Here is a 122951-nt window from a genome sequence, read left to right as displayed (position 1 = left end):
ATAGAAGCGAGAAGTTTTCAAGAAGGTAGGAGAAGGGGACACCTAGATGGTTCCATTGGTCGGGGGTCGACTCTTGATTTCGGTTCAGGTCACTGTTGTGGGATTGAGCCCCACATCCCACTGCTTGGAATTCTCTCTCTCCCTCTCTCAAAATAAGTAAATAAACATTAAAAAAAAAAAAAAGAAGAAGGTGGGGGAGGGTGGGATTCAAGGTCCAAGTATAAGGGTAGGAATTTGCCTCAGTTTCTCCCTCTGTAAAAGGAGGCTTCTCAAGCTAACCATGAGAGGCACCTAGCACTGACCTTTGTCAGACATAACCCTCACCTTTTCTCTGAGACCCAGGACCGACTGGACACAGATATGGGCTGCACGAACAGGCCTTGTCCTCAACTTCTTCAAGTGCATTGTGGGCGGACAGTCGGTGGTCAGCGGAGGGCCTGAGCCAGTCCTGGCCTCCTGGAGGGAGAGAGAGGGAAGCCCGGAGGGAGGCTGTGGGCCTGCAGCCAAAACTTTTTCAGTCTGCCCACACCCTTCTCCAGCCACACCAAGCCCACGATGGGGACAGATGGGCCCTAAATTTAGCTGAGACGCAGCCCCAGAGGGAGCTCTCGAGAAGCAACCTGAACAGTGGCCATCAGCCTGTTAAGCCCCTTGCCTCACAAAAGAGGAAACTGAGTCACAGAAAGGGCAGAAGCGGGATTGACACAGAGCTGCATCTCAAGCTAGGTCTGGCTCCTGCGAGCAAAGGGGAGGCTGAGCGGAGTGGTGTCCCCCTCCCACAGTGCATGTGTTGAAGTCCTGACCCCCGCACCTCTGAGTGTGACTGTGTCTGGAGATGGGGTCTTTAAAGTGGGGATGGAGGTAAACTGAGGTCACTGGGGTGGACCCTAAGCCAATATGATCGGTGTCCTTAGAAGAAGAGGAGATTGGGACACAGAGACGCACAGGGGGAAGACCACGTGAGGACAGGAAGAAGACGGCCGTCTGAGTGCCGAGGAGGGAGGCCTCCTGACACCCTGCTCTTGGACTTCCAGCCTCCAGATTTGTGGCAAAACATATTTCTGGTCTTTAAGCCGCACAGCCTAGGGCACTTTGTTGCAGCCTCCAGAGCGGACTGACAGAGTGCGTCTCCCGGTCAGGCCAGGTCACAGAGACCCAGGCTCCACTTCCTCTCCCACCTTCTGTTTTCAAGGTCACCTCTTGCACCAAGATGGCTGCTGGAGCTGCCCACTGTGGACGGCAACAAGGAAGAAGGGAAAAACGCGGGTCCCTTCCTCTTAAGGAGACTTCGTGTAAGTCCCCCAGAGCAGTGTTGCGGACATCTTTCTGGCCACCACGCGGTCACACGTCTCACCTTGCTGCGGGGGAGTCTGGGAAATGTGTTCAGCTAGAAGTAAGGGTTTACTCCTAAGGAACAAGGGGAGAATGGGTGCCGGGGGGAGGCAACCAGCCATGTCTGTCGCAGACCGTCACTTCAGTCCGCGTACTCAAGGGTGCACGAGTAGCCTTCTTCACTTTTGACATAGTTCACTCTGATTTTTATTGCAAAACCAAGATGGCATGCATACCTTCCTGTGTGAATGTGTCTAATTCCTGGGTGGCTTTTGAGGCGTCTAGCTATGGTGGGCAGTGCCTGTCCTGAACTCCTCTGTCCATGAGCTGTCTACCCCCGACCATGAGCTTACACAGGCCACCTCGTTTCTGTCTGTGCAGCTCCTTTAGCCTCTTCTCGACCATCGTCAAAGCTCCGCGATCAGGATATCCCGCTGCTCTCATGCCTGCTGGGAACCAAGGCACTCTGGGAAGCATTCTTTCCATCTGCACTTGGACTTCACGAACCTCGCTTTGGAATCCTGCTGCTGTCCCCACAAGAGGTAGGGTTCAGGGCCTGCCCTCCCGAGATTTCCCAAACGCTTTTTTCGTTACCTCTCCTCCTCCTCCCTAGACCCCGGGAGAATATTCCTGAGCCGGAGGGGGCAAGCCCTACTTTTGGCTTTTATGTGTCTCCAGTAAGGACTTAAGGTATCGGGGCACAAAAGCCAGGCTCATGGCCTTTTCTGTTTCTCACCCTCTCATATTCCTCTCTTGAGGTGACAAGCATAGCTTTTGTCTTGGTGGCAGGAAAGAAAAAAAAGAAAATATCAAGAAATTGGGAGGGGGGCCTTGGCTGGCGAAGTCTGTAAAGCATGCAACTCTTGATCTCAGGATCGTGAGTTCAAGCCTCACATCAGAGATAGAGATTACTTAAAAAAACTAAATAAGAAAATATCAGGAAATTGAAAACAACATAGGTCGATGTCCTAAAAAGATTATCCTACCGTATTTACAGTAAACTTTCCTGTGGTTGACACTATTTGGCATTCCCCACTCCTCGCCTTCTACTGCCACTGTAGTCTAGAAAAACTAAATATTTTCTTTCCTAGCCTCTCTCGCAGCTTAAGGAAGCTGTATTTCTCAGTTCTGATCAATAAGACGGGAGCAGATGGCTGCTCAAGGTTTATAGGGAGGCTTTTACTTTATCCCCCCCCAAAGTGGGGGGCGGTTATGGCTGACACATTCTCTTTCCCTCTGCTTCTTACTTTGAATGTGAACACAATGCCTGGAGCTGCAGCAGCCATCTTGCCACCATGAGGGCAAGGCTAAGAGAATCATAGAGACGCCATTGCACCATTGAGCACCTGAGTCTACACAGTGTCATTTATTTACTATTAAGCAAAAAAAACACAAAAAACAAAAAACAAAAACCTAAAAACAAACAAAAAACCCCCCAACCAAACATGAAAGAAAAAAGAAATATAGAAAGAAAGAAAGAAAGAAAGAAAGAAAGAAAGAAAGAAAGCCAGTCCTCATTTTTGAGACTTTGTTACTTGTTGCTGAAAGCATTTCTAATGCATACACTATCAGTTTATTTAAATTAGCACGAGTGGATTTCTGTTTCCTGTCACACACTGTGCCGAAACAGTGACAGCCTCTTGAATTCTGGACCACGTGGATGCAGGACAGTTCCTAACCACCCTCCATCCTGCTCAGCCCAGGCCCCAGCCGCCAGTTCTGTCCCGGTGGTTCCCATGCCAGACTCTGTCAGAGTGAGTCACGTGGATAAGATAATACTGCCCAGGGGTCCTAAACAGAACCTTCAAGTAGGTTCTGTAGGTAGGTCCTTCAAGCAGGCTGGAGGATGGAGATAGTCCACTAGCTATTGTCAACCTTGGGACCTACCACATCTCTTCGGCCCCCTTTTGGGCAGCAGAGGCCTCCATTCACTGAATGTTTGAAGGAAAGCCAGACCTGTCTACTAAAGGTCTTCAACAATGTGAGTCATGATATGTTGGGCCGGTCCCTGCTCCAAGAGGAGGGGCCGGGCTGAGGTCTCCCTTTACGTGAGAAGTCCCTTTGCTAGTCTGTCCCTTCTGTATCCTCCCTCACCGGAGGTCATCAAGGCCTGGAAATAGAGGAGTGACAGTGCGGATATGTACCATCCGGGACTTCAAATTAGATTCCACCCAGCTCAAAAGTGATGGTTCAACGGAAGCTAACCTAGAGTAAGTTGTAGGACGCTTTCCGGAATAATTCAGGAAGAAAATCATTCTGTCTTTTAGACTTATTCTTGAGAGGGTAAGAGTCCGGTACAGCCGGGGTCCGCCACTAGGGGAGAGCTTAGCCAAGAGCAAATGATAAACTAAGAGAAAGCGAGATCAAGTTTCAAGGACCTGCCAGGAGTCCCTGGATCAAGCTATGCCTGAATACCACTGACACCCAGACGTTTAATATATGTGAACCAGAATATATACCTGTTCCGTTAAAGCCAATTTGAATTGCTTGTCTCTTATACAAACTAAAACAGTCTTGAGAATTTCAGCCCATGACAAACAGCATGGCAGGTGAGCAGCTAGGCTGAGACCTAAATCCCAAATTGCCTGCTGTCAGATCCAGTGAAAGGCACTGATAGGCCAGAGCCTGACTCCAAAATGTCCCCAGGAGAATATGTGTGCACACAGCTTCTCTTGATGTTTGAGTTCTGACTTGTCTCTGAGGATTTCCCAGACCATTGGGTTCGACCCAAAGTGCATCTCTCCACTCCCCACGTTTGTCTGTGCGGTGCCTTTCGCATGGGAGTGTGTGCCATTTCATTCTGTTATTGTCCTGTTCTGGTCTTTAAATCTTGGCAGACTTGGGCTGCTCTTCGGCTTTTCTTCTCTTTTATTTTTTTATTACTTTTTCAATTTTTACATGTATTTATTTTTGAGAGACAGAGCACAAATGGGGGAGGGGCAGAGAAAGAGGGAGACACAGAATCGGAAGCAGGCTCCAGGCTCCCGGCCGTCGGCCCAGAGCCCGACGCGGGGCTCGAACTCACGGACCGCGGGATCGTGACCTGAGCTGAAGTCGGACGCTTCACCGACTGAGCCACCCAGGCGCCCCTCGGCTTTTCTTTCTTGATGTGAACTCCGCCAGGCCAAGGGGCTGGCTGCTACTGATCTCCTTTTCCCACACAGCTCAGGGCTCAGCACACAGATGGAACTTTGGGTGGCAGCACGGGACACTGGAAGGAACGCTGGCTCTGAATCCTGGCCCTGCCACTTACTAGCTGGGTGACCTTCAGCAAGTCGCTTAATTATTCTGAGCCTTAGCACGGTTATGGTGGAGACCGCATACTATCACGTGTCATTCGTTTGTTTGTTCCTTCAGTAAATCTTTATTGAGTGGGCGCTCTGTGTAGGCATGGGGCTAGGGGCTGAAAATACAATGGCAGGTGTAACAGTCAACATACAGTTTGGTTGGAGAGGCGCCTGGGTGGTTCAGTCAGTTGAGCGTCTGACTCTTGATCTCCACTCAGGTGCTGATCTTGGGGTCGTGGGTTCAAGCCCCATGTTGGGCTCTGTTCTGGACATGAAGCTTACTTAAAAAGAAAAGAAAAAGTAAGAAAAAAAAGTATACTCTGGTTGGTGGTAAGCAGAGGAAGCAAACACTGTTTCTTTTTTCGTTCTGACACACAGACCTCATTTTTTAGCTTTCCTGGCAGTTGGGAGGGGCCGTATGACTAAGTTCTGGCCAATGGAATCTGGGGGGAAAGTGATGTGATATGTGACCTTTCTCCTCACGCACGTCCAGGGGAATCCTTTACCTTCTCTGTTTGCCAGCAGATGCAGAAGATCTGATGACTCCAGGGACCTGAAGCAGTGTTGAGAGCCAAGATCAAAGGGCCTGGCACCCTGAAGGATTTGCCAACATTCTGTAACTGTGACACAAACAAGAAGTAAACTACTGTGTTAAGCTACTGAGATTAAAAAAAAATTTTTTTAATGTTTATTTATTTTTGAGACAATGCGAGAGACAGAGTGCAAGCAGTGGAGGGGCAGACAGAGGGAGACACAGAATCTGAAGCGGGCTCCAGGCTCTGAGCTGTCAGCCCAGAGCCCGACGCGGGGCTCGAACTCACGAGCCGTGAGATCACGACCTAAGTTGGGCACGTAACCGACTGAGCCACTCAGGCGCCCCTAAGCTACTGAGATTTTAGGTTGTTACTGCAGCATAGAGTACCTTGACATCAACTGTGGCCAACTTAAGTAAAAGTGAATTTCTTGGAAGGAAATGGGCTGTTCTTGGGGTCATCAGGAGCCTTAGAAGTGGGCAGCTCCAGAGGCTAAGGAAGGAGGATGTGTCCACACATCCGGAACAATAGTCCAAACATTTCTATCTTTTTGTCCCAATATTCAAATTCCTGGGAAGGGGCTCCACTTATAGCCTAGTTTGGGCCATATGCTCCTTCCCTTGGCTAGAGGAGAGAAAATCTTTGATTTCAATCCCTACTCACTGTATTTAATGAGAGGATGGAAACGTCAGAAGGGAATTGAGGGGGTGATGGACGTTGGGCAAGATGAAAACAAGCACTCCCTGAAATGAACACACTTCCTTCCCTCTTTGCGTTCCAGCCAAGGGGAGGCCCGGACTAATCGGGTCCTCCCGCAGCACAGCACAATGACTGGGGTGATCTCCATGATGCACAAGTACAGGCCACCCAGATGTGGGCCGAGAGGTCAGGGAGAGCTTCCCAGAGGAAGTGACATTTGATCTGGGGTCTGAAGTGTGATAGAAATCTACTATGCGAAAGGAGAGGGGGCGGCAAAGGAGAGAACATATGTAATGGCTAGGAGGTACCACAGGAGAGGTGAATTTCTCTTTTCTTCCTCTTCCCCAAACATGAGGGACTTGGAATCAGGGGAAACGTCCTCTTTGATTTTCAGTCATCTCTAAGATATGGAAAAAGGGAGCTAAAATCAACATGATTGACAGATGATACAGTTTTGTTTGTTTGCTTTTTTTTAAGTAAGCTTTATGTCCACCATGGGACTTGAACTCACAACCCCGAGATCAAGAGTTGCACGCGGTAAAGACTGACCAAGCCAGGCTCCCCTCAGATGATACAGTATTATACCTGGAAAACCTACGTGAATCTGTTGGAAGAAACAAAACAAAACAAAACAAAACAAAACAAAACAAAACAAAACAATAAAAATATTCACTTAGTTGGCTAGGTCCAAAATTTAAAGAAATCGATAGCTTCCCTATTTATACTAACAACGACTGCTTAGAAGAGATAATGGAGTGGTGGCCCCATCTACAATGGCAACACAAAAGATAAAGGACCTAAAAATAAACTTCATAAGAAATGCATAAAATCTATTTGAAGGAGGGGCAGCTGGCAGGCTCTGTCAGTAGAGCGTGCAACTCCTGATCTCAGGGTTGTAAGTTTGAGCCCCATGCTGGGTGTAAAGATTACTTTAAAAAATCTATATGAAGGACACTGTAGAATGCTATTGAATGATGCAAAAGACGACTGAATTTCTTTCTTTTCTTTTTTTTTTCTAGGCTTTTTCTGGATGCGGGAGCAGCTACCCAGTCCCTTTTCCTGGTCTCCTTGTATCTTCATGCTGACGGGGAACTTGGGCTTGCTGTCTTCTTGCTGTCACCCTACTGGAGCACGGTGCTGCTCCTGCTGTCCTGGCCGGTTCTGGGCACATCTTTTGTTTCATGCATCAGCTTCTGGCAACAGGTCTGGCCTCTTTCTGGGAACTAAGTCACCTTACTCAGTGCCCGGTTTGGGGTTGGCGTCTCCTGTCTCAAACAACAGCTTGGGTTCGTACCTCGCACTGTATACCAATATAAATTCTACGTAGATCAAAGATTTACCTGTATTTTTGAATTAAAGATATAAAAGTACTTGAAGAAAGCATGAGTAAATTCCTTTAAATATTGGCATGGGAGCAACCTTATAAAGTTTGACTCAAAATCTGAAGCCATAAAAGATCGATTAATTCAGCTATAAACAATAAATTAAGACTTCTCTGTGGAAGAGTGGAGCCATAAGCAAAGTCAAAAGGCAGCAATCTGGGAAAAATATTTTCAAGTCAATATCACAAAGAGTTAATCTCCCTGTTGCATAAAGAATTCTTAGAAACATAGCGAAAGAGCCCAGCAACTCAATGGCAAAGAGGGGCAGAGCACAAAACTGGACAGTTCACCAAAAAATTGCAATGTCATCTCTCAGATGGGCAAAAATCCAGAAGGCTGACAGTATTGACTATTGACTATTGACCGGTCTGTGTAGAAATAGATACTCTCTGTGTAGCTGGTAAGAGTGTACAACTCCTTTTACAGGACTCTTCAGGACAATCCATCAAATCACAAAGGCATTTACCCTTTGACCTAGTAATTCTCCTTTGTGAGTTTATCCTATGGATACACCCGCGCATTTATGTGTATGCACAGGGTAAGTTTTTACAGCATTGGTTTTGTTAATGAACGAACGGAAACCGCGTTTTCGTGGGTCACATGCTTACCTCTGATACTGAGGAGTGGGGTTGGCCCCATCCAAGCTCCAAAAAACCGAGTATAAAGGAAAGGTGATCCTTCATAGAAAAACTGGAGTTATCGGAAGGGACAAGAAAAAAAAAAAAAAACCAACAGATGTCCCCTGCATCGTCTATACCCTTCCTGTGTCACATGCTGAGACAACTTCCTTTGCTGGAAGGCTCCAGAGCAAACACAGTGATACAGCACTTAGATGTGTTTGGGGAACCAGTGGTGGTGTCTCAACTACCTTCTAAGGGCGGTGGGTTCTATCCATGTGAGGGCCCTTAGCTCTGCTGAACACCCATGATGCGTGTGAATATACTAACATGGGGTAGCATCTTGGGCAATGTTGAGGTGACTGCGTCATAGTGAGGAGAGAGGCTTGAGATTTGGAATGAAATTCTAGAGGGGAGAAAGATGAACTAGCCAGCCAGGCATTATGAGGGGGGGAGGGGCTGAGGGAAAAAAGCGATCCAGTAGCAGCCCAGCTGATGAGGGATTGCAGGAAATTGCGGATGGTGGGAATGACGGCTTCAGAGTCTTTGCTACGAGATGTGCGATGTAAGTCCTCTCCTCCGTACATCATCTTCAGTAAAGAAGGGTCCCTACTGCTTTGCTGTAGCGTTTCCCTGTTGAGGGTGATACTGCCTCCAGGAGCACTTGGAAACAGGCGGGCTTGGTTTTTCTTGTCCTGATGACCTGTGGGAGGTGGAGGCATGGTCATTACTGACTTGGTGACCAGGATGTCGCTACCTGGTGAGATGTCTCTCGCACGAGGCCGGTCGCACCCCCACTGGAAACGCTGCTGTGGTGTGAGTGGATTGTTTGGGGAAACTTAAAGGTGTTCAGAATTTGGGGTCCAGGTTGAGGTTGGGCAAAACCAAAGCACACAGGAGCCAGAGGACAAAGGACTGACACCTGCGTCGCACCTGTATTTAAGATTTGGATTATGTGTATAATCACTGCTTAATGAGTCTTTTTATAGCTTCCTTCCCCGCAGCCTTAGTTTATTTCCCCATTTGTCATTTGCTTCATAATAGGCTGTTCTTTTAACTTTCTGCATTTTACACTTATTTTTTGTTAGCTCTAATCTGCATATAAAACAGAGGTATTTTGTACTCAATTTGTATCCGTTGGCCCCCAGACCTGGCCTCATCTTCTCCTTTGTCAGTGCCATATTCTTGGATCCGTTTGTGAACTTTTATCACCTTCCCCATTTTTGCGTGCCATTACTGTTCAATAACACACTGGGTTTCCTAAATTTAGATTTTGTTGAGGAAATACTTTTCGATAAAAATAACTATTACACACACTGTTCAGAACCAAAGTATTGCAATTTCGGACTTTCTTCTATTAGTTATACATACGGCCGGCTTTAGCACTTCGTCATTACTTCCGAAGTTTGCCATGCCAACAGAAATCCATTTCAGCATTGGGGCATTGGGCTCAAGCTGGAGGGTCTCTAGCCAGAAGGTCGCCTGGGGCTCACTGAGGCTGGGAGACCTGGGTGTGCTTTGGGGTTGGATGGGGAGGGGATGACCTTGTATGAGGTGCTTCCTGTCCTTTAAGGACGCAGTCCCCAGAGGTGGCACAGGACTTATATGAGGGGGTTGTCCAGCAGCTGATTGGGGACATGGAGAACTGATTTTTCACAGCCCTTCAAGAAAGCTGTGATGGCTCCTCATTAGTTTCCTTAAAGGTCAGATCCAGGGGCTCCTGGGTGGCTCAGTCGGGTAAGCATCTGACTCTTGGTTTCAGCTCAGGTCATGATCTCATGGTTCGTGCGTTTGAGCCCTGCATTGGGCTCTGTGCTGACACCACAAAGCCTGCTTGGTACTCTCCCTCTCCCTCTCTCTCTGCCCCTTCCCACTCATACTCTATCTTTATCTCTCTCAAATAAATAAACTTAAAATAAAAGGTCAGACCCTTACTATAGTGTTCTGGTTATTTATTGTTATATCCCCAAACATAATGATTTTGCATTCCTGCTCGTTTATTATCCCTCATAGTTCTGCACAGTTGATGGGGCCTTAGCTGGGTGGTTCTTATTTGGGATCTCTCATACTGTTGCAGTTAGAGAGGTGCTGTGGGCTGGAGTCTTCCCAAGTCATGACTGGGCTCAAAGGTCCAAGATGGCCTCTTCACTCACATGGCTGGTACCTCAGCTGAGCTACCTGTGATGGATTTTTCTGGTCAGGCAGTACTCTCTCTTTTCACATGGGCTTTCCATTTGTCTGGCTAGAACTTCCTCACAGCTTGGTGTTCTCAGGTAATCAGACTTCTTACTTACATGGTAGCTGGCTTGTCCCAAAGATAATGTCCGAAGAAACCCAAGCAAATACTATACAGCTTTTTAGGAACTAACTTTGGAAGTCATGCTCCATTCCATTCCATTTTACTGGTCAGAAGGGAATTCATAGGGCCAACCCAGAATCAAGGTCAGGGGACTACATGAGGATGTGCATTCCAACAGACATGGTTCAGTGAGGGCATTTTTTTTGACCAGCTACCACACACGGTCTCGTGTGCTAGTCAGGAGATACCAGGTTTTGTTGCAGTAACAAACCACCCTAAATACCAGTGCCTCGAAACACAAAGTCTATTTCTTGCTCATTCTGTTGACCTGGTGTAGTTGAGGGCAACGTTCCACCTTATGGTGCTCCAATCCCAACATAACGGTTCACAGGGCACTATGGCAGGGGAGAACAGAATCAGAGGGACTTGAAAGGAAATGCTAGCCAAGGAAATGCTCTGGCCCAGAAATGACGTGGGTCACTTCCAGCCAGCTGGCCTTGTCCAATCCAACCACAGGAAGTGGGGAAGTATAAACCTCCCTTGTACTTGGAAGCGAGCCAAGGCAGATATCGCTGAACATTGGAAGTCTCTCTCCCATCATCCCCTGCCCATGGGTAATTCTTGTTGGATATTTCTGGTGGGTGTCACAGCTAGGTAAGACCTCAGACAAGACTTCTCCCTTAGTCATATTAATGGGTGTTTGTAAACAGCTCTTTATTCTACATGAGGAGGTCACTCAGTAAGCGATATTTGAGTTGGGTCTTCAGGACGAGTAGGAATTTGAAGGGGAGGGAAAGAGACGAGGAAAAGGACATTCCTAATGATAGAATGACATGAGCACAGGCTCAGAGACGTGGAAGAGACTGCTGCTTTCCAGGAGTCTAGCACGGTGGGCTTGTAGAGGGAGAGGAGATAGTAAGCGAGGCTGTAACTAGGATGGAAACAATAATAAATAAGTAATATTTATTGAAAACCTTTTTAAGGTGCCCGTCACAAAACACTTCACGTGCTTCGCCACAGTAATGGTACTGTTCTGCCGAATCTCTTCCATTTGCACCTCCGGGGTCCCATTTCTTCTCTCCTGTGTCCTTCTTCTCGCCCTGTGTCCAGGAGGTTGGCCCCAACCACTATATCACCAGGCTCCCTTGCGCTCTGGCTTCTGGTTGGATTTGTCCAATGGGGAGCCCCAAAAGGAGATGGAGGGAAGAGAGTGTGGTCAGGGTATTTATTCCACTGGCTTCCTCCCTACAGGAACACCTTCGCTGGTTGCTTCCTTCACCTGCTCTCGCACGATTCCCCCTAGACAGATTCTGGCAAATGTTCCTCCACTTGCCTCTTCAGCCCTCGGGGTACTCAAAGTCCTGGTGTTACGAGACTGGGGGTACTGTATTATCTTTTGTACGGTTTCCTTACACCCCTTTTAAAATAGCTCCCTTATCAATTCCTCAAATTCTAACTAGAATTTCTTGATAGAATCTGACTGATACAGGTATGTAACTGACCAGGTGGGTATCAGTATTGCTCCCATATTATGGATTAGGAAACTGAGGTACAAAGAGTTGAGGTGACCTGCTCAAGCCATACAATGACCTAAGAGTAAAAACTCGGGCAGAGTATGGCTAGAGAGCTCCAAAGACCTTCAAAGGCCTTAAGTGCCATGTTAAACAGAGACTGTTCCTATCATCTATAGAGGGTACCAGATGCTCCTCCTTTCTTCCTTTTTTTCATTAAATCCACACTGGGTGATACTCCTATGCCTCCTGAGAAACCAAGGTGCTTCCTTGCAGGGAAAAATGAGAGAGTTCCTCAGGTTCCGATGGCTTCATAGAGCTGTGGTGGCGCTCAGAGAGATTTTTTTTTTTTGCCATAGAAAGAGCTTTTCTGGAAATTGGGGCCGAGGGTGTGACTGAGGTCCAGCCAATCAGAGCACCACAGTCCCCCTGGTCACAGTGATTGGCTCAGGAGTGATCCAATCAAAGCCAACGGGACTATTTTCCTGAAACACTCGTAGGAGAGGCAAGCTTTCCATAAAGCATGGACATGCCAGGGGTGACGGTGTGGATATAGGACCCCCCCCCCCCCCCCCAATCAAGGAATCAGAACCAATAAATGGAGAGGAACGGAGTTCTGCGATGCCACTTCGGACTCTGCCTCCAGCCGCGTCCGAAATCCACGTAAACCTTTGGATGATTCTCTCACACGAGACGATAAAGTCTGTGTGATAGCGTTCCCACTCCCAGGGTCACGACCTCGTCAGTTGCCATGGAAAGAGTCGTGATACAGTGGGAGAGAGCTCGGAGTGGGAAGAGGACGGGGCACTCTGCAGCAGGCAGGCGAATTTCTGTTCATCCCGCGAGACCCGATGAAAATGTTACCCATCTTCGTCCAATCCTCCAACCACGTCTCTCTCCGTAGCTGGTTGCGCCGTCCCCTCTTCTTGTGCACCCAGAAAGTTTGCGCACACCCCTGCTATATAGCACCTTATTGTGCGGTAATTGTTGGGGGGGCTGTTTCTGCCGTGAGGCAGCGAACGCTTTGCCTGAGTGTTACTCATTTTGGGATTTTGGGTCCTTGGCGAAAGGCCTGGCGTAAAGTTGATACTGGGTGTTTGTTGAGTGAATAACTGAATGAATGAGACCAAGGCAGCGGCAAAAGGGATGGGCAGGAGGAGCTGGATGGGGGCCATCTCTGCGGTGCCAACAGAAAACAATAGCAGCCTTAAATCTTGTTTTGGAATAGACAGGCTCGAGATTAATATTAATAACAAAGTGTTATTTAGATGACTTGGACCTAATCCCTGGAGCAAAATTAATAATACCTGTGATTTATTATATGCCTCGTGTGCCAGGTGTTCTGCGGACATTCAATTTAATATTAACTCCAGCTTGGCAATGGAGGTGTGCTGATCGTGTAGGGGTCCCACCGCACCCACTTTATTATGGGGAGTTGAAATCGACTCCAGGGAAATAGCAATTCCATCCTCCTCCCATGTGGCTGGTTCAGGGACGGGTAGCCCTGAGCCAAGTAAGACCAGTAGGATCAAGTTTATTGCCACGAGAAAGGGTGCTCTCTCTTGCCGGATGTGAACCCGGAAGTGTGTTGCCCTGTCTGTTCCCAGCAGCCATCTTGAGGACAAAGCCAATCCACGGAGGAGAGCAGAGCCAAGAAAATCCTGGAGGAATGGACCCAGGGCTTCCATCACTCCCAGCATGAACGTGACCTTTTTCTTGTTTTCTTCTTTTCTTTCTTTTTTGTGAGCTCTACGCCCAACGTGGGGCTCAAACCCAGGACCCAGGACCCTGAGGTCAAGAGTTCCATGCTCTACCAATTGAGCCAGCTATTGGTAGACCTATTGGCTGACCTATTTCTGGATGTCCAGTTATGGGAGTTATGTGAATCAAAGGCATACCTCTGAGTCTGGGTTGGGTTTCTGCTACTTCAGCCAATTACCCAGCGAGGGAGTCAAGACTTGGATAGTCATGTGCTTAACGTACCTCAGCTAATGGTAAGAGCTGGGATTGCTTCCAGATCCGTCTTATCCTACAGCCTTTGCTCATCCCACTGAACTGAGCCAAGAAAGGTCAAGTTACTTGGTCTCGGTTCGGATTCATCCGTTTACCTTTTGATATGGTTTCCCTAATACAGGCAGTTTCTACTGCTTAGAATATTCTATGCATCCTCTCTTTGCCTAGAAAAGTACAACATATCTTTCAGGCCTCAGCTTAAGTTAATGTCACTTCCTGACCTTCTCCCCATTCCAACCCTGGAGATTAACTTAGATCCCTTGGCCATTAATTCTCATGGTGGTTTGTATTTTTTTTCACACTTTTTTTTTTTTTTTACATTTATTTATTTTGAGAGAGAGAGAGAGCACGCAAGCAAGTGGGTGAGGGGCAGAGAGAGGAGAGAGAGAGAGAGAGATTGAGAGAGAGAATCCCAAGCAGGCTCTACGCTCGATCTCATGAAAGGAGACATCATGACCTGAGCTGAAATCAAGAGCTGGATGCTTGGGGCGCCTGGGTGGCGCAGTCGGTTAAGCGTCCGACTTCAGCCAGGTCACGATCTCGCGGTCTGTGAGTTCGAGCCCCGCGTCAGGCTCTGGGCTGATGGCTCGGAGCCTGGAGCCTGTTTCCGATTCTGTGTCTCCCTCTCTCTCTCTGCCCCTCCCCCATTCATGCTCTGTCTCTCTCTCTGTCCCCAAAATAAATAAAAAACGTTGAAAAAAAAAAAGAGCTGGATGCTTAACCGGCTGAGCCACCCAGGCACCCTTCTTCCACGCTCTTATCACAAGTATAACTGATTTATTATTGTATAATACTTTTAAAATAGCTTGTCTATTTCATAAGGGCACATAGGTATCTGTTTTCACCTTACCGAATCCTCAGAACAGTGGATGTCACTTAGTGGGTGGCAATAAATATTTGATGAGAGAAGGAATGAAAGCTCTTGCTTTCTGTGGTCAGGAGTTCTATTGGTAATTCTCCAAGTGTGGTCCCAGGACCTGCCAGCATTAGCATCACCTGGGAACTTGTTAGAAATGTCAATCATTAGGCCTCTTCCAGACCTATTGAGTTAGAATCTCGGAGAGTGGGACTGGGATGGCAATCTGTGTTTAACAAGCCCTTCAGGCCATTCAGGTTCTTGCAGGAGTTCGAAAGACACTGGGTTATACAGATTTGCTCTAGTCTATGCAGTGGGCACACATTAGGGCTTAGCCTCTGTGGATTGGGGTCCTTCCTTCCTTCCTTCCTTCCTTCCTTCCTTCCTTCCTTTCTTTCTTCTCTCTCTCTTTCTTTCCCGAGGGAGAGTGAGTGAGCGGGGAAAGGGCAGAAAGAGGGACAGAGGATCCGAAGCAGGCTCGGTGCTGACAGCAAAGAGCCTGATGTGGGGCTCGAACCCACAAACTGTGAGATCATGACCTGAGCTGAAGTCAGAGGCTTAACTGAGCCACCCAGGCGCCTCTCCTCCTGTTTCCTAAAATCAGCACTTTCACAAGGAAAGCGCATTGGAGGATAGGAACAGGAACTCATCACATTCTATGCCCTCTCAGAACCTCTGCAGTTGCTGCTAACTTCAGCTTAAAAAAAATTTTTTTTTCTCTAAATTTCATTTTTTTTAAATTTTTTTTTAACGTTTATTTATTTTTGAGACAGAGAGAGACAGAGCATGAACGGGGGAGGGGCAGAGAGAGAGGGAGACACAGAATCGGTAGCAGGCTCCAGGCTCTGAGCCATCAGCCCAGAGCCCGACGTGGGGCTCGAACTCACAGACCGAGAGATCGTGACCTGAGCTGAAGTCGGACGCTTAACCGACTGCGCCACCCAGGCGCCCCATCTCTAAATTTCATTTTTAAGTAATCTCTACACCCCACATGGGGCTTGAACTCACAACCCCAAGATCAAGAGTAGCATCTCTACCAACTTAGCAGGCTTAAAGGTTTTATTTTATTTTTTTTTAAAGTCATCTCCACACTCCGTGAGGCTCAAAGTCGTAACCCCAAGATCAAGAGTCTTCCAGCATGCTCCCACTGACTGAGCCAGCCAGGCCCCCTACTGCTCCTTCAGCTTTGATCACGCTTTCCACTATTACCCGACTTTATTCTTCAGGTGTCAGTCTACATTTTCATCCCCTCCCTTCCTTGCTATCTCGGCCAGCTGCGTGTTTGTTGGGTTCCTAACATTCACAGCACTCCTTTCTTGCAGTTAGTTTATTCATTTGCCCTTCCCTTGTTTCTCTGCCTCCGCCAGCGCCGGGACGACAGCAGCCGTGCTGACTGCACTAGTCCTAGCGCCTGGGTCCTTAGCAGGGCTGGCTAACGTGTGCGTGGACTAAATGACTGTAAGCTCCACGGAGGGCAGAGGCGGCGGGCTCCCGGCCGGGGAGCCAGGCGCGAAGACGCTCCCTAAAGCTCTGCGGAATGAATGGGCCAACGAAGCGAAAGGGAAACCGCCCCTTTACTAAGATGGCAGGCTCGGGCCCTTTACCAACATGGCCGGCGGCCCGCGTGGATGGGCGGCGAGCGCCGGGCGGGGACGGGCGGGGGCGGGGCCAGGCGGGAGCCGTCAGGTGCGGCCCCGCCCCGCGCCCCCCCACCCTCTCCCCGCTCGATTCCGGATTGGTCCGGTTCCAGCGCCGCAGCCCGGCGGCCGCGCCGTGGGGCCGCGCCGGGCGCTCGCCACTTCCGGCGCGTTGGGGCTGTTGGTCGGGGGCGGCCGCGCGGTGCGAGCGGGCGGCTCCGGGGCGGGCGCGCGCGCAGGGATGCTCCGGGGGGCGGCGGCGGCGGAGGCCGTGTGGGCTGAGGCGGCGAGGACAGCGCGGGCCCCCGGGCCTCTACCCTGAGCCGGCCGCCGGGGCTGCGCCGCCGAGGCCCCTTCAGCCTCCGCCCCTTCAGCCTCGGGGCCCGGCCCGCAGCCGCTTCTGAACGCGGAGGCCGGGAGCCCCTGCCTGGGCCCGGAGCCTCCCCTCGGGGGTCGGGCCCGGGCGGGGGGCCCCGAGCCGCTGCCCTCCTCGCCGGCCTCCGAGCCCCATTTCCTGCTTTTTCAGTTTCCTTGGGGAGGGGCGGGTGGGTCTAGATGAATTTGTTCCGGGGGTCCCCGGCGAGGCGGGCCGGGGGGCCGAGCTCTTTTTAGAGGGTCCCCGCGGGGCCCGGGTGGGGCAGCGGTTGTCTTTGCATGGGCGGGGGACTTCCCGAACCTGCCGGGACCATGACCTGAACTGTGCGAGCGGGACGTGTCCGAAGCTCGAGAGCCAGCTCACCTGAGCCGCCCCTCCCCCGGCCAGCATGGTAAGTGGGGTCCGAGCCCCTTCCCGCCCCGGTGCCCGGCCCGAGGGGTGGGAGCGGGCCCCGGGACTGCTGAGCCATCGCTTCTCCTCGGGGCGGGGAGAGGCGCGTGCCGAGCCCAGCAGTGACACATGCGTGCAGGCTTTGCAGCCCCGGCTCGGCGCTCCCATCCCCCCCCCTCCCTTCCCCTCCCCCCCCCCCCCCCCCCGGGATGTCTCAGGACTGGGAGGGACCTGGAAACGCAGCCGGCACTCCCCTTGCATCTGGCGTTTGCCTCTCTCACAATGTGGCATGTTTGACGGGGGCTCTCCTGTATTTATTGAGGGCTTACTATGTGCTGAGCGACTGACCTGTGTTATTTAATGAGCACACCAGCTCTCTCCTGAAGTGGGGAGACTGAGGCACAGAGCAACTAATAACCCAGCTCAAGGTCACTCTTACGTGACCGTGGCGCGATTTGAACCTAGGCACTTTGACTTCAGAGCTTGTGTTAGGTAGAACACACAGAGCTGGATTTGGGGGCTTGCTGTCGGCGTATAAACGAGGAAACGGGTTGCGATTTGCAGAGGTCACTGATCTGGATAACAGCAAAGTCGGGAACAGGGGTGCTCTTTTGACACCCAGTCTGTTGTTCTTTCTGCTTCGTGCTCTGGCCTTTTTCCTGGTAGTGCTTGGAAAACTATTCATCCTTCCACATCCAGCTCAGAAGCCACCTCTTCTGAAGATACTTGCCACGTTTTTCAGACCCATAGACACTCTCAGTATTCCCTTAGATTTATGTACTCCCGTCTATTTATTAAGCCTTTTGTCTTTTTTGTTGTAATTGTTTCTGAGCCTTATCTCTCTACGGCAGTAGATTCAGTTCTCTCAAAGATGAAATTGAACCTTTATCTGCCCCAACTCCTGGTACATAGTAAGCCCTTGGGGGAGCGGTTGACTGCTCAGCCTGTGTCTTGTGCGCTTCCAGAGAAGGAAGTGTTCTTCAGGCTGCCCAGTTTACCCCTGTTGGGGATTTCGTGGAGAAAGGGACCCGGTGACATCTGTGATCTAGACGTTCAGGCCAGTGGGATTTTTAAAACACTCAAGGAGCCTGTGGGTGTTGTGTTAGGTTCTGGGCATAGAGGGACAACCTCAGGCATAGGCCTTGTCTTCGTGGGGCTTAGGCCATTAATGGTGAGCAGCACTGTGTGGTAGGTCCTGTGTGTCATGGAGTGGCAGACCAGTTAAGCTCTCTGAGTCCCAATTTCATCTGTAAAATGTGGAGTTAGGAACGCCCTAATGAATAATCCAAAGATTTAGTGAGTGATGAAAATAATACTCGGTATTTCTTCCTTCAGTTCTTTCAAATTAATTTTCTTGTTTTTCTTTTTTAGATTGTAAAATACACAGAACATAAAATGTACCATTTTAATGATTTAAAAAAATTTTTTTTTCTTAACGTTTATTTATTTTGGAGAGAGAGACAGCCCGACAGAGCAGGGGAGGGGCGGAGAGAGAGAGGGAGACACAGAATCGGAAGCAGGTTCCAGGCTCCGAGCTGACAGCACAGAGCCTGATGCGGGGCTTGAACCCACAAACTGTGAGATCCTGACCTGAGCCAAAGTCGGATGCTCAACGGACTGAGTCACCCAGGTGCTCCCCATTTTAATGATTTTTAAGCGTACAGGTCAGCAGCATTAAGCGCACTTGACCCTTGAGCAACCTGGGGGTCATGGGCACTGACCTCCATGCAGTGGAGAATCGTGTATAACTTTGGACTCCCCCGAAACTTTACTATTAGTCTCCCCGGAAGCCTTACTGATAACATTAACAGTTGATGAACGTTTATTTTGTATGTTATGTGTATTATATACTGTATTTTTTTTTAACAATTATTTATTATTGAGAGAGAGCGAGATAGAGCATGAGCAGGGGAGGGGCAGAGAGAGGAGGAGACACAGAATCCGAAGGAGGCTCCAGGCTCTGAGCTGTCAGCACAGAGCCTGACACAGGGCTCGAACTCACAAACCGGGAGACCATGACCTGAGCCAAAGTCGGACGCTTAACCGACTGAGCTACCCAGGTGCCCCTATATACTGTATTCTTAACAAGAAAGTAAGCTAGAGAAAAAAGTCAATCAGAAAATCATAAGAGGAAATACGTTCAAAACCACGTTGTTCAAGGGTCACTGTACATTCACATGGTTGTGCTTTCATCCCCAGAACTTTTTTCATCTCACAAAACTGAAACTGCATCCATTAGGCAATAACTTCATTCCTTTCTCCCCCATCCCCTGGTGACCACTATTCTATTTTCTCTCTCTGTGAATTTGACTCTGTATCTCATATAAGTGGAACCATACAGTATTGGGTCTTTTCGTGACTGCTTATTTCACTGACTATCATGTCCTGGAGGTTCAGCCATGTTGTGGCATGTGTCAGAAATTCCTTCATTTTAACACTGAGTAATCTTCTATTGTGGGTGTAAACTCACATAAAACTCCTATAAGCTCATATTTTGTGCGTCCAGTCATCTGTTGATGGACACCTGGGTTAACTTGCACCTTTTGACTTGTGAGTAATGCTGCCGTGCATAGGGGTGTCCCAATCTTTCAGTGGATTTTAAGTCCCCACTATACGGCAGGCTCTAGGGAAATGTCAGATGAAAAAGCAGATAAGCTCCTCCCCTCGGGGAGTTTGCAAAGAATGTTGCTTTAGGACCCCGGGCAGACTTTTATTGGTTATTGACTAAGCTAGCCCAGCACCCTTGCATTCAGATTTCATTAATAGGCAGGCAGAGCATCCTGAAAATGGGCACCTGGGAGCAATTATTGTAAAGTAGTTGACTTCATGTTTACCTTGTATGTCTTTTTCTGGGGGGGGGGGGGGGGGGGGGGATAAGTTTCAAGTGAAGGTTTTTGTAACCTAGACCTCACATACTTAAGCACCCAGGGGGTGGCCACAATGGATGTGACGAGAAAAGGATCTTTTTTTTTAAATTAAAAAAAAAAAATTTTTTTTTAAACGACTTTATTTTGAGAGAGAGTGTGCAAGCAGGGAGGGGCAGAGGGAGGGAGGGAAGGGAGGGAGAGGGAGTGAGAGAGAGAGAGAGAGAGAGAGAGAGAAAATCCCAAGCAGTCTCTGTGCCTTCACAGAGCCCAACTTGGGGCTTGAACTCATGAACCACGAGATCATGACCTGAGCCAAAATCAAGAGTCAGAGGCTTAACCAGTTGAGCCACCCAGGCGCCCCGAGACTAGGACCTTCTAATCACAACATTTTTTCAGTTCTGACGCCAGGGGTTCATATCCTGTAGGTATCCCAGGGTCGGGTGTGGACGGGGCAGGCCTTGTCCTCAGAATGCAAGGAAGTTGTTGCCAGGTGTGTATTTTACAGGAGGAGGAGCTTTTCCCTGGGATCACAGCTCTTTCTTTATTCCGGGAACTTTTTCCTCACTCTTAACATTTTTACTTTTAATTAAGGGCGTTAGTTGACACGTTTGAGCCTTTTTAATGTCTTCTTTGTAAAACTTCAATTCTGATGAGATGAAAATGGTGTAATAGGAGAAAACCACCATTTGTTGTGTGTCTGCTATAAGCTAGCTGTTTCTCATTTGTTCATTTTTCTTGTGGTCAGTCATTCAGTATCTGTATCTGGTCTGGTTTACTGCAGCAGCCCTGCGAGGTCACATTGTTACGAGGGGGGGAAATGACACCTGATGGAGGTACCTGGGTGGAGCTGGCATTTGGACCAGGGCGCTCTACTCCAGAGCCTGTGCTTTTGGTAGTTCAGATCTTTCTCGATTTCCAGTGGGGTTGTGTCCTGATAAACTCCACGTAAGTTGAATATATTGTAAGTCAAAATGCATTTACTATCGAACATCACAGCTTAGCCTAGCCTACCTTAAACGTGTTCGGAATACGTAAGTTAGCCTACAGTTGCACAAAATCACCTAACACAAAGCCTGTCTTACAACAGAGTGTTGAATATCTCACGTCATTTGCTGAATATCGTACTGAAAAGAATAGAATGGTTGTGGGTGTATCAGCGGTTGACCCCGCTGATCGTGTGGCTGACTGGGAGCAGCGGCTGACTGCCACCGCCCAGCGTTAGGAGAGAATTTCGTACTGCGTGTCACTAGCCTGGGAAAAGATCCAAAGTCAGAATTTGAAGTATGGTTTCTACTGACCGCGCATCGCTTTTGCGTCCTCCTGAAGTCGGACCATTGTAAGTCGGGGACTGTCTGCGCCTTGTGCTGCTGCACGTGGAAGATCATGGAACAGGATGGGGGCTGTCACCCGACTACATTTTGTTGGGTTCTGAGGTAGATAGTGATGGGGGCCGGGAAGTATGGATATTTCCTTTAAACCCTCCCTCTAGGAGGTATCTTGACCTGCAGATTTAGAGCCAGTTAAAAAACAAGATTCGTAGTTGCAGTACAGAATCACTAGAACAGCTGTACTGTAACTACATTTGATTAATTCATTGGTGTGTTGTTGTTGTTGAATTTCGGCGAGTTCTGAAGTGATGTAATATCTTGAGGTTCCCACTCCTCTGAAGAGTGGTTACTTCATATTGAATGAGCTGTTGGTTATTGTGGAAGTTTTGTGCAAAATCAAGTTCTTGCTTAAGTTAGTGTTTTTCTAGTTGCTTAGAAAAGTGCTTTGGTTACAAGGACTTCTTATGTTTTTGAATGTTGCCTTCTGTGAGTGGTCCCGAAGACGGAGGCAAAATCACACCTTCCGTTTGGCCACTCAAATGGTGTGTCATCCCCTTGTTCGTTAATGGTGTCACGTGGCGCACCGAGCCCTGGGAGGTATGAAGAGCCGTGACGGTGCGGACAGATGCCAGGGAAAGGTTCAGAAGTGCTCAGGCTCTGTCGTCCGCAACGCGGCTAGAGCTGGGCTGGGAAGCAGGTTAACTAGCCAAGAAATGACATTGCTCAAATGATGGAATTACTTTACTGGTAAAAACACAAACTCTGTAATGCATAGAGAAGTAATTCTCTACGGTGAGCGAGAGCTTTTTAGTGCCTCAGTTCATTCATAAAATAATTTATTGATTTCCCATGTCAAGCGTACAATCCTAGGTACTGTGGATATAAGAATATAATAGTTAATACTTACAGGGCTTAGCATACACCACATATTTTACATATGTTCGCTCATTTACTTTTCTAAGCAATGCCAGGAGGTAGAGGCTATTTTTATTTCTCATTTTATGGATTAAAACATCCAAAGCCCTGAGAGGTTAGGCACCTTCCCAAGGTCACATTGTGACTGAGTGGTGGAACCGGGATTCAAAGCCAGGCAGTCTGGCTCCAGAGTCAGAGCGGAGTCAGAGCTCGAAACTGTTACACTTTGACCCCAAGAGGGTTAGTATTGCCCTGTCCTCTAGGAGCCAGTTTAGTGAGGCAGATGGGACTGTCTCCCGGTGATTACAAGAGACTGTGATAAGGGTGATAGAAGAAGAATGCATTGGTGCAAAAGGCAGCATATCTGAGGGAGACTCACTGAGGAGAGGGGCCAGGGAGGGTTTCCCAGGAAGCGTATTGGAATCTTGAAGGGTTAGGAAAAGTTGTCTGCAGATAGTTACAAAGATCAGATAGGTATCCCTAAAGATAACCAAAAACAGGTGTCAAGGGAAAGTGAAGGAAGGAATTAAGGTAACATTTGTTGAGTGCCTACGACTTTGTAGGGCTTTAGGTACTTGTAGGACACAAACATGTTATTTCTTCTCATTGTAAATACCTTTACCTCTGCTGCCCAGGCCGGCTTCTGCCCTGTTTCTTTGCTCCCCTTTGCAATAGAACTCTGGGGAAGAGTGCTCTCTAATTCCTCACCTTCCATTCTGTCTGCCTCGCACATCAAGGCGCATCAAGGTTCTTCTGTCCACTGGTGCTACAGCTGAGATGATTAGTTCCCAAGCCCTCTCCACGGCTCCCACGCCTTCACATCCTGCTTGCTTGCTTTTTGTGGCATTTACCTTAAAATTTTATTTATTTATTTATTTATTTTTTTTGAGAGAGAGTATGCAGGCAGGGGAGGCAGAGAGAGAGAGAGAGAGAGAGAGAGAGGGAAAGGGAAGGAGGGAGGGAGGGGGAGAGAGAGAGAGAGAGAGAGAGAGAGAGAGAGAATATATATCCCAAGCAGGCTTTGCTCCATCTCATGAACTGTGAAATCATGACTTGAGCCAAAATCAAGTCAGACACCCAACCCACTGAGCCACCCAGGCGCCCCCCCCCCCCCCTTTGAAGTGAGCTTTATGCTCAATGTGGGGCTTGAACTCATGACACTGAGATCAAGAGTCGAGTGCTCTAGGGACTGAACCAGCAAGGCCCTGTGTAACATTGACCATTTGAAAACATTTTATATACTTGATGTTATTTATGAGGTCTATTTCTTGTTATCTCCTTCTGCTAAAATGTTAACTCTATAGAGCTGGGGATCTTCACTTTGTTCACTGATGAATGGCAAGAATCTGGAACAATTTCTGGCAGAGTAGACAGTTACATTGTAGGAATGCTGTGGATGTGTTGCGTGTTCAAAGGGCCGTTAGAGAGCTGGAGTAAGCTAGGTTCCCCGTGCCCAATAGAACTTGCCGAGAGAGGATATTTCAGAAGAGAAGGGTGTAGCTAATGTTCAAACCATTGAATAGACTGGTTTGGCCATGGTGGTTTGTGTTATGTAATAGCTGGAGAGAAAGCCATAAAGGTGGTTTATGACCAGGTTATGGAGGGCCTTCCGTAGGGAGTTTGGTTTTGTTGGCTGGTTTTTCCTTAAAGGAAAACCATCTGCCGCGTACAGGTTAGATTGGTGTGGGAAACCAGACATGACACCTTGCCTGTATGGCCGTGCCAAAGGTCGGTTTTTAGGTGTGGAATTAGAGTGAGGAAGACTTGAGCGAGAGAGTTGTCATTTTTTAAAAAGTGGGTTCCAGAGTTAAGGGATAAAGAAAAGGGAAAAAACTCAAGCTGACTTTGGGAAACTGGTGTTTGGGAATAGTGGAGGTTTTAATTAATTGGTGATTTGGATTTGGTGGAATGGAGGAGGTGACAGGTAAAGAAACGGACAGGAAGATGACAGGAGAGAGGCCCCATGCAGATAAAATAAGGGGTTTGCTCTGGAAGGAGGTGGGCATTTGCCACGTTGAGATGCAGGTGATTGGCATCGGGCAGGACAAAGGTCTTGACGATTGACGAAGCGGAATCGTTGACATACGTGTCCAAGTCAAGGAAGATGTGACAGCATGGGCTTGGGTGAAAAGGGAGGGGGCTCCTGAGCTTGTAGCTGCTGTCCTCCCGCACCTTTTGTGACCCATCGCGGGCTGACTTTGTGTCTTCACCACTTTTCGAGATCACCTGTAACTTGTGGGTGCTGACACCAGTATAAGCGGCCTCTTTTCAGTCCTTGTGCCTTTCTGACCTGCCTTTGGCAACCCCTGGACTTCTTTTTCGTTTCTGAAACACTTTTTTTCCCTTGCCCCCCATGATATTACTGTCCTGGTTCAGTCTTCCTTGGTCTTCTCATGGCTTCCGCTAGGACCTGGGTGCCAGTGAGGACTCAGCCTCACTCTCCAGCCGTTGGTCTCCACCTGAGTGTCCTGGAGGCACTCGAAGCCTGTCTGAGCCAAGTCCACCGTCTTTATCTCAGGTTAGCGCCTCCTCCCACCTGCCCTGCGTCTGTTCATGACCTTATTTGCTGTACACTTAAGGGGGAAACCTGAGTCATCTTTAACTTCCTCTTTACCTTATGCCTCTAGACTTGGGGATGCTCTGCTGACCTGTGTTCTGACCCCCGCCCTTCCCTCCATTCCCTCCACTTCGGTCAGGGTTGTCTCTTGCTTTCAGTCTTGGTGTCTCGACGGCTTCCAGGTTCTCCCTCTGCCATTCCATCTTTTGTATTCCTGCCAGAGCCACCTCTTGGAGCTCGGATGGAAGCGTGCCATTCGACCCCAAATCATTCAGAGCAGAGACCCAAGCTTTCCACAGAGCGGCGGGAAGCACTTGGGCCCTGGATTTTCACAGTTTCACTTTTAGTCCTCTCAGTACGGATGAAGATGATGTATTAAATGCTTACAGTGATGTATTTGGAATATCTTTTAAAGACTTGCCAAATTATACATGTTCTGTAGCCACAGCAAACCACCTGTCGTTCCCAGAACGCTGAGTACTCTTCATACTTCTGTCTTTGCTCGGTGCTGTTCCCTCTGCTCTAATGTCCTTTTCTTCATTTTTGCAGGTGACACCTTCCCCACCATTTCAAGGTCACCATAAACACCTTTCTAAGGCTTTTCAGCTAGTAGTTTAGCATTTATCATCTTTGAATACAGTTATGTTTTTTCTTTTGACTTTTATTATTTTGATATATTGTTTTTTTATTATATAGGAATTACAGGACTACATGCTTCTAGTGTCAATTCAGAAGCGTGAGGAGCACAGTGTGAGATCTTCGACTCGTTTTCTTTTAGTCCCACTCCAAGTCTGCGGGTGGGGAGGATTAGATCTTTGTCTTTAAGAGTCTGTGTCAGGGTGAGTCTTAGGCCTCTTTGCATTTCCAGCATCTGTAAGCATTCTGTAGATACTGAGGCAGTCAAAAGAGTCAGGTGTTAAAAGAAAAATTCAAGAAGGTCAAGGAGGCCTTAGACTGTAGTAAATGACAGTGGCAGTTTTTGGAGAGTAGAGTGTGGTAAGATTGTAAGAGTATGAATGTAGTAGGCACCCTGTTTTTTCCAAAACCTACACGCTCACAAACAGGCGCCCTGTTTTTCCAAAGCCAGCACACTCGCATGACAGCATTTTCCCCCTAGACGCGTAGAGGTGGGGAACAGCGAGCCGGGGAAGTTGTTAGAAATGCTGTGTAGATGGTGTGCTTAGGGGGAGGCTCCGGCCACCAATTGCTGCTGGAAGAACTGTTGGGGCGCAGTGGGGATGGGGTGTGGTGAGGGGAGGGGTTGTGGATACTGAGGAAACTCACGGCGCAGAGGGAAGTGAGGGAGGTGGCAGGAGGCTGATGGGAAAGGAAGGAAGCTGGGGGTCAGAGGGAGCAGAAGGTCTGTGTGTGTTTCATAATTACACTCCACAGCAGCCATTGTCGATGGGCCCTCACGTTCACTGCGTACGGTACCTCCTTTAATTTAATGACAGCGCTGCAAGGTGGGTCTCCTCTGTTCTCATCGCACAGTTTGGGAAGATGAGGACACTGAGGGTCAGGGAGGATAATGTAAGTACCTCGTTCAAAATTACACAGCAGGTTGATAGAAATGCGATTCAGACCCAAGGTTCTAACTCCACAGCCCGTGTTTTTTTTTTTTTTTTTTTTGACATCACTAGGTTGTTTCTTCTTCCCCTTCCTCCTCCTCCTCCTCCCTCCTCCCCCCCTCCTCCTCCCCTCCCCCCTCCCCCTCCCCTCCCTCCTCCCCCCTCCCCCCTCCCTCCCTCCCCTCCTCCCCCTCCTCCCCCCTCCCTCCTCCCCCCTTCTCCCTCCCTCCCTCCTCCCCCTCCCTCCCTCCCTCCTCCCCCCTCCTCCCTCCCTCCCTCCTCCCCCCTCCCCTCCCTCCCTCCTCCCCCCTCCTCCCCCCTCCTCCCTCCCTCCTCCCCCCTCCTCCTCCTCCTCCTCCTCCTCCTCCTCCTCCTCCTCCTCCTCCACTAGGTTTCTTCTTAAGCCAGTGCACATTTACAGAGACATATTTACTCGAAATGTAGTCCAGCTGGGTGTATTGTCCCAGGAAAAACAGTGCATCTAGTCATCTAACCTTAAAACTTGTAAAGTAATAGGGCAAGATGGTCAAAACTTTGCTCATAACTGAGGAGAAACTAGGTATCTGCATGTCCTCCTACTGTGATAGACTAGAGAAAGCATGACTCTTGAGGGCACAGTGGTAGCTGGAATCCCATCACAGCACATCAGAAAGAACAGTGGCTTGATTTCTTTATGCAGGTCAGTTGACCTAAGTCCATTAGGTTTAGCTTATGTGGGAGCTCATTTACATTAGAGTAGCCTGTTTACATAAGGGTTATCATGAAAAAGATCTCTGGTCTCAGACTCCCTGAAGAGGTAAAGGTATTTTATTAGCTAAATGCAGCTGGGGAAACAAAAAAAAATCACTGGTTTCTAAATTGGTTAGTAATTAAGTAGACCTGGGAAGATCGTTCCATCTCTCTATTTAAAAAAGAGTAACCAGGGCGCCTGGGTGGCTCGGTCGGTTAAGCGTCCGACTTCGGCTCAGGTCATGATCTCACGGTCTGTGAGTTCGAGCCCTGTGTCGGGCTCTGTGCTGACAGCTCAGAGCCTGGAAGCTGCTTTAGATTCTGTGTCTCCCTGTCTCTGACCCTCCCCCGTTCATGCTCAGTCTCTCTCTGTCTCAAAAATAAATAAACAAAAAAAAAATAAAAAAGAGTAACAACTGGATAGTTTTTTATAAGAATGACATGTGCTTTTTAAAAATCAGGTGTTACAGGTGCAAAGAATATGGCAAAAGAAATCACCCCTAATCCTACTACCCTAAAGTATAATTAGCATCATATAAATATCTGTATGTCTTTGTAGATATGTGTTATCTGGATAGGCGAGATGGAATCCTAAAGTTCTTTCATTTCAAAAGTGATCATGCTGATTTGGAGGATCATTTTTTTTTTTTTTTTAATTTTTTAACGTTTATTTTTGAGAGAGAGAAGAGACAGAACGTGAGCAGGGGAGGGGCAGAGAGAGGGGGAGACACAGAATCCGAAGCAGGCTCCAGGCTCTGAGCTGTCAGCACAGAGCCTGACGTGGGGCTCGAACTCATGAACTGCGAGATCATGACCTGAGCTGAAGTCGGATGCTTAACCGACTGAGCCACACAGGCACCCCTGAAGAATCATGTTAGTTTTAAAATAAAAGAAAAATCAATTAATTGTTGCATTTTTTTTTTTAAAGCTTTACTTTCTGGAGTAATTAAATACAGAAATTTGCAAAAGGAGGTCCACAAGTTCCCAGTGGTGACATCTTCCATAGCTGTGTGCAATAGCAAAACCAGGAAGTTGACGTTGGTGCCTGTCAGTTACCGACTGGACTGGAGACCTTACTTAGTTTTCACCTGTTTTTAACCTGCACTCACTTGTGTGTATGGTTCCGTGCAGCTTGGTCCACGTGCTGATGGATGTAACTGCACCGCAGTCAAGGTCCAGAGCTGCCCCAGCACCACAGAACTCCTCAAGCCTAGTACTCTCTGTGTCCTGCCCCCACCCCCCAGCATCCACTCATCTCTCTCTCCCTCTAGCTTTGTCAGTTTGAGGACAGTGTAGGAGTGTAATCCGTGTGTGACCTTAAGAGATTGACTGTTTTCATAAGCATGGCACCCTTGAGGGGTCACTTGCATTTCATAGCAAATAAAGAAAGCAATGAAACTGAACAAGGACTTGTCAGATTTCAAGTAAATCTTTGCTTCAGTAATTATTAGCTTTTGATAAATCCGTGGAGGTTAAGAGAAAAGATTATGAAAGACTTCAACAAGATGGAGTCATTTTTATTTTATCTACTAATTTTATTTTATTTTTAAATAAGCTACAGCCCAACGTGGGGCTTGAACTCAACAACCCCAAGATTAAGAGTCCCATGCTTCATTGACTGAGCCAGCCAGGCATCCCAAGAAGATGGCCTCAATTTTTTTTAACGTTTATTTTATTTGTTTAGAAAGAGCGAGAAAGAGTGTGAGCAGGGGAAGAGGCAGAGAGAGGGAGAGAATCTCAAGTAGGCTCTCTGTGCTGTCAGTGCAGAGCCCAGTGAGGGGTTCAATCTCACAAATCGTGAGATCATGACCTGAGCGGAAATCAAGAGTCAGATGCTTAATTGAACCACCCAGGTGCCCCCATTTTTTTAATGTTTATTTTGAGAGAGTGTGCACACTCACGCATGAGCAGGGGAGGGGCAGATAGAGGGTGAGAGAGAATCCATCCCAAGTAGGCTTCATGCTTGGTGCAGAGCCAGACATGGGGCTTGATCCCACGACCGCAAGATCATGACCTGAGCCAATATCAAAGTTGAACGCTTAACCGACTGAGCCACCTAGGCACCCCAAGATGGCATCATTTTTAATAAATGTATTCCATGTTTCAGTTCTAGGCAGTATCAGTGACCTTAATAATAGGAAAAATAAGAACATTTGCACTTCTTCTGTTTTCCCCTTCTCATTGTTGATTGTTGTTTTACGTTACTTTAGAGCATTTATAATTTGTTCCGTAACCATAATTTCCTCAGTATTTAGTTTTAGTTTTAGATTTTAAGGATTCATTGTTCTCCACTGGTTCTTTGAACTGTGGTCTTTTCATACCTGAAGTCTTTTTTCTTTTTAAGTTTATTTATTTAACAAATAATAGAGAAAGACACAGAGAGAGAGAGAGAGCGCGCGCGCGTGCCAGTGGGGGGAGGGGCAGAGAGAGAGGGGACAGAGGATCTGAATGCAGCAGGCTTTTTGCTGAAAGCAGTGAGCCCGATGTGGGGCTCGAACTCATGAACCGTTAAGATCATGACCTGAGCCAAAGTCAGACACTTAACCAACTGGGTCACCCAGGTGCCCCTCCATATCTCCTATCTTTAATTCATCTTCCTGTTGGCTAGATTTGATTGTCAGTTTTTAAAAAGGGTGACTTATTTGGTGAAATAATGCTTTTATACTTGAAGGATATCTTGGCTAGGTATAAAATTCTTGGTTTATACTCTTTCCTTCAGATTCTTAGATATTCTGGGATTGAGTGAGATATTCTGGGATTGGTCCTTTTAATCTGTTCAGCATTGATTAGCTGATAATTTCTTTTCATAGAGTTTTTGGTTGCTATATTCCCTAAATTATTTCATGTTTGAAAATGCCTGCCTGTTGTTCTTATCCATAAATACTCATGGGTCATACATTCTTTTCTGAAGAATTTTGTTGATACTTACCGTTTTTTTGCCATTGAATGATGTTGTGTGGACAAGTGTGTTTAGCCTAATTCATATAATGCTGTCCCTTTACCCCAGTTAGAGATAGCTTGCCTTTTTTTGCATGGTTGCTAGAAGAAATCTATGTTGCTGAAGTTCAGTCTCAATTAGGATATCTTTTAGTGTGGATTATTATTTTTTTTTGTTATCATTTTGCCCAAGAACGTGGTATGCCTGCCTTAAGGCATAAGTTTCCTAATGTTGGCTATTTTAGATTTCTGGTGCTTGGTACTAATACTGTAGTAAACACATTGAATACATCTTTGTCCACTTTGTGAGATAGTAGGATAAATTTCTAGAAGAATTGTGGAGCAAACCGTGTATTTAAAAATTCTGGTAGATGGTGCTATTCCTACAAAATTAGGAGTTTCTACTCTCATTAATGGGATACTTCCTGTTTTCCTATCTTCTAGCCAACCATTAAAACTTTTTAATGTGAGAGGTGAAAATGGCATATCAGGAATTACATGTGGGATCCTTTCTTTGTAAGTGAAGTGGAACATCTTTTGATATTTTATTGCCATGTGCATTTTTTCCCATGTCTGCTGACCATTTTTGGTCTCCAGATCTTTGTACATTTTTCTGTTGGGTCAGCCAACAATTAAAAAGAATGTAATTTGGCTGAATTTTAGAATCGATAAAATTATGTTTGGAATGGCTTGCACATTTGGTCGATGGCTCTCATGCTGCTGATTTTTTTTTTTTTTTAAAGTTTATTTATTTTTGAGACAGAGAGAGAGCATGAACGGGGGAGGGTCAGAGAGAGAGAGGGAGACACAGAATCGGAAACAGGCTCCAGGCTCCGAGCTGTCAGCACAGAGCCTGACTCGGGGCTTGAACTCACGAACCATGAGATCATGACCTGAGCCGAAGTCGGACGCTTAACCGACCAAGCCACCCAGGTGCCCCTCATGCTGCTGATTTTAGTCAGAATAAGAGCACTAACATTTCACATATGCTAATATTGTAGACCTGACTAACATGATTGTCTTAGTGATGGGACCGTGTAATCTCATCATTTTCTAAACTTTTGTCTGATGATCCATGTGGTTAAGACAATATTCTTCCCCGCTTGGCTTCATGTTTGTCATAACATAATGTGAGAACAAGTTTAATTGTAGGAAAGCAATTCCATGGCCGGAAAGCTGCGGAGCTCACCTTGGTGAAGAGATTTTTCTGGTAATCATTTGTTAACTGGGTTTGTGAACCAGAGTGTGAATTTAGAATGCTAAAGGATACATGAAGTAATTTCATAAGGGAGTTTACCAGTCATGCTTAGGGTTTCTCTGATTTTCTACTGAGATTCCCCTAATGGCAGAGAACACCTATACCTGGTTAAAGGAAGGCACCTGTCCTGGGGCTATAGGTCACGGCCGCTCTCTGTGAATCTGAAATGTCTTGAATCTCTTGGGTTGACTTTAAACATATACTGTTTAAAAATCAATGTATGTATTCTTTCTTCCTTCCTCTCCTCTCTCCCCACCTTTCTGGCCTCCCCAGTCTTCACAAGCAAATTAAAGACCCAGGCACACACGTTATCTTTGAGGATAACACCAGGTGGCCTTCAGCTCATTTTGCCGTGGGGGCGACTGGTCTGTTTCCAGACCTTTGTGGACAGACATGCTTTGCTGAGAGGTGCTAACAAATCCCATCCTCGTGTAACTGTGAAGGAGACTTCTTACGAAGAGAAGAAACTTAAGGCTTTTAAAGACCTCGAAGAAATATCAGAAGACATTTTGAAAAAAAGAATCCCCTTTTATACCTTGATAGTGAACAGATTGAAAGTGAAAGGACTTGCGTGGACCACTTTTATCGGCACACTCCATAGGACCCTTGACATTTAACACTTGTGGTTTTGATGATTGTCGGTGACCTTCAAAGCCTTTGATAAGTCATTTTTTTTTTTTTTTTTTAAAGATGTGTCTTGCAGTGTCTAGAACAAGTTACCTAGCTGGCTAGTGAGTGGCCCAGCTGACCTCCTAGCTCAGTGCAGCCTGTGGGTTCTTTACCATTCAGCGTTGTGACTAGGACGTTATAAAAGTCTTCACTACTTTATGGAAGATAATCCGCCAAAGAAATTCAACTCACGGAATTGGTAATGCAAATGAAAAGATAAGAAGTTAAAGTTCTTAGTGAGGAAATAGAAGTTATGGATAAATTCACGAGTTGAATGTTAAGTTTGGGGTCTTGGATTCACCATGCCCTAGGTGTAGAAAGAAGGGAAAGCAGTTCATAATACTGGTGGCGTGCTAGGCCTCTGAAGATCTTGCTGATGATGTAAGGAAAGTTGAAAAGACATTTAATTTCAGGTGGGAAGTCTGTGCACGGATGTGTGTGTGCTTTGTAATACTTCACCCAAATGGAAAGTCGGGAGGTGAGTTTGGGGAGTTGCTTGTGATAGAGTTGCAAAATAATTGGGAACTCATCTGGTCTACAGTTATTGAATGTGAGGGTGGAAAAGGGTGAAGAAAAGTTCTAGAAGTTTATAACTTCTGGAAGTTTCTAACCCTGGATGAGAAATGATTACTGTCCTGGGGGATGAGTGCAAAAATAGAGCCTTGTAAGAGGTACTCCTGTACTTTGAAAATAAAATAAAAGCCCTGGCCAAATTGGAGAGTTGTAACCGGGAAGGCTTCCGGAAGGAGGTGACACTGGGGCTAGGTTTCAGAGCAGAAGGAGGAAGTCACTAGGCAAAGAATTTGGGGCTTGAGGCGCAGAAGCAGAAGGGCCATTTCGGGCAGATGGAGCCACAGCTACATGTGGAAGAGGGGTCAGTTCACAGCAAGGAAAGCTTTGAAATGTTGAAGAACAGGACGCCCGCCTGGCAGCACTGGTGATTTCTGTGAAGACTGCGACTCCAGAGGCTTTTATTTAGTTCGTGACGAAAGGAGCCCTGTGCTTTTGTACAGCCCAGGAAATTATTCACGTACATTCTGCATTCTGATTTTAGAGAAAGACAACGTAAGGGATCTATCAGGGATTTACGTATTTAATTGAAACATTGTACTTGGAAGTAATTTTACCCGAAGGGTTGCACAAATAGTGTGTGGGGCTCCTGTGTGCTTTTCTCCCGTGGGGATTTAGTTTTACACAGAGCTGTAGTCATCCAGCCTTCCAAGATCTGTGGCCAGTGAGTTAGGTCGGTTTCTGTAGCGTCTTCTTTCTTGTACCATTTGGTAATTGAAGTAGGTGCTGGTGCTGTCACAAAGGCTTCTCTGCCACCTTTTGATTTTGCTTAGTCAGTTGTTTTTCCCTGATGGTAAAAAGGACTTTGAACTCTGTTGTAGACTATTGTGATAAGTACAAAATAGATAAGAGCTCAGATTCAACCTCTTGGATTTTGTTTCCTTCTAAGTCTTCTTTCCTATGTACTTTTTATTTATTTATTTTTTAGAATAAAAAAAAATTTTAATGTTTACTTATTTTTGAGAGAGAGAGAGAAAGAGAGAGACAGAGAGAGACAGACTGCAAGTGGGGAAGGGGCAGAGAGAGACACAGACACAGAATCTGAAGCAGGCTCCAGGCCCTGAGCTGTCAGCACAGAGCCTGATGCGGGGCTTGACCCCACGAACTGCGAGAGCATGACCTGAGCCGAAGTCGGACGCTTAACCGACTGAGCTACCCAGGCACCCCTCCTATGTATTTTTTAAACATGGCTGAGATCACGATACTGTAAATGCACTTTTTTTTTTCTTTTTGCATGTAACGTTATAGAAGTGGTTTTCCAAATCATCAAATACTTCATAAGTATTTACAGAGGCTGTGTAATATTGCATTGCATGGATTTTTGGGCAGTTAGATTGTTCCATTTTTTTTTGCCATTGTAAATAATATGTGATTCATGTTTTTGCAAAGAGCTTTTTCTGTATTTCAGAAAATTGCCTTAGGCTAGATTCCCAGAAGGACCCAAGGGTATGAAGATTTTTTAGTAAACCTTTTATTTTTAACATAGTTTTAGATTTAGTATGTACATGTTTAAGGTACGTCATCAGATATTTTCTGGAAAGTTTATACCAGTTTATTCTTCCTACCAGCTGTAGATAAATACACTCCTTGGCATTGGGTAGGCTTAAGAAAATTGTTGCAAATTTAATAGGTTAAAAAATGGCTTCATTGTAATATATTGTTTGGGGTGGAAGGGTAGGAAAAGTTATCACCAACTTCGATTTTATTTTTGTCTGTTTTTTTTTTTTTTTTTTGCTACCTACATCCTTCCTTATTTTTGTCTCTTTATAGGACTTACAGGTCACATTTATAGGTTTATTTAATGTTTACCTATTATTTACTTAAGCACCCTTTGTAGTTATTTTAATGTATTAGAAATGGTGCCTTAACATACTTTTTCCCCACAGCCTTAAGAGTTTTCTGTGTGTGTGTGTGTGTGTGTGTGTGTGTGTGTGTGTGTGTGTTAAAATAAACATAAAATTTACCATTGAAAAATGTACGACTCCGTGACATTAAGGTAGGTACGTTCACTGTGTGGCGCCAGCATCCTCATTCCTAGTTTGGTGTGCGTTCGAGCAGTTGTCCCGTGTACCCTAGGTGGCAATGGTATTGGAGCACATTCTTCTGAGCTCTGGCTTCCCCCTCTCATTTTTTCCTTCCCCCAGGAGGGATGTAGTTCCTGATTTGTTTATGATGGGTGCACTGGGGAGAGCCCAACACCATTGCCCACATTTCCCAGGTGTGAGGTCACGGCATCAGAACCCTCCTAGCTTTGTCCTTGGACTTCTCACCTGCTTATCCTCAAGAGAAGCTTGTCTCCCGCTGCCGTGTCCTGCCTTCCTATTGTTGCTCGGCCTGGCTGGATCAGGTCAATTCAGGATGGAAAGGAGGAGGCATTGCAGCTTTGCAAGTCATGAAGAGGATATTGGACTTTGATCGCACTCGGTTGCTTGAGACTGTAGCAAGCTATAGACCTGGGCCGGAGAAAGGAAGTGATTATGCCCCTTCGAATCCCAGCAGGCTGGAATACAATCTGGAGATTTTTGCCAAAATGAAATAAATGTTATTTAAACTGTTATGTAACATGCCACTTCTGGGGCGCCTGGGCAGCTCAGTCGGTTAAGCGTTCGACTTCAGCTCAGGTCATGGTCTCGCAGTTCGTGGGTTCAAGCCCCGTGTCAGGCTCTGTGCTGACAGCTTAGAGCCTGGAGCCTGCTTTGGATTCTGTGTCTCCCTCTCTCTCTCTGCCCCTCTCCCACTCACATGGTGTCTCTCTCTCTCGCTCTTTCAAAAATAAATAAACGTTAAAAATAAAATGCTGGTTGTGTCTGGGAATAATTCTGGATGAAGGTGGTACAGGTTTTACAAGACTTGCTCTTAAACAGTTACAGGTAGTACGAGCAGCTGCCATGGATTCTTTATGTATGAGTTGTAGTGTTACTTGGGATTTTAGATTTGCAGCACGCATAGAGTGGGCCTGTTAACTTCACACTCATTCATTGCCTGATTTCATCCCATGCAAGGTAATGCCAGCTCACTCATCATACTTACAGCCCTAGAACTCGCTGTCCTCCTTTAAATTTTTTTTTTTAACGTTTATTTTTGAGACAGAGACATAGCATGAGCAGGGGAGGGTCAGAGAGAGAGGGAGACACAGAATGTGAAGCAGGCTCCAGGCTCTGAGCTGTCAGCACAGAGCCCAACGCAGGGCTCGAACCCACGGACCGTGAGATCGTGACCTGAGCCGAAGTTGGACGCTTAACCGATGGAGCCACCCAGGCGCCCCTCGGTGTCCTCCTTTAAAGGATAGAGGAGCTGTCACTGGGAGAGGGCTCTGGTGGCCCTGCTCCAGGGCCTTCACTTGACCAGTAGCTGGTCAACTTTGGGCAAGATACTCTTCATTTTCTTCCTCTGTATGTTGAGGTTGGACTTGCTGTTCTCTGGGGTCTGTATTTCTAAGATTCTGTGGTCCTGTTTTAGGAGTTGTTGATAGTATGCCTTGTGTTGATGGTCTCGGCATCTTTTGGATTTAATTGACTAGGCATGCAGATAAAAATATCCGTCCTCCTGGGATATGTACCTGGGAAAAAGAAGCAGATGGAATTGTGACGAGAGAGCCTATTTTGGGCTGTATTACTCATTTATTTTAGACAGTTTCTTGCCGAATAACTATTCTTATCACTTGCTTTTTTGGCTGTGTAATTAAAACCTTCTACTGTAATATAAATAAATAAGCATATAACTTACATGTATTTCAGCTCCTAGCGGGATATGTTTGTTGCCCAACCAGCAGATGCAAAATTTTTAATGCCTATGCTGTATCCTCTCCTTGTTCACAAATGATGTGTGCTAGTATAGCCCTGGCATCTGAGAGGTTGATGAGTCCCTTTTGCCTGTCATATCCTTGTCTTGCTTTCTCTTTCCTATTTGCCCAGCCCGCTGGGAGCACTGAAGAGCAAAGTTGGAGGGGTACCAATCCAACAGATGAAGTTTTTTTTTTTTTTTTTTTTTAATATTTATTTGTTTATTTTGGGGGGGGTGCAGAGAGAGAATCCCAAGTAGGCCTCATACTGGTAGCACAGAGCTAGGACGTGGGGCTTGATCCCACGAACCATGAGATCACGGGCCAAAGTTAAGAGTTGGACATAGGGGCACCTGGGTGGCTCAGTCTGTTGGGCGTCCGACTTTGGCTCATGTCATGATCTCATGGTTTGTGAGTTCGAGCCCCGCGTCAGGCTCTGTGCTGACAGCTTGGAGCTGGCAGCCTGCTTCGGATTCTGTGTCTGCCCCTCCCCTGCTCATGCTCTGGCTCTATCTTTCAATAATGAATAAACGTTAAAAACAAAAAACAAACACAAAAAAGCAGTTGGACACTAAACCGACTGAGCCACCCTGGCACCCTCAACAGATGAAATTTTCAAAAACTTTCTATTTGGAAATAATTTCCAACGGACACAAAGATTGCAAAGACTGAGTAGTACAAAGAAATCTCTTCTACCCTTTATCCAAACTCTGCCAGTGTTCACATTTTGCCCTGTTTGCTTTATTATTTACAGTTTCTCCACGTATATATGTACACAGGTTCTTTGGCTGAACTGTGTGAGAGTAAGTTGCCTACGTCATGGCCCCTTGACCCTGTGTCGTGTATTTTCTAACGGGTATTTTCTTACGGAGCCACAGTGCAGTTAGCAACTTCAGTTAATGTAACACTGATTCAGTACTTTCATCAGATCTGCCATTGGTATTCCAGTTTTGTCCTTTGACCCAATTATGTCCTTGTAGTATTTTTCCCCACTTTGGTGCAGGATCTAGCCTTAGAATCGAGTATCGCATTTACTAGTCATGACTCGTTAATCTCCTTTAGATTTGTTTTAAGTTTTGGAAACCAGTGCCCCTGTCCATTAGTAGCTAATTGGTGGTTCTTGTTTTTCTGTATTGTCCAGTATAGTACATGGATAGGTTTTTCCCAGCATTAAAACATACTGTCCTCTCTGTACAAGATGTTTCCTCTAACTGGTCCCCAGGGGGACAGACAATGCTGCCTCGACCTTCTCACTGCCACAGTGGGACCAGTTGGGCTTTCTGGCCCAGATGCCTGGCCGTTTTCCTGCTTCTACCTCCCAGTCCTCAGCAGTAAACAGACCCCTTTTGTTCACGGGAGAGACAGAATCTGACCCAAACCCGAGAAATACTGTGCAAACCCAAAAAATACTGGAAGGTATTTTTTGCCATTGATCAGCTTGATGGTAGCTTTAGACTAAAGCAGAAAAGTACCTTTTAATGATTAGAATTACCTTTAGATGCGGCTAAACCATATGTTTTAATCAAATAATTATCTATATGATGATATTATACAAAGTTATATCTGTCGTTACTCCCAAAGGGCGAATATTTTCAAAGTTAAGCTGTAGGCAACAATGAGGAGCCCTTCTGAGGCAAACGCAGAACTTCATTAAAAAAAATTTTTTTTTAACGTTTATTCATTTCTGAGAGAGACAGAGAAAGAGAGGGAGAGAGAGAGAGGGGCAGAGAGAGGGGCAGAGAGAGGGAGACACAGAATCCGAAGCAGGCTCCGGGCTCCGAGCTGTCAGCACAGAGCCCGACGCGGGGCTCGAACTCACGGACCGTGAGATCATGACCTGAGCTGAAGTCGGATGCTTAACCGACTGAGCCACCCGGGCGCCCCATGCAGAGCACCAATAGTTAGTTCCAGACATGTGTTCTTGGAGTCATGGTAAGTGCATCTGCTCTGGCCTTGCTCTCCCGGAACATGGTGTGTCTCCGTTTCTTTCCTGCAGTAGAAAACCATTTTTCCTGCAACTTGTGTACATAATTTTTTTTTTTTTTTTTTTTTTTTTACGTTTGTTTATTTTTGAGACAGAGACAGAGCATGAACGGGGGAGGGTCAGGGAGAGGGAGGCACAGAATCCGAAACAGGCTCCGGGCTCCGAGCTGTCAGCACAGAGCCCGATGCAGGGCTCGAACTCACGGACCGCGAGATCGTGACCCGAGCCGAAGTCGGACGCTCAACCGACTGAGCCGCCCAGGCGCCCCTGTACATAATTTTTGAAGTTAATCACTGCACTGCACATCTGTAGTCCCAGACAACCCCTCTTCTTAGCGTTGCCTCTACTTTCCCGTCGCAGATGGGCTAAGGGACACCCGGACTCGGGCACGGATGCGGCTGAGTTGGGAGACGCGGCTTGCGGCGCGTGCCAGCTGCGTACTTGTGAGCCAGGCACTTGGCACCCCCGGCCTCAGCGCTTGCGCTTCTGAGGGCTGGACTTCAGAGGTCCAGCCGGTTTCAACAGTTTGCTTTTAGAGAAGTAAAACGAGATTTCTACTCATTAGGATGTGTTTAGGGTTTTTGTTTCTTCTTCTTCTTCTTCTTCTTCTTCTTCTTCTTTTTTTTTTTAAGGATAGTATCTGCCATTTGAGACACACAGAGCAGAGACAGGAAAGGAGGGAGAAGACCTGTGAATCCCTCCTGACCGGGGCTTCCTCTCCAGGCTTTCCTGCTTTCTGGCTTTTTGAGCCGAGTGACTTCAGAGGGGCCACATAGATGTCACGTTGTTGATTCCCGTCGCACATTCTTTTAAGCTGCTTATTCCGTCTCATGCTCTTACAGGCCTGAAGGCCAGAGGGCCTTCTTTCCTCATCTGTTTCCTCTTCCGTGAAGAAGAGCGTAAGGGAGAAGGAGTGTTCTCTTCAGAGTCGGAACACCCACGGTAATCCTGTTAGCTTCTGAGAAAGTTTCTAAGAGATTGAAATGTCTTCACTAATGGCATCTGTTGTAACGCATCGGGTATGCCTCGCATACTTTTGAGCCTTGGTCAGAGGCTAGTGCGGAATCCTTGTTCCCAGAAACCTTTCTATACAGGCAAATAGAGTGATAGCATCGTTCTGGATATGCCACAGGATATTTGAGTGGGACTCTGGGATGCTGGTCCTCACGTTTCTGGGTTTGGCGGCAAGGAGGCCAGGAGCCCAAGTGCAGGAGGCTCATCTGATCCACCTCCTTGGAGGAACATACTGGAAAAGGTGCCAGGAAGCTTGATAAAAGCTTCTTTAGAAAAGAGTCATTTTTCCCCCCTGGTATTGATTTTGTAAAAAGATTATGCTTCGGTGGGGGGCATTTTAGAGGCAAGTAGATAAAAACATTACAGATTTTAGGTGGGGTTTGAGAAGCCTGCCATGTACATGTCTTAAGTTAAGGACCAAGCACCATATTATCCGCTTTGGGTCTCAGTGTCTTTTTAAGATGAATGGTTAGCATTCTCCCGTTTTTTCCAGAAATGTTTATTGAACGCATGTGAGCAGTCCGAGGCCTTAAAGGGGGAATTTTAAATAGTCACGTGTATTTTAAATTCGGAAGGATTACCAGTATTCCTGAGAAACTAAAAGTGATACTGTCTCCTTGTTCCTTTTTTTCTCCTGAATTCGGACTGTAAGACATTTGAGCACCAGTCCATGCTGGATGTGGTGGAAAATACAAATGTGTTAGGCAGAGTGTCTTCCCAGGCATTTTATGTTCTGGTTACGGAGAGAGGCCCACTACCTATGAAGTATTAGCAGTGACAGATGGGGCTTTCAGCCCTTTATTCCTGGCATTATGTTCACCGTGTGCTTTACACAGATTATTTAATCCTTAGAACGATCCCATGTGTTAGGTTCTCTTATCCCCAGTTGTGCACAAGAGGAAAAAAAGTGACAGATTAAATAACTAGGCCGAGGTTGAGGTGCATTTGGGCTCAAACCTGAGGAATGCAGTCTCGGAACCCGTGCACTTGAATTGTGCCGTGCTGAACTGACCAGAGAACAGGGCCATGGGCAAAACTGTTGGTACTGATTGCAAGAGATAAAAACACGAGGTACACACAGCGAAGGGAGCCATGCTGTGAACTTTCATTTTGTAAGAAACGTCATGAAGGTAGAGCTATGAATTGCAGACCCAGGAGCAGGTGCAGGATGGGAGGAGACACTTGCTGGGGAGACCATGCGTGCTCAAAATGGAGGGATGGCTTCCTGTGGTGAGTGATGGTGAGTCAGGCGTGCTTTCCTCCTTTCATCCTAGTAAACTCTGCCTTCTTCAAAACCCAAAATGCATGTTCTCTGTGAAGCCTTCCTTCTCTCCCTCAGACAGAGTTCGTTCCCTTGGGATCTGGAAGCCATTTATACATCTGTCACTACTAGATCTCGTAAACCATCCTATTCTACTTTTTTTTTTATCATAGGCTCTTCCCTTCTCTCCCCCAGGCTACCTCCAGTCCCTTGAAGTCAGGGGGTCAGTCAGTCTTGTTCATCTTAGTCTTATCGATATTCATCTCCGGGGCTTAATGCAGAGTCAGTTACTTGGTGAGCATTGGGCTTATTTGTTTGTTGAATGAATGGCTGAGTTTCTCAGTCCAGATTCAAAGGCCCTTTAAAGCTAGATTTAGAATAATTGGGACAGAGAATCCATGTTTAGAAGAATTCATCTGGTGGTGAAGCACGGGTTGGACTGGAATTGGGAGAGCCGACATCAAGGCAACCAGGGAAGAGAAATTATAGTAATCTAGGCAGGAGGGGATCAGGGCCTATAGAAGTGATGAGGGAAAAGGTGCAAATCTGAAAGACAGTGTAAAGCAAGAACCAGGTGGCCTGGTGATCTTAGAAGATGTAAGGAAGAGTCAAAGATTTCAGATGATGTGATCCTTCCCTTTTCAAGTTTTCCTTGTAGTTAGGCGATTATGGGTGTTGGTTGACTTTGTTGTTCCTTAATAAATGAGTCAGTAGTAGGTAGGTCTCTGAACCACTGAACCGTGAGCAGTGCAATAAAAGGAACAGATAAAGTCAGAGCAGGCACAGCCGAAAGCTCCTCCGAGCTGCAGATTTTTAACTCTTTGTGGAACAGAAAACTTTATTTTAGAGAGATACATACACTCGGAGAGAGTTTTCTGAGCCAGGTTTATTTTCTCATCCTGCCTCAGGGTTTTAGTCTGCTGCTGAGGTAAGCCGAGGAAGTCTTGGGGAGGTATACACAGGCTTTTGGGATTGTAATCCTTCATGCTGTCACCCTAACAGCTCTGAAAACATAGGTGATGGTGCCCAGCAATCCAGGAGTCTCCCACTCAGACCTGACCTTCAGGCCCCCAGTTGCTCTCAGTGGTTGTGCTGATAGAGGAAAAAACACAACTTTTAAACTCACTGGCTGAAAATAACAACCTGAATGCTAAAAATAAGTATGCCATTAAGGTTTTTAAATGGTGTATGTATACTTGCAGAAAAGTGCACAAATCCTAGTGTGCATCCTGTGTGCTAACACTCAGATCGAGAAAACAGAATGTTCCCAGCATCTCAGAATCCCTCTTCCCCAGAGGTGACCACTGTTCTGATTATTTTGCTTGTTTTAAAAATTAACATACAACGAATAATGAAGAGTGTGTTTTGGCTTCTTTTTACTCAACGTTGTGTTTGTGAGATTCATCCATGTTGTTGCATGTGGCGATATTTATTCATTCTTATTGTCTTATAATATTTTCCTGCTGAATGAACCACAATGTATCCATTCCACTGGTGATGCTTATTTGGGTTCTTTTGGCTTTTTTGGATATTATGAATAATGGTGCTGTGAACATTTGTGTACAGTTTTTTTGATACACGTGTACCAATTTCTGTTTGAGTTCTCAAGGAGTAGAATTGCAGGGTCATAAAGGATGCATGTGTTCAGCTGCCAAGGGTTTTCTCTCTTAAAAAGTATTTTAAATCCCAGTATTGTTAGTATACGGGGTTACATTCGTTTCAGGCGCACAATAGAGTGATTCGGCACTTCCGTGCGTCACCCGGTGCTCATCGTGACAGGTGCCCCCCTTCATCTCCGTCGCCTGTGTCACCCAACTCCTCACGCACCTCCCTTCTGGTAATCAGGAGTTTGTTCTGTATAATTAAGAGTCTTGTTTCTTGGTTCTCTCTTTTTTTCCTTTGCTCATTTTTGTTTGTTTCTTAACTTCCACATAGGAGTGAAATCATGTATTTTTCTCTGACTGACGTATTTCGCTTGGCATCCTACTCTCTGGCTCCATCCATGTCATTGCAAATGGCAAGATTTCTTTTTTGCGGCTGAGTAATATTCCATACTCCTCCATACCGTTTTCCACAGTGGTTACGCCAGTTTGCGTTCCCACCAACAGTTCATGAGAGCTCCTTTTTCGCCACATCCTCGCCAACATCCGCTGGTGCCTGAGTTGTTAATGTGAGCCATTCTGACAGGTGTGAGGTGGTATCTCATCGTGGTTTTGATCTGTGTTTCCCTGATGACGAGTGACGGTGAGCGGCTTTTCGTGTGTCTGCCAGCCATCTCTGGCTTCTTGGGAGAAATGTCTGTTCATGTCTTCTGGCCATTATTTGATTGGATTGTTTGTTTTTTGGGTGTTGAGTTGTATCAGCTCTTTATATATTTTGGATGCTAACCCTTTATCGGACATGTCACCTGCAAATTATCTTCTTCTGTTCCGCCGTTCAACCACTCTCTGAAGTGGTCATGCCAGCGTATGCTTCGCCGGCAGCGGTATGTGCATGTTCTAACTGCTCAACAGCCTTACCAACTCTTGTTCTTGTCCTTTTAATTTTAGCCGTTTTGGTAGATGCATAGTGCTGTCATGGTTTTAATTTGCATTTTCCTGACAACGGATGAGGTCGAGCACTTCTTTTCTGTATACGCTTAACATTTTTTATTTTTTGTTTTTTATTTTAGAGAGAGTGTGCATGGGGGAGAGAGAGGCAGAGGGAGAGAAAGAGAGAATCTTAAAGCAGGCTCCATGCTCGGTGTGGAGCCTGATGTGCGGCTCGATCCCGTGACCCTGGGATTATGACCTGGGTGAAATCAAGAGTAAGATGCTCAACTGCCGGAGCCACCCAGGTGTCCCTGAACAGGCTTTTTGCATACCTTCTTAGAATTAACTATTTGTCAAAAAGTTGAATCCTTTGTTTTTCCTTATTGATTTGTACTCTAAGTCCTCTGTTGGAAATCTCTTTTCCCATTTTGTGGCTTTCTTTTGCGTGCTCTTCCTTATGCCATTTGATGAATATTCTGATTTATCAATCTTTCCCTTTGTTTAGTGCTTTTATGTGTCCTTTTCAAGGAATTTTTCCCTACCCCAAAGTCATGAAGATGCTCTACGTTATCTTTTAGAGGCTTTATTGTTTTCTCTCTCACATTTTATATCTGTTGTCCAACTGTAATTGTTTTGTGTGAATGTGTCTTACTTGGTTTTAATTTAATCTTGTCTTTCCTTAGTTCTTCAAGGTCCGGATCTTCCATCCCAGGCACAAGCTGGGAAGCAGTCGGGTGTATTGAGTCCTGAGTGTGCTTCATAAGTTAGTCACTACAGGGCTTGAGTAGTCTTTGGGAATTGGAGCCTGTTCTTCCTACCACATCATGGCACGTGGGTTTTGTTTTATGTCCTTTGTTCCTTCATTACTGGAAAGTGAAGTCTGCACGGAATCTTACCACTTCCTTACTTGCCTTTACTCCCTAAACCCACAGCAATCTGGATTTTGACTTCATCCCCTCCTTGAAACATCTGGCAAAGGTTCCAGTAGCCTTCTTGCCAGTCGGGAGGAATTCGCCAATATCCTTCGCGCTCTCTGCCGGTCTTGAACCTATCTTTTCTGTCTTTACATCTCTGTTCTGTGTATATGACTTTGATCTCCTTTTTGTCTCCTGTAAACTTTTACATAGTTTCATTTTGAAATCCAGCTGGAAAAGCCTCATTAGAGATGTTTGGACAAAGCCCGTAAAGCCTGAGGACATGAATCTCCAGTTTCAAAGGAGGCCTACCACTTCAATTTTTTGTTTTGGTTTGTTTTCATTTGGTATTTAAGAGCAAATAAAAATGATAGCGGCCATAACTATGAATTAGGTAATTCTTTAGAGTTTACATAGTAGCTTTACGTGGGTCATCGTGAGGTAGGTGTTAATATTGCCGTTGTAGAAGTGATCGAAAATGTAAACAGCATGCTATTTGTTTTTATTGGCAAGCTCCTGGTGATACTACTGGGTTAGGTTTTGGAGTTTCGTTTTTCGTGTAACCGTCATTCGGTGGGGAGCGTCCATCCTGTGATCCATGTGGATACTTTCATCTGTCCACTTTTCTGTTGGAAGGTTAGCTTGGGTTTGGGCAGTGAGGGTGGATGGGACCGGGAGTGGAGTTAGAGGTGCGTTCTTTGGAGAGATTGTCCTGAACTTGTCCCAGCAGCATTTAATACAAGGCTGGTGATTGTCAAGTTCACAAACTTGTCCCTGAAGAACCAGTACAAAATAGACCTTGGTGGTAGTTTGCCTCAATGTGCTGAGCTCGGGTGTTTTCTAGGATCTACCCTGAAATGATTCACTACAAGAAAAAGTTGTGGAGCAGGTGTGATTTGAAGATGTGTCCTTAATTTTCCAGGACCCATTTTGACTCCAGAGGAACTACTGATTTATTTTTGACTCAATAGATGACCTAATTTCAACAGGTGTCTCTTAATTTATGTTAAGTTTTATTTTTTTGCCAGTAAGTTAAATGGTGAGATTTTCCTTTGATTCTTTCAGATCTTTCCCACAGACTATTTTTAAAACAACAACTTTTTTTTCTTTCACAAAACATTTTTAAGCTTATTATTTATTTATTTATTTATTTTGAGAGAGGGGGAGGAGTCAGGGGAGAGGCAGAGAGGGGGAGAGAGTCCCAAGCCAGCTCTGCACTGTGAGCACAGAGTCCGATGCAGGGCTTGAACTCAGGAACCGTGAGATCTGTGACCTGAGCTGAAAACCAAGAGCCTGATGCTCAGCCGACTGAGCCACCCAGGTGCCCCAACAAATCTTTTTTTTTTTCCCCCCCCCGAATTAAATGGGTATACCAAGTCGATTTATGAAACAGATCAAAGCATTCTTTTACTTACGTCAATTCATTTTAGGAATTTGAATATTTAGCATTTACTTAGAAAGCGAGAACAGTGAGATGTTTCGATCAACACAAAAAGTTGAAAACAGGTTAAAAAAGATTGTGGGCTATTTTAGTCTGACCTTCCGGTTATTTCTGCATTTGAAAAAAATGTGTGTATATGTATGTACGTACACACACACACACACACACACACACACACACACACATATTTAAGTAGGCTCCATGCCCAGTGTGGGGCTCAAACTCATGACCCCAAGATTAGGTCACATGTTCTACCGATTGAGCCAGCCAGGCCCCCTAAAATACGTAGTTTTTAATAGCTTAATTTGCAGGGGCACCTGAGTGGCTCAGTTGGTTAAGTGGTTGACTCTTGGTTTTGGCTCAGGTCACGATATCACAGTTCGTGAGTTCGAGCCCTGCATCGGGCTCTGTGCTCACGGCTCGGAGCCTGCTTCGGATGCTCTATCTCCTCTCTGCCCCTCCCCCCCAGTCGTGCTCGCTCGCGCTCTCTCAAAAATAAATGTTAAAAAGAAAATAGCTTAATTTGCAATCCAAGGATATTTTTCAGTTGAACTGATGCATCGGTTTGAAAACAGAGTAAGAGGGGCTAATCCTGATCATAGCTGTAAACTTCAGACAAATCCCAAGTGCTGTAACTATTGTACAGTAATTCCTCACTCGGCGTGCCATTATGACACATCACGCAGCCGTTCACGTATGACTGTGGCATGGGAGGGACAGCCGTGCCTGGCACTGCTTGAACATGACCCCTGTGTGCTCTGTGGCGTGCTTGTGCATGCCAGTTGATGTGGACGGGCTGGTGGAAGCCTGACTTGGCCCCTGTAATTGGTACCAGGCCCAAGAAATGCCGGTGTTGCCACAGAGATGGCCCCAGTTCCTCGGGGTCTTCAAAAGTCGGTCGCCAGGTGGAGGCCTCTGGTAACATTACAGATTGATTACATAACACGTTTGAGTGTGGGCTTGCTTTAAAATGCAATTTTTTTCAACGTTTTTTTTTTTTTTTTTTAATTTATTTTTGGGACAGAGAGAGACAGAGCATGAACGGGGGAGGGGCAGAGAGAGAGGGAGACACAGAATCGGAAACAGGCTCCAGGCTCCGAGCCATCAGCCCAGAGCCTGACGCGGGGCTCGAACTCACGGGCCGCGAGATCGTGACCTGGCTGAAGTCGGACGCTTAACCGACTGCGCCACCCAGGCGCCCCTAAAATGCAATTTTTATCATCGGCTCTTAACTGTGGAGACAGTGGAGAGGATATGGAGGAGGGAGGAGCGGGGAGACTAGAATGAAGAGATAAGAAGTCAGAACTGCTCTTGGCTCTTGATGGTCTCTGGGTATGTAATGCCAGCGCAGATTCAAAAATGGTCTAGGAATGCTTGCCTTCCCGCAGATGGGCAAGTGAAGGAGGGCGGACCCAAACTCATTGCTGCAAACGATGCCCCTGCATGCGTGGGAGAAGAGGGAGTGGGCTTGGAGCCCCAGACGGAAGAGGGAGACGGTGGGCTCTGGGGCTGAGAGCACCTCCCCTCTCATTCTCCACCTGAGCGGTTCTGCCCAGCGGTTGCCGGTCTGTGGGTCCGTGGCTGGGATCCTGTCTGTGGGTCCGTGGCTGGGATGTGCCGATTGGGAGTTCCTGCTCAGTGTGTTTCCTAGCTGCCTTCGCCTTAGCCTCTGGTGGCTGCTCATTCGAGATGGACAGTTGTCAGAACGTGTGGCTCCTGAAGTGCCTTCAACAACAACCCCCAGGAATCCACGCAGCAGTTTGATTGCAGTTGTTGTGAATCAAAATATGGCTAATTATTTAGACTTGGGGCAAATGTATAGTTGACAGGAAGTCTGTAGGGAGCCCTGACCTTCTCCCTGGGTCTCTTCAGCCTATTCAGTCAGGGCCAGGGGCTGGTAATTTGCTTTCGATATACTCCCAGAATTAAATTTTGAGTCATTTGTTCCCTTTGCCTTAGCATAAATAATTGAAAATCGATTGCACGGTAGCATGGATATGTAGAATACACTCAGAATTTGGGTTTTGAACCAGCTGGGAAATTCCCTTCAGTTTTTCTGAATCCCGTGTATTTGAAGAATGTTGAAACAAGATGTTTGAGGAAGTCAATTACTCTTGCTGTTGAATGTGACCTGGAGGGAACTGAGGAAAGTAGAGCTGGAGAGACAGTTACTGATTTTTTTGTTTTTCCTAAATACCTTTGTTAGGCCTCTGAAGAAGCCTCCCTCAGGGCATTGGAAAGTCTGATGACAGAATTCTTCCACGATTGTACAACCAACGAAAGAAAACGTGAGATAGGTAAGTGAAGTGCTGGGTGTCGCCAAGAGTCCCTTCGAACACACCAAGTGTGTGGTGAGGAGGAAGGAGTCGGTTGCCCGGGCTGGTCAGGCCTGCTTGTTTCCCCTTCAGTTCTTGGCTTTTGTTTGGCTCTTGTTTTGCTGGTCGGTGGCGTCTGTAAATCCAGGGCTGTGGTTCGCGGAGCCCGCCATAATCCACGCTGGTGGGTTCTCTCTGGCCAACGGTGGAAAACCCCTCCCGCCGCTCTCTTCTTAATTTCAGCAAAGTTGAACTTCTGTCACAGAAGCCCGTGACTGTTACCTTAAGAAAACAGCTCCTAAAAGTGTCAGAACGACATGGTTTTGGTGTGTAGAAGTCCAATCCAAACCTTATCTGGTGCCTAGAGGTCCTTTGTGTGACTGGTATTCCCTTGGGGGCTGCTGCTACATCTTTATCTCTATGATTGTCTCCCCCATTCTGCAAGTTGTGATGAATAAAGGCTTCAGACAACAGAGATGAAGATATAATTACCTTGGGTCTCCTGGGAACCTCAGCACCTTCTAGAATTTCCTTTTGAATTCCATACTCATTTACGTGAGCGTTATCCATTGAAGCGCACTGTGAACTGTCAGATCTCTGCCTCAGAGACATGCTGCACTGTGGTCCTAGAGCACTCTTTTCCCCCCTCTGAGTCCTCACTTAACCCCTGAACTTGAAAATGGAAAATGTTTTCTTCTCTGTCCCAACCTAAAAGCTTTTCCCTCGGATGTTTGACTGCTGGGTAATAACTTTACATTCATTGTTTTCACCTCCAGGGAGGCCTTTTTTGCGTGTCTCTAGGACTCTGGAGGCCCATTTCTCTGCCCCACTTGGCTTCTCTAAGTCATGTTGGCCAGTTGGGTGTTGTGGCTGATTTCTGCCTTTGGTCCAAGGTTTGACTAAGGTCTGGATTTCCAGGTAGCCAGTAGACCTTTGGCTGCAGCCCTTTTTCTCTCGCTTTCTTTGAGCATCATATCAGCTTCTGGTAGTTGAACTTCTTACTTTTACTTTTTTTTTCTTAATGCTTATTTATCCTTGAGAGACAGAGTGTGAGTGGGGGAGGGACAGAGAGAGAAAGAGAGGGAGACACAGAATCCGAAGCAGGCTCCAGGCTCTGAGCTGTCAGCACAGAGCCCGACGTGGGGCTCGAACTCTCGAACCGTGAGATCATGACCTGAGCCACAGTTGGACACATAACCAACTAAGCCTCCCAGGCGCCTCTTTACTCTTCTACTTTTAAACTTGGTGCTCTCTTTTGGGCCTGCCCCATATATGCCTGTCTTTTCTGACGGAGTGTCTATAGAGAACCAGAGCTTTCATAAACTAGGGATCGTTGTTAGTTTTATGCTGCCAAAGTACCTTATACTTAACAGTAAAAATACAACTGGTGATTTTTACCAAAGCAGGTGAAGGATCTTTCTCTTACATCAATCTGCTATATCCCAACACTAATATCTTTGAAGTCCTATTTTTAGCTTATAATTGAAGTGGTTTTGGTCTTTCTCTCAATTAAAACAATGTTTCTTTAAAAGTATTTATTTATTTTCGGGGTGCCTGGGTGGCTCAGTCGGTTAAGCGGCCGACTTCGGCTCAGGTCATGATCTCACGGTCCGTGGGTTCCAGCCCCGCGTCGGGCTCTGTGCTGACGGCTCAGAGCCTGGAGCCTGTTTCACATTCTGTGTCTCCCTCTTTCTCTGACCCTCCCCTGTTCATGCTCTCTCTCTGTCTCAAAAATAAATGTTAAAAAAATTAAAAAAAAAAAAAAATAAATAAAAGTATTTATTTATTTTGAGGAGGGGAGGGGCAGAGAGAGAGAGGGAGAAAGAGAATCCCAAACAGGCTCCACACTGTCAGCACGGAACCCGATGCAGGGCTCGAACTCCCACACTGAGGTCATGACCCGAGCTGAAGTCAAGGGTTGGACCCTTAACCGACTGAGCCACCCAGGCACCCTGGGTTTTCTCTCAGTTTTTGGTTTGCCAAGCAAATATTGCTCACCTTCAGCGTTCATGAACTTAAAGTGGAACCTCTTAACTAAACTTGTATTCTAATCTGATTTTAAAATAGCTTTAAATAACCAGATACTACAAATGTCTAATTTAAACACAGGCTAAGAAGAGTCTCCAGGGGTTTGGTTCTATATGGTGGGTGTGTCTCACTTGGCTTCTCTTTGTGCCTAGTCTTTGGAGCTTTGAGTGTGTGGGCTGGAACCACGTGCTTCCTTTTCCATAGTTTAGGATTAACTAACTTTCCTGGCGAGGTGGCGGAAAGGAGGCGCGTTATTAGTACTCTAGAGGTACAGCTGTTAGCAGGGAACCTCAAGGGACAGTCTGGTCATTTTCACAGTGGAGGAAGCCGAAGCATCAAAGAGGAGCAGTGATCCCTCGGGATCAGACTCCATGAGTGAGCAGCACAGTCTCCAGCCCAGCATTCCTCATTTCTAGCCAGAGCTCGTTCTTTCCAGTTTGACTCCTGCTCTGGGATTCATACAAGCTTTTACTTAACCGTAAGGCTGCTACAGTGAGGCCTTCTGCTAGCAGAGCCGTGATCTTAGGGTCCTTCCTGCTTTTCCAGGGGCTTCCTAGAATCTCTGGGGGTTGTTTGTCTTTTATTCATCCTTTTACTCTTTAAAATTTTTCTATTTTTAAATTTCCTTTTTAACCTTTTAAATGTATGTTTATTTTGATTTAAATTTTTTTACCCCCTTTGTTTTGTATTTCACGCCCTGTGTAGCAGGTCAAGATGACTAAGGGGCAGTGTGTTCGGAAACGTGATGACAGACTTTCAGTGCTTGCTGTCTTGGGCTTCTGGCTGATGGTACCAGCAGCCTCAGGAGGGGGAAAACCGTTTCTAACTGATTTGATGTGGACAGGGCTGCTCGTGGTAACTCCCATGATTGTTACTCTTAACTTACAGACTGTTTTTCATGTGGTAGTTTAGAATGAAACCAAACGAATACCAGATACAGAGAATTAGCCATCTGTAATTCTCTTGCATTTTTTTTTTCCTGTCCTGTGTTTATAAGGTTAGCCTTAATGTTTTCTTGTCCCGCTTCTCTAGCCATCATTTTGTGTGTGTTTGTGTGAACACTGTTGAGTCCTGAGGAAATACATATAGCCGGTAACCCAGAGGAAACAGGTTAACAATTAGCCTTCGTTTATAAGGTAAAATGATACTTTGATCACCGTCTGCCCACACTTTAGGCTAAGTAAGAACTTTATCATTGAAAGTTTCTCTGCCTCAATTAGTGCCCTTAGGCTATTGGATTGTAGCTGGCTGAACACATTGTCCATGTTCATTGTCACCTCAGAGTCAGAAAAATGTTGTACAGTCTGTCCTTTCTATCTCGAAGACGCAGCCTGATTTTGCTGTTGTTTTGGGGGCCATTCAGTTATATGGAGAGATGTGTGTTTAAAAACCTGATGAGACAGCCCAGCCATGTGTTAATTTCATGTCTTTTTCATAGCCTTCTTTGTTGCTATTTAACTTTTTCAGAGGAGCTTCTTGATAACTTTGCCCAGCAAATAGGAGCCTGGAGACTCTGCCTGTACTTCCTCTCCAGCACCCGGAATGACTATGTCATGATGTACAGTTTAACGGTGTTTGAGGTGAGTTGTCAGATGCCTTTATACTGTTCTGAAAAGTCTTTTGTAGTCACGACGCCAGGTCATTGGCACTAGACTTTGGCTTTGAGGTGCAGCTGATGGGGAAACAGCAGTAGCTCAGCTCAGGGACTTCCTCCCACACGCCGCCCCCGTCAAGATGTCTGGCTTCTGGGGCACCTTTCCATCTTCAACCCAGAAAGGTGAGGCAGGGCTGGTTTGGTAACGTGTAACTTTGCCTTCCACGTCATCATTTAAAAGAGAAAGGGAATGAAAGAGAAACAGTTTGGGAGGAGAGGTGATACCCATAATGCTGTTACCCAGCCAGAAACATTTTCATTTATTTTAACTCTTCCAAATTTTGTCTTCCTGTGTATATCTTTTCTTTTTAACCTAATTATAATCATGTTGCTCATGCCTCTTTGTATTCTGCCCCCCCCCACCCCATTTAGCCTTTATATTATATTCCTATATAAGTGGGTATACCATTATTCACCAAGTGGGCCTTCTGTTGTTGAACATTAAAGTTGTTTTCTTCATTTTTTGGTGGCCATCAGAGACAGTGGTGTAATAAAAAGTTTTTGCACATGCAGCTTTTTGTTTCTGTGAAGTTATTTAGTGGATCTTTCGAGGATGGGATTGTTGTATTCTAGGGTTTGAATATTCCTAGTACTCTTATTGCTAAATTGCCCTAAGTCTTTGTTTAAAAGCAGGGTCTTTTGTTTGAGATGATGTAGCTAACCGTTGGATGAAAGCCGGTTATTGTTGTGTACAGATGGTTCACTTAGAAGACGTGTATTTGTTTTTCAGAATCTGATCAATAAAATGTGGCTTGGGGTCCCATCTCAAGATAAGATGGAAATCCGTAGCTGCCTGCCCAAACTCCTTTTGGCTCACCACAAAACCTTACCTTACTTTATCCGGAACAAGCTCTGCAAAGTTATTGTTGATATTGGCCGTCAAGATTGGCCCATGTTCTACCATGACTTTTTTACGAACATTTTACAGGTAAGGATATACCTAAGGAAACTTCATCTCATAAACTGTTTGTTTGTAGAAGTGATTATTTCCTTATCTTGAGGGGGAGTGTTCAGATTAGCATTTTGGAACTGCGGTAGTGAGGTCATCGTAGGACAAATTACCCACTTCGTGTTCTTGAGACATGTACCTTTGTGCGTGTTGAACGGGGACGGGGGCGGGGGGGGGGGTTGGATAACCCAGTCGCTTTGTTAACCTCATGGGAAATTTTGTTCAGCAAAGATCTGAAAGCCTGTTAGGTCCTGTGCCAGGTGTTGGGGTGCACGGCTGAGGCCTTTGACGGTTACGCTTTAGTAAGAAGATAGCTGTGCAAACGATCGTCCGACACTGTGGAAGTGTGTGTGGCGTGCAACGGTGGCATACAGCCTGCAGACCCCAGAAGCTGAGGTGTCCTCAGCGTTGTTGGGTGAGGCGGTGGGGTGCTGTTTTAAGAGACCGGATTGATGGGCTGGGGCCAGGCGGGGAAGGGCCCTGCTCTTGCAGGGGGGCTTCAGTTTGTAAGCTGTAGTCCTTCCGTGGGAGCTAATGAAAAGTGGGTAGAAGGGGGGAAGACAGGGCCACATTTTCGTGTTGGAGCCACAACTCTGGAACAGTATGGGGTGTGGATCGAAGAGGGGTGAGGCTGGACCCCTGACGCTGCTGTTGGAGAGATATGAGCTACTGTGAGGACCTGGCCCCCGGGCCTCTCTGGCGGGTGGAGGCGGGGCACTTGGGAGACCCAGTCAGGAGGCTTTGGTTAGTGCCTGGGTGGTGGAGGTGAGGCAAGGGCGGGATCTAGAATGCCTTCCCGGTTTCTGGCTCAGATAGCAGATTCTCCAGGCCAGGGGTGAAGGAAGAGGAAATGAGTTGGGGTGGAAGATGGGGAATTCAATTTGGCAGAAAAGGCACTTGATATTTGTGCCCTCCTTCTTTACCGGAGACATTGGGAGCTGTGGATCTGGGGCTCGGGAAGGTGGTCGGGGCGCAGGTCAGGATTTGGAAGTCATCAGGGCAAACAGAAGGTGGGACCCAAAAGCCAAGCGGGAGATGCCGTTGTTCACTTGAATCCTATGCGGAAGTTGGAAACACTTTCATATTATTGAGATAGTCACGGGTATACAGGAAATGGGCATTAGGTATCGTTTATAGAATAAAATTCTTCGTAAGTTAGTGTCTCGGTGACTGTAGGCTCAGGATTTTCTAACATTCTGTCTGCTCTTGTTACAAAGAATTAGAAACTAATTCTTTCTTAGCAACTAAGAAAAAATAGAGCATCCTTATTGCTTCTCTCAGTTCTCTTGAGAACTGCCTCAAAGTGATAGAGAAATTCTTCATTCAGTATTGTTTTGTGTAGTGACTCCATTTATCTAAAGGTTTAAAGGGTTGATACTGCAAAGGAGATTCATGCATTTACTCAGTAAGTTGTTTGTTGAATACGAGCCCTGCGCTAACTAAACGTGTGGGGAGATGGTAATGAAACAAAACAATGGCTCTGCCTTCTGGAACTTATAATCTCAAGGAGGAGACATCCGTAAACAATAAACAAATAGACTTATAGGTGCTTCTAAGTGTTATGAAGAAAATTAAATCCAAGGCAGGGAGAAAGAGAGCATCGGGGGTGTTGTCTAGACGGCGTGATGAGAAGGCCTTTTTTGAGGAGCAGCCATTCGAGTAGAAGCCTGAGTGGAAGTGATGGAGTGAGCCATGTGGGTATCTAGGGGAACAGTGTTGGAGGGAGAGGGAATAGTAGGTGCAAGGACCCTGAGGAATGGCAAGGAGGCCGGCGGGCCCGAAGGGGTAGGACACGAGGGGAGAGGTTTTGCTGGCTCTCTGTGGTATATTTGCCTTCACTCCAAGATGAGGACAGTTGTGGTCACTCTCCACGGCCTCCCTGGAGGGAGACTGCGTTCCTGGGTCAGTTAGTGGCAGGTCCCGTGAGAAGCAGCAGTGGACCGTGAGCCCGAGGCCCCCGGTCCTGCTGGTAGCAGTCGGGGGAGCCGTGTTCCCACCCGGCTGGGATCACTCCTTTCGATGGAGAACAGATTTCCTGTCAACCCTTGAAATATGATTAATGGTGACAAATGACCGTCTGGAAGAGCGTTTTTTAGGCGAAGTGCTCAGGGAGGTTTAGAAAGGCTAGTTGTTGCCCCCTGTTCTCTACCACTTCCCTCTTTGCACCCCTTCAAAAATGACTCCGTTTACCTCATGCAGCCTTTGTGACTTTGGAACGCCCCATAGTGGAAAGAGCAGCGAAGGGGGCAAGCGGGTGTGGGGTCTGCGTCTGTTGTCACAGATCATCTCTGGGTTTCGCCGCTCCTTCTGCTTCCGGGAGCCTCCTTTTCCTTCTCTGTAAAACGAGAGGATTGGAGTAAGTGATCTCTCAAATCCTTCCACTTGTAGTAACGCTCTGCTTCTTCTCATTTATCCGTACGAAGCAGTCAGTGGCGTGAAAGCCAGGTCAAGAATAACGGTGCTCCGCTGCAGACGTGTCTGGTAGTGATAAGAAAGTAAGCTTTTCTTCAGGTAGAGAGCTGCCCAGTTCTGGAACCATCCTCTCCATCCTGCGATCCTTTGGATAAGCCGTCTCTAAGAGGTTTTTTGCGGGCTCAGTTCCCTCACGGTCCGCTTGCTGTCTGGGGCGCATCGTTGTTTTGTGGTGGTTGTTTTGTTTTTTAACTGACAATTTGGTGGACATCTATGCAGTTCATGCCATCGTTGTGGTGACCACCGTACCAGGCAGAGAGGAGTTGATTTGGGGCCCCAGCGGGATACTTGGAGTTCTCTGTGCTGGCTTTGCCCTTTCTAGGCCACTGGAAAAGGAAATAGCTGAAGTTGAAACTGACCTCTGTTGCCCCCACTCTGCCCTCCACCTCCCACCCATACACTAGGCCAACTATCACAGCTTTGTAGAGTCTGTTCTTCAGATTCCTGAAATCTCCTGAGCTCAACCTGTGGTCACATTGTGCCTGGCACCAGGTAATTAAGGGGTAAGCAGCATAGGAAAAAAATTACCATTTCTTTTCTGGTTGGGTGGTGTAATAAAAATCATTGAGCCTTTTCAGAAGCTCACACTAAGTGCCTGAACTTGAGGGGGGGAAAAAGGATCTGAACTTGATCTTCAACCTAAAAGTGCTTATTTTCTGTTAAAGTAAATTGCAGAGAATTACCAAAGTTACAAGATTAAATTATATATGTGAAGATGGTCGAGAGAAATGCTAGTTTACAAACAAGCTTTTTGGACACAAAGCTGGTGAGAAGAAAAATATTTGATCAGGCTGTTCTTTTTTTTTTTTTTTTTTTTTTAAATGTTTATTTTTGAGACAGAGAGAGAGCATGAACAGGGGAGGGTCAGAGAAAGAGGGAGACACAGAATCCGAAACAGGCTCCAGGCTCTGAGCTGTCAGCACAGAGCCCGACATGGGGCTCTAACCCACGGACCGCGAGATCATGACCTGAGCCGAAGTCGGACGCTTAACCGACTGAGCTACCCAGGCACCCCTGATCAGGCTGTTCTTTCAGGAAAGAATAACTTTCGTTTTCAGTTGGCTTTTTGCCTGTCTCCCCTTTTTCCAAATGATGAGAGAAAGGAGGGCTTTGGATACATTTTCCATAGCGTAGGATTTTTTTTCCTATGGGAGCACAGAGCATCTCACACCTACAGGAAAAGTTTACTGCCAAATTGGAAGAGTCGGTAATACGAAGCATTCCCAGCCGAGAGAGTAAAAATGAGGGCGGTGGGGGAAAATAGACACAGAAAGAGGTAGAGGAGAAGGACGGGAGTGAAAGAGGGGGAAGGAACGGGAATCTTTAAAGTACAGATTGATAACCCACAGGCCTCCGGATGGGAAGAGATCAGTAAAGTTGCTTCAGGGATTTCCTGTTCCTCCTGCTGCGTTTTCTTTTACGTTGTTAGAAGTAGCCCAAACTTGGACAAAAAGAAGAGAAAACTTGTGGAGGCTGTATCTGAAGTTTCAGTGTTCAAGATAATTGATTTAATAAGAGCATTTTCAGCATGCCCTTTATTGCCAATTGTCTTACATCACGCTGCTCCCAACGACAGTTGAATTTATCCTCAGTTCCCTGAATTTCCTGCTCTTTGGGATGAGCTTTGCCTTAGTCTTCAGAGGGGAGAGCTGTTTGCAAGGGAAAGGCAGGTGCCCTGTATTGCTTGAAGTGGAGAAGGTGGGTTCTGTCCTGTCCGGCTGCAGTTCCTAGTGCCCTCCTCTTCTCTGATTTTTGTGGACTGAATAAATAAACAACTTATTTGTATCAGAGAATGAGTGATTTTTAAAGTTCATTATGATCAAAGAAGATGGTCGAGTGTTCCTTCAATTGTGGACGTATTCTTGTATAGATTGTAGCATAGAACTCCACAGAATTTTCGTGGCAGCTTGCTTTTACCATTTCTGGAAACTAAAAAGTAAATTGAATTAGTAACACTGTGAATTTTTGAGAAATTGACTAGAGAGACAAATAGTGTTAATGCTGTTGAAGGTGTACCTTTCTTTCTGTCTCTTGCTTAAGGCGACTAGTACAGTGTAGTGGATATTGTCGGTGGTAGAAAAATAACTCAAATCTCTATGTAGGTATTTGCAAAATTATAACCGTAGCCCTCATTATGCATGTTTCTGTTCTGCCACGTGTTTAATCTTGAACTTGCATGGAGCATGCAGAGCTTAGAAACGTAACATTGATTTAACCCCTGAATGTTGAAAAGATAACACACATTCCCTTGTTGCTAATACACGAATCTGGGCAAAGGGACCAGGGCTTTGTTGGGAATCTGGACATGTAGAAAAATTGTCGTGTTAGGTGTAAAAGAGCATTGTGTTCATGGTTCGAGTTTTGTCTTTAGAATAAAACGAGAACGTACTTTGAATCAGTAAAAAACGTACAGAAATGCGCTCTGAAGCACTGGTTTACGCGTCCCGTTCCTGTGAAATTAAACGCATGGAGGGACTCACGGGTTTAATGTTTCGTGGTCCTCCTCGTCCTTCCATCGGCTGGACAGTCTGCTCAGAACTTCTTCTTCCCTGCAGTTGATCCAGTCCCCCGTGACAACCCCCCTCGGGCTGATCATGTTGAAGACGACTTCAGAAGAGCTGGCCTGTCCCCGTGAGGACCTCAGCGTGGCTCGGAAGGAGGAGCTGCGGAAGCTGCTGCTGGACCAGGTGCAGACTGTGCTCGGGCTGCTGACAGGTGAGCCGTTCGGTGGAGGCCAGGGACGCTGGCGGTGGCGCTCTGAACTTTTGAGCAGTTTTGCTTGTGACCGTGGCCGAGTTGAAAAACAAGGAATGTGGCGGTGGCGTGTGCGGTCAGCACTGAGCCCCGTGTCCGGCACGTGGTAGGACCTCCCCAGATGCTCGTAACCTACTTGTTTGTACTGTCTTTATGAATCGGTCCTCACTGTCACTGTCGTTAAGGAGGTAGAGATCAGGTCACGGGAATGTGATTGAAATGCCAAGTGCCGCATTCTCAGTAAGGTGGGTGGCGAGCACTTCATGTAAAATAATTTGAATATAAGATCAGGAGAAGTTGGAGGAGGGGGGATGGGGAAATTTCAAAATCCGCTCAGGGAGGCGAGACCAGATGTGGCATCCGCACCCCGTGCGCCCGGTCGTGGTCGTAAGTAGCATTTTCCTCGTCATCTTGTCCGTTTTATCAGAGCCTCGTAACCGTGTGTGAGGAGTAAGAATAAACAGAAAGCAAAAGCAAGCCGCACAACGAGACGGGAAGGCGGGACGAGGGTGGAGCACGCCGGCTCGCCAGGGCCCTGCCGCTTGCTTGTGACGAGGAGCAGGTGCAGCCCTAGTCTCGGGGCCCTTGAGGCGCCGGGGGCCCGCTTGCTGCTTGAAGGAATGCCGCAGCGCAAAAAAAAAAAAAAAAAAAAGAGAGAGAGAAAAACAGTTTTTATCTGCAGCTCCTCTGCCCAGACTTCCTCTCGGATCTCTAGGAACTTGCTTCTTTTGTCTGTGTTACAAAAGTGCTGGGCGTGCAGTGGGCACTTAAAATCGGTTGAGAGTGCCCGATCAAAAGCAGACTTGTCGTTTGCCCCGTGTCCTTCCCCACGTCCCTAGGGGAGACCCACACCGCAGAGCATTTGTTCATTCAGAGCACGTTCAGCGATGCCCCCAACTAGATGTCACATTTCTATAGTTAAGGACCACGTCTGATATCTCTGTGTCCTGCCGTGAAGACGTTAACATTTTCTCAGTTGGGGTTAAATCCTCCATCTGACGGTGTCACAACTAGGCTTTTAATACGTTCACAAAGTTGTGCAACGATCCCGCGATCTAATTCCAGAACACTTTCATTACTGCCCTTTCCCCCTCCAACCCCTGGCAACCACTAATCTGTTCATCTCTGGATTTTCCTATTTGGCCTTTTCGTTTAAAAAAAAAAAAAAAAAAAATCATACACTATGTGGCCTTCTTAGTGGGATACTTCAAAGCCCATCCATGTTATAATATTAAATGTTTTGAAAACACCGTACTTTCAAAAGCTTTTACAGCTGATCATCTTATGCAGTAGGTTCCATAAAGAGGTACAGAGAGGAATAAAACAGTCCCTGTCTCTAATGAGGGGTACTTGAGTTGGGGAGAAAGACAGCTAAAGCCAGTGTGTTAAGAGTTTAGTAGAGGTGCGTTTTACTCACAGGCAGAACTGAGCAGACGAGACTTCCTGGGGACGATGGCGGCTGGGTGGCGCTCTGAGGGATGGACAGGCAGCAGCCTGGTAGAAAGGTCCAGCTTGGATTGGCAGGAGGAGAGCAGGTCAGAAGTTGGTGTGGAAGGAGTAGCACCCCGTTGAGCGTGCGCAGCCTTTGTATGGAGGTGGGGGTGAGGCCAGGTGGGGGAGCAGAGGCCTGAGGGAAGCCATGTTCCATGGGTGGGTGGCGCTGTTGGCTGGGCGAGGGGCGGAAGAGAAGCAGTGGCAGGTTTGTGGGGGAAGATGAATTGAGTTTAGGACATCCAGGTGGTGGTGTCCGGGAGTGTCTAGTTGGACCTACGGTGGGGAGAGGGAGGTTTAAATACTGACGTTTGATCGAAGGGATCAGATCTGTTTTTAAATCTGACTTTCATAGGTTAGACTTCATTTCTCTCTTAAACTCCATTTCTCCTTCCTCGCTAGGTATCTTGGAGACTGTCTGGGACAAGCACAGTGTCACTGCTGCCACCCCACCACCATCCCCGACCTCAGGAGAAAGTGGTACGGTCTGCCCACCACGTATGCTGTTCCTCTTTTTAAATGCACTTGGGGGGCTCGATGGGGTAGCGATTGCTTATCTATGCCAGATACAGATGCTGATTTTTCCTTCATCACTTTTTGGCCTCTCTGCCCACGTTTTCTGAGTAGGTAGCTCTACTTGGTTCTTTGTAAGTACTTGTACTTCCTTAATGTAACGTTTTGAACAACATACATTGTTTCTTCCTTACCCATCAGAAAAATGGCACCTTTGATGTTCTGTCATCTATTTCCGTTCCCTTCAGCTTACAACTGTGTTGTCCCTCCTGGTTTGTTTTTTGCTCTTTCTCAGATTTCATGGCTGTATTGCTCATGCTCACGTTGGCATGAGCCCGTGGGCCTGAAAGGTCTGCTTTGCAGTTATGCAGGGGTCAAGGTCCGAGGAGCTGGTTGGCTTCCTGAAGCCGGGGTGTGTGGGGGGGGAGTAGGGGGGCAGGGGGGATGGTAGGGGGGGGCGGCACGACACACGGGAGAAGAGGATGTGGAATGCTTTCTTCCCTTCGGGGCTCGGGGAAGATGGGGCCAGTGTGCAGTAATCACATCACCATCAACTTAGATCAGTTCAGAATAATTTGATAAAGCATGGCTATATTTACAGTGTCACTAAGTAGTTTACTGGAGGCTGATTGTCCACAGTTACATTAATCAGTCTTTCAGAAGTGAGTGCAGTTCGCCTAAAAATGGCTACTTCAAGGATAGAAAGAGGAAATTGTGTCTGAGCAGAAACTTTTCGTTTCTGAATGCTTGTGTTTACACTAAATGATCACAGGTGCTTTTCAAGTAGAGTACATCCTGTGAATTGCATATTGTTGCTTCCTCTGCTGTAAAGGTTGGTTGGTATGGCTGAGGGGAAATATTTCTCCATCTTTCTCCTTTACCCCAGGAAATGGGCTGTTGAAATCAGACACCTCTAAGCCCGAGCTGTTTCACGTAGCCTGTTATTGTTAGTATGTGGAAGCTGAAATTCTCGCAGAGCTGAAAATACAGCATGACGTTTTGAGGACTGCTCATAGTCTACCAATTTATTCCAAATTCCATTTGTCATACTTGGATTAAAAACTGTTAGCCACTTGTCAGACTTCTTAGATGAAACACTATTACAGAGCTTTAGAGTGTTTTAAAAGCCAACAGGGATTTGAACTTTATTTGTACTTGGTGGCAGACTTTCATTTTCAACGTGGATATTTGAGATGACTTAGCAGATTTAAATTTTGCAATACGTGATGATTAAAGGAAAAACTGCAAATGAGGCAGAGCCTTGCTTTCATGAGGGTACACTTTGGAATCTCTTGCAGGTTAGCTGATCTTAGAATATGTCATTTCGTTTAAATAGTAGCTTGCAAAGATTAGTTCTGTTGAATTGGATTTGGTTTTAGGTGGTTGAATAGTGGCTTAGCATCCAGTTTCAGTTAGCAGTTTACTCTAGTAAAACTTGTTTTTCTGAGATCATTTCCCAATGCCAAAAGTGTTATGTTTTAGTTGGCTTTGTTCAGCTACATGTTCTGAGCGAACTCAGTTTATGCTTTGATAGACTTATTTTCCTGGAGGCCAGGTTGGGGAATATCAGATAATACAAATCAAAAATATATTCTTGCCTCTTTTCTATGTTGCCTAGGTTTTGTTTATGAGGTTAGGTAAAATACAGTATGAACCAACTTGACATTTCCATATAAACAAAACCTAAAAATGTGGTGTGTATTTCTTGAGAATTGCCTCTTAGACAGTATTAAGACATTTTTGAAGTCTTGAATTTTAGTATTTGAGAAAGAACAAAACAAATGGAGACTGTTTGGAGCCTGGGAAGTTAAGCAAGCTGGTATACTTCCCCTTAAAAAAATAAAAAAAATAGGGGGCACCTGGGTGGTCCAGTCAGTTGAACGTCCAACTTCAGCTTAGGACACGATCTCACAGTTTGTGAGTTTGAGCCCCGTGTTGGGCTCGCTGCTGGCAGCACAGAGCCTGCTCTGGATTCTCTGTCCCTCTCCTGCTCATGTTCTCTTGCTCTCTCTCTGTCTCTCTCTCTCTCTCTCTCAAAAATAAAACATTAAAAAAAATACAGGATTGCATGTTCATTTGACATGGCTTTTTCTCTGACAGTTGCAAGTGAAGCTGTTGGATCTTGTTCCATTATTTGGATGATGCTGAGGATTTAATTAACATTTATTTTGATGGTTTTGCTCAGCTGCCTTTGTGCACTTAAGACACCAATTAAGCAGTAAGATTTCTAAAAAGTTGTTGAGCTTTATTGACCTAATAAGCTCGCTGTTACGGACAAAAATTATTCTGAGCAACCTTAGGGCCCAGTGAATAAAGCAGATAATTCCTATACCCACCCCACCCAACCTTTATTTAATCGGCAATCCCTGCCGGAATCCCCGAATCCCTCCGCGGTGGGTTTGGTGTTTTTTTCCCCCCTGCATACTTTCTGGTAGCATCGTTTTTGTCTGATCATTTTCAAAGAACAAAGCCCGGGGACGAGTCCCTGCGGTGGCTACTCTGGCAGTCTGGAGATAGAAGAAGCTTTGAAGGGTGCTTGTGGTCTGCTTCTCAGAATAGTTCCTCAAATTGTTGCCTTATCTTTGAAACTTGCCTCATTAGACCAGAATCCTGTGAAGTAGATGACGGTTTCATCTCTCGTTTACGAACGAGGAAACCGGGGCTCATGGGGGAAATCACGTCACCAGTAAGTGGTGGAGCAGGGGCGGCCTCGGCGCACGGTCTTCGTCCGAAGTTTGCCTTCTCGGCCGCTCAGCCCGCGTCTCTCTGCCTCCCCCTCCCCCTGGTTCAGAGCCCCGGCTACCCCGCATCTGCTGGGCGCCTTCCCGGACTGCGGCCGTCCTGGGCTGTGAGACGAGCAGGAGAGGAGGAGCAGTGCTCCGAGGACGGAACGTGACCGTGCCCTCCACACGCTGGGGCTGCGGCTTCCTGCTGCGCCCGGGCGGCCTCAGCCCCCCTGCTTTCAGAGCCTCTCCTCGTCCTCCCCTCTCTTTGCCTGGACAGATGGGGTGGGGGAAGCAGGGAACAAAATGAAATGGTGTGAATACTGCAGCTCCGAGTTAGCTTTCACTGTTCTGCAATAAAACTCGAGACCGTACCTTTCATCGGCGTGATGTGTACTGTCCAGTGTGGGTCTGTGCGGATACCAGTGATGGCAGGAGTCCGGGGTGCAGGTACGTTAGAGAGCTCAGATGGTGGGGACCAGTTTGTGCCTTCCTGTTTTCCACACTTTGCAGATCGCAGATCTTTGTGCACTTGGAAATCTTGTCACGTGTTCCCTTGTAAGCTGCTTAGAGGAAGATGTCTCTCGGGAGGGTCACTCAACTCCTGTGATCTCATTTTCTTAGCCTAAGGGCTCCTTGACTGGAATTTCTCTCCATTTCGCTGGACTGAGGCTGCAGTGAGATCCCTGGTTCTCAGTGGGGAGTGATTTTGCCCTGCAGGGGATATCTGGCTGGCAGCACGAGAAGTATTTTGGCTAGCGTAAGGGAGGAGAGGGTACTGCTGGCATCTGATGAGTGGAAGCCGGGGGTGTTGCTAGATATCCTACGACGCGCAGAACGATAACGAATTATCCAGCCCTGGATGTCAGTAGTGCCGAGGTCGAGAAACCCTGGATTAGAAAACGTAGAACTGAATAGAAAACACGACATTTAAAGAAATAAAAAAGTAAAAAAGCCCAGGGGATCTTTGCATGAATGCCTGACCTGTCTGGGTTACTTCCAAGTGAGTAAATGCACCAGAGTCGTCCAGGCACCTCTCGGCAGGGATGCACATTGCCGCCAGAGCCTGGCCTGATTCAGAGAAGCCGGTCGTTCACAGGCTCTACAACCAAGATGTTACCCTGTTGCATAGGTAGCTTGTCAGGCTCTCTCAAGTTTGCATTGGAAATGCAGCATGAAGCAATGTCTGTTCTGTGGTAATTCCTTCCCCTTTGTTTAAAGTACAGTTTTTGAGGGGCTCCTGGGTGGCTCAGTTGGCCGAGCATCCAACTTTGGCTCGGGTCATGATCTTGTGGTTTGTGGGTTTGAGCCCCTCATTGGGCTCTGTGCTGACAGTACATGTCCTTTGTCTCCCTCTCTGCCTCTCCCCTACTTGCTCTATCAACAACAACAACAACAACAATTTAAAAAAATACAATTTTTGGAAAGCTCTTTGTAGTCTACTAAAATACTTTGAAATATTTAAAGTCGAATAAAATCATCAGTTCTCAGCCTTTTGGCTAAGATCAAGTGTAGTATCTGTTCATATCAGTTTAAAGTTGAATAAAATCATTTTCATTGAGAACAACCTTAAAAGAGTCTTGTTTTGAGGGGCAAAAATCATAGGTCATCTTACACACTTAAAGAATTTTGCATAATCCCATTCAGCATTTGCCCTTGGGCTTACATCTTTCTACAGTTGTGGTCCTGGTGCGCACGCTCTTTTAATTAGGACTTTAGAGCATACATATTTTCCCGTATTTGAATCTTAGCTTTCTTATCGCTTTGCCTGGCTGCCTGATCCTTCCAGTGGGTCTGCTTTCTGGGAAGGAGCATAGGCTTAGGGGCCAGACCTGGGTTTCCGTTTCAGCTCTACTTCTTATGAGCTGAGGAACACGGGGCAAACACTTAATCTACCTGGGTCTTATTCTAACAGTTTTGTAAATGCAGATAATAACATCTACCTTAGAGCTGTGGGCATGAAGTGAGAATATGTATGTAAAGTGCGTAATGCAGCACTAAGCAAATAATAACACATTAGACGGTGGCTGTTCTTACATAATTATTGTTGTTGTTGTTTTGCTTTTTCCCCCTTTGGCAATCCTCGTCTGGAAAAATTCTTCTGAGCTAAAGCGTAGAGAGACAACTTTTTGGTTTTGCTTTCGTTTTTAAAGCCAGGATTTATTTCTAATTAAAAATGCTCAAGAGATTTAAAAGGTCCAAGGGCCCAAAGATGTCCAGGTCTCATAGAACATAGATGGTATCTGTTGGTTAAGTGTCCATTTGATCCTGGTTAATTATTTGGCCCCTTAATCCTTCTAGTTGGGTGGTGGTGGTTTCCTCTAACACCAACATCTTTCATAAATGGCCCCAGTCCATGAATGACAAGAAGAGCGACACCAGAAACAGTTACTATCTTTGAAAGAGAGAAAGTTGAACATATGACTCAGGTGGACAGCCACCACAGCAGTTCCAGAAATCAACCTTATTAATCCAGCAACAAACTGAAATATGCCCAGATTGTACTTGAACATCCTTCTTGCGTTCTTCTTTGAAACCAGGTCCTCTGATGATCAGTGTGGGCAGCTGAGATCATGATGAGTCTTACCTAGTACTAAATGCAGCTCTTTCAGAGCAGAGACCACTGGACATCCTACCAGCTAAAATGCCAGGGGACAGATTTTTAATCTGCCTGTTTTTCAATAGGCTCCCTGCCCAAGGTGGGGCTTGATTGAGCTCACGACCCTGAGATCAAAAGAGTTGCATGCTCCACCGACTGAGCCAGCCAGGTGCCCCCCTTTTTAACCTACTTTTAACAGTAGAAATTAAACCCCTTACTAATAAATCACAAAATCCTCATGTTACTGGCAGAGGAGATGAGGCTGAGAAAGATTAATCCGTTCGTATTCATTCAACATTAGTATTAAAGTAGCAGTTTTCAGTAGGTCTGGGGGTCCCTGGAGGTCCCCCAAGCCCTTTCAGGCGTCCCAAAGATCAAATAGATGTTCATAAAGATACTATGACTTTTTTTTAAAGTGTTTATTTTTGAGAGAGAGAGTGCAAGTGGAGGAGGTGCAGAAAGAGAGGGAATCAGAGGCCCTGCACTGACAACCGAGAGCTCGACGCAGGGCTCGAACTCACGAACTGTGAGATCCAGACCTGAGCTGAAGTCAGACGCTCCAGCGCCTGAGCCACCCGGGCACCCCATGTTGTTTGTCATTTTTACGCATGCTCTCATGAGTATACTGGATAGAACTCAATCAGATCCCACATTGCAGTTAACCTTTAAGAAATTTAAAGTGAAAGTTTAATACTGGAGAATAGCTGCAGTTACCCAGAAAGGCCGCCGAAGAGCTGCTTTCTTTTTCAATTGTGTATCTCTGGAAAGCTGTTTTTTCATATACTTCAGTGAAAATAGCATATTGCAACAGATCGAAGCAGATGAGAGAGTCTAGCGATCTTTTTTTAAGCCAGACAGGCATTAGAGAGATTTCCAAAAATGTACAAACGGTGCTACTCTTCTCACTTATTTTTTGACGGCAAAGTACACTTTATCACTTAAAAATATTTTATGCTAACATGTAATGGGTTTAATATTATTAAATGAATATTTAAAATACAGTATTTGAAAACTTCAGTTTTAAATTCTGTGTGATGAATATCAATAGAAATAACCCGCATAAAAGTTCTTTGGCATCCTCAATAATTTTTTCTTTTAATGTTTGTTTATTTATTTTAAAAAATTTAAAAAAGAATTTAATGTTTATCTTCTTTGAGAGAGAGAGAGATAGAGAGATAGAGCAGGGGAGGGGCAGAGAGAAAGGGAGATAGAGAATCTGAAGCAGGCTCCAGGCTCTGAGCTGTTAGTGCAGAGCCTGATGAGGGGCTCGAACTCACAGACTGCAAGATCATGACCTGAGCTAAAGTTGGACGCTTAACCAACTGAGCCACCCAGGCACCCCTATTTATTCTTGAGAGAGTGGGGGCCGGGGGAGGGGGGGGGGCGGGACAGAGGATCCAAAGCGGGCTCTGTGGAGAGCAGAGACCCTGATGCGGGGCTTGAACTCCCGAACTACAAGGTCATGACCTGAGCCGAAGTTGGATGCTCAGCTAGCTGACTGAGCCACACAGGCACCCCTGCATCCTCAATAATTCTTTTTTATTTTTTTTAATGTTTTTTTAACGTTTATTCATTTTTTGATAGAGAAAGAGTGTGAGTGGGGGGGAGGGGCAGAGAGAGAAGGAGACACAGAATCCGTAGCAGGCTCCAGGCTCTGAACTGACAGTACAGAGCCCGACGCGGGGCTCGAACTCACGGACCGTGAGAACTCACGGACCTGAGACTCACGGACGTGAGAACTCACGGACTCACAGACCTGAGCCGAAGTCGGATGCTTAACCGACTAAACCACCCAGGCGCCCCCTCAATAATTCTTAAGAGTGTAAAAAAGTTCTGGGATCAAAATGTTTGAGAATTGTTTCTGTAAAGCACAAAATACAGTGTAAAGATTTAGCCACTCTTCCACCATCCAGAAATAACGTCATTCCAGATGCCTCTCTCTATATAGATACAGAGAGGTTAAGCTAAATAAAAAGACAAAGTGGCATCATATCATACATTTTAATTTTTTTAAAGATTTTATTTTTAAGTAATATCTCTACCCAACGCGGGGCTTGAACTCATGACCCCAAGGCCAAGAGTCACATACTCTCCTGACTGAGCCATCCAGGTGCCCTAGTTTTTATTTTTCATAGCAACAAATTGTAGTTTTACCTGAATTGAATGGGAAGTATTAACCCTAAGGGAATTCCTGACCTTGGGGTGGTTTTGCCACAGGAGTATTAGTTTGTAAAAGACACCTCTAGGATTAAGAAGAAAAAAAAAGATTATGAAAACCATTTTCTTACTACATGTTTTAATCCTAGCCCATATGTTTTGAGACAACGTGCTTGTGAAAGAAGAGGGAGTTAGGCAGCACACCCTCTGTGATTCCTACATATGTTTAGTCTTGATTCTATATTTAATCCAAGCTTGCTGTAGTCCCCTTGCCACAGCTGCTCCATTCCTTAATTCTGCGTTTTTGTTTGTTGCTTTATTTGCATGGTTTCACGAACAGGATCCTCCTTAAGAGGCTGTGGGCAATATGTTACCTGAGTTTTTGTGTTTGAGAAAATGTCCCCTTCCTTCGTACTCAAAGGAGGGCTTTGGGTTAAGTCATTTTCTGCCTCAGAACTTGTGGGTACTCTGCCACTGCTGTCTGGTTTCTTGCGTGACTGCGGAGAAGTCTGAATGTGGTGTTTTATCTTCTGTGCTTGTGCTTTTTCTGCCTACGTTCCTTCCTTATTCCTAAGATTCTTAGTCTTTATCATTTCTTCTTGAGGCAGAATAAGCCCCTTTATTTTGTATATGCATGTCTTTTTTTCAGGAAAGTTTTCTTCTTGTTATAGCTTTGAATGTCCGTCTTCTCTAAAATCATGATACCTTTTTTTTGCAATCCCCATTTCGTCTCGCGTGCTTTCCGTTAGTCTCATGCTTCTCAAAAATGAAGCATGTTGGAGGTTCCTCAGAAAGTTAAAAAAAGAACTACTCCAGGACCCAGCAGCACTACTGAGTATTTACCCGATGAATGACAAAAACACCAATTCAGAGGGATACATGCACTCCTATGTTGATAGCTGCATTATTTGTAATAGCCAAGATACGGAAGCAGCCCAAGTGTCCCATCAGTTGATGAATGGATAAAGAAGGTGTGGTATGTCTATTCAGTAGAATATTGTTCAGCCATTAAAACACACACACACACACACACACACACACACACACACACACACACACACAAAGAAGAATGAAATCTTGCCATTTGCAATGACCTGTATGGATGGAGCTAGAGGTATTATGCTATGCGAAGTAAGTCCGAGGAGGACAAATACCATATGATTTCAGTCATATATGGAATTTAAGAAGTAAAGCAAATGAGAAAAGCAGAAAAAGAGACAAACTAAGAAAGAGACGCTTAACTGTAGAGAACAAACCGATGGTAACCAGAGGGGAGGTGGGGGGTGGGTGAAATAGGTGACGGGGATTAAGGAGCACGCTCGTGATGAGTGCCAGGTGATTAAAATAAAAACTTAAAAAAAAAAAAGCTAAAAAAATTAAGCATGCGCAAGAATCACTTCTTGGAAAGTATGTAAAAACCCGTGTCTCGACCACATGCCTCCAGGATCCCCAGCAGCACGTGTGGGCGGGGCCTGAGAATTTATATTTCTGACAAGCTGCCAGATGTGCTGACGATACAGGTCCACAGACTTACCTCGAGCAGCGCAGTAGTTCTCAGTGTTTTCGTCTCTGGACCCCCTTATTTAATTGAAATATAATTGACCTATAACACTGTAGCTCCAGGGGTACAGCGTCATGGTGTATGTATTGCAAACTGATGGTAACGGAAAGTGGAGTTAATATCCATTACCACACACGGTTAAAAATTGTCTTTCTTATGATGGGAACTTTTAAAATTCACTCCCCTAGCAACTTTCAAATACACAGTACGGTCTCGTTAACTAGCTGTAGTCACCACCGTACATTGTATCCCCAGGACTTCTGTCTCTTCTAACTGGAAGTTTGTGTTTCTTGACCCCCTTCGCCCGTTTTGCCCACCCTGCCACCCAGGATGGCTTTACTCCTAAAAGTCGCCATGGTCCTCAAAGAGCTTTGTGGGTTGTATCTGTTGACATAACACTGAGGAAATTTACATTAATTCATTTAAAAAGAACTGTGATGAACTCGACATACGAACAAAGAATGTATTTTAACGAAAGGTGCATTCTCCGAAGCAAACGAAAGTTTCCTGAATGGCATTATTTTCCGTTTCTACAGGTATCTTTAATGTGTAGCTTGGTGAAAGGTGGCTTTTGTTTTCTCTTTGTGGTACTTAAACTGGTTTGTAAGAGACTTGGTAGGGTGGTTGTTAAAACCTTTGTGTATTTCCAGGTGACTTACTGAGTAACCTGCTGCAGAGTCCTAGTTCAGCCAAACTGTTGAACCAGCCAATCCCCATCCTTGATGCGGAGAGTGAGTATATGTGTTCCCTGGCCTTGGAGTGCCTGGCCCATCTCTTCAGTTGGATTCCTCTGTCTGCCAGCATCACCCCGTCCCTCCTAACCACCATCTTCCACTTTGCGCGCTTTGGCTGTGACATCCGGGCCAGAAAGATGGCATCAGTTAACGGCAGCAGCCAGAACTGTGTGTTGGGTCAGGAGCGTGGCCGTCTTGGGGTCCTGGCCATGTCCTGCATCAATGAACTCATGTCCAAGAACTGTGTGCCTATGGAATTCGAGGAGTATTTACTGCGTATGTTCCAGCAGACTTTCTACCTCCTGCAGAAAATCACCAAGGATAACAATGCCCACACGGTGAAGAGCAGGCTAGAAGAACTCGATGAGAGGTAATGAACACGGGTGTGGAACCGGCCGCGCCCTAAGAAGGGGCCTTGACCGTTTACCGTGTTGTGCCGCATGGTGTCTGTAATCCTCTTTGGTTTCAGAATTTGGGGCCCCTGATGAGGAACGGACAGGTAGGTGTGTACCAGTAAGTCTGAGCTTAGCTGGAAGGGCTAGGGTGGTAGAGGGGAGCGAGCCACGTTTGGAAAGTGACTGTGAATTGTGCAGGTTTGTTGTCTTTTCCCCCGTCTGTCTCCTGTCCTCCCTTCCACCCCCTCCCCTCGTCCTCACGATTCGCCTGCAGGTCTGAGTGGCGCAGGAGCCGAGTCTGCTGCTCGTGCGTAGCCAGGAACGTGGGAGGAGGCCGCGGAGGTACAGGAGTTCTAATCCCCCCTTTTCACTTGCCGTTGCTTGTCAGTTTTGACTCCGTGACTTTCCCCCAGTGCACACCGTGCAGCGTGTAGGCATGTCGTTGTTACTGTGAGTTTTACACACACGGCACATTTCCATCAAAAGCAAGAGATGGGAATATGGGCACGTCTTAGCGTGGCACACACCGTGTTTCTTTGTGACCCTCCCCTTGAATGGAGCTGAAAATTACCTCGCTTTTCCTTCTGAAGTACTCACACAGATGACGCTGTCACGGTACCCTGAGGCGTGGTCTCATGTATCTCCCTCCAGATGATGTCATGTATCTGTCTTAGAGCTTTCATCGATGTGACGCTGGCTACTGCTGTGTAAAAGCAAGAGAGAAAATTAGAAACTTACATTTAAAAGCATCATGTTGACTGTTCAGAAACTTCCAGGCAGATACATTGTATCGAGTTAGAAAATTCTTCTAGAGCGCTGGGCAGCAAATGTTGTTAATATGTTAATCCACTTTCCTTGGCTTGCTTTTTGCTATTAAGCTGCGTAGAGTTAAGGCATTTTCCTTTTCCTTAGAGTAAGTAGCAGAATGTAAAGTCGAGTGCTTACAGACCATTTTAGTGCTTTTTAATTTAGCAACTTTGTTAAGGTTTTTCTAAAGTTAAAAACATAGATGCCTAAGATTGTTTTGGTTTGGTCCATTGTAAACAAGCTTTGTGTGACATTTTCTTTGTATAATCACAAAAGAGCTTGTAATCTCTTATGGTGATATGTTGGTTTTATGTTGCATTTTATAATAGCTTTCTGTATGAATTCAGAGGCATCGGCATGCAAACAGACAATTTCATATCCTTTCTAGCTTTGGTTAAGAAAGGCTGTACTTTATATGTTAAAAGTCTAGCCGCTCGTACCGACCGTCAGGTATCAGTTGTTTTGAGTTTTCCGTGAGGCATAATGTTCGTGATGGCTGACGTTCTGATGGCATAGAGATGTCGTCGTGGGTTACCTATGTACTGATTTTGTTACGTGTAACTTCTGTGCTTTTGGTTTTATATTTTAATCCTATGCTTCCTATTGCCCTGTGAAAGCTGAGAGGTGCCTGGAAGCAGAAAGGTGACATGAACAATACTGTGTGCTTGCTTCCTGGCTCTTGGGCCCCTGACCACTAATTCTAAACAGCTAAGTCCATTCTCGGTTGTTTAGGGGCTACTTACCCCAGGGCCTTTGCTTCTCTTCTCCTTTCCTGCCTGTTTCTAACTTTCAACTGCTCATTAGCACCTGTACCAGAAGGTGGGCAAGGGAAAGAAAATGAGGTGAAATAAAATCTATAGTTTTAGCTGCCGAAAGGCCCTTGTTTGTGTGCCCAAAAACTTGGGCTGGAGAGTGAAATAAAATCGAGATTGCGTGACATTTACCCAAGCTTCTCTTTATTTCATGGGTGGCAGGGAATCGAGTGCATCTTCCTAGAGAGCAGTAAACTGGGTGACGGCTCTGACTGTCACGTTAGAAGCAGAACGAGGAATAAGGAGCCCCTGCTGTTGAGTGTCTGTGGTCAAAGGCATCGAGAGAAGTCTCTTCACGCCTGACTCTCTAAAAACAGTTGATTCAAATGCCTTAACTGTGTTTCAAGTTTTTGGTCCCATGATCCACAGAGACGGCCGTTCTCCTGATCAAGCAGATTAATGTTTTTGTTTTTGTTTTAAACTGCAAAAAAGTTTACACGTGTGTTAGCTAGCCGTTTGGAGGTCAGGCAGGCAGGTTGGCCGCCCTCAGGGTGCTGGGTCCCAGGCACAATATGGGACATTTTATTTATGGGGCAATTTTGTTCTTCTGAGTAGTTGTCTTTTTCTCCCCCATTATTATTGCATAGATCCTTGCTTTAAAAAACAAAAAACAAAAAACAAAACTTTCTGCAGTTAGGACTTTCAGAATTGGTTTTAGCCATTATTTAATTTTTGACTAAGGCCCATAAGTAAGTCTTTATCGGTGTCCGCAATGTGATCCGTGGAGGTACGTCCATCTCATTTTCGAATCACCTTTTGGTATTTAGGGGCTTAAAATGACAGTTTGTGACATGTGAGAGTGATGATGTGCTGTGTATCTAGTAACAACAGTCTCTTATCCTTGCAGCTGGGACCCACACTCCTCTGGGAGATGATATTGTACATACACATGAGTTGGGGAGCCACTGTGCTGTGAAAGGAAAGAGCACTGGCGTGGGAGTGGATGCTAGTTGGTAGTCCCATTTTGCCATGAGCTGGCCCAGTGACCTCGGGCAGGTCACTGGATCTCCCTGGGCCTCGTCTGTACAGTGAAGCGCCAGACTGAATTGTCCCCGAGGCCTGTCCAGCTCGGGCAGCTTCTTCCCATCCCTTATATTTGCAGTCACTTTCTGAGTAGATCGGGATGGGCTTACGTTTATTGAGGGCTGGGAGCCGGAGGGTGGCGGGGTGGGGGGGTGGGAAACGAGCATTAGGTTCCAAGTCTGCATATACTAAGTTATCCAGATGCCATGCCTTTGGTATAGCCTTGTTTTGTTCTTAGCACATTCACGTTAATATTTTGGGCTCCTAGCAAAGGCAACCAGCCTTCCAGACTTGCCACATTGACATGACGCACATGCTCTGCCCCTTGACTTTTTAGTATCATTTTCTTTCCCTTGAATCGGTTGTAGCATGAAGGACTTAGAAACCGCGAGAGCCCTAGTTTATAAGATGTCTTAGTAGAGAGTGCCTGAGGATTAAAGTTGCTTTTCTGCTATGTTTCAGGTGGTAATGGAATGAAGGGTTGCCTGACCTGTAGGTAATTGTTGCAGGCCTTTATCTTTTTAACTGAAAAGCTGTTTTAAATCTGTGTAGTTCTGTACTGAAAGAAATTTGGATTGAATTTGAGTTCTCTTCCAAGGAGGTGGCTGGGTTTCTGATCGTCTCTTCTCGTCTTCTTGTCTTACTTAGCTATGTCGAGAAGTTTACTGACTTCCTGCGGCTCTTCGTGAGTGTCCACCTGAGAAGAATCGAGTCCTACTCCCAGTTCCCTGTGGTGGAGTTTTTGACGCTTTTGTTCAAGTACACATTTCATCAGGTAAAGCACCAGCACCGCTCATCCTTTTCCTCCTGAAAAAGCGCGCTTTGTTGTTTCCAGGGTAAAGAGTTTATTTCCCGAACGTTTATATAGTGTTGGCTTTGTGAAGATTAACACGTTTGTCCTTCCTAATGACCCTTTGAGGTGGGTGTTATTATCGTCATCTCCACTTTCCAGATAAAGAAACTGAGGCGCAGAGTAACCGGCTCAGGGTCATACAGTTAATTAAGTGGTGGGGCCAGGCGTTTGAACTCCTAGAGTCTGTGTTCTTAACCACTGTTTTGTTGGAGAAGCAAAAGATAGAAATAGTCTGAAATTAGGGCCTTTCCTTCTGTAACTGGCACTAAAACTTCCTACAGGGAGATTATAAATAATGAAGCTCGGGGCGCCTGGGTGTTCGGTGGGTTAAGCGTCCGACTCTTGGTTTTTCAGTTCAGGTCATGATCCTCGTGGTTTGTGGGTTTGAGCCCTTTGGGATTCTCTTGTCTGCCTGTCTCTCTCTGCCCCTCCCCCACTCACTCTCTGTCTCTCTGTCTCTCTTAAATAAATAAACGTTTAAAAAAAAAAACCCAATATTATAAAACAAATAAATACTGAAGCTCTGAGGAGTTAAGTTTTGGCGGATCGGATTTTTGCTCCCATTCAACAAATACTTTTTGAGCTCCTGGTGTATCAGGAGCTGGGCGTATAAACCCTCACAAGCAAAGTCCTTGTGCCTTGTTTACATTTTGTGGCCCAGTGTCTTTTCTTTATATACATATTTTAAACGGTTTATTGAGGTAGGATTATATATCTCATGAAATTCACCCATCGTGATTGTACAGCTCCCTGATGTTCACTAGATTTGTAGACTCGTGCAGTCATCATCAGCCTGGTTTTAGACATTTCTGTCGTGTCTTCTCCCTTGTGCATTTGTGTGTGTGTGTGTGTAATTTATTTTTTAATTCCAGTATAATTAATGCAGTGTTAGATGAGTTTCAAGTGTACAATATAGTGATTCAACAGTTCTGTACATTACTCAGCGCTCATCCTTCTGTGAGTGTCTTTAAAATAAGTTTTCTATTGAAGTATCACACCCATTCGGAGAAGCGCATAGATCCTGCGTGGACAGCTTGATGAATTTTCCCAAAATGAACACGGCCACGTAACCACCACCTTCGTCAAGAAGTAGAACATTACTGCCAGCTCCGCCTTGGGTGCCTTCCCCTTCACTTCCCGTGCGTCACCCCAGTCTTGACCTTAACGTCCCAGATTCCTTTTGCCTGTTGTGGAACTTCTCTCAGTGGATGTCTCCAGTATATATTTGTTTTGTCTGGCTTTTTCATTCCACATCACGTTTGTGAGATTCACCTGTGTTGTGTGTGTGGCAGTAGTTTGTTTTCATGGCTTTATAGTAAGTCATTATCTGAAAATCTGTCCCACTGCAGATATGAGCTGCTCGGTTTTTGGTGATCATGAATTCTCTTGCAGTGGGCGTTCTCATACATGCTTTTGGGTGTACCTGTGTAGCTCTTTCTGTTGGCGTAACCTGGGTATGACGTTCCCGGGTCAGGGAAGGCATGTGATTTTATAAGTTGTGGATTTTACGTGTCGTGGAAGTTTAAACCACCGATGATGTAGCTTCACGAGGGTAGAAGAGAGACAAGGGCCTAGGCTGGGAGGGGTGTGTGTGTGTGGTTGGGGATTTGGAGCGAGGGTTTGGTGTGTGAGCTAGCCTTTCTCAGGGGGGTACTTGGCACATAAAAGTAAGCGCCCCCAGTGGGTAAGGGTGAACCGCTCCTGGGTGCAGCAGGGAGGGTGGGGGTGGAGGAGGACTAGGGTTGAGGAAGTATCAGGATGTCTGGTAGAGGGGCCAGTGAGTGCAGGGCAGGAAGGACAGCACTCTCAGTTCACCAGACCTAAGAAGGGATGGGAGAGGTGATGAGATGTGGGAGGGCGAGGGGGTGGGAGAGAAGCATTCCGGGTAGGAGCGTCTTGAGATGGATCCAGAGACCTCCCGGAGGGGACCGGGAAGAAAGGATTCAATAGATACGTTAGGATAAGTGTAGCAGAAATGAAAGAGATGGGGAGCCAGTGCTGAGGTCACAAAGAAGGGGTTTTGGGGAAAGTGGAATGAAAATGTTTTGCAGTTTGCTCTGCCTGTGAAGTTTTATATCTGCCCTTTATATAGGACATAGAAGAAAGCTAAGTACGAGTTTTAAAGTATGCATGTCTTATGCCTACTTTTTTGGACCTGAACCCAACAAACAGTTCTGTGTTGGAGCTCTGGTTGTTTCTATGCGGTCTGTGTCCTTGGACCAGTCTTTTTAATTGCCTTCTATTTCAGTTTCCTCACTTAAGGAGATCGACTGTGGTGGGCATCTTCACAGTCTTGCCCCTGTTCATCTTCTGTGGTCCTTTGCCTAGAATTTTAGGTGTTGGTTTTCCATTGAAATCAAAGTGGTGGTTTTGTATGTTTATATATTACATGTATATACTGGGAAAAGAAATGAATATGGTCATGAAGCAGACAACAAGCTTCTTTCTTTGTCCTTTACCTGAGGTTACTGTCAGCTGAGCTTCCTTGTACTCTCTTGGTCTCCTGTATGAGGACCTTCCTTCCTTCTGTTCTTTTTTTTCTCTTTCAAAAAATTAAAAAAAATTTTTTTAAATTATTTATTTGTTTATTTTTTAATTTACATCCAAGCGAGTTAGCATATAGCGCAACAATGATTTCAGGAGTAGATTCCAGTGATTCATCCCCTATGTGTAACGCCCAGTGCTCATCCCAACAGGTGTCTTCCTTATGCCCCTTCCCCATTTAGCCCATCCCCCCTCCCGCAACCCCTCCAGCAACCCTGTTTGTTCTCTGTATTTAAGAGTCTCTTATGTTTTGTCCCCCTCCCTGTTTTTATATTATTTTTGCTGCCCTTCCCTTATGTTCGTCTGTTTTGTGTCTTAAATTCCTCATATGAGTGAAGTCACATGATGTTTGTCTTTCTCTAATTTTGCTTAGCATAATAATACCTTCTAGTTCCATCTGTGTAGTTGCAAATGGCAAGATTTCATTCTTTTTGATTCTTTTTGATTGCCGAGTAATACTCCATTGTGTGTGTGTGTGTGTGTGTGTGTGTGTGTGTGTGTGTCCGTACACACCACATCATCTTTATCCATTCATCTGGAGGCGCTTCCTTTCTGGGTGCGGGCTCTTGGACTATGGGAGTCAGTGTCCTTTGAGGTCCAGGAAGAAGCAGATTTGAGCATTGGGCAGGAAGCTAGAAGGTGTTCTGTGCAGTTTACTGTAGGCTGGGCTGCCTATCGTAAATGGGCAGGGTGCACTCCAGGGTCAGGAGCTGGCGGTAGTAAGGGAGTTCTTTGGGGTAAGACTTAAGAATAAGAAATGAAGTGCCCTCAAGAGACAGTTTTAAGTTCTCATCTGGTCATTAACAGTGTGATCATACTTTATCATGGTTTAATTATCTGCAAAGCTGGAAAATGTTCTTTCCTCTTGTCTAGAGGGTTATGAGTGTACTCAGTATTTTTGCCTTTTGTTTCTAAAATTCACAGGGGTGCCTGGCTGGCTCAGTTGGCGGAGCATCTGACTCTTGGTGTCAGGGTCGTGAGTTCGAGCCCCATGTTGAGTATAGAGATTACTTAAAAAAAATTTCATAAGAAATTTTAGTACTGGTCATCATATATTGAAGGAATAGTAATAAGACAAAGGTGGTGTTAGTATCTTTCTATAAGCATCTCCTCTCTCTTGTTTCTTGTCCTGCATTTTTTCTTTCACCGAAGTGTCCCACCACAGCCCCTCTGGCCACTAGTGCTCAGCAGGTGTTTGCCTCTGGCGTTGCTCCCCTCGCTGTGGTGTCCCCTCTGAGCATCTGATTTCTGTCTTCCTGGTCCTCTTACTGCATCCTTAGCAGTTCCTTCTGGGCCTTGCATTTTCATCCCGCCCCCTTTTCCTAAAACAGTGCCTGGGGTGGTGTGGCACCGGAGAACAGGGCTCTACACCAGGAGTCTGAAGTTCCACATTCTGGTTCTCTTTCTGTTCCTTATCTTTTCATCTTGCGCAGGTGACTTTGCTTTGGAGCCTTGGTTTCTTTTCTTTTCTTTTTTTTTTTTTTTAATATGTTTTTATTTATTTTTGAGAGAAAGACAGCACAAGCAGGGGAGGGGCAGAGAGAGAGGGAAACACGGAATCCGAAGCAGGCTCCAGGCTCTGAGCTGTCAGTACAGAGCCCGACGCGGGGCTCGAACTCACAGACTGTGAGATCATGACCTGAGCTGAAGTCTGACGCTTAACCGACTGAGCCACCCAGGCGCCCCCCAAAAGCACTTCCTGATCAGCTATGTTCTGTGGAGGAGAACATGGGTGTTTTTATTTATTTATTTTTTTTTAAATTTTTTTTTTTTCAACGTTTTTTTATTTATTTTTGGGACAGAGAGAGACAGAGCATGAACGGGGGAGGGGCAGAGAGAGAGGGAGACACAGAATGGGAAACAGGCTCCAGGCTCCGAGCCATCGGCCCAGAGCCTGACGCGGGGCTCGAACTCACGGACCGCGAGATCGTGACCTGGCTGAAGTCGGACGCTTAACCGACTGCGCCACCCAGGCGCCCCAACATGGGTGTTTTTAAACCTAGGAAGGCCAACTGAGTGATTGACTCAGCAAGCTGAAGCCAGGGAAGACTCCCATTTCCTGGCTGTGCAAATTGAGTGCCTGTCTACAAGCTACTTATATTATTTCCACGTGGCTTATTGTTTTCTGTGCTTATTCTTCTGGTTCACTTCATGTCATGGACATCCTGGATTTTGCAAAGGATGAAGTGGAGACAGGAAATGGTCATTTTCTTTTCAGAGGATGGCCCTGTCAGGTCCTGATTGTCCGTTCCAAGGCAACCCTGTGAGTTGTGAGGTTGGACTCTGCCCCAGTCTGCCCCGGAAAAAGTTAGCTTTCTGTCTCAGACTGCGTACAGAACTCCCATCTCCTGCTACCACCCAATGGGCAAATCCCACACATGCCCTTATAAGCCTCTGGATTTCCTTGTGGATCCGAGATGGAAGGAAACTGATCCAAGAAGATGATGGTCTTACTTCTTTCCCTATCTGATCCTGCCGCCCAACATTGCTTCAATGAAGCAATCACAAAACCAAAGAGCTCTTATAGGTAGCAAGAAATTGAGTGGATATAGAAGGGATTGGGGGGGGGGGGCACAAGTTGAAATTGAATATGCGTGAGAAGGACTAGACGTTGGAGAATGTAGTGCCTGGAGTTTACATGAAATAGAATCTCAAGGCTCTTGAGGAATCAGAGCGCAATGAGTCAGGCACTAGACCCTACAGAGACTTGTTCTTCTCTCCTCACTTTGTCTTTGTCAATACCTGGTTAGAGGTTGCTCTTAGCTCATTGGACACCCCTCCTTCTGCAGATGAGATCATGCCTGAGAGTCAGACTTAAGCTAATTTTCAGTCTGTTATGTAGGAAGACTGCAGATGTTACTTTTCTAACTTTCAAATATGTAAACTTGTCACCTTCAGAACCATCGAAACTTACTTCTGGTTTCCTAATGATATGTAGAAGGAGCATTTACTGGGGTGGGGGGGGGGGGTGGTAAAGGGATCTGGTTTGAATAAATCATGTCCCTGGATCTCAATTTCTTTTTCTCTAAAACAGATTTGAATGGGATGATCTGTAAGAGTCCTCCCCATCGATCTCAGATTTAAAGATTGGTGTCTGCTTGGCTTATTTTGTAATTAAGTTTGTCCTGCATAGAATCTCCCTAATGATATGTTCCATGGCACCTTTGTCTTGTTAGGTTCACCAGGGCCCAGTCATGAAAACCATTTGAAAGATTGCAGTTGCGGTTACCAGGAAGTGGAGGGAATCTAGGCTTCGGGTTGTACCATTCTGATGGAAATAAACACTGGTGGGGACGTTTCTAAGGAGGAGCTGCGTTAAGTAATTTCATTGTCTGGATTTCTTTTGCATCATAGCCCACTCATGAAGGTTACTTCTCTTGTTTGGATATCTGGACGCTCTTTCTGGACTATCTGACAAGTAAAATTAAAAGCCGTCTGGGAGACAAGGAAGCAGTTCTCAACAGGTAAACCTCAGAAACACTGATAAATAGAAATAGACATTTTTGCGTTCTTCTTGTGGCTTAAAGGGACAGCCGGGCCGTCAGACCTCTTCAGTGAAACTGGGTCACACAAGCTGGGTAGGTAGTAATGTCATTGAGCATTTTCATTTATTTTTTTCCCCCTTTAAATATTTCATTTTCTTAAGACATTTTATTTTCTGATTAAAAATGTAATTTGTATAGTTCTTCAGCTGTGATAACTGTCTCAAGGGTTTGTTTTTAAGTGGCCCTTATTTTAGAGATTAAAAACTGAAGTATTTATTGGATGGATGAAATGATAGGACGTCTGGGATTTGCCTTAAAATAATCCACTGGGATAGAGGGAAAGGAGGGTCGGCCGTGTGTTGATAATTGATGTTGACCTTTATTGATGGTAACTTGGGGTTCATTATTCTAGCTCCTTTTGTATGTGTGTGAAAATTTCCTAAATAAAGTAGTAAATACCTGCTGTGAAAAATAAGTATTTTAAAAACTAGGAAAAGATAGAAAAATATAAAGAAAAGATATCCATAATCCCGCAGTCCAGCGATAATTACTTTTGTACTTTCTATTGTATTTATTTCTATTGTATTTATTTATTTAATTAAAAAAAATGTTTATTTATTTTAGAGAGAGAGCGCGAGTTAGGGGAGGGGCAGAGAGAGGGAGACACAGAATCCGAAGCTGGCTCCAGGCTCCGAGCTGTCAGCACAGAGCCAGATGCAGGGCTTGAACCCACGAACTCCGAGATCGTGACCTGAGCTGAAGTCGGATGCTTAACCGATTGATCCACCCAGGCGCCACTCTATTGTATTTCTTAAAAAACAGAAAATGGGGAAATGTTTTTCCCCTTATGTTCCTCAAGGTCATTTTTCTTGCTTGCAGGCAGAAAGTGTAGTTCCTGTCCACCATAGTTATTTAGTTAAGAAGTGAAATATTGAGCTAATGAATCTAGAACGCTTGGCACATTACGAATGCTCGCTCAGTAGATGGCATCAGTGGCTGGTGGTGAGTGAACACCCCTTCCTAGCAATGTGCCCCGTGGGGGGCGGCGAGGAGAATCCTGGCCTGGGAAGAGATCGGACCCTCTGGAAACCCACCCTCGTATTGGTGAAGTTTTAATGAGTTTTTATAATCTTAAACTGAATATTTGCATTTCAAGTTAAAAATCTGCACTTTTGTTCCCAAACGTTATTTGTGTGATTGCAAAATAGCTTGCAAGTTGCTTTGTTGTCAGGTCAGATGTGCTTTGTGGGTGTATATTCGTGTATCCGAAACTCTTACACAACAGTAGATCCTGTTTTTGGTGATTTTGCCAACTAAAAGTTAGTTATTGTGTTTTTGAATGAGATTCTTCAAAGGAAAGGTATTTTTGCCTTATTCTCTATTTCGTATGCTGAACAGTTGGGTCCTGTAGTTCCGGGACTGTGCTTGATTTTGCTATGTTTAGTGGGAGATTTGACATCTCACGCTTGTTGGAAGAATAAACTGAGGAAATGATTAATATGAAAATGCTTTTTAAAGCACAGTACAAAAGTGTTTTAGGTGTGGAGAATATGGTTCCATTGAGAAAATCTGCAGAGTGTAGTATTAAATAGATTTTAGTATTAATCTGGCAGATCATTGGTGTTAAAGATACCCTTGTGCACACCAACCTACCAACAGAAGGAGCAGTGGTATACAATTTAAATTCCTTTTCTGCTTCATGGGAGCAGTGTTACTTTTGGTCAAGTTATATGCTGATCACATTTCCTCTTGCAAAACGTGCATGTTGACCTCTCTCTCAGGATGGTTAGGATTCAAGGAAATCACATCTATAAAATGCCCGGCACAGTATTTAGCCTGTATTAGGCACTCAGTAAAGGGTCCCAGTGATGACTGCAACCATGATAATAAGTAGTAGAAGACGTTGCTGCCATCGGACTGTGGTGGTGACCATGGAGTTCAGTGACCAGGGCCCCCAGGTGGCCTAAAGGCCTTTTAGTCCACCTTCACATGTTGACCTGTCTGCCCAGGCATCTGTCATCTGATGTCACTGGGTTGGCAGGGGTGATGGCTGATCACTTTCAACACTAGGAATTTTTTTTTGATGTTTATTTATTTATTTTGAGAGAGAGTGTATGAGTAAGAGAGGGAGAGGGAGAGGGAGGGAAGGAGGGAGGGAGGGGGAGAGAGAGAGACTATGAATCCCAAGTGGGCTCTGTGCTGTCAACACAGAGCCCAACGATTTGGGGCTCAGTCTCAAAAACCATGAGGTGAAACCTGAGCTGAAATCAAGCACAGGACGCTTAACTGACTGAGCCACCCACATGTCCCTAAGAATTTTTTTTATTGATCATTTGATTATCATCCTAAATGAGGCTTTCTAATTCTTTATGACTTTTTTTAGTGTTTATTTTTGAGAGAGAGAGAGAGAGACAGTGTGAGTAGGGGAGGGGCAGAGAGAGGGGGAGACACAGAATTCGAAGCAGGCTCCAGGCGCTGAGCTGTCAGCACAGAGCCCGATGCAGGGCTCGAACCCATGGACCAGACCACGAGATCATGGCCTGAGCTGAAGTTAGACTGAGCCACCCAGGTGCCCCTGTGACTTTTTTTTTTCCCCCAAACATACACTTACAACACTTTTAAGCCCTTGAAAAACAAAAAAAGCCTTGAAATCTTCAAAGCTGGTCTGGGGTTTTTTGCTATTAGTTAACCATCACCAGGGAACTGTTTATTGAGCAGATACCACCTAGTATCTGGGTTACAGATTACAAAGAGGGCTGTCTAAGGTAGTCCGCTGAGGGGCGCAAAGAAAATAGTTGAATTTTAACGTCTATATTTTTCCGGTCACCTCTTAAACACTGTATATTTATGCAGGTGTGCGCTCAAGTCCTTAAATGAAAGTTTTGAAGTGTGGCAACCACTGTTCTAGGTTCTAAGAGACCCTGATACGTCAGAGATGTGCTGTTTCACAAAAGTAGTTGATAAAGACCACTGGCTACTGGTCGTGACCCACTCATTTTAACTAAAGCACGTAAATGTGATCAAATGTTTTTCGGCTGATAAAATGCATCTGAAAGAAGTTGAGGTGCTCTTGGAATCACATTTGTGGCTTAAGCCAGCATTTCAGAAGCAATTGATGTTGCAGGAACTCGTCAAGAATGTTTTCTTGGTGTCTTAAATGGGAAACGTAGGTGTGGTTAAGTCACTCAGTTCCTGTCCCTTGCGGTTTACAGGTTTTGCATCATCCATCACAACAAAGTGGTGTAGGCATTGTAGGCTACAAATTTAGAAGCACAAATGTACATGAGTTTATTTTTGGACCTAGGAGCTTGGAAATTGGAGCTCCTCATGTTCCTCACTCCGTGAGAATGCTCCAGAGTTTCTTGATCAGAGCTGCTGGGGACTCGGGTCCCTCTGTCCGAGGACTGTGTTCTGTAACTTAGCAGAACAAAGCCGCTGCTGGGGCTCGTGGTCCGGGTTGGCCATCTTCAGGTGGTGGTTTGGGAAGACCTGAATTTCAGTTTCCTTTTCCTCCGTTGGACTCTGGGGAAGGTTGTGCCGACTTACAGGTTGTTGAGTAAACGAAGTGAACCGGTGCGTGTCGAGTAGCTTGGCCGACAGTAGGTGTTCGGTGAAGAACTGATTCTCTTCTGCTCGCTCCCTCTCACTCCCTTCTCTCTCTGCTTGTCACTGTGAGAGGAGCCACCTGTGTAGGAACTTCTTGCAGGAAGAGGAGGAAACCTGAAGGGAGTTAAGCAACCTCTAAAGTTCTCGAGTCATGTCCTGTGACCGCTTCGTCGTGAGAGTGCTGGCCAGGACCGGCCACAGAGCGGCCGGGGATCCCGAGTGACACCGGGTTGGACTGTAAACACATGTGGGCGAGCGTGAGAACAATTGCCGCCCTTTGTTTCCGGGTGGGTTTTCTGCTTAACAAAAAGGAAGTGCCGTTGTGACCTGTGACATTTTGATACACTTAATAAAAGGTGTCAACTAGGTTTGTATCAGGGCTCCGGTCGTTTCCTAGCTCCTAGGAAGAGAAATTCATGCTGTTGACGGCCCCAGAGAGCAAGTGAATGGGGTCTCAGTGACTTCAAAATTGGGCCGGCGTCCCACCCCTGTCCTTGGTAGCCCTCTCTCACTTGGACTTTTGTCTGTTTGTTGCCTGCATTTATTCATGTTTTTGTTCATTTGTTCTTTCACCGTCCTTTGTTTACTGAACACCTACTCTGTAGTTGTCCTAACGTGTGCAGTTTTATTTAACTCAGAAGTTGGGGTGCTTCGGAATCACATTTGTGGCTCCAGTCACAGAGGTCTGTAGGTTTATGACCGTTGCATGTTTAAACATTTAATGCTACACATTTCTCTCTGAGTACTGCTTTAGCTTCATCCAAAAAAATTTTTAAGTTTATTTTTGAGAGAGAGAGAGAGAGAGAGAGAGAGAGAGAGAGAGAGAGAGAATGCTCAGAGAGAGAGAGAGGGAGGCCCAGAATCTGAAGCAGGCTCCAGGCTCTGAGCTGTCAGCACAGAGCCCGGCGCGGGGCCCAAACCCACCAGCCGTGAGATCATGACCTGAGCTGAAGCTAGATGCTCAACCAAGTGAGCCATACAGGCACCCCTCACTGAAGATATTTTCTAATTTCTCTTGGGGTTTCCTCTTTGCTGTTTAACTTCCAGATATTGGAGGTTCTCCATCTGTCTTGTTACCATATTCTAGTTACCATGATCTGCAAACGTAGTTTGTGTTCTTTTTAATTCCAGTTCTTTTTAATTTGTTAAGGTTTGTTTTATGACTTAGTTTTCTTGGTGATTGTTCATCGTGCACTTGAAAAGAGTGTGTATTCTGCTCTTGTCGGATGGGGTGTTGTGTAAATGTCGGTTAGGTCGGGTTGGCAGGTGGCATTTCTGTGTGTCCTCTGTCATGTTCAGTCAGTGACCGGGAGAGAGGTAAGCTCTCCGTGTGTAATTGTGGGTTTACCAATGTCTCCTCTCAGCCCTTATCAGTTTTTGCTTCATTTATTTTGAGACTCTGTTGTTAGTTTCCCATAAATTTAGTTTCCCTTTTCAGTATGTTTGTTTGACTCTCTGTCTTTATCTGAGGTTTTTAAGAGGTTGCTCTGGTATTACAATATGTCTACTTTTCCTTTTAGCCTTTCACCACTGAGAGTGTATGTGGAAGAAGCCTTGTCACCGCATAGATCCTTTTGCCCTCCCTTTATACCGAAGTTGCCACACGTTTTATGTCTATATACGTGGACAACCCCAGCAGACAGTGTTTTATTTTTGCCTTCATCCATCATTCATATTTTAAAGATCTTAAGAGGAGAGAAATAGTCTGGAGAACACTAGAGAAATGGTATTTACCCAGACATTTGCCAGTTTCTTGCTTTTGTCCTTCGTCCTTAAAGTTCCAGGTTTCCTTCCTATGATCATTTACTTACTGTATTAACGAGCTTGGGCTGTCCTGACAAAATACCACAGGCCGGGTGGCTTAAACAGCGGGAATTTACTTTGTCACAGTTCTGGAGACTGGAAGTCCCGGCTCAAGGTGCTGGCAGGTTCACTTCCTGGTGAGGACTCTTCCTGGCTTGCAGACTCTTGCCTTCTCCGTGTCCTCATGTGGCCCTTCTGTGCTTGCACGGGAGAGCGAGTGGCACGCATGCACTCTCCCCTGTCACTTTCTCTTCATGTAAGGCCACTGTCCCGTTGGATAGGGTCCCACCCTTATGACCTCACGTAACCTCTGTTCCCATTTTATAGGCCTTCTCTCCAAGTACAGTCACACGGGGGATAGGGCTTCAACATAAGAATTTCCAGGGGACCCAGTTCAATTCAGTGCCTAGCACCCCCTGCCCGAAGAACATTACGGAGGATGGTTATACCAGCTGCCTTAAAAGTCTTTGATAATTCCAGGGTACTGGCGTCTTGAGGTTGGCTTCTGTTGATCGTCTTTCCCTTGATTAATGGGCAGTGTCTCCTCATTCTTTGTATGCTGACTAGTATCTCGAATGCTTTTACCTCTTTATTTGAACCAGCCTTAGGCATGGCTTCCGTCACCACGGTCACCTTATGCTCAGAGATGCTGCATGTTGAGACCTCGCACCCGCAACGCCAGGTAGCAGGAATGAGAAGGGGAGAGTTGGACAAAAGGCTCTTGTCCGGAGGCTCTGCCCTGTGACTCCTCTTAGCATGTCCTCGACCACTGCCATCTGCGAGGGAGGCTGGGAAATGTGGTCTTCCACTTGGCCTCAGTGCCCAGTGTTGTCTTGCTGAGGAGGAAAGGAAGAATGGGTCTTGGGTAGGGAGCCGGAGTCTGCCACACCCGAATACTCTGCCCACCTTCACCAGCCACTTGGGGAGAGCAGTTACTACCTGAGTGTGTTTAGCCTGGTTCCTGGTTGGGGTCCATTTTCTATGGGATAAGCTTTTTTTGCAGCCAGAGCTGCTAACTGCCGGTTGGGGTTTAGGTCTAATTTAGGCTTATTCTGTGCATTTTACAAAGTCTTTAAAGTCCCTTTTGAGCTCAGCAGGACAACTTGTAGATGACGGGTTTCATCTGTCCTCTGGTCTGAAGTGGATTTTCTTTCCTAGCAAAATTGTGAAAATGCACTGGTCCGTCGTAGTGATTTATAGCATAAAACTTGTGTAACTAACTTTAGGAATTTATGTCTGAGCAAATGGCAAATGTAAGCTCCAGGCTTAAGTGTTTGATCTTACCTTTCTCTGAAGTCGACTGAAATAGGATTTTGAGTCTGCTGGCAGTTCTTCCCACAGACGTTGCCTATTTTGTGAGTGATCTTCCCTGCCAGCGTTAGTTTCTGGGCGGCCTTGCTTGGTTGCCCGTCCAGCCTGGGTTGTTAAGTCATTTGCAAACACTGCGGGGAGGGGTGGTCAGTGTTTCTGTCTTCGTGAAAAAAAGAACTCTTGTGCCCACCAGACTCTGCAGTGTGACAGCATAGGAGGATTTCCAAGTAGTCTCGAGACTGTGTACAGAGTCGTTACAAGGGTTATAGCAGACTAGGTGGACTGACTGTATTTGATCTTGGCACTGGATTCCTTTTAGCTGTGGTTAGCTTGTCTGGTACTCACCTGTGTCGGATTAGATGGTTCATTAGGTAGAGTCCTGTCAGGAGAATGGACACCACACTTAATTGTTTTAAGAATTTGGTGTAAGAGATTGACGAAACCGGTGTTGGAGGGCCGGAAGAGCGAGAAGGAGACACCAAGATTCAGCAGATGAGAACTACAGGAGGCAGCCCACCCCCAGGGCTGAAGGAAAAGAGTGGAGCTGTTCAAGTCTGGATCGCAGGGATGGGCCCCGTGCAGCTCAGGTCTCTGAAGAGAGGGCACCCAGGAGCTCGGCCAGACGGGGGGTGGAGGCTTGGAGCTGGTGCTCACTCCTGAGAGGACGGGGTGCGACCTGGCTGCTGCTGGCACCTCCGAGAGTGCGTGCGGCTGGCTGTAGGAATGTGAAAGCTGAAAGTAGGACCAGTTCTTACCTCCAGGTGACCGTCACTGGGGTGACACTGCCAGGGCAGCGAGCCCACCAGGAGAATGGCATCCCTGTGCTCCTGCTGCCTCTTGGTCTTCCTCCAGCGCCCCTGCTGCAGAGCCTCCAGGCAGAGGAGAGGTGTGCTCTGTGCAGCCTGGGCCCCGACGTCACAAAGTGTGCGGCTGGATCGGCGCCGGACGCCTGACGCGAGTGCCCGGCTTTGTGAGTGGGAGCGGTCCCTGAGCCTGTCTTGGAAGCGTTTCGGGACAGACATTTAGGCTTCGGGATTTGTTCTTGAAAATTAGGGTTTGGTGGCCCTTGGGTGTGACTGCTGCATGTAACTTGGTGTTTTCGGAGGTAGGCTGTCATCACACGTGGGAAATAGCCAGGCCTGGAGCTTTAGGTGTTTCTTTGAGAAGGGGCAGGGTTCCTCCAGACCTTTTCCATTTCTTCCTTTAGGTTTTAAGTGTTCTGACTGAAGGTTTTGGGGGAGTGAGCGGAGCAGGCTCGAAGACCATTGGTGGTTTATGCATAGAGAGGAGGGCATAGGATGTTGAGTTAGGGAGCCCCAGGTTCAAATCACCTAGCTTGGTGACCATGGGCAGTCTGTCTAACTTTTGTTAACTCTGGTTTCCTTGTCGGAGAAACACCAATAATATATCTACCTCTCACAGATGTTAAAAGGATTGAATCATGGAGTTGAACCTTCTATTGAATCGGTGTAAATTGATATTTATATATCATTACTTATAATCCCTCGGGCACCCGTTGAGAAAATAACTCAAGAGTATATGGTGAAAAGAATGCCAGGGGAGTGAAAAGAAGTATCTGTTTAACACAAAAGAAGGCATTAATGGAGGAGCTGAACAAAAGATACTGGCAGAAGTCCTTCCTTACCAGTAATTACATTAAACGTAAAGAATATAACTTCTCTAGTTTAAAAAGCAGTGATTAGCAGGATGGATTGAAAACACATGATCCCGCTACATGTTGTCTATAAGAGACTCACTTCGGTTTCAAAGACACAAACAGGTTGAAAGTAAAAGGATAGAAAAAGCTATTCCATGTAGACAGTAACCAAAAGAGATTCAGGGCAGCTATGCTAGTGTCAGACAGAATAGACTTTAGGACAAGAGTGGCTGCAGGGGACAGAGGACAGCGTCTAATGATAAAGGGTCCATCCGTCAAGAAGCTGTCTGGAACGTAGCAAAATAAAGAGATACCCCTGCCACCGTTCCACTCTCACATACGCACTTGCCAACCCGTAAGCTAAATCTAGTTCAGATACTGCTTGTATATGGTAATCCAGCAGCGACGCTATTCTTCTTCAGAGTGTAGGAGGCCTTTTCAAAACCCAGGCTAAAGGCCTGCTGTCACCTGTTGTTGAATTTCTCCCTGCCGCATAGGTACGAAGACGCTCTAGTCCTCTTGCTCACGGAGGTGTTGAATCGAATCCAGTTCAGATACAACCAGGCCCAGTTGGAGGAGCTGGATGACGAGACTCTGGATGATGATGTAAGCGGCGTGGCCTAATCAACCGTAGTCATTGTCATTTTCGGTGTGAGTCCAAACGGAGACTTGGAACCTGTAAGCTCTCTGCTCTGGAGCCAGAGTAGTCTTACAGTTTGAATTGTGTGTTTGAACTTTACAGTTGACCTTGACCAGTGTGGGGCCTAGGGGTGCTGACGACCTGTGCAGTCGAAAATCCCAAGTATAACTTTTGGCTCCCCTAAAACTTAGCTGCTAACAGCCTGACTGTTCACCGGAAGCCTTATCGACAGTCGATTAACACATATTTTGTATGTTACGTGAGTTCTATACCATATTCTTACCATAAAGTTAGCTGGAGAAAAGAAAATGTCATGAAGAAAATGGTAAGAGCAAATACATTTCCAGCGCTGTACTGTTTGTTGAAACAAAAAATCCTGTGTAAGTGAACATGCCCAGTTTAAACCTGTGTCATTCAAGGGCCAGCTATATATCCTACTCGTCTTTTGGGTGTTGTTAATTGTAAAAAGAAGTTGACAGACGTTTTTACCTGTATGAACTAGGGAGATAAGTAGAGACACCATATGCACAGTGAGAAATGGTTGAGCAAGGGCTCTGTATTGCCTTGCACCCACACCTCTGCTCCCCACTCTGGGCAACGAATAAAAACTAGCTAGATGCGGGGTGAGGGACAGGGCATAAAGAGCTCCCGAAATGGTAAGGCTAGGATGAAAAGAAGTCTCTTTTGAGTATATTTTGTCGATCAGTATCTTAAAATCAATCTTGAGTTTATTGACACTCGTGTGCCCAACATGGGTAAGGCAAATGTGTTGAAGGACACAATTCCCATGTTCCTTTTTCTTAAGCACCGTGCACTTTAGAATTTTCAAGTCACTGGTAGGGCTCTCAAAATAACTGTGACCGTGGCATGGCTGAGACCTTGAGGGTGGCCGTGTTTGGGTTAGAAAGAGCCTTGTACTTGGAACTCAGAGGCCTGGGTTTGAATCTCTGAAACCTTGGGCCACAAGGAGATAGAAGTCTGGGCCTTAGATTTCTCTGAGCTTCATTTTCTCCTCTCCCAAAAGGGAAGCGATGTGGCTGACTGGCCTGCGCTGACGGTTACATGACGGTAATGTGTGGAAGGGCTGGCTGCATGCCTGCTTATGTCGTGGGTGCTCGGTAAACTTGAGCTTCGCTTCTTGTTAGCTGTACGATTTAGTTCAGTGCTTCTCACGTTGGAGCATGGGTAAAAATCGTTGGGACAACTTGTTCAACAGACTTTGATTTAGGGGTGGGGGGCCACAGAATCTACGTTTCCTACAAGGCCGTGGGAGATGCTGGTGCTACCGTGTCTGTGGACCGTACTTTGAGTGGCACTGACGCAGTCCGTCACTGCTAGGGACCTAGTAATGCACTGTTTCAGAAGGTAATGAACGAGCGACCAGTTCCTATAGCTACGTTCTCATAGAGGGGCCTTGAGCATCTCACCAGTGGCTTTTTAAAATCTCTGTGTCCCTGTGACCGTAGGAAAAAGTAGGTCATTCTCTCTGGATCATGTGCTGAGGAAACAGCTTTTTAGGAAACTAATTCATTGGATTAAAAAAAAAGATTCCAGGTTGGCCTTTTTAAAGTACCAAATGACCTGGTTCCGTCATTTGCCACTTCTTCGAGATTTTACGTCCGAGAGTGGACTTGAGGTTGAGGCTAGATGGGCAGGGAAGATGACAGGACTGCCTTTCCGGGAGAGCTGATCCTTCTGTGTTTCCCCCACAGCAGCAGACAGAGTGGCAGCGGTACTTACGCCAGAGCTTGGAGGTAGTGGCCAAAGTGATGGAGCTCCTTCCCACACACGCCTTCTCGACACTGGTAACTCACCATCGGGAGGGGAACGAAGAGCCTGATTCTCTCCCTGCACATGTAGCACGAGTAATAAGGCTTTTTTGCTCACCGGTATTTTAAAATACATAGGTATACATTTTAAACAAAGAATAATGATGACCATCACCGACCTTCAAAGTTTAACAAATGCTAACATGTCCCCAAATATTTTAAATCCGCTTTTGGAAGCCCTGTTTTTCTTCCTGAACTCTCACATGTAATATGAATTTTACTAATGCCTTCAGGCCTGCATCAGTAGCTCAGAAACGACCAGGCCACGCAGAGGACTTCCTGCTAAAGATCGATTGCTGCAAAGTGAGCCTTTGTAAAGCCCGTCGCTAGCACCCTGCGTATATTCATGTGCTAGAATCTTAGTCATAAGGACCGCTTTCCTTCACTCAGTGGTGCTTGTTATTTGGGGAGATTTCATTAAGCCTATCTCTTCTTCAAGGACAAGATGATTTGGGGGAGGGGGTCTTGTGTTCTCTTGTAGACAGTTCTGTTGTGTTTCGCCATCTGCCTTTCGTAGGGACCTGTCACATTGAAGTCTGATCTTTGTCCTAACGGTGAGTTAGCAGCTTTAGAAAGAAAAGATACTGATAGCTCTGGTTATGAGGGTCCTGTCTGCCAAATGAGTAAGGGAATCAGACTTCTAAAAAATTGGGCCTGTCTTTTCACTCTGCCGTGCACTTAAATAAGGCAGATTATCTGACAGTTCTTTCCAGAATAGGATTTCCCTTGGATTTGAAGGGAGATAGGTTCCGTCTTTAAGCTCTAGAAGGTGTAGATCATTTGGGGTTTGGTGTCCTCTTTTAGGAACCGTAATAGTCAAACCCAGCATCCATTGCTTTGTTTAGAAAAGAGTTATCTACCTGATAAGTTGTTGTTTTGTTTTGTTTTGTTTTTTTCTTTTCTGATTCCAAACATTAATTGGTGGTGTGAATTGTAGAAATTGTTGAAGGCAGGGCACTGAAGGGAGCCACTCCTTAGCTGGCAGTAAAGGTTCTCAGAGAAAAGGGTATTTTTAATCTGATGCCCCTCCCCACCCCCCATAGATCTTGTAATGTTTTAACGTTAAAATGCTGTTAAAAGTTGGACTTATGTTTGTTTTTTTTTTTTAATCTTTGTTTTTTTGTTTTCAGTTCCCAGTTCTTCAGGACAATTTAGAAGTTTATCTGGGTTTACAGCAGTTTATAGTTACTTCAGGGTCAGGTAAACTGGTTTTTATTTTCTAATTTAACCGACATTAAGAAAACTACCGGGCTAATATTTAATTATTGCCTTCTTTGCTGTCGCAACATGATTTCTCCACTGCCCCCTCCCCGCCGCTCTGTCTCTCCCCACTCCTAAATGGAAAACTTTCTTAAAGAATCAATGACAAAAAGGAGCCGTGGGGGAGGTCAAGGATGAGGCTGTGACAGTGCATTCCGAACAGGTGTTTCAGTGAGAAAGAAGCAGCTGATTTGGAGCAAAGAGGGGGGACTTAGCGGGGGGAAAAAGAAACAAAAAGCCATCAATTAGGCTATTTCCTTGTGTCTTTGAAACCAGCAAGCACGCTAGGGAAAAATGGCTTTGGGCTTTGCTGCCGTGTGCTCTTTCCTCCCTGGCGTTAAGCAGTAAGAGGACCCAGGAGCGGCTCTGGAGTCGGCCGACCTGTGCGGGCACACGCCGACAGCTCGTGGCTGTTAACTCTCCTCCCGTAGCTGGCCCGCGGGAGGCCTGGCTGCAGCTGGCTGGGAAGACTTTGGGCTGCCCTTGGTAGGTGGCTTCACTCACCTGCTTGGGGTTTAGGGTCAGCAGTTTTTGGCCGTTTGGTTGATAACAATAACAGCTTCTGTGTGTAGAACACACGTCACACACCAGGCACTGTATTCTTTGCCTACGCTGTCTTTGACTCTCTCACCTGTCCTGGTCTCCTATTTTATGGAAGAGGAAATGGGTGTCCAGAGATGTCACTTTGTCCCAAGATGGTATAGTAGGGAAGGATTAGAAAGTTGAATGAACTAAAATCTGCCGTCCATTTTTTGCTAGCTAGTTGAAAACACCAAAAACTTCTTCTTGTGCCTGCAAATGCACCCGTGCTTCCCCGTATCCCCCCAGCCTCCCCCATCTTCTTCCCAGTGTTTTCCTTCCAGGAGTCCTGCCTGGCCCCGGCCCCCAGCCCCTCTACTGTGTAATTGTCTCAGCCTGGCACAGAGCCTCTCAGGGTATAGACCATCTCCTGGGCGAGCTTGTTATTCATGGCAGAGCCTCCACGAGAGGCTCTGTCTGGGGCTGCCCTTCTTGGTGGCCTGTGACGGTTTGTTTCCATGACTGTATTATTAGCTTCTAAATAATCCGCTGGGCCCCAGGAGGTTGATGGGACTTGGCATGCCCCTAAGTTTGTAGATAGGTTAAGAACAGCTTACAAAGAACTTTAAAAAGATCACTTTTCAAAGCAAACATGCCTGTAAAATATGCTGTCAACATTAACAAAAATCATTTGACTGTATAAATGCTACAGATGTTTTCCAGCATCCATTCTTGGGGAAAATTGTACCCTGGTGGTCTCTCCCTCAGGGCCACTCATCAGATTAGAATGTACTCAGCATCCTAAAGACCCGGTCTTGATCTTATTCTCGATCTTTTAAGAAACTGAGCATGTACTCCTCCACCCCCCCAAATTGACCCCTACATAAAGCTTACGTTGAGTCTGTCTTGAGGAGAAAAATCTGAGCGACTCCTAAATCCTTTTTCTGAGACATACTGGTAACTTAGAGTTTCTCATCCGAGAAGGATAATCTGATTTATTTTTCCCTGAATGAAATATCATATACCTGTTCTCACTGAAACCCGTTTACTGGCAGTTTCCCAGTGTGCCTGGCCTTTCCAGATCGTTTATAAATCTCATCCCTAGCACTGCTCCTTGGTGCATACTCCTCTCAGGCCAGAGAAATACTTACTGTTTTAAAACGATCTGTCTTATCCGTGACGAAGCATTCCCCCATCCCTTAGTGGCTCCAAAGCCAAGTTTCCAATGCAAAGCCTATTAAAAAATGGAAACTCTGAATACATTTTGTTCCCTGGTTCCCATGGCCATCTAACCTCTCCAATAACCTCCATGCTGGATTAGCAGCCTTCCTGCCTCTTAACAGAAACTGTGGCATCTTCCTCTGAGAGGGTGGCCCCTCCATTCATGTGCTTTACTTCTCACCAGCTCTTAATTCTCGAATCTCCCCTGGAGGCTGTGTGGATGGGAGACTGACTGTTTACACCTGCTGCCGATCTTCCTGCCTCTACTTCCTCATTAGGACGGAGACAAGGCCTGAGGTCGCTGTGGCACCTCAGCGGCTGTGTGCGGGTCTTGCCCCTGGGAGGTCATCCTTCGCCCGCATTGCCTATCTTTCTCAACCGTCTGTGGTTTGAAAGATCCCACCTTTGGTTGTTGTGTCTCTTCTATTCTTTGTTCTGCTTGGCTTCATTTATGACCTACTTGTTCTCTCAGAGCAGAATTCCTCAAATGGGGATTTTCACATCTCTACCTCCGCAGCCCCCCCAACAAAAGAAGACTGAGTTATATTTAACATGAAGATGTTTTCTCCCCCCGGGCATTGATTTGCCAGGGAGCTGTCCTTTGGACGTGGTAAAAAGCACATGCACCTAGATGGCTTCAGGGCGACTTGCTTGATGGAAGATCGCGCTTCGGTGTGGCCGCGATGTTTTCTGTCCCGCAAACCTCCATGTGGCAGTGATGTCCTTCTGAGGGTTCCCCTTTGCGGCTGTTCTTTGCTATTAGGCGGACATCTAAGCCTTAGCCAAATAGGAGGAGAAGGGGGTGGTTCTGAACAGCTTTCTCAGTGGGAACTCAGGTGATTGCTTGCAGCATTTGGTGCTGCTGGCGGTGTGAAGGTTCTAGGCTCGGGGGTGGGCGCAGAGATTTTCATTGGGGTGCCTCCTGCCTGTGTGCTTATGTGTCTTGCAGACGGTAGGCGAGCAGCAGTCGCAGTTTGCATTGACACGCGCTGTAGATGGTACGTGTGTCTTCAGTTGAATTATACGGAATTGCAGTTTTGTTCTGTCAGAAGTGGACACATATCAGCAGTTTCTTATGGTTCGAACTGATAGTTTAAAATCACAGCGGTCCTGAGCTGGTTTTCATTCCAAGTACTGCTCTTTGACAAATTCGGGCAGGTTTAGAAGGGAACGAGCAGGATGGCAGGGATTCTCAGCCAGAGGGTGACACGGGAAATGAAGGGATGCAGGGGTGTATTTGAGCCGAGAGGAGAGTCTCTGTCTTTGCCTCTCCCCAAGGCTGCCATTCGTAAGCAGGCCTAGGCTCGTTTTGTGTTCTTCCCTCGGGGTGGGACCAGGGATGCCAATAAGGAATTGTGGGGGGAGGGACACTTTTTCTCTGTCGTTTCTGGCCCAGCTGTTTAAACATGGAGGACTCCGCGAAGAAGCTTGTGGGGAGAGGCTGGGAGGAGGCCCCGCACCGGCTGCAGCCGGGTGGACTCAGGGGCAGGCGGGGAGGCCTGCTCACAACGACTCCAGGACTGTTAGGACCCAGACGCCAGTGGAAACCCGATTTAGGGCGGTATCTTGGTTTGGTTTTTGTTTCCCTTCATGTTTTAAACTGTTCAAGAACCTCGTTCTTGGGTAAACCTAAGGGCACAAGAAGTTGGGAAGCAGTCGGCAGGGTGGAGAGCCTCGTGGGCGAGGGCGAGGCGACGAAGGTGCGCGGGGCGGGCGAGTGCGGAGTCAGAATGTGTCCTCGCTGCCCCCGGGGAGAGAAAGGCTGGTCTCTTTTCGGCAGACACTAGCAGCACCACACCCAGTTCCAGGGCAGATTTTTCTTAAGGCTTTGTTTCCCACAGCCCTAAAGCTTGGTGTGCAAAGGAAAACAGGTTTTAGTTTACCCTGGGAGTCAGTTATATAGCTGTAAGCCTGAAAATCCTTGACATTCAGAAAGTGCGTGATTGTGGTGCTTTTGTTAGCTGGGAGAGGAGGAGAGGCAGCGTTGTCTCTCGCATGATCAAAAATACCTCTTGGTTCTCTCCGTTTTGTGGGCTCATCTGGCTGGCGTGGGGTGGTCGTCCTCTTGCTCTGACTAGAGGAGCTGGCTCACCCTCCTTAGGCGCCCACCCCAGTGACCTTGGCAGGGTGCCTGCAGGCCGCGAATCCCACTGCTTGGTGTTTTCCTGACTGAAGCACTGCTCTCTGTGCGGGGCTGGGGGTGGAGGACCAGGTGAGGAAGGCAGGGGTGGGCCAAAGCTGGCCTTTGTCACCGGCTCTGTCCCTGTAAAGACCTTCCTTGATTTGCCCCTTCCTTTTGTCCTCCTGCTCCTGGGGATGTGACCCACACCTTTTTCCAAACCCATGTCTACCCTTGGGGGCTGTCACAGGTCTGTTTCTAGCCTCATCACGTGGAAGCCAGCGTAGGATCCGAGGCATCAAACTTGCCGCTTCACCTGGCAATTTCTTAGGTGTGCAGCCTTTGCTGTTTGTCTCGCCACAAGTGTTGTTTATCCATAATCACATTTAAATAATCAGGGAACCTCAAGCTCCCCAAGCCTCCCTGTACTGCTCTAGTTTGCTCTGTATTCGGTCGTATCTAATTCATTCGTTCGTTGTGGTCACTTCTTCCGTACCAGGCGCTGTGCAGAGTGTTGGCCACAGCCCCTCCCCGTGAAGGAGTTCATGGTCAGTGAGGAGACTTGTAGCTCATTAGTTTATCTGCATGTGTACTTGAGGTGCCCTGGAGGGGGATGCAGGAAAGGAGGGAAGCACATTCCTTCTGTCGGGCAATGCGGAGAGAAGGTCTCCCAGTAGACGTGGTGGTTATATGAATCTGGAGAAGACCATACAGGGCGTGAGTGGTCAGGGATGCAGTGGACAGTCTGGGCAGGGACCTGAGGCACTGGGGGTTAACAGTGGGTCCGGGTGAGATAGATATTGGAGTGGGGGTGGGGGAGGCAGTGAGGTCACGAGAGCCCTGGTGTTGATGGAGGCGTGGGGGGTGGGGGGGGCGGGAGGGGGGAGTGGTCCGGGTTCTCCTGCCTTAACTGGAAGAGCCCCAGGGGGTTTGACACTCGCTTAAGGGGAGCTGAGTCTGTAGGTCTGGGTTCTAGGAAGATGCTAGTGGGACACCACGGGAGCAGGGTTGCCCTTAGCCAGTTCCTCTCTTCTAACGGAGTAAACCCCTGAAATTGCCACAGGAGGGGGCTGGTATCTAGGGAGTGGTAAGATTTGTAGGTGCCCTGTGGGCAGGGAGGGGGCTCTTGCTGTTACTGCCCCTCCCTCCCTCCTTCCGACTGGATGGAGGAGAACTCTGTCCCAACTCAGAGCGCCCTCTCCTGGCTTGGCTCTTCTCACTGTCTTTTGTGGACCTTTGTGGGGAGAGGGGTCCGCAAGGCAAGGAGATGGGCTGAATTGAAGATGTTTTTGTCCTTCATCTTTGCATCTAAATCACTCGGCTTGAAGAAATCGTGTGGAAAAGTAAGAAAGTCTCAGGCCGTAGAAAATCACAAGTTTTTTGTTACACCTATTTCTTAAAACATTGAAGGATGCTTCATAGTTCATTCTAACTTTGCCTTTACACTAGTGAATTTAATGGGAGCATTATTTTCCTCTTTAAGGAACCAGACTCAGAAGGGTTTGCTGAGGTCCGGAGCCAGCGGGTAGCAGGGCACCCGTCTTGTGAATCCAGGCCCCGTGCCTTTATTCTAGACCGTGCTACCTGCAGACCGTCTGGGGTGGAGTGCCAGCTACCCCCGGTTCTTTGAACAGGGGTGAATCCTGTCAGCCCAGGGAGATTCCATTCTGTGTGACAGGCCACGTGCAGAAGGCAGGCAGGTTTGCAGCTGTAGAGGCTTAGCCTGGTTCTGCCCCAGAAATAGGACCCGCATTGGGCAGGTGGCTGGGCCTCCCTGTGTGGGTTTCCTTGGGTGTAAAATTGGTGGTGTCACTACCTCAGGGTCACAAGAGGAATGACGTCAGGTGCTCCGTCCATGTCGGCACACCAGGCCATGTGTCCCTCTTGTCTGCGCTCGCTGTCCGTCTCTCTGGCCCCGGGGTGCGTGTGGGTACAGGTTGAGGTGGAGGACTGGGCCCATTTTCCCAGCTCGTGTCTGGGAAGCAGCCTGTGAGTTGCTGTGTTTCAACAATTGGTTTTGCTAAATGTAGCTTGCCTGTAGGAGCTGTTGTCCGTAGCGGTAACTAAACGCGTCCTTCCCGTGGAAAACCGCCTGCGGTGTTACGTTCCAGGCCACAGGTTGAACATCACAGCGGAGAATGACTGCCGGCGACTGCACTGTTCCCTGAGAGACCTGAGTTCCCTCCTGCAGGCCGTGGGCCGGCTGGCCGAGTACTTCATCGGAGACGTGTTTGCGGCGCGGTTCAGCGATGCCCTCACCGTCGTGGAGAGGTAGGCCAGAGTGACGTCACGGCGCCGCTCCTTCTTGCGTGAGGGCGGCGTGCTGCCGGCTGTAAGGCGGACGCGGAGCGGCCACCGGACCCCTCTGGACTTCAGGTCCCTCGCTGTGACATGGAGGGGACCTGGTGCCTTGTAGCTTCTTGTGAGAGTTCACGAGATACGGCACTTAGCGCAGCGGCCGGGGGTTAGCAGCCTGTACGCGTAGGCCGTTCACTTCATTGCAGATTGGGTCTGTGGATGAGAAGGCAGGGTTAGTCCCGGAAGAAGCCACGTGGGGTCAGTCTTCTGTCTCCGCCCACAGGTAAAGAGACACCGGGAAAGCCCTGGGAGTGGAAGGACAAACGGGTAGTCCGTCGGCATCTGGCAGCCAGGTGCTAGAGGTGGGACTTTTTCCAGCCCTGGGAGGGTCCTGAGGAGTTGAAGCTTGACCGGAGAGGTGGCTCCCAACCTCTCCACCACCAGGCTTCTGTCATTACCCCTCCCCTCGGGTCCCTCCTCGGGTTTATGGCTGCGTGTGTTGAGGACCGCTCCTGACTGCCCCATTCTCCCTGCGCCCCTCCCACGAACTCAGGCACTTAACGAGTCAGATGCTTCAATGTGTTTGGAGGTTCAGACTGTTTCAGGGTAACCGGTGGATTGATTAGATCAAAATTGGGCAGATGTGGGTCCAGCCCACAGTTGAGCCACCGGACTCTTTCACTGGCCCACTCGCCGTATCATTGACAACACGCCAAGCGAAACCAAGCCCCAAGCCTAGTGACTTGCGCACCAGAGTCTTCTTTAACTGTTACTCTTCGCTTAAAAGCAGAGAAAACAAAGAGCTTTGGATAAATCTTTAAAAGCCAGATTAATATCAATAAATAGTAAAAGTAGCACGTGGTAGGAAACTTTCAAAGTGGTTTTGCACGTATCATTTCATTCTTTACTTTGGGGGATGGGGATGTCACGTTCCCTGTGAGCCAACCGTGGCCCAGAGATGGTGAGTGCCTCTCTTCAGGCCACGCTTCACGAGAGGGAGCACATGGGTTTTTGACCATCTTCCTGAGTCCAGATGCTGTGCTCTAGCCACGCCACAGAGCTGTCGCCTCCAGCATCCTCCTTCCTCGCCGTCCTGGGTGAGGCCCGTTCCACTGCACTGACGGTTAGCGGAATGGGACGCGTTCTTCCTCCTTGAAATCTGTATCTTTTCGGAGTTCAGAGTTCCTGCGTCATTAGCTCATAGGTCCTTATAAGGACATCTTTCTGCACTGCTTTTAGGTTTGTACATCTTTCTGCACTGCTTTTAGGTTTGAGGCTCAGTACTTACAGGTACTTTGCAGTCTTGTCTTCATTCAGAATAAAGTGTGAGAGAAGGCTCCTTGTTACGACTGCTTGATCTTCGTAGCCGGTGTGATTAGCCGGCTTTTCACTCAGGCTCCACACAACAAACCTCCTAGCTAAACTGCTGCACGTAGAAATCGTAAAAGACACGTTTAGAAGCCCATTTTCCGTGTAGAGTAGCACCAAAGAATGCTGGGGAACGCGAAAGCGGAACGTAAAGTCAAACACAGGGTGACTCCACTTACGTGAGGCCCATGGAATAGTCCGGACCAGAGGGAAAGGGGAATGGCGGGGGCCAGGGCTGCGGCGGGGGATGGGGTTGCTCTTTCGTGGGTCCAGACTTAGAGTTTTATAGGATGAAAAGGTAAAGGAGACAGGAGCGGGTGGCTGCACGCTCTGTGTGTATTCAGTGCCGCTAAATAAATGTATACCTACTTTGTGAATGTGAAGAATGGAGAACAGTTTAAAGAGTTAAACACCGGGTGCATGTTGGTACGTCGCTTACGTATCACCCCGGCCCCTTTCCAGAGCTTCCAGTCGAGAACCCTTGCTACTTTCACCCTCACTTCCTGACTGCTTCCTGACCCTCAGTGCTTTGGGACTCAAGCTTGTGGTTTTCTAGTGAAGTCCCGCTTTCTGGTCCCTTCAGAGAGCAGCACTTTCCAGAGTGAGGTCCACGCGCACGGAGCCCCAGGATGTTTCCAGAGATGCAGATTTCCAGGCTCCTCCTTGCAGCTGCAGGGTCGGTCTGTGGGGTTGGACCAGGGAGCCTGCACTGTGACAGGTTCCCCAGTTGAGTCTTCCGCTCGGTGAAGTTTGAGAAGCTCTGTGCCGTGGCACCGAGGGAGAGAAACACCCACTGTCTTCCCTGGCGCCCGCCTCAGACCTGCTCCCAGGCTTCCTTAAAGAGCAGGCACGGGGAGAGCTTCGCCGCGTCTCCGGCTTCTTCCCTTTGCTCAGAAAGGAGCATCCATCTCTAACGAAAGAGGCATTTTCCGTTTCTCTGTACAGCCGGTTCTCCAGTTACTGGATTGAAGGCTTGTCTGCGTGCAGTGAGCCCTTGCGCCACCAGTGGGCGCAGCAGCTTGCTTCTGGAAGGATTGTGCTTCATGTCAAAAACGCTTCGATTTGTTCTCAAACCTTTTTTGCTTCGTGCCCTGCCCTCTCCCCCAAACATTTTATCATGAACATCTTCGAATCTTCAGGAAAGTTGAAAAATTATACAGGGACCACCCATATACCCGTCACCTAGATTCTACAGTGAACATTTTGCCGTATTTTCTTTGTCATATATCTGTCCATCTGAAACATTTACTTGTCCAGAGTTTTGTCGTTGTGGTAAAATACACACCATGAAATATTTACTTCTTAGTCACTTGTATTGTATATATTATATCATCTTATATTTCCCTGTTAGATATTTATTTTGCATACAAAGTTTTTTGATTCTGTAAGTCAGCTTTAGTTAGTGTCTTTATATAAATCTTCATGCACATCTCAGGTATCTTTGGGATAAAATTGAAGGTCTGGTCTTGATTCTTCTTTGGATGGAAAAAAGTCTGTCTTTGGGACCTTTGTTGGTACCTTGTCCATTTTGTCTATGTTAGCCCACAAGCTGAATGTTTTCTCTTACCTGCTTCTTTGCCAACAGGTTGGTCAAAGTCACTCTGTATGGATCTCAGATAAAATTGTACAACATTGAAACTGCTGTGCCGTCAGTACTGAAACCTGACCTCATTGATGTGTAAGTACAGAGTTAGCTGTTTGTGCGTTCTCAGGAGGGACCTTGTCCTCCGGCCCCCAGGAATTTTCTGGATAGAAGGGAACAGTTGTGCCTGCCATGAAGAGGAGAAAAACTGCCTCCTCCAAGCCTAGGCAGAGAGAAAGATTGATTGGGGGCAGGGGTGATTGGAGTAAGTGGAATTCATCAGGCAGATGAGAGCTGGGAGCAGAGGGTATGTGGGGTAGGCATTTCAGGAAGAAAGAACAGCATGAGCCAAGACAAAGATGTGTTGCAGAGCCCCGTGATTAGGGGGTGGTGTGTGGTTTGTGTGGTGGGAGATGAGGCCGGATAGGCACGGTAGGACCATGGTGGAAACAGCTCGAGTGCCGTGAATCTTCTCCTGTGGGCCAGTGACTGCAACTGTAGGGCCCAGAGAATTACTTGGGCAACACATTCCATCAGAGATTCTGACTACAGCAGGATGTGGAAGGCTCGGGTATTTGCAGATTACGCAAGACCTCAGGCGATTCTGAAGAACATTCAGGGACCACACTTTGAGAAGCTTTCAGGACGGTGGGGAGCTATTAGGAAAGTGACTATGGAAGGGACAGCAGAATGGAGACTGGAGGCGGGGCCACATCCCAGGGATCACACTGCCTAGAAGGCTTGCTCTGGACCGGAGCGGGCATTGGCGAACTATGGCCTGTACCGAATCCAGCCCACTGCCAGCTTTTGTAAATTAGGATTGGAGCACGGCCGGGCCCGTCCATTTACGTATTATCTATGCTGCTTTTGTGCCGCAGCGGCAGAGTGGCTGTGACAGAGTGTGTGTGGCCTGCAAAGCCTAAAATATTTTCACTCTGGTATTTGCAGAAAAAGTCTGCTGACCCCTGTTCCGGAGCAGTTCTTAAGCTGCAAATTAGGTAAATGATAGAAAGAGAGTCTTATCTGTTACTTTATAGTGGTTTAGGTTTTTTTTTTCAGAGTGTGTGTGTGTGTGTGTGTGTGTGTATACACACACACGTATACATATATATATACTTTTCCTTTTCGAGATTAGAGAAAGCTGTGAAGCTTCAGCCGAGAAAAATGCTAATTTGCTCATAAACACAACATCTTGCACACAATTTCAGGAAGTTTTGGAGCCCCTCCCTTTAAGCCTTACGGAGCTCTGTAAATTTGATAGATTGACTAAAATTCCTAGACTCCAAAGGCTGACTTTCAGAGCTTAAAAGTTAAAAGTCAGTGCATTCTAAATGTAAAATACAAAATAACGGCTTGAAAAAGTTCACACCTGTAGAAAAGGGGAAAAACAGAATGAACACCCTATACTCTCAAGCTAGATTCGTCAGTTATAGATATTTTGCCACATTTGCTTTTGTTTCTCACGCTTCCTTTTTGTTTATACAGGTGAACACACACACAAACACACACTATTTTTTTGTAAGTAAACTGAAAATAAATTGCAAACATGTCACTTCACCTATAAACTCTTGAGCACATATCTCTGGGAACAAGGTCCTCCTCCTACATAACCATAATACCATTATCAATACTCTGAGACTTTCACGGATGCCGTAATATCTGGGGTTTTTAAGAGTGTATATGTATATATTTTTCCATACTCGAATTTCTCCAGTTGCCTCAGAAGTGTCCTTCTTTCTTTGGATCCAATGTCTAACTAATCATGAATCCCATATTACATTTCTCTCCCATAATCTAGATCAGCTCCCCAGACTGTACATGTTCGTGGGAGGGAGGGACAGGAGGAGAGTCAGATGAGGGAAAGAGAAATGGAGTTTTGGGGAGATTTAGGTCTTAATTTTTTTGTTTTTAAATGTTCACTTAATTTTGAGAGAGAGAGTGCAAGCGGGAGAGGAGCAGAGAGAGAGAGGGAGAGAGAGAGAATCCCAAGTAGGCTCTCTGCGCTGTCAGCACGGAGCCTGATGCGGGCCTTGAAGTCACAAACCGTGAGGTCATGACCTGAGCCCACATCAAGAGTCAGACACTGAACCGACTGAGCCACCCAGGCACCCTCTTAATTTTTTTTCCTAAGGAAAATCTTAAAAATCGAAATTTGTCTGGTTGTTGATCTGTATGAGATCGATGGTCAACATTTTTCGCGAGAACACTAGATAGGTGGCGGTGTGCCCTTCTTGTGTCCTGTCTGAGGCGCTTGAGGTCAACTTGCCACCCGGTTGGTGGCGACCAGTTTGATTTCCACGTGGTGTCTGCCTGAATCCTAGCTCTGTCCCCTAAAAGGTCCTAGGAGCGGTGAGACCCCTAAGTCCCCAGGCTCTTGTTTCCTAAAATTCGTTGTCCACTAAAAGGAGCCGTAGCTTCATAGAGAACTGACTGCTCTCTGTGTCACAGGAAGTGGTGGCAACATTTAGATGATGAGTTTTGATTTTTAGGTCCTACCTGAGCGAGTACGTGATTTCTGTGCCGTCTCGCGTGTCTTAGAACGGTAAATGCAATGAGTGGAATCCTTACTTGCTGTGGACACAAGTTTAATGCTCATATGTCTTGACCTTAACCTTTGAAATCGCATCTTCTCTCCCCTTTGCAGGCACGCCCAGTCCCTGGCCGCTCTCCAGGCGTACTCTCACTGGCTAGCGCAGTACTGCAGCGAAGCTCATCGGCAGAACACACAGCAGTTTGTTACGCTCGTCTCCACCACCATGGATGCCGTCACACCTCTGATCAGCACCAAGGTCCTAAGGCAGCAAGGGCTACGCTTTTTAAGTTTGTTTATTCCGGGGGGGGGGGGGGGGGGGGGGGCGGGGCGAGGGAGAACATCGAGCAGGCTCCGCACTGTTACCGCGGAGCCTGACGTGGGTCTCGGCCCCACGAACCTCCAGGTCGTGGCCTGAGCCGAAATCGAGTTGGACACTTAACCAGCTGAGTCACCCAGGCGCCCAAGGGCTACGCTTTGTGTCTAAGTCCTTGTCCTTTTGTCCACATACCCACTTATTATAAAATCAAAATATCGCATGGTGTTAGACCCATAATTCTCAGCACTACCATAGAACCACGTGTCCTCTCATGTTCCTTTTGAGCTGTGGTCCATATAAACTCAAATGTAGCTTAAGTTTTTAACCTCAGTCCCACATGAATGCATGCTCATTGTGAAGAAGTTAAACACTATTTAAGTTATAGACCGAAAATTTATGGTACTCTTTAATCCCCCATTCTAAAACACTGCTGTTTGGTAGTGGGAATGTTTTATAATTCTCCTGTTGATGGAAATTAGTTCTTGGTATGTACAACCTTGTAGGATGGGTTCCGGAAAGTGAATTTACCGGGTCAAAGGTGCATCCAAGTAAATTTGACAGCTTCTACTCAGCTGTCCTTTGAGAAAACCATCAGTTTATATTATGGAGCGTATAGGTGTTCGTCTTTTTTGTTTGTTTGTTTGTTTGTTTAAAGTTTATTTGCTTTGAGAGTGTAAGTGTGGGAGGGTCAGAAGGAGGAGAATCCCAAGCAGTCTCCGAGCTGTCAGCGCAGAGCCCGACTTGGAGCTCTGTCATGTGAACCATGAGATCATGACGTGAGCTGAGATCAAGAGTTGGACAAGCAACCAACTGGGCCCTGTCTTTTTGTAGTCTTAATCTACGTAGCATTCTGTCCTCCTCTTAACAGTGTATTGATTTCCATAAGGTTTTGTTTAGCTTGTTAAAAAATTTTTTTTGATGTTTAGTTTTGAGAGAGAGAGAGTGTGTGCGCGAGGGAGGGGCAGAGAGAGAGGGAGACGCAGAATCTGCAGCAGGCTCCAGGCTCCGAGCTGTCGGCACAGAGCCCGATGTGGGGCTCGAACCCATGAACTATGAGCTCATGACCTGAGCGGAAGTCAGATGCTTAATCAGCTGAGCCACCCAGGTGCCCCAGGTTTTGTTCAGTTTGTGATTGTAATTTGTAAATGAGTTACAATATCCCACGAGGGGGGATTAATATAATTTATGATGTATCCAGCCATTGCTGGACTTTAATGTTGCCTGCATTTGAAAAAAATCACTATAGATCATTCTGAAATGCACATATGCACTTAGCTTTATCCTTTTAGGTGATTTTCTTAAAGCGGGATTAAAGGTTAAAGGTTAGGGATAATGTGTGGTTCTAGGAAATTCTGGTAATATTTCTTTCGAAAGTAACTGCATGCCCGTGACTCTTTGGTGTGCTGTTTTTTACCAGTCTTACCAGCATTAGGTCATATCTATAAAGAGTTTTCTCTTTTGCTAATTTGAAAAGGGCAGATGGTCCTCGAACCAGGTTTTTGATTGGCACGCGGAGGGGAGGAAGCAGGAGAGCCTGGCGTGACCGGTTGAGTGTTGGAAGGCGGGTGGAGAGAAACGTTGGCTTGGTTGGAGCGGGAGGAGTGAGGTGAACAATCCCGAGTAGTTTGAATGACAGGCCAAGGAGTCTGCCGTGGAATTTTTGGAGCTGAGAAGCGATCGCGCCCAGAGGTGCCAGCGACTAAGGACAGGAGGAACTGGAGGTGGCGCTCCCGGCGTGAGGTCAGGAGCTGCGACGTGGCACAGAGGAGCGTGCCTCGTGCTGGGCGCCGTCCCCGGAAACTTCTTGGACACAGAGCCCGAGTTATGTGCAACGACGGCCCGGCAGCAGATCTGGCTTGCGACTGCCTCGTCGGAGTTCTTCGAATCGCAGCCTCGCGGGAGAGCTAGTGAACCGACACGTTCTCTTCTGTCTCCAGGTCCAAGACAAGTTGCTGCTATCTGCGTGCCACTTACTGGTCTCACTGGCCACCACCGTGCGGCCCGTCTTTCTGATCAGCATCCCCGCGGTGCAGAAAGTGTTCAACAGAATCACCGATGCCTCTGCTCAGCGACTCGTCGATAAGGTGAGACCCCAGGGCCACGCTGCATGGGCCCTGGAGCCGTGAGGCTGAGCAAGAGGAGTCTGGTCTTTCTTTCGCACTCGGAGCTTACGGGCTGTGCCACCAGAGATGGTTTCCTCCCCAGGTGGCACTTAGGGCAGCCTCCGTGCCCTGTCGTCAGGCCCTTCCCGACGCGGTCGGGCGGTGTGCAGATCAGGATGTAAAAGACCCTCCCGATAGGTGCTGAGGTGGCGCTGCTTTGAGAGCCAGCGATTTGGCTGGTGTCAGCGTCTTCTTTGCATTCCTTTTGGTTTAAAACAGTCCGTTGTCACGTTTGTTTTCTTAGGGTTGAGAAGCTCCAGACAAGGATTTTCACAAAATCCTTCAGGAGGCTCAGGCTGGAAGTTTAAAAACCAACAAGACACAGGTGGCGTCCGAGGGGAGTCGGAGCAGTTACTTGGGCGCGCCCGGGGTGGCACAGTATTGCTTTTGACCTGGCGCCAAAGGCACGTTGATCGCAAGAGGTTCTCGGCAGCCTCTCTCTCTCTCAGCCCTGTTCTCAGCGGCTCCTCCGAGGGTGCTGGGAGCCAGCAGCTAAGGGACTGGTTAGACCGAGCGTCTGCAGTGACTGTGACTCCCCCGCCCTGTAATGCTGCAGGTACCAGAGTAGAGGGGCAGTGACAGCATCGGGAAATGACATTCCAGGATGGGGCCTGGAACGCGCTGGAACCAGGCGTGGTGTTTTTGCTTCACTTTCACTTTCCTCCCTGCCTTACCTGAGATTTGGACCGAAGCCTCAGGCCCAGCCTGTGGGAAAGGAGCCCGGAGGCCTGAGCTCCGCGTGTGCCCTGGGTGCCCAGGCTGCGTCCGGTGCAGCGGCTGTTGCTCTTAACCCTCTGATGGATACCTGGGGCGGGGGGGTGGTCTCTTCCAGGCTCAGGTGTTGGTGTGCCGAGCCCTCTCTAACATCCTGCTGCTTCCGTGGCCAAACCTGCCTGAGAATGAGCAGCAGTGGCCCGTCCGTTCCATCAACCACGCCAGCCTCGTCTCCGCACTCTCACGGGACTATCGCGATCTGAAACCCAATGCTGCGGCCCCCCAGAGGAAGATGCCACTGGAGGACAGTAAGTGTCCCAGAGCCGGGGACGGCCCGGGGAGGCAGGTAGGCCAGGCGCTGTCTTCCTTTGTGGCCGATGCGGCATTCGTTCATCTGTCCGTAGTCCCTCAGCTGCAAAGTGGGAGAGCCAGCTTTCGGCGGTAGAAGCCGCTTCTCTGTGGAATTCTGTGAACGCGTCAGCCGGACCTATTTCCTGAATGTGGGACACCCCTTCTCTTAGTTAAAATGTCAAAAATAAGTAAACCGTCAATGGTGCCTTCCTTGGATAAAAAAATGTACAGGGACTGATCCGTTTCAGATACTTATATAAGCAATCAAAGCAATTCACTGGGAAGAGCAGATCTAAGAACTGTCTTTTGAAACTATTTTTAACCTTTCTCCAAATGCGTGTATTTCAGAGGCTTTGAAAGAACTTGGTATCTTCACAAATGGCACTTCAAGTTTAATTATTTATATTAAAAAAGGAGAGAAAAATGAATCAAGAGAACTCAGTTCAAGTAGAAGGCATCAGATTTCTCTGATGTACAAATTTTATAGTACATGTTAAGAAAATACAGTATTTTCACAGTGAGAAAGTATTGGAACATTATTGGACAACATCATTCATAGAATGTCAACAAATGTTAAAAATAGCAATAAATACCAGCATTTTTTAAAAAACATCATTTTCATAATCAGGGACATTACCATAATGCTTATTGTACAAAAATATTAGAATAGTATAAAGAAGGGGAAAACTCTTAAATCTCATTGGTTTTAGTATTTTAGAAAGTCACCCTTTTAATTCTCTCATTGTCATCCTTATTCTCTGTTTAAGTTTGTCTTCTAGTTCTGGAGCTGCATGGGAGCAGCGGAGCTCGTGAGGGTGTGCTGAGCGCTGGGCCCTTGCCCGGGCGGTCCTCTCTCCGCCATCGCACCTCCGGCTGAGCCGGCACCAGCCTTCACGGTCCGGTGTTTGCCTGGTCCTGGGTCTCGGTGTTTTACATTCACTAATTCATTGAATTTCCACATCAGCCTACGAGTTAGGCACTGTTGATTATCCTGATCTTATCCCTGGGGAAACCCGGGTAAGAGGAAGTCATCGGCGCAGGGGTTACATACAGCTAGTGTGGAGTCGTGTTTCAGAAAATCTGGTGGTCTTTTGTCTCTTTATTTTACACGTGCTTATGTCGGTCAGCCAGCATGGGTTGGGTAGGTTTGCCCTGTGGTAACAAACAGTCCCCAAAGCGTAGTGGCTTAATCCAGGAGAAAGATGTATTTCTTGCTCGCACTGCATGTTCAGCTGGGGCCACGGGGGTTGGAGAACGTCCTGCTTATTTTCCTGGCGACTCAGCGACCCAGGCCGCTGAAGGCCGCCCCGCAGTCTGTGCTTACACGGGGACAGGGACGTGGGGGCTTGTGCAGTGGCTCTTAAAGCACTGGTCTGCAGGTGACACCCATCATTTGTATCTCCGCTCACTTTTCGTCGGCCAGAGCATACGCTTCCACGGCAGAGCGGGTGCCACCACATGCTGGAACTATTTGCTGAATAGAACCCATGGTTCCCACGGTGCACAGACTTAGAGTAATGTCTGTGGGGTGTTCGCTGCGTGCCAGGCGGGGTCCCGGAACTTCATGTACGTTACGTCGTGCGGTCCTCCCTGCAGCCCTGTGAGGTCTGTCTTCTCCTCCTGCTGCAAGTGATCCAATCCAGGCCTGGAGTGTTTTTTCCCGTCCCAGTTTAGTACTTTGAAAAATTTTCAAACCTACAGAATAGTTGAAGGATGAAGCAAAGGAACAACTGTGTATCTTTCACTAGGATTTACCACTTGTTAGTATTTTGCCACACTCGTGTTTCCTCCCACCTCCCCACACACTTCCTCTTTTTAGCAGAGCCCTTTAAATAAAGGAAGTTACCGACACTTTATCCTTGACACCTTAACCTTTGTCTTTGAGAACAAGGTGTTCTCTTCTGTAACCCAAACACCACGAATACAGCCAAGTTGTGACATTACGGTAATGTCATTTAACACCTAGACCATGTTCAGGTTTTCCCCAGGTGTTACCAAAGTGGCCTTTTTTGCTTCTTAAAAAGTCCAAGATACAGCCAAGGAGCTTGTGTTCTGTTTGGTTGTCACATCTCTGTTTGTTTGTTTATTTGAGAGAGCAAGTGCAGAAGCGGGGGAGGGGCAGAGAGAGAGGGTGAGAGAAAATCCCAAGCAGGCTCTGCACCGTGAGTGCAGAGTCCGACATGGGGTTCCATCTCATGAACTGTGAGATCAAGACCTGAGCTGAAATCAAGTGTCGGACGCTCAACCTACTGAGCCACAGGTGCCCCTCTTCAGTCTTTTAATATAGAAAAGTATTCCTGGTTTTTTGTTTCTTCTGACATTGACAGTTTTGAAGAGTCCAAACCCATTTGCATGTAAAATGTCCCATAATCTTTTCTGTCTGATTGTTTCCAGCAGTTGGGGTGTGAATACCACCTGGGCAGTGACGTGTACCTCCCGTTGTGTCACTTCTGTGTGTCCCATTTTGGCATGCTCTCTGGGATCACTTGCTTTGAGCAGTGCCTGCCAGTCTCTCCATTGTGAAGCGCCCTCCCCCACCAGGCTCAGCAGGTGTAGGTTGTTCAGGATCAGAGAGAAGGTGGTGGGGTCGGGAGTCAGATCTGATTCTGAATGCTTCCAGATCCTTGTCCTGCACGACATCACCCCTTTGTTCTGAAAAGCATTGTTTTTAATGATTTGATAACATCCTATTCCATGGAAGGTATCACACTTTACGTATCTCTCCTGTTACTACGTATTTAACGGTGCTTTCCGTTTGCTCTTGTACATTTTTATGAATACGCTTTGGTTCTTATTTCAGTTTCCTTACACATCAGAGGTCAAGTTTTGGTCTCTTAACTCTACTGGCTTTTCCCCCTAAACTGCTTTCCCTGTGCCTTGTGTCATCTTGGGGAAACGTCTGACCCGAGTGCAGTTTCCTGGCCCCGGTCCTTGTAGCAGCTGTGAGGGAGTGGCTCCTTCCATAGGATGCGTGTGCCCTGTGTGCACTTGCCGAGGTCCGTGTGGCTGGCCGTTAGAGAAGCAGGCCCGTCGTGAGCCATTCTTCTCTTTCATGCTCAGTCCTTTGAGTGAGGTGGTGGTCTCTCTCTGTCCACATTTTCAGATGAGGAGGCAAAATCTAGTAGAGTCAGGAGTCAAACCTGCTCCTCTAGAGCATCTATTCCTTCTGCTTTATGTTTCTCTGGAAGCTGCTTCAGCCGCCGCAGAGGCTTCAGCCGCTGCAGAGCTTGAGGGGCCAGGGCGACCCAGGGACCCCCACCAGGTAGAGGCCAGCCCTCAGCCCAGCTCTGGTTCCGCCCTCTGGAGCTCTGCCAGCGTTGAGTCTGCTGAGCTCAGGCTGAGCCATGGGGGTGCTTCTTAGGGCAGCCGGTGGGAAGCTCCGTGTCTAAGGGGAGGAGCCAGCCCCACCAGTGCTGAGGAATGGTGACAGCTTCCCTGTGCTGGACCTTCCGATGTGCCAGGCACTGGGCTCGACACGTTCTCAACCTTGTCTCTCATCCTCGCGGCAGCCCCGTGAAGGTGGGGCTGTTGGCTATTCCCGGTGTACTGACAAGGAGCCTGTCTGGGTGTAGGGCCGTCAAGTGCCCGTCTGTGGTTCCTATCCGGCACCTCTGATCAGGGCCCTTTCCGTGTCCTCTGAGCTCCTGCCCGTTTGCTGGCCACCACCTCTGCTTTCTCTGTGTTCCCTGAAGGCATCGCGTTTACATCAGGGTCTCATTAGAAGCGTATGTTGTTGATAACATCACATGATACCATAATAATCATATATATCGTCAGGCCCCAGGCCCAGTAGGATAAGGGGCGAACAGGCAGTTTATTCACGAACGTAGCAACAGTAGGTGGGCCAGCGGGGTACTGGTGCCGATCGCCAGGCGGGGAGGTACACGTCGGGTGGAAGGGGTGTCGGATCTGCATGTGTCCTTTCTCGCCTGGGGTGATTACCTTGGGACGCCCAGTCTCACCCGTCTGTTCACCATCTCAGAGTCTAGACACCTAACTGGGGCCACGTTTTATCTTTTCCTCTGGGTGGCCTTGTTTCTGGTGGACAGAGGCAGAAGAGAGGCAAAAATCTGAGCAAGCGGGCAGCCAGAGTCCTGGCGGAAAAAAGAAGAAAGAAGAGGGTGTAGGGGGAGAGAGACGGGAGAGGTGGAGAAGCCCATGAAGAGAGACTGTGTTCGTTCAGCAAGGTTTCTGCGATTGCCCTCCGAATACTTCTGCGAATCTCGCCCCCTCCCGGGTATTCCCCGGCCCCCTGCTTTATTTATCCTCCGACAAGTCATAACGTGCACTGAATCTCGATTTGCAGCCAAAGTGATTATCCACCAGACGCTTAGTGTTTTAGAAGACATCGTGGACAGCGTCTCCGGGGAGTCCACCAAGTCCCGGCAGATCTGCTACCAGTCGCTGCAGGAATCCGTGCAAGTCTCCCTGGCCCTCTTTCCAGCTTTTATCCACCAGTCAGGTAGGAGCTGCTGGCAGGCGCCTGCAAGGCCCAGAGCGACTGCTCGGCTCGGCAGAACACAAGGAGCTGGCGGTGCGGGCCCGGGTTCTGAAGGCAGAGGGCAGGGACGCTCATGGGGGGGGGGGGGTGCTGAGGCCCCGTGGAGCCCTCACCTGGGCCTTGCACCTGTGTCGTGTGGCCCGGAGTCACTTGGGGCGTCTACCTGGGACTCGCTTCTAAGTCTTTGCCTTCTCCCAGCGTGGCCACGAGTGGATGAGGTGCAGGGGGCTCTGTAAAGGAGGGGAAGGAACTTTTTCCCCCGAGTGCCGCGTATTTCCTTAGATGGCAAGGTGGGTTTTGCCGACATGGTTCCCTCCCTCACCCGATAGAGGCTCTTTCTGGCTCTCGGGAGAGCGTTTACAGCAGCCTCGTCAGTCTTCGGAGAGGACTGTTGGGGCCTGTCAGTCAGCAAGCATTCACTGATTGCCTCTTGTAAGCAGAGTGTGTGAGGTTAGAGCCAGAACACTGTACGAGATGATTGTTGAGATCTGCCAGTGGAACCGGAGGAAACGTAACCAACGTTTTTGGCAATTAGTCCCATTATTGGTCCATTAATGATAATGGACCATTAATAATAGAGGGCCACGCAGCCTGAATACACCGTCATTATCCATTTTCAGCCACTTAACCTCTGACCCAAGTGCGGGGATTAGCGATCAGAGAGCAAAATGGCAGAAGCACTCAGGTGTTGACCCGGTTGAATCGCTCCGTCAGCGTGAGCACAAAATGGCCCACCTGCAGTGAAAACTCGGTGTCGCTGGATGCCAGCTGGCGAGGGAGGCTTCGAGGTGACCTTCGCTTCCTCTAGTGAGCCGTTGTGAGCCAGAGGTTCGCGAGGCCGGAGCCGTCGTCCCAGCATGTCCTCGGTCATCTCCCGCTTTGCATCACGGCTCCGATGGTGTTGGGGAAATTTCTTCCAGCAGGAAGCCTTCGGGAGAGAGGATAGTGCAGATTGAAAAAAGGAGGTCAGCCAGGCCCCGGGCTTCCACTTACCCTCGTGTGCTCGCGCCTCTGACCGTTCGCTTTGTGCCTCTGCTTAGATGTGACTGACGAGATGCTGAGCTTCTTCCTCACTCTGTTCCGAGGCCTTAGAGTACAGATGGGCGTGCCTTTCACGGAGCAGATCATCCAGACCTTCCTCAACATGTTTACCAGGTAACCAACCACAGATCCGCTGTCCGTGGCTTCCAGACTCCCAGGGGACAAGGAGGGGTGGGGCCGGCCACAAAACCTAGGACTTTCTGCTCCTTTCTCTTCACTTGCCGCGAGCGTTGGTTTTCATGCTGCCCGCCCCAGAGAGCATTTCTTTGGCTACTGCGTGCTTTCCCCTTGTCTGCAGAGAACAGCTGGCCGAGAGCATCCTCCACGAAGGCAGCACTGGCTGCCGGGTGGTGGAGAAGTTCCTGAAGATCCTGCAGGTGGTGGTCCAGGAGCCTGGCCAGGTGTTCAAGCCTTTTCTCCCCAGCATCATCTCCCTGTGCATGGAGCAGGTGTATCCCATCATTGCCGAGGTATGAGGGGCTGGGGTGGTCCCCTGTGCTGCCTCGCTTCTGCAGCCGAGGAGGGAATGAGATAGTGAAGAAAATGCAGTGTTTTAAAGCTCACTTGTTATTTTTCTGTAAGATAATTTTTTCCAGGAAAGAATGCCTGTAGCTTGGTCCAGTCTTTTTGTATTGGTCGAGTTAATTGGAACTAGTCTAGGGAAAACACAGCAGGTTAACTGCAAGGCTGGTCGGTGAGTAAGATCAGTGTCCGTGGCAAATAGCTTCTAACTTTAGGTGAATATGTGGTTTTCTCCGGCAAACACCGTAACAAGACGTACTTGTTAAGACATACTAGTAAGCCCATGCACCGGTCTCAAGGATACGAGGCCAGTGCTTGGAACCATGTAGAAGTTTTGTTGTTAAAGAAACACTCCACATCCTTAGAAAACCTACATTCAGCATGACAAGATCCAGAATAAGTGTGAATTTAACTAAATTTTATGTGATAGTTAAGTAAGAGCTAACCTTTTTAAGTCCCCCAACTAAGGCTTAAGTGAGTGAGTTGCTTTGCGTCGTTAAACACGCTTGGGCCCTGTAAGGATTCCTGCCATGGGAGCTGGTGCCCTCTGGTCCCAATTTAATTTTAATCAAGGCTGAATTAAATATATCTGGGGCTTACAGTTTTGAATTCTACAGAGACATCTGGAATACCGTGACCTGGCATGCCCTCCAATGACTTGGAGATTTTTGGTTCAGTTAGAAAATACCGCTAAGCCTCCCCTCCTCCCAGAACCCTGCTGCTGGTGACCGGGGACACAGGCCCAGAGAGCGCTCAGTGCCACACGCTGCCTCCTCCGAGGTCCCCTGACGCTGCTTTCTGTGCCTTCCAGGTGCTCTGTGACTCCTCTTCCGTAGACGGCAAAACTGCTTTTAAAGCTTCTTACTTGTCTTACATGGGGTCAACAGGTTAGCTGGGACAGCGGTTTTTATCCTGGGGGAAGGAACAACACAGCCAAGAAGAGGTGACAGATCGGATCAGCTGCTTTCTAAACAGGAAACCCGTATCGCTCATTGCTCTGCCATTTGGTAGCCGTTTTTTCCTGGCTTAGAGGGCTGAGGGTTTCCCTCAGAAAAAGGGCACCCCTGGCACTGACCCGGGCATCGTGTCTCTGCGGAAGTATACCTGGTTTGAACTGCTGGCCTGAAGGGGACTGGACCAGACGGCAGTGTGGGGGGACACTGACACTCTGCTTGCTGTTATCAGGCGTTGCCCGGGCCTCCTTGCTGCTCGGAGCTGAGGCTGTGAGCGGCCCCCCTGAGCCGCAGGAAGGGAAGGTTTGAGGGTCTGTGTGTCTCCACAGCGCCCCTCCCCTGATGTGAAGGCTGAGCTGTTTGAGCTCCTGTTCCGGACGCTCCATCACAACTGGAGGTACTTCTTCAAGTCCACTGTCCTGGCCAGTGTCCAGAGGGGGATCGCTGAGGAGCAGATGGAGAATGAGCCTCAGTTCAGTGCCATCATGCAGGTAACGTGCTGGCAAAGCCGGCGAGGCTGCCGTGTGATCCCGGGACGGACAGGCCTCATCCTGGACACCAGCTGGGGCCACTGGCTGGCCGTCCCTTGGTTTGCTTCCCTGACATATGGGGAAGCCAGGTCGTCTTGGGCCGAAGCTTGGTTACTACCTCTTGCGACCTAGGAAGTTAATTAACTTCTTGGAGCCCCAGTCTCTCCCCTCATCAAGTGGGGAGAATGCTGCTTATCTGATGGGTTTATTGTGAGGTTGGATGAGTTAGCGTATGCTCAGCAGCTGGCACTTGTGTTTCCCAAGGGCGAGGGGACTGCCTGCCGTCAGCACAGCTGTCGAGGCCTCCTTGACTGGGAGCTGAGTGGAGTCTCTTGGGGAGACTCCCCCTTGGAGAGGGACCCAGTGATCTGCATTTTTAAAAGATCATTCAGGGGGCGTCTGGGTGGCTCAGTCGGTTGAGCGTCCGACTTCGGCTCAGGTCATGATCTCGCGGTTCGTGAGTTCTAGCCCCGCGTCGGGCTCTGTGCTGACAGCTCGGAGCCTGGAGCCTGCTTCGGATTCTGTGTCTCGCTCTCTATCTGCCCCTCGCCTGCTCATGCTCTCTCTCTGTCTCAAAAATAAATAAAACATTAAAATAAATAAATAAATTAATTAATTTTAAAAAAAAGATCATTCTGGCCCGTACCGCACTATACTGGTGGAACACCGCCCTGTGAAGCAAGTGGTCTCCCGCCGTGGGAGGCTAGGGCGGCCAGGCTGCCTCGTGGCTGCTTTCCGGCACTATCCTCATGCTGCACTGGATCGTAGAACTTTTTGTTCTAAGCCTAGGTTGGAGTAGAGGGTTCTCCTTTTGTTTGTTTCAGTGCAGGGTTTTCTTCACAGCATGGGCAGAGGGATTCTCCCCTTACCCCCTTGAGCCCCCGGTCGGCACACAGGCACACGCTCCCAGTGTGGAGAGTCTGGATGAGCACGAGCCCTACGGCTGGTCTCCTGCTGCCCTTCTGTCTCCGGTGGGGCCTTGGGTGTGGAGTATTCAAGTGTTTGCTCCCCTCCTATCCCCCTCTTCAGCCTTGCTTTTAAGCCTTCTTGGTGATGGCTGGCCCCCTGCTCGGGACTGGTAAAAGCCAGTTTGGAAGACGGCTTCACAGTCTGGCAGTTTCCTGACCAACAATCCTACGTCTAAGCATTTTACTTAAGATAATTTTTTTTTTTTCTTTTTTTTTCAACGTTTTTTTTAATTTATTTTTGGGACAGAGAGAGACAGAGCATGAACGGGGGAGGGTCAGAGAGAGAGGGAGACACAGAATCAGAAACAGGCTCCAGGCTCCGAGCCATCAGCCCAGAGCCTGACGCGGGGCTCGAACTCACGGACCGCGAGATCGTGACCTGGCTGAAGTCGGACGCTTAACCGACTGCGCCACCCAGGCGCCCCAACTTAAGATAAATGAAAACATATTCATGCCACGTGTCCACGGGTGTTTATAGTGGCTTTTTTCATAATTGCCCAAATCTGGAGACAATCCAGATATCCATCATCTGGTGAGTGGGTAAACTGAGGCACACGCATATAATGGACTGCTACTTGACAGTAAAAAGGAACATTCTTACACCAACACCAACATAGGTCATGTTGTGCTGGGTGAGAAGCCAGACCCAAAAGGCTACAATGCCATATGATTCCATTACATCATATAACATTCTGGAAAAGGCAAAACTGGAGGGACCGAGAATGAGCAGTGGTCGCCCAGGGGCAGGGGAAAAGGCTGACTACTAGTGGAGACACCAGGGACACTTTTGAGGGGTGGGGGGAGATGGAAATGTGTGTTTTGATTGTCATGGTGGTTAGATGACCCTGTACCAGTCACACGGCAGTGCACCCCGAAAGAGGGAGTTTTTCTGTGTCACACACTTCAGTAAACCCAACTTAAAAAAGTAAATAAAACATTGGGCATCATGGAGATGTCACTGCTGTAGCAGGCATTATAAGACCCCCTTCTTGTAGCTCAGGGGCCTGGGGTCAGAATGACAGAGCAATCAGCAGCTTGTTAGGGGTGGGGGCTTGTACGTCATCAGCTTGGGGGTTGTTTTGGTCAGGTCCGGAGGGGAGTTTCTTTTTGCCCTTGAACTAATAGCTCATAGCCCAGAAATTACAAAGCAGTTTAAAACTTTGCTGTTGCTTAACCCCAAGCAGAGGCAGCTGGTTGAAGGAGCCTCCCAGGATTTGTGGTCTGTAAGAGCTGGGACGCCGAGGAGAGGGTGGGCAGCTTCTCGCTACACAGGCAGAATCCATGAAGGGATCTGGAGGTTTATTCCAAAAGGCCAAGGTGAAACCAAGATGTGAAGTGAGGCCCAGTGGGGAGGACTTAAGAGCTAAGACTAGGGGCGCCTGGGTGGCTCAGTTAGTTAAGCGTCCGACTTCGGCTCAGGTCATGATCTCAACGCTTGTGAGTTCGAGCCTGGTGTCAGAACTCAGAGCCTGGAGCCTGCTTTGGATTCTGTGTCTCCGTCTCTCTCTGTTCCTCCCCTACTCGTGCGCCCCCCCCTCCCCCGCCCAAATAAACATTGAAAAAAAAAAGAGCTAAGGCTACACGGGAACATTCCAAGATCTGAGCAGAAGAATCAAGGCAGTGGATACCCTAGCCCTGCGGTGGGCATGAGGAACTGCCTGTGGCACGCCCATTCTTTTGGTGTGGGGCGGGGGCCCTTGAGGGCCTGGTCTGAGGTGGTTTAAATGGTGCTTATAACACAGTGGTCTTATTTCTAGGCTTTCGGACAGTCCTTTCTCCAGCCTGATATCCACCTATTTAAACAAAATCTCTTCTACTTGGAGACTCTCAACACCAAGCAGAAGCTATACCACAAGGTCAGTGCCCACTCTCGGGAAGGGCCCTTCGTCAGAGCTGCCCCGGGGGTGGGCGGAGTCCCACCCTCCTCAAGGCCCCAGGGGCAGAGCAAGCCCTCGTGCCCTGGCTTACCCAGGCCTCTCTGTCTGCAGAAGATCTTCCGGACCACCATGCTGTTTCAGTTTGTGAACGTGCTGCTACAGGTCCTGGTTCACAAGTCCCACGACCTTCTGCAGGAGGAGATCGGCATCGCCATTTACAACATGGCCTCTGTGGACTTTGATGGCTTCTTTGCAGCCTTCCTCCCAGAGTTTCTGACCAGCTGTGATGGCGTGGATGCCAACCAGAAAAATGTGCTGGGGCGGAATTTCAAGATGGATCGGGTGAGGAGAGAGAGGCCAGGCTAAAGGGAGGACGGGCCAGGGCTCACACGCCTGGGGCCTGCTCAGGGAGGAAGGGGCAGTGGTCTGTACCCGCCGGTGGCTCCTGAACGACTTGGTGCCGCGGCTGGACGCAGGGGCACACGCCTCCCCCGGTGTGTGTTCTTCACGTCGGCCCCTGGGCCCCGGCCCCAGCAGTCCGGACGCTGTTCCCTCACGGGTCGTGAACTCGCAGACAGGCTGCGAAGACTGGTGCTCAGGAGTCTCTGAGTCCCCAGAGTTCGAGGTGGGCACCTGGGCTCTCCCCAGGCCTCCCGGTTCAGTGTGGGCTGACCTGCTGCCACGTCCTGGGAGGAGCCCCTGCAGCACTCCCCCTTGTCCCCCTCGCCGCCCGCTCGGGGAACGTGGTGCGAGGGCGGGCTCTGTGGCCCCCCGTGCAGCACCTTGGGTGGCTGTGGGTGCACACGGAGCCAGCGCTGCCCGTGTGTCCGGGTCCCGTGGCACCCGGCTTCTGTCCCGGCGCCTGCCTCCCGGGCACTCACCTGCCCTGCTTACTCTCTCACAGCCGTTAGGTTTCTTCGCTTGCCCGATAGGCTTTTCCTGGAACTCTTCCCACGGAACAAGTCCTTTTTGTCCTTCACCACCTGACACGTGGCAAGATGAAATCTTTCTCCCACGTCCTCATGCGTCCCTGCCTTGCCTCCCACCCTGGAGCAGCCTGCCCACGGTTCCCCTTTAGTGTTCAGATTTACACATCGCTCGCTGGAGCAGACTCCTCTCACCGCTTGCCCGTCTCGTCTGTGACGTGTGTCAGGATAGTGCTTTCTTAGACTCAGGTCCTGTTTTCCCTTGTCTTGGAATCTTTCTCTCTGGGATGTCTTGTTCCCTCCTAAACTTTTTCTTAAAGTTCACTGCAGCCACTTGGGTATTTTTCCTTCCTTTTCCTGGAGACCACATCCTGATATTTAACTGTCAGTTTCTAGTGATGTCATTGTCAGCCAGCTTCTCGATTGAAAGCCGGGCTTCCAAATCTATATATGCATCAGTGCACCTGGGGTGCTTATGAAACACACAGGAACATATTCTTGTATCCTCCCCCAGGAAATTTGAATTTGGCATTTGGGAGCCACTGATCTAAGAGACACCCCTTGGTTTGTTTTCTGGAGGATGAGTAAAGGAATCAGTGCCTCCACTCACCAGTTCCCTCTGTACCTGAAGTTGGCTGCCTCTCGGCCCGGAGAGGGTGTTGGGGCTCAGTCCCTCCCTGCTTCAGAGGAGCCTCCCTGGGAAGACAGGCGGCGGCGCCCTCCGTGGATGACGCCGGGCCAGCCAAGTCACATGTCCTGGCTCTCGTGAGCCTTCCAGCAGCCTTCTGAAGTGTATACAGGTCTTCTTGTTAATCCCATTTCACAGATGAGCCCAGGCTCCGCAGGGTCAGCCGTTAGGTGGCAGTTCAGAGCCTGGGAACGCTAGAGCCGGGAAGCAGGATCCCTCGGCTGGGCCTTCTCACTCGGGAGCCTGTTTGTACTGCCCACGCACAGGGGGAGCCGAGGGCGGCTCGACAGCGATGAGCAGGGGTGCTGGCCTGGGCAGCTGGGGCCTTTTTAGAAGAGGCAGGCTTTGAGCGGAGGCCGAAGAGGACAGATTAGCGGGGGTGAGGCGTGGGTGGGCGAGGGGAGCTGTCGGTGGCTTCAGCCGTTTCCGGAACCCGCCCTGCCACTGGGCTTTCAGAAGGCGTGCACTCGCTCTGTGGCAGGCACCGTTGGGGTCACTCCGCATTTGGACCTGCGCTCTGGCCACCGGTGATCCCGGCCTAAAGATGAGGGGGCTGACCCCCGTGCTCTTGTTGTGGCCTCTGGTGGGGTCTGGGTTCCGGCTGCGAGGGGCCCTCTCGATGGGTGTCTGCAGCCCGTGGGTGCCGCCGATGCGTCCCTGCTGACTGGTCGGGCCCGCCTGGGGCCCGGGCGGGGGTGGACTCTGTGGACGTGGCTTGGCCGTGGCGAAGGAGAGGTGTGCGTTGGCAGGCGTGCCCCCGTGCACGAGCGAGTCCGGTCTGGACCCCCTCCCTGGGGCAAGTTCCGCGATCGCCGTGCGCTTCGCTGTCTTCACCCTTACGACGGTGGTGTGAACGCACCGTGCGTCGCGGGCTTGGGTGGGGCTCGAGGGGGTGGGTCCCTGAGCAGACGCGCAGGCCTGCACGCGGGGAGCGCCAGGGGGGCGTTCGCTCCGCTTCTGGCTCTCCCGCAGCGCCTGTGCTGACACGGTGCGGGGAGGCGTAGAAGGTTCGAGCGTGCTGGGACGGAAGTGGCGGGGGCTGGGGTTGAGCCGGGGTGCGGGGTGGGGCTGGGCTGCAGCTGTGCCCCTGCCTTCCAGGACCTGCCCTCGTTCACCCAGAACGTGCACAGGCTGGTCAACGACCTGCGCTACTACAGACTGTGCAACGACAGCCTGCCCCCCGGCACTGTGAAGCTTTAGGCGCGGCCGCCCGCTGCCACGGGACACACCTGCTGCTGCCGCGCCCGCACCGCCTCCGCCCTCCGCCCTCCGCCACAGGCGCCCCCTCACGGGCCTCGCCGCTCCTCGGATTCCCGCACCCTGACCGGCTACCTGCCCCCCCGCTCCTCCACGCCCCCCTCCCGCCGCCCACCCAGCCGACCCGGCTTCGGGGTGCCCCTCAGCGCTGGCTGGGGTGCCCCCGGACGTCAGGGGTGGGCGAGGGGCTCGTGCGCCCAGGCACCAGGGAGGCCCCGGGGAATCCTGTGGGCCTCCGCGCACCTCCCGAGGACACCAGCCGTGAGGCAGAAGCGCCGGGGACCGCTCGTGACAGTGCCACCTTCTCACCATTCCGCCCCCACCCACCCCGCCCGGCCGGCGGCGGAGAGGCCTGACGCGGGACTATCTGGGCGCTTCTGCCCAGCCTCTCCCGCCCTCCCCTCCGATTGCCTTGAAGTCTCTGCGTTTTGTCAGAGATTCGCAGACTCGTGGGTTTTTGTTCCCGTTTTCTCATCATTCCATTGTGATACTAAGAAACTAAGAAGCTTAATGAAAAATAAAATGCTTATGTTGTTGTTATAGAAACGCTGGTCAGGGAGCGTCTTTCCACTCGGGGCCTCCCTGGGCCAGCGTGCGGGTGGAGGACATCCTGGTGCGGAGCAGGGCAGTGAGGGGCGTGGGACTGTGCCGGGGGAGCGCACACACAGGAGGGCCGCCTGGACAGCCTCTCAGTGAAGCGGCCGAAGGACACGGGACCCCCGGTTCTCTGGGGCAGAGGGCGGGAGCTGACTCTTACAGGTCACCCGGTGGCGGGGGTGGGGGTGGAGTCCACGTGGGGTCCACCACCCCTGCTCCTCAGGCTCCGGATCCCGTTCCTCTCCTCCTCCAGAATGGATCCTTTCTAGACACCCAGGCAGGAGTTGCCCCTCTGTGGCCCAAAGTCTCGCCTGAGGTCAGCAGAGAGGCGGAGGTCTCAACAGGTGGTTCATCTGAGAGGCGGTGGTTGCAGGGGAGAGGAGGGAGGCTGTAGCAGGGTGGCCCTGGGGGCCAGTTGGTAGGTCTGAGAGCTGGGCCTTGTCCGGCCGCTATTCGCGTGTGGAAGTGGTGCTTGTCCCGAAGTTTCTGGGATAGCGCGTCAGCAGCTCCTCCTGCCTTGAGGGTCATAGCGACCAGTCTGACGGCACTAGACATTTTTTTTTTTAATTTAATTTTTTTTTTAATGTTTAATTTTTTAAATGTTTTTATTTATTTTTCAAACAGAGACAGAGCATGAGCAGGGGAGGGGCAGAGAGAGAGGGAGACACAGAATCAGAAGCAGACTCCAGGCTCCGAGCTGTCAGCACAGAGCCCGACGCGGGGCTCGAACTCATGGAGGAGTGTGAGATCATGACCTGAGCTGAAGTTGGTCGCTTAACCGACCAAGACACCCAGGCGCCCCTTTAATTTTATTTTTAAGTAATCTCTACACCCAGCGTGGAGCTCGAACCTACAACTCCCAAGATGAATAGCCTCAGGCTCCACTGACCGAGCCAGACAGGCGCCCCGGGACTCGGCTAGATTCTGACGTGGAATCCCACACCTGGCAGGAAGAGGCTTGCGCACCCGAAGCGAGAGTGGCCACTGGCTTGTTGGTAGGACTGGGGAGGAAGGGCTTCTCCTTCTGAGGCCTTTACAAGGACCACTTGCAGGGGTGAGGGGCCCGGGGGCCCTGGGTGGTACGTGTGTGTGCCCGTGTGTGCGTGATGTGGCCCCTTGCTCCGTGTCGGTCACAGCCTCCCAGTTACAGCTAGCCCCTCTTCAGAGTTCGGAGAGGAGGAAATTGAAACTCTGGTCGCTCTTTTGCAGAAAAGAATTAACATCCAATTATTCCTGGGCTATAAATACCACCTCACCTGCCCGTGAGGGGAGGCCAGAGTGTGGTCTGTGCCTGAGCCAATGAAAGGGGTTTTTGAATGCCTTGCAGATGGAAGGGGTGAAGGGATGGGGTCTGCCGCCCGAGAGCTGTACCCTTGGACAGAACTCGAGGCAGGATTTGGGGTGGGAGAGGAGAGGCCGTGGGGAGTAAGGTGGGCCCAGATGGGGGATTTTTGTTCCAATTCTGCTGGACGTGGCCCCAGCTGTGTGCATTGTAGTGAGCTCCCCGTCCTTGGAGGTATGCAAGCAGAGTCTGGGTGACCTGCAGAAAGGGTCTGCTCCCTTCGTTGTCATCCTCTGACTTGCATCTGATCCCTCTTGTCTGCAGTGGCTCTCCCGCCCCCCTCCGTGGGCACAAGAGCAGGCCTTAAGAAGTGTGGCTGGAATTGGGTGCATTCTCAGGCGCTTGACAAGCCCAGAGACTGTCTGCATTCTGAGGGAGGGGACAGGGAAAGGCCAGACACGGACAGCAGTGAGCCTTTAGGTCAGTCTTGGCTGGGGACTGGTAACAGCTTCCCGAATTCCAGCATTTTCTGCCACTCGCCTGCCATTGGCCTCAGACAGTGGAGGGTCGACTTTTTTTTCAATAGCCTTTTTTTTTCTCCTGAGTAAAATATTGTAGTAAAAAATGTAGAAAGCTTAAAAAAAGACATCTGATCAGAGAAAACCACTGTTAATATTTTGGTGAATTTTCTTTCCCACATGTGGACAAACACATGTTTTTGCTTTTCCTTTATTTTTGGTTTTGTAAAAGCGAGTTCGTGTTGTAGTGCAGCCTCTCTTGTTCACTTGACACGTTGTGACCCTTTTACTTACTATTCTAGTAAAACATGATTTTTAATGGCAGATGGCATTTCACGGACACGCTTCGTTTATGGGGTTCCTTATTCTCAATGATGCGCTGTGGACATTCTCACACGTAAATTTCAGCGCTTGTCTATTTCCATAGGTTCGGTTCCCACACGCGAAGCTGGCGGCACAAACGTTCTCGACTTGTGACAGGTTTTGCTGGGCCTGGTTTCTCTTCGGAAGAAGCGTACTCCAGAGTTGCACAGTGTCTGAGCTCGAAAGGCTCCGATGAGATCATTTGACCAAATCAGCCCCCACTTCTGTGGATCCTGGGGCCTCTCCTGCCTGGTTAGCTTAGTGGTGGGGCCCGACCAGGCCTCCTGCCCGTTCCCGAGTGCCACCGTGATCCTAGAGTGACATCGCTGCAGGGTGGCTGGGACCAGGGAGAGGAAAGGTGCCGATGGCTCTGGTTGACTCCCGGGGCCTTGACAGGACTCCCGATTGACGGCAGTGAATTTCACAGACGTTATTTCCCGAATACCTTTCCTAGCCGGGTGCTGGGCTGCACGTGAAGGACTGGGAGGCCAGTGAGGCAGCCTGTGCCTGCAAG

General features: G+C 47.7%; 1 protein-coding gene, 1 long non-coding RNA gene and 1 other non-coding gene across 9 annotated transcripts; 2 read left to right on the top strand and 1 right to left on the bottom strand.

Moving 5' to 3' along the window:
- The first annotated feature begins 16326 nt into the window (after positions 1–16326).
- On the top strand, positions 16327–120223 carry XPO6 (exportin 6). 7 transcript variants are annotated; one of them, XM_019431830.2, is made up of 24 exons: positions 16327–16933; positions 47463–47553; positions 51067–51179; positions 51984–52181; positions 57230–57389; positions 59322–59417; positions 69123–69576; positions 72892–73018; positions 78995–79104; positions 88000–88108; positions 89858–90010; positions 91102–91171; positions 97202–97361; positions 100342–100434; positions 102983–103127; positions 105125–105271; positions 106182–106371; positions 110721–110876; positions 111956–112070; positions 112255–112426; positions 113761–113922; positions 116687–116785; positions 116918–117148; positions 119519–120223. In XM_019431830.2, the coding sequence occupies exons 1-24, from the start codon at positions 16931–16933 to the stop codon at positions 119618–119620; spliced, it is 3456 nt and encodes a 1151-aa protein (XP_019287375.2). In that variant the 5' UTR covers positions 16327–16930; the 3' UTR covers positions 119621–120223. The 7 variants fall into 7 exon arrangements, with proteins under 7 accessions (XP_019287375.2, XP_019287380.2, XP_019287379.2 ...); XM_019431835.2 differs by having other exon boundaries at positions 16328–16933; positions 59322–59399; positions 89858–89947; XM_019431834.2 differs by having other exon boundaries at positions 16328–16933; positions 59322–59399; positions 89855–89947.
- LOC109256493 (uncharacterized) lies at positions 58551–62695 on the bottom strand. Its single transcript, XR_002075683.2, has 2 exons — positions 62531–62695; positions 58551–59195 (listed from the first exon to the last, which is right to left on the bottom strand). It is a non-coding gene; the product is annotated as an uncharacterized LOC109256493 (long non-coding RNA).
- Positions 63635–63826, top strand: LOC128774883 (U2 spliceosomal RNA). The gene has a single exon (XR_008419389.1). It is a non-coding gene; the product is annotated as a U2 spliceosomal RNA (small nuclear RNA).
- Positions 120224–122951: the final 2728 nt, after the last annotated feature.

The sequence above is a fragment of the Panthera pardus genome, unplaced genomic scaffold (assembly GCF_024362965.1).
Source record: "Panthera pardus isolate Hobbes unplaced genomic scaffold, ASM2436296v1 HiC_scaffold_5, whole genome shotgun sequence".
NCBI classification, from domain to species: Eukaryota; Metazoa; Chordata; class Mammalia; order Carnivora; family Felidae; genus Panthera; species Panthera pardus.
This window is presented reverse-complemented; position numbering and strand designations above follow the sequence as displayed.

Coding starts and splice junctions, on each gene's coding strand:
- XPO6 (XM_019431829.2), top strand. Junction 59,418..69,122: donor TGGTACGGTCTGCCCACCAC/GTATGCTGTTCC, acceptor GTGTATTTCCAG/GTGACTTACTGAGTAACCTG. Junction 79,105..87,999: donor AAGGAAGCAGTTCTCAACAG/GTAAACCTCAGA, acceptor CCTGCCGCATAG/GTACGAAGACGCTCTAGTCC.